The sequence below is a fragment of the Megalobrama amblycephala genome, linkage group LG12, assembly GCF_018812025.1.
Source record: "Megalobrama amblycephala isolate DHTTF-2021 linkage group LG12, ASM1881202v1, whole genome shotgun sequence".
Lineage (NCBI taxonomy): Eukaryota > Metazoa > Chordata > Actinopteri > Cypriniformes > Xenocyprididae > Megalobrama > Megalobrama amblycephala.
Window position 1 is genome coordinate 4,570,975 of NC_063055.1, and position 144,179 is coordinate 4,715,153.

Sequence of the window (144,179 nt, forward strand, 5' to 3'; positions counted from 1 at the left end):
TCAGAAATCATTCTATTTCCAGGCCTGTAAAGGTTTTGGGATAATAAATAAACCCAGAAAGGTTTGGAAAAGTCATGGAAATTTGTTTCAAAATATTTATGTAGAATATATGTTTAAGTGATAATATTGGTTAAAGGTGCCATCGAACGTTTTTTTTACAAGATGTAATATAAGTCTAAGGTGTCCCCTGAATGTGTCTGTGAAGTTTCAGCTCAAAATACCCCATAGATTATTTTTAATTAATTTTTTTAACTGCCTATTTTGGGGCATAATTAGAAATGCGCCGATTCAGGCTGCGGCCCCTTTAATTGCTCACGCTCTCCGCCCCCCCAGAGCTCTCAACTCTATCATTGCATAAACAAAGTTCACACAGCTAATATAACCCTCAAAATGGATCTTTACAAAGTGTTCGTCATGAATGCTGCATGCATGCGTCGGATTATGTGAGTATTGTATACTGTTATATTGTTTACATTTGATTCTGAATGAGTTTGATAGTGCTCCGTGGCTAAAGCTAACATTACACACTGTTGGAGAGATTTATAAAGAATGAAGTTGTGTTTATGAATTATACAGACTGCAAGTGTTTAAAAAATTCAAATAACGACAGTCTTGTCTCCGTGAATACAGTAAGAAACGATGGTAACTTTAACCACATTTAACAGTACATTAGCAACAAGCTAACAAAACATTTAGAAAGATAATTTACAAATATCACTAAAAATATCATGATATCATGGATCATGTCAGTTATTATTGCTCCATCTGCCATTTTTTGCTATTGTTCTTGCTTGCTTACCTAGTCTGATGATTCAGCTGTGCACAGATCCAGACGTTAATACTGGCTGCCCTTGTGTAATGCCTTGAACATGGGCTGGCATATGCAAATATTGGGGTCGTACATATTAATGATCCCGCCTGTTACGTAACAGTCAGTGTTATGTTGAGATTCTCCTGTTCTTCGGAGGTCTTTTAAACAAATGAGATTTACACAAGAAGGAGGAAGCAATGGTGTTTGAGACTCACTGTATGTTATTTCCATGTACTGAACTCTTATTTAACTATGCCAAGGTAAATTCAATTTTTAATTCTAGGGCACCTTTAAACAAACTACAATACTTAATGTTCATTCAATCCATCCGACTGTGGCATTCCATCAGATTTTGTTTTGCAGTGTTGAGCATTATAATCAATCGCACACGTTTCTGTTGAGCTTATGAATGTAATGGCCAATCAGAAGAGTTCAGATTAGTCATCGCTGAAATGAAGAGCTTTGTTCAGTGCACACGCTCTCTGTAATACATTTTTTCAGGATTCTTTGGATGAATAGAAAGTTCAACAGAACAGCATTTGTTTGAAATGGAAATCTTTTGTAACAATGTTTTAATTCATCCTTACAAAATAAAAGTATTAATTTCTTAGGAAAAATCTTACTGACCCCAAACTTTTGAAAGGAAGTGTAATTATATTACATGACATTAATGTTGAATGTTTCTTCATATTATACACTGTTTACTGAAGTTTAGCCCTTAACCACTATCTCAGACATTGTTGATATCAAGCCGGCCAACATGGAGGAGCTGACGGAGGTGATCACGGCTTCAGAGTTTCACCCGCTCCAGTGCAACACGTTTGTGTACGGCAGCAGCAAGGGCTCAGTGCGCCTGTGTGACATGAGGGCGTCCGCTCTGTGTGACCAACACTCAAAATGTTCGTTTCTGAACTTTCACTCCTTCACTTGCTTTTCATTGATCGAGCAGTAAACCTTTCAGAACCTCTCAAGCTGCACGTAACTCATTTATCGTGTGTTTCTGTGTAGTGTTTGAGGAACCCGAGGACCCCAGCACAAGGTCCTTCTTCTCTGAAATCATCTCATCCATCTCAGACGTCAAGTTCAGTCACAGCGGCCGATACATGATGACCAGAGATTATCTGACCCTCAAGATCTGGGACCTTCACATGGAGAGTCGGCCGGTGGAAATTTACCAGGTAGGCATGAAACGATCATGAATTTTGTGCTGACGATTAATTGTCATGCAAATAATTGCGATTTCATGATTTAAATCTGTTTTGTTCAAGTCACAGTGTAAGCCTAATACATTTATATGATTTTTTTTACATATATAATATAATATAATATAATATAATATGATGATTCAAATTTAAACTGCACAATTATCTCAAATAATTGGGATTAGATTGAATAACCATGATCAGATGATTAATCAATAATCACTACAGGCATATTACTGTTTCTGTCACTATGGGACATTTTTTGCTGTAAAAAATGTAGTAATAAGCCATATTGCTTTGGTGTACCAAACCAGACATACACTTGGAAGAAATAATTTAAGCAATCGTTGATCTAAAAAGTATCACGTTGTTCCAAATCTGTATGACAAACTTCTGTGGGACACTTTAGCAGAAATTAAGAACGTCCTGCGTTTATTCCTGCAATTAATGTAGACTGATTTCAAATTTAGAAAAGTCTCTTATGGTAAAAAAAAATGGTCTGTGTGCTAAAATTCAAGTTCAAGTCATACCTTGTTTGAGAAATAGGCCAAAAATTAAATGTTCCCTCATTATCTTGATATCCATTCTCTTTGACATCTTCATGAAAAGTAGCAATGCCCAGTTTGTGAACCAATTGTTCTTTTGAATTGGATCTTTGTAAAAGATTTAATCAGTTGATCCATTTCACAAAACATTAGTCTGAGTGATTTGTTCTCGAATCGTGCTGATCCAGACTCCATCCACTTGCAGCAGTTAATGACTCCCTGGATTATTTGGGAGTAGCAACTTAAAGGGATAGTTCACCTAAAAATGACAGTTCTGAAATCATTTACTCAAGTCAGTGGGCTTCGTCAACTGTTTGGTTACCGACATTCTTCAAAATATCATATTTTGTGTTCAGCAAAAGAAAGAAATTCATACAGGTTTGAAACAACTTGAGGGTGAGCAAATGATGACAGCATTTCCATTTTTGAGTGAACTATCCCTTTAAATCAAAGCTATTTTATGAATAGAATAATTGTAATATGAATTGCTTTTTTAATATAATTGTGTTCTTTTTAACCTTAAATGCTCAGAAAGAAAGTTGAGGTTTGGAACCACATAAATGGTCCTTTTCATTTTGTGTGAACAAACAAAATGGTGATTTGGCAAGATTGACCACTAGGTGGCATTAGGAATTTATTTCTTGTCCATATTTATATAGTGATGATTTTGCATTGCATGAAAGTATTATTTTTCCATAACGTGTTTTTAGCTATATATAATATTCAGAATATATAAGAGTATGTGATATTCAGCAGTAAATAAAGTAGGAGAAGCCATCGGGATTTAGTTGGATTATGAAAAGTTGGCTTATGATGCACTACATTAATGATATATTTTAATTACTGTAATTATAAAGTCTGAGGTTTTTTACATTGTATTCAGAATTTGTTTGCATGCCAATAGTCATGATGATTCCAAAATTAATTGCATGACCAACTGTTATGCAATTCTTATTTTTCAATTAATCATGTATTAAGATATTGTAAATTGTGATAATTATAGTCAACATGAGATGCATATGTACAGCTAACGTTAACATGATTTATTACTCATTTAATTTAGATAAAATATTTGTGCTTTTTATATAGAAATGTAATAAAATCTGTGAATAAATTCATAAAGTGAGCACTTATAAATGTATATGATAGCAACAAGCAGAAACAATAAGCAGTTTTTAAAGTCACCAAGAAATCAAAATTGGCTGTTTTATTTATGGAATATTGCAGTATTTATTATGATCTATCCATGCACACAATTACTCATTATAATATGCACTTCATGCGTCATTTATTTTATTTAAATCCATGTGCCTTGTAAACTTTAATCAAAATAAGTTCCCCTCTTGCAACATCTCTTCTCTTCTCTGATGACTTGTTTACTGGCGTGAGGGCGGGGCAACCTGTCACTCACATGAGATCCACCAGTAGCAAACCACAACCATCCAATCAATTCCCCATGAACAAAGCTTTTTTTTTTTTCTTGATCTTGGATATACGCCACAATAGGGAAGCAAAGACTATCACAACTTCTGTTTCATGCTGACTTTAAAGAGTTAGTTCACCCAAAAAAACTGTCATTAATTACTCACCCTCATGTCGTTCCACACCCTTTAATACTTTTGTTCATCTTCAGAACACAAATGAGGATCTTTTTGATGAAACCTGTGAGATTTCTGTCCTTCCATGGACAGCTACGCAACTGACAATTTGACACTACAAAAAGTTCATAAAAAGATCGTAAAACTAATCCATACGAATTGAGTGGTTTAGTCCAAATTTTTTCAAGAGACTTGATTGCTTTATATGATGAACAGATTGAATTTAGGCTTTAATTCACATGTAAGCATTCACGCAACACATTTGAGTTTTGATCTTGCTTGTCATTCAGGTTCGGTTGAACTTCTGTTTGTTCACTTAGCAATGTTTATATGTGAATAAAAGCCTAAATTAAATCTGTTCATCATGTAAAGCGATTGAGTTTCTTCCAAAAATTTGGACTAAACCACTTAATTCATATGGATTAGTTTTACAGGGCTCAACGCTAATGATTTTTTTCTACTGGCCCGGTCGGGCCAGTGGTTCAAATATTTACTTGCCCCACCAAAATTTTCACTGGCCCCACAACAAAAAATCAATAAAAGTAAAAGACTAGAAAATGGGTCTATAAAATAAGCATAGTTATTGTTTTTGTTGTCTTTGTTTATATTTAACCTAAAAAAATAAGGTTATGACAACAAAAGCTACTAGATATAAGTTAAAGTAATAAAATATTAACAAATAATCAAATTACAAGTAATAGCACAAATAAATACAACAGAACAAACATATAAATGAAATAAATGGTGTTTTCAAGCTTTTCATGTAGGTTTAAACAGGAGATTTTCAGGTACATAAATTGTAACCTCATGTATAACTATATAACTGTACAATAGATTAAACTTTATTACAGTTAATCAGTCAAAAGCAGTTACAGTTGCATAAAAATGTTTTTAATGTTGAAAATATAAAATGTTAAGTACTGTTATTTGAAATTATTTAAAAAAAAAATGAACACTTTAAATGTGTAATTAAACCCGTCAGTAGGTGGCAGCGAATCACTGTTAATGAGCAAATCATTGAGATTCAACCGATTCATTCAAACGGCTGATTCATTCAGGAAGTGTTGCTCAGAGACACAAAACAATGCTGTGAACTTTGGAACTATTTTAGTAGGCGAAATAGAGCGAAACAGGCGATTTGGTGTCTTAAACATAAGTCACTTGATATGAAGTGCTTGTTCATTAAACTGTACGCTGAATAAAATCAATATCAGATTTGTAATCATGTTAATATTTGGATGTCGCTCTTTGTGTAATATTGGTTAACTATATTAAATTATATGAATATAAAAGGAATATATACTGGGGCATTTTTGCCCCTTATCTTGAATTCTGGGGGTATTATAAAGGCATTTTAATAGACTAAATCACGCAGTGTGCACTCTAAAAATGCACGCACACTAGTATAACCTTCCAGACTATGCCATGTAGTGCATACGTGCGCTCAATGGGTGTGTTTTTGTAAAGTGAGGGACATACACGATAATATCAAATTGTTAAATCAACAATTATGATATCATAGACGATATATAACGCACACCCGACAGCACTGGCCCGGTCGGGCAAGTGACCGTTCCGTCTACTGTACCGAGCGTCGTTCACACTGGTCCCAGGCCATCGGGCAGTCCTTATTGTCGAGCCCTTTTTTGCGATCTCTTTATGAACTTTTTGAAGTGTCAAAGTATCAATTGCTTGGCCTGTCAATGGAGGGACAGAAATCTCTCAGATTTCATCAAAAATATCTTCATTTGTGTTCCGAAGATGAACGAAAGTCAGGTTTGGAATGACATGAGGGTGAGTACATAAAGACAGAATTTTCATTTTTGGGTGAATCTTTATTGCGATTTACCCAGTTAAATTAAAGAGCTTCTTGGTGTAATTATACAACATTCATTTTATGGCTCTGATTACCCAGTGTGCACTGATTTAAAGACAGTGACACTGTAAATGTTGAGGAACCAAGTCATAAACAAGCTTTCCTTGCTGTCCTGTCCTTATATCAGAAGCATGTACGTTTCATCAGCGTGTTGTGACTTTGATCTCTCTCTCTCTCTCGTCAGGTTCATGGTTATCTCAGGAGTAAGCTGTGCTCTCTCTACGAGAACGACTGCATCTTTGATAAGTTTGAGTGCTGCTGGAGGGGCGACGACAGGTGAGGAGATGCTCTGAGATGACTCATATTCTCCCACACATTCTTTTAATGACCGAAGCACCTTCAGTTAATGATAAAGGCAAACACAAAGTAAACCTTGAACAGGCATGAGCTGTGTGTGCTCCCAGCCGTATCACTGTGACCAGAGAGGTTTATCAGACTCGAGCTTTATCTTTGACTAACAGAGCGCTCACAAATACAGACACACAACAATGTTTCAGAAACTTCCTCAATTTGAGCTAAAGTACATGTAACTACATTATATAGAATATTTACAACATATATGCAACATGTGTAATAATGACACTGTAAAATAAAGTGTTAACGTCTTTTTTATTGTTAGTTGAAAGAAATATTTATTCAGCAGTGATGCATTAAATTGCTCAAAAGTGACAGTAAAGACGTTCATAATGTTACAAAAAAAGATTTCTATTTTGAACTTTCTACTCATCAAAGAATCTTGAAAAAATCAACATTGATAATAATAATAAATGTTTCTTGAGCAGCAAATCAGCATATTAGAATGATTTCTGAAGGATCATGTGACACTGAAGACTGGAGTAATGATGCTGAAATTTCAGCTTTGATCACAGGAATAAATTACATTTTACAATTATAATGTTTTTGTTTTGTTTTTTGTATTCATTTTTATAAATTCTGCCTGGATGAGAATAAACATTAAAACATGTAAAAAGAAAAAAAAAAAACATTAAATCTTACCGACCCTAAACATTTGAACGGTAATGTAATAAAACTCAAAGGCAGTAATAAATGGAGTGAATGAAATTAAACCATTAATTCACATTTGAAATCAAAATTGTTAAAATATTTTTACCTCTGTTTATTTATTGAAAAACATGGATCTAGATTAAATTTAATAGATACATTTAGCTAATAATAGGTTGTTTTGTTTGTTGTTTGTTTTTTGTTTTTTTGCCCAAAAAAAGACTTTTTGTTTTTTTCTTATAAAAGAAGAAATCTGCCTAATTTTCTCCTTATTTTTCATCTCTCCATTTTCAGTGAGGTCATGACGGGGTCCTATAACAACTTCTTCCGGATGTTTGATCGCGACGGCCAGCGCGACGCGACCCTCGAGGCCACGTGGGAGAACGGCTCCCCCGGCTGCCCACTCAAGACCTGGCGCGTGAGCGCGGGGAGCAGACGCAAGAGGAACGAGATCGGCGTGGACTGCCTGGACTTCAGCAGAAAGATCCTCTACACCTCCTGGCATCCTCAGGATAACATTGTTGCCTTGGCGACAGTCAATAACCTTTACATATTCCAGGAGAAACTGAATTAGGAATTTCAAACTGCTTCGTCTCCATTCCTAGCTCCAGGAGTTAGGCGGGATACATGCTAATCTAGTATCCAAGCACAACCTCTCTCCTGAAACTCATAGTCTTAATATTAACCACTGTAGTACACGAAAACCTTTGGATTATACTATTACGTTAATTGATACACTGTAGGCCGGAGGAAGGGATTTTTAGTTGTATTACTGTATTTGTTTTTTTTTATTTTGCACATTGTTGATCTGTCCGTTTTAGCTTTAATCAGAAACCCCACGCACTGCTGGGTTATTTTTCCACGTCTCGAACACGCAACCAAACTGACCTGCGAGAATCCTGTTTAATAAGTTTGCATAATCATGATTAACACTGAATCAGTTGTACAAAACCTCATGCTCTGATCGCTCCCTTCTGGCCTGGTGCAACAGGACGTTTCCTTCACCAAACGCTCGGTCTAATGCCTGACATTCATCCACAAGTGCAATTGACTTGAAGTTGCAGGGTTCCCAAATAGCTACATTATTCCCTACATTAAGTCCCTAATGGATACAACTAATTGTGGCATTAATTTTATGCAATATCTTAGTCTTTGTGGGGAGGGAGACTTTTTATCAGTCTCTTTTTAATAGGGACACAAATATTTTAAGTCTTAAGTAAATGTTTGTGCAGATGTGCATGTTTTATAATGTCTTATGATTTTCGGCATCTTACGATGTGTGTGTGGTTTTATTTGCAGCTTTTTAATACAGAATGGTTCCTATGAGGTAAAGAATGCTCTAGATATTTTTATATAAATTTTCGAAAAATCTAAATCATGTCCTTGACAGTATTCAGTGTATAAATGCAGTCATGTGACTGTCTTTGAGCTGTTGATTGGTGCAGAATGATTCTGTATAATGGAGTGCGTTTACACAGAAATCAGGCCTGCTGTATATGAACAAACCCGGAAATATGTTCCCTTTATCTTAATAGTTGTAAAACCCAAATGTAAAATAAAACTTAATTTTAAGACTGAGAACTAAACTTTGTGGGCTCATTTTTCCATTTGGAGGTCAGTAAAAGAAAGTGTCATTTCATTATAAAGCAGGTAAGAGAAGATTATACAGAGCAGAATCACTTTTCTTTAAACTTCTGCCCCATATTTGGGTTAGCAGGAACAAATAGGACATCCTGAAATGAATCTGTGCCTGAGCTATTTTAGGAGTTGGTGATCGGTGAGCCTAAGTAACGGGTCATTATGGCAGTACATATTATGTTGTCTTATAATTTTTATATAGGCTGTCGTTGAAAGTAAATAACATTAAAGGGATATTTCACTCAAATATGAAGATTCTGTCATCATTTACCCCCAAACATGTATGAATTTCTTTATTCTGTTGAACACAAAAGAAGATATTTTGAAGAATATGGGTAACCAAACAGTTGATGGCCCCATTGACTTCCATATTTTGGAAAAATATAGTACGGGGCCCATCATCTGTTTGCTTACTGACATTCTTCAAAATATAATTTGTGTTCAGCAGAAGAAAATAGGTTTGGAACAACTTGAGGAGTGATTTTTGGGTGTACTGTCCCTTTAATTTCAGCACTGTACATCTATCTAGCAGCTGCACACTTAAAATCATACTTAAGTTTTGTGCATCTTTCATTTATTCAGTACATGTCATTGAAATGAATGTTCTGAATGTGATTACGTCACGCTCGCGCTCAGGTGGAGCCATTCAGGGGCCGCAGATGCGTGTGCGCGTTCACGAGGAGCGCGCCGTGTTGACGGACGCGAGTGTCTGGAGAGGCAACATGTCCACCACAGCCGCCGCGCAGCTGAACAACAATGAAGAACATGGACTCAACGGTAAAACTCCGTCCATATTTCTGCAGTGAAAACTTGGGAGGCATCTTAATGTCGCTTTAGATCTGTTGTCTGTACGTTTTATTTGTCTCTGGAGCTTTAAAACGCTGTTATGCAACATCTATTGTCTCACTTCGCTCAATGGCTGGAATTTCCTCCTTGCTCTTAGGGGAGGGGCTGAAGGGCGGGAGATTAAGATGGCGTCATAACGCGAGAGCGAATGGGAATGAGTGTGAGCGGGACTCGCTGTGGCGTTGCTTGGCAACTCGGAATGATTGATGGAACGTAAGCCAACCGTTAGTTCGACTTTAAATTCGAGCTCCGTGGAGGCGGGGCTACGTTGATATCAAAACAAGGCGAAGAGGGGATCTGTAAAAAATGGAGGCGGGGGCGTGTAAACAACAAATGAAACTATGAGCTGAATTTATCTCTGGCTATTTCCTTATTATTTTGCTCTACATTGTGTGCTCCATTCTCTTTTAGTTTTAGTAGCTTGGTTATTCCAGTAAAGCAGCACATTTTCCCATTATATGTGTTAAGAAGACCTATTAAATATATATATTTTTAACTGCATTTTTTTTTTTTTTTATCAGAATATCACAATTAAGTGAACACAGAGGTTAATTTTAAATAATTTCACTTCTAGTAAATGTTGCCTTGCCCGCCCTGTCTTGAAAACAGCAGTCTATTCAGTCATTTTCCTGGGTTTTTCCCCATCTTTTTTTATATTTATTTATTTTATTTCTTGGAAAGAAGGAACAACCTTCATTTATTTAGCAAATATCACTGAATCCCTTTGATTGTGGAACAAGGAGCAATTATTTAGTGCTTGAGTTTAGTAATCATTACTGCAACATTTAATCTGTTTATTTGCTTTATGTAAGCACTGAGCTCATAATACTGATGATTTCATATTAGTGCATTAGTTTTTTACAACTTTTTTTCTTTTTTTTACTGGTCAGATGACCTCAAACTTCAGCACATTTTCATCATTTTTCACATTCATTCTGTACCTCTGAACAATTCCAGGTGAAGTGCTAACAATATTTCCTTCTTTTGTTTGTTTGTGCATAACAATATATGGTTTGTAGTGCATATAGTTGCATCCTCTAGAACCAAATATTAACTGCACTATTACTCTTAATTCTTGCACAAGCATTGTAGATTTGAATATAATGTAGATGAATCTTCATATGCATTTTTTCTGCCAATGTAAGAGAATGTATAAGCATGCTCTGACTGAATCTGTGCTTATTTTTAGGGTTATATCTCTGGCATTCTGTGGAATGACTTTAAACAGTTAAGAGTAATATGCTATTGGTTAGCTGAAGCATATTCAAATTCATATTCAAGCTAAACATATTTGATAAACATGCAAGGCTTGTTGTGTAGCAGCTGTTGGTAATAACATTTCCCTGCTGTCTGTGAAGTTTTGGTTGCACTAGTTGTAAAGTGACATAATAAAGTAATTTAAGGTCCATTATGTGATTTAAGACAGAAACCATCTCAGAAAGAAGCCCCAAGGAATGTGTCCAAACAAGTCAACAAGATGTCCTAACTTTCTGGATGCACATTCATGCTCTTGTTGTGCAAAATTCACCAATGCACATTATTCTGAAGAAAAATAGTTTATTTTTGTGATCTTTTCAGATTTTCATTTTCAGCTGATGTCATCAAGCCCTTTTATTTTTCAGCCCCTCGTATTAAATCTCTCACTTTTCACCATCCAATCGATTCCTGGCGGATAAAATCAAGTCGTACCCTACAGTCATTCTTCTTGAATATTCCATTGGAAAAAAAGAAAATTTGTCACATTACAGAAGTAATGTTTACACTCATCAACTTAGTGTTTTGCCTACCAAGACAGCGTTTATACATCCTATGATTCCCAAAAATGCTGTCTAGAAAGGCAGCTCAATAGCTTCTCTCACATTCACGTTACTGTACTGCATTTTTGACCCTGCTGTCCACTCATTAGAGAGCTTTCAAAAGGTGCAAACTCCTAAAAATGAGTCATTCTGTTTACCGTTTAGCATTTAGTAGTGGTGCACAGTAGGTTTCTCGGCGTCTGTGGCACACAGACAGATCTGGGTTACAGAAACAGCAGGGGGATGGGAGAGGAAAAAGCAGCGAGTGGTTTGATGTGCCAGAGATTACATAATCCCTCCCTTCCTCCCGCTCCGGTCCTGCGGTGAATTCCATCAGAGCTGCTCCAGGATCAGAGCAACTAGAGCTGGTGTGTGCATTCATTTGCATATTTTACCACATTGATAGCCATTTATCACTTTTTGGCCTAGGATGTGGCCAAGTTAGATTTTTATATTTTTTCGAATGCTCGCCCAACATGTTCTCAGGGTGTTGCTATGCAGTTGTTGGGGTGGTTACTACGTGGTGCCAGATATGGCTCGGGTCCCTCCTTCAATGCAAGTCTGTGGGAAGTCTGAGGTTTGTTGTGATGCAGTGTGACAACAAATGCTCACAGATGAAGAGCTGGTGGAATGTAGTCTGCCATGGCAATATGCCCATAACTGTGGGCAAATACATGAGTTCATTGTTTTGGGCTGGCCTCTGATGGAGGATAATAAGATGATCAGACATGCTCATTTAAACAGGACTCTGGCTTATTAGTGCTGCAATGTTGTTGATTATTTCCCTTGATGCTGTAAAAATGATTATACATTTTGAATTAATTTTCATTTTTGGCTGAACTACCCCTTTAATTCAAAATTTCTCACCCTCATGTCGTTCCAAACCTGTAAGACATTCGTTCATCTTCGGAACACAAATGAAGATCTTTTTGATTAAAGGTGCCCTAGAACATTCTTTCACAAGATGTAATATAAGTCTAAGGTGTCCCCTGAATGTGTCTGTGAAGTTTCAGCTCAAAATACCCCATTAGATTTGTTTTAATTAATTTTTTTAACTGCCTATTTTGGGGAATCATTAACTATGCACCGATTCAGGCTGCGGCCCCTTTAAATCGTGCGCTCCCTGCCCCCCGAGCTCTCGACTATAAGTGCAGTTATACAGTGCATAAACAAAGTTCACACAGCTAATATAACCCTCAAATGGATCTTTACAAAATGTTCGTCATGCATGCTGCATGCATGCTTCGGATCATGTGAGTATAGTATTTATTTGGATGTTTACCCTTGTCTAATGCCTTGAACATGGGCTGGCATATGCAAATATTGGGGGTGTACATATTAATGATCCCGACTGTTACGTAACAGTCGGTGTTATGTTGAGATTCGCCTGTTCTTCAGAGGTCTTTTAAACAAATGAGATTTATATAAGAAGGAAGCAATGGAGTTTGAGACTCACTGTATGTCTTTTCCATGTACTGAACTCTTGTTATTCAACTATGCCAAGGTAAATTAAATTTTTGATTCTAGGGCACCTTTAAAGTTTGAGAGCTTTCGGTCCCTCCATTGACAGCTACGCAACTACCACTTTAAAGGCCCAGAAAAGTAGTAAAAACATCATAAAAGTAATCCATGTGATTTAACCTCAGTTTTATTAAGCGACGCGAGTGCTTTGTTTGCACAAAAAAACAATTTACCACTTTATTTACTAGTGTTGTCAAAAGATTTTGAAATTTTAAAAATGTGACGATACCAGCATTTCCCCCTAGCATTTTGAGTGCTGTTGAGCGGATTCTTAAACACCTCTGATTGGCCATTGTGTTCACACACTCAACAGATATGTCTGTGATTGGCTACAATGATCAACGCTTTCAAACTACTTTCAAACTGCTTTCAAACCCTCCTGTGTGTATCTGTGTACCGAAGTCGGTACTTTTGACAACACTATTATTTACAAAATATTAATCTGCAACCAAGCGTGCCACACAAGTTCTGAAAAGTAAAGCCAAAGCGTCTCGATGGCCCCCAGGTGGCTGGATGCAGTATAGGTCATAAACCCCACCCTCTCCATGTAATGTGAGACAAACTAAACAGTCAAATTACACGTCAAATATTTTTTCTTCCAAAGTTTCTGTCATTTTAGGCAGTTTTTATCATGCTGATGTTAGTTAAAGTGTTCGTTCTTTAAATAAGTTTGTTTTAAGTAAGTTATTTGAGGCTATAAAAACGCGGGTTTTGACGTCATGATTGACAGCTGAGATTGACAGCTTCTCTGAGTGAAGTCGTCACCGAAGCACCAACTGACATTTTTCTGGATCTTTGAGAGGAGATTGGAGCTTTTACTTTAATTTCTACATTTCCAGAACTGTTTATTTCACAACAACATAATGAGTTGTTCTCCAGTAAACTGTATTAACCGATTTTGCGGGAGTTTGGGCGGGACCTTGATATCGCGGCTCCACTTCGCGCTCACTACTGCGCAGACTCGAGCTCCACGTTCACTCTCCCTGCGTTCCATTCGGAAGTGCTCATCCCTATGCCCTAATCCCTTCAAAGGGCTTACCCTCTGGAGTGAGAGCTTCGAAGGAATGAAGGGTGTAGGGGTAAAAAAAAAACTCTTCTTTTGGAACGCACTTCTGCGTCATCTTAACGAGACAATCAAAGAGAAGTAGATTGTGCAAGCTGCGCCATTTGTTTAGCATTAGTTTATTTATTTATTTATTTTAGGTTTATCGCATGTAGGCTATATTGTGTCTATGTATTTTAAACATTTGATTGGACTGATAAAGGGAGCAGTAAAGTATTTTTGTTGAAGTACAATGTCGTTTTGACCATAATAATGTACCAAATCTAACTCGTATAAATATTACAGTAGTATAGAAAAATACTATATAACGTTATACATTTATAGGTAAAATCGAACTCCTATAACCTCCTGTACCCATTCTGTGACGTCAAAGAACTTCCCTTTGCAAAGGATCATAGGTGCCCGAAGTGTCCATCAGTTGTACCCTTCGAAATCCTTCATTCCGAAGGGCCCTTTGAAGTGGTCAGTTTTGAGCACTTCGGTTTGGAACGACCCTTCAACATGGCGGCCATGATTATTTTCACTCCGAAGTGCCCTTCGGAGGGCGATATATCCCGTTTGGGACGCACCGTATGTGCAGACTCGAGACTCAAGATGTCAGCGCCATATTGACACACTGGCGGCTTCAGTTACTACAATGGAAGAGAGTGAAGGTGCATCGTCCATCTTTTTTTACAGTCTATGTCTCCAACATGCGAGAGCAACACACATGCATGTTATGTTGACATGAGAGCAGACGTTGCATGAACCCGCGTTGGATATTAATATTTTGCACAATCAAAGCATTCACTTCATAAAGCTGGAGTCACATGGATTACTTTAATGATGTCTTTACTACCTTTCTGGGCCTTAAAAGTGGTAGTTGCGTAGACTGTCAATGGAGAGACAGAAAGCTCTCAGATTTCATTATTAAGATCTTCATTTGTGTTCCGAAGATGAACAGAAGTGTTACGGGTTTAGAAATTAGAATTTAGAATTTTGAGTAATTAATGACAGAATTTTCATTTTTGGGTGAACTAGCCCTTTAATAGAATTTACTAAACTCTTATTTTGTTTGGAGCAACTGCAGAAACTTGAGATTGGACTCCGTAACCAACCACCCAGAACACTATAGCAGCCGCAAGACAATGCCTAGCAACATCCCATCACTCCATCATGTTATTAAAGCATCATGGGACCCATCTGTGGATCTTTCTGTGTTGCCTAGCAACAATGAGGGTCAAATGGGATACGTACGTGTCTCATGTTTGCACCGGGTCAACAGAGGATGTGTGTACTTAGTCAGTCTCATATACACTTTTGAGCAAAATGTGATTTTTTTTTTTTTTTTTTTTTTTTTGGGGGGGGGCTCCTCTTTGCTTAAAATGCAGGCGTTCTCTCTTAGCTTACTCTGTCCTGATGTCAATCCCACAATCCCCTGAATGAGTCTGCCTCGAGAGTGAATTGAAAACGCCCGCTCAGCTCCACACCAGTGGACATGTACACTAAGGGTTAGAGAGAGGTTAGAAACTCTCATGAAAAACTAAATTACTTCACCGGATTAAAACAATAAATAAAACAAGGCCCATTTAAATGCAGGAGCCGATGCTAATGACTGTTTTGGCTTTTTAGGGTCCTGGGTGGAGCTGGAGATGAACGGAAACACTCAGCAGCAGAACACCAGCTTGCCCTCGCTGCTGGGGAATGGAAACCAAGGCGAGTCCCAGGCTTCACAGGCCCTGGAGGCTGTGCAGGAGGAAGAGGAGGTCCTAACAGGGGGACTGGAGCACGTGCCTTCCTCCTCCTCTATCCATAATGGAGACATGGAGAAAATCCTACTGGACGCCCAACATGAGTCCAGCCCCAGCAGTTCATCCTGCAACAGGTATGACAAACCCAAACGCTCAAAATGATTGACAGAAAAAGAGTGTTTCTGATTGGCAAAAAATAAGTGAACTACTCCCCTGACCAGGGCTATTATAAAGTGCATTAGCTCCCACCCCATTTTTAAGCGGCGTTGGTTCCGGAAGTATTTTTCCATTCATTCGTCCTATAGGAATTTAAAAAAAGTCTTAGTTATAAGCCATGAAACCAAGTCAACAAGCTACAAGGTGAATCATAACTTTATAAACGTTGATTTGAAGCAAAAAATGTATTTGAAAATCAGATAAAAATACAAAGGTAGAAGACTTTACAATCCCATTAAGCATTGCGAACAGCATAATCAAATTAAAACCAATGGAGAAACATAAAACTACTCATTTAAAAAATATATATATTGCTTATTGCAAAATATGCAGTAACACTTTAGTTTAGGGTCCAATTCTCACTATTAACTAGCATATCACTAGGATATTTGCTGTTTATTAGTACTTATAAAGCACATATTAATTCCTTATTCTGCATGATCATATTCTACATCCTATAATCCTACCCAAACCTAAACTTAACAACTACCATACTATTAATAAGCAGTAATTAGGAGTAAGTCGTAGTTAATAGTGAGAATTGAGCCTTAAACTAAAGTGTGACCAAATACATATATATATATACATATATATATATATATATATATATAATTAGGTTGAAATAATGCAAAGCAAATTCCATCAATTAAGAACCTCATAGCTCACAGTAGGACTGTCTTTAAAGATTTAAAGAAAGTTCAAAATGAATTTCCATATGGAGAAAATGAATGGAGTTTTTACTTCTGGAACCCGAATGTTGTACTCAATAGTTAACTAAAACTAAAATCATTTAAATAAATGCATAAATAAAGCGCTGTGTATTATGTGATTTAACCCTTTTATTCTTAGGTCTGCAGCTCTCAGTACAGTCTAATTCACTCCACACAAGATTCAGGCGTCTGCTGTGGTTTGGTTTTCTCTGATCTGTATTTTACATTTCTTTGATGTGTGTTTACAGCCCACCACGACCACACAGTCCTGACCAGGATGAGGGGCAGATCATGTTTGATGTGGAGATGCCCAGCGAGAGAGACTGTCAGGTAAGAGCAGAACACCATAATCTAGAGTCTCTATTGAACTACTGTCTGACAGTGATACAGCGTGATAGTACTGTTATTCAATGAGCACACCTTATTGAATGCTGTCTTTTCTCATCTCTTTCAGTCAGAAGATGATAGTCTGGAGAGGGACAAAGAGGATGATATCCTCATGAATAAAGGGGAGAGTTGGGTGGCAGACTGGTCCAGTCGACCAGAGAACATTCCCCCCAAGTAAGAATCCATAGAAAACCATTTTGTGTGTATGTTTCATCATATATGACATATTGCTACATGAAAAAAAATTATTAATTTTTTAAACAAATCCAATATACTTATATTATATACAATATTTTGTATTCATAAAATGTGAAAATTTAATGTTTTTTATTTTATTTTATCATTTTATTAAAAATATTTTATTTACTTATTTATTGATTTTAAACATTATGTATTAACTAAAATAGTGTTTTTATTTATTTATTATTAATTGGAAAAAAATATATTTTATTTTATTTTATAAACCCTCAGTAAAGTACCAAACTATCAACAGAAGTGTTTTGCAGATTAGACAAGGATCCTTTTTGACCATTTGCAGGGAATTCCACATTTTTTTGAATCATTCATTCATTCATTCATTCATTTATTTATTTATTTATTTATTTATTTATTTTAATTTATTTATTAATTGAAATAAATTACTTATTTATTACAAATATTTAATTTATTTTTTATATTTTTTAAAAGTGTCTGATTTATTTTAAATGTATTTTATTTAGAAAAAAAGTTTTATCCTATTATTTTAGGATAAAAAAAAATTTTAATATTTACTATTTTAAATATTATGCATATTTACATATATTCTTTAATATATTTAATTTAATTTTTATATTTAAAAACAAATATATATATATATATATATATATATATATATATATATATATTTTTTTTTTTTTTTTTTTTTTTTTTTTTTTAAAGGTATATATTACTTAAATTAAATTGCTGCTTATTTATTAAAATATTTAATTTTATTATATTTTTTAAATATGTTTAAAGTATTTGATTTATTTTAAATGTATTTTATTTATAAAAAAAATATTTTATTTCATTTTTTTATTTTATTATTTCACTTATTTTAAATATTATGCATTAATTAAAGTTATTTTATTTTCTTATTTTTAAAATATTTTATTTCATTTTTATATTAAAATATTATTATTATAATTATTATAATTATAATAATTATTATTATTATTATTATTATTTATTTTAAATGTATTTTTATTTTTAAAAAATATTATTATTTTTTTTTTTTTTGTGTTCTGCAGTTTAAGTAAGAAATTAGCATAATGGTTCTCTTTGACCGCTCACAGGGAATTCCACTTCCGCCACCCGAAGCGTTCTGGATCGGTGTCTCTGAGCATGAGAAAGACAGGTGCTATGAAGAAAGGAGGCGTGTTCTCCGCTGAGTTCCTCAAAATGTTCATGCCCTCGCTGCTGCTCACCCACATCCTGGCTCTGGGACTGGGGTGAGTGCCAACACAAGCACCATATACTTTACCAGCTCAATCTGTGCGTATCACAATAATCACTTCAAAGCAACATATAAATACAGCTGCAGTGATGTTGATGCATGCTGATACTTTTAAGGTATTTTACATGTTGTTAATTTAGGCAGGTAAAATGTATTTATTTGTACATAAAGCTTAGATGTTTTCCCCTGAAGTGCACTTATAATGTTAATCAAGGTTTCCTGCACCAGAAAGTCATAATTTAGTTTTTCATGATCATTTCCACCCTCTGTCTTGGCTACTGCATCTGTACAACTTTAACTTGTAAACTAATCTAAAACAAGCAACAACATCCCCACCAAGATTACATTAATATGTAAATATGGGTGGTCATACACTACCTTTCAGAAGTTTTGGGTGGGAAGATGTTTTTGAAAGAAGTCTCTTCTGCGCACCAAGATTGTATTTATTATTATATTATTAAATACAGTAAAAATGAGAAATATTGTGAAATATTATTACAATTTAAAATGGCTGTTTTCTTTTTGAATATATTTTTTAAGGCAGGAACACACCAAGCCGTCGGGCAGTTTTTGTTCGTCGGCCGACTAAGTTTTCTCAGTGTGTTCCACATTGTCGGCTGAAGTTGGTCCTCGTCAGCTTTTTTTTCGGCCGATTCGAAATGTTGAATCGGCGTCAGTCCGTCGGGCCATCTGATCATTCTGATTGGCTGTTCAGGTACTGCCACCTGCTGGTTCGGAAAGGCATTTACTCTCACGCAGGCGCAGAACGGACGTGCTACTTGGCCGTCGGCTGTCGGTTTGGACACAGACGCTGCCGACGTGAGCCAACCCTACAGTCTGCTTTCATCGCCACTAGTTTGTCGGCGTCGGCTTGGTGTGTTCCGGCCTTTTAAATGTAATTTATTCCTGTGATCAAAGCTGAATTTTCAGCATCATTTTCAAAAAGGACAACCCAGTCACTTTGTTTTGGCAAGCCTTTCTCTGCAAGCATGTGAAAAAACGAGCTGTTCACTCGTAGGAAGGGGATCTTATTATAATGCTATCGCCCCCCTGAATCTGTATGTTTCCACCCACGGCGCCGCCATTTTGTTTTCGCAAGCGGCAACGGTGTATCAGTAAAACTGATCCAGGAGTGCAGCTATAAACTTGGGCAACTTGGGACATTGGGATATTGTATAAATATTAAATATTTACTGTATTAATAATATATTATACAAATATTTTGTCCTTTTTTTAGGGTCTACATTGGGAAGAGGTTGACTACAGCCTCCACCAGCTCATTTTAAACCTGATCAGACCCCAGTGCTTGGACGCCCCATCATGAGCAGCCGTGGCACAGCAGTGGCAAATCATGTGATGATTCCCCTCTCTCACTCTCTCTCTCTCTTTTTCTCTCCCCTGTCTGTCTGTCTTTCTCTTTATCTTCTCTTTGAACCCACGGTACTGGTTTCCCATAACCCCCTTCCGCTTGTTGACCTTTATCTGCGTCGCAGTTCTTTGCCCTCTAACGCCATGGCTTACTGACATGTTTTATATATTTTTCTTTGGACATGTTCTCAATTATTCACTGACGCAAGCTAGAGCCCCAGTTACCGCACCATCACTACACGGCATATTATCTTTTATTTCTGCATGATGTATTTCATATGCAACTAATATGTCTCTCTGTGTGCTCCTGGATGTGGCCGGGAATCTTGGGAGATTACTGTTTTAGGTACCACTGGACTTATACACAGTATAGTGCCATCTTTGTATCAACTCCTAATATGAAAAATTAGTGATGTTTCATCCTAGAGAAATCATTCTAGAGAGATAATGTTGTGCATTTGAATTAATTCACTTCCCTTCATGTGCGACAGAATCATAAATACATGTTAGAGTCATTCCAATGACTTTTATAGGAGAACGACGGCCTCATGAGACTGTTTAAAGTCATTCTTCATATATGTCAGTGCATTATGTTGGACTGTTACAGTTATTTCGAGACTTATTTTGTGTAGAATGTAAACCTTCCTCTCGGTTTTAGGAAGATCGAGTTGCTGAATATTCTGTTTGCTCTTCGCTTCCAGAAAGATCCAGTATGACAGATACAAAACTGAAACATTGCTTTATAGCAGCAGAGTATAAAAATATATAAATTTACTACCACAATACATGTTTTTCTAATCAAAAGACCTTAAGCTAAAGAGATCAGCATGGACGTACATCTGTTTAAGAGCCAAACTGGTCCGGTTAGTTGTTTTTTGAGTTATTAGGAAAGCTACACACACACACACACACACACACACACAAACTCACACGCTCTGGTTTGCCTTGATGCATATCCTGCTCGCAGCAGTTTCTGACTGTGTATCTCAGTGCCAAAGGGTTTCCACCGCCGAACCCAACACGAGTCCCTCGCACTTCTCGTAGACTCGGTCTGGTTTGAGTGGATTATTCGTCCTGTCAATCACTCCATTATGACAACACCTTACAAGGCCTTTGATTTTACTGTGAACGCCCTGTTGATATTAGTCATAGTGTTTCTATAGTTGTGTATTATGCGCTGTTGTACGTACTTTTGTCAAGGCAACAGATCCACACTCCGTCTACATATTTTTATGTGACGGTGTAGTTTTACAGATCATTTAGATGACTTTAACAGGTTTACACTCACCGATTTACAGATGAAATCTGTCGCGAACACATCCAGGTTTTATTTTCACGACAAACTAAATTTTCACCCATTTTCTTTTAAATTGAAACGTTAATATTAAACTGTGAATTTTGGCTTTAATATTTATAGTCATGGTTATATTCATTTCACTGCCTTTAAATTCATGCTATTTTAATTGAAAAAAACATGGTATTACGCTAATTTTTATTGTAATACAGCAAAAAAATGAATGGAAATAATGTCACAATAAAAAAAAAATAATAATAATAATTGCATTAGTCCCAAATATAAACATGCACATATATGTGTGTGTGTGCATATATATATATATATATATATATATATATATATATATATATATATATATATATATATATATATATATATATATATATATGAAACATAACCTGGACATTTTCTAAACAGGTTATTCACCCTCACAGTATCTAGTAACACTTCTGTTAGGCAAAGAGTGTTTAAAAGACCTTGAAACCTCATAGTTAAGTAGTCCAGTGAGAGTTCTGCTACTTTAACCAGTTAACAGGTCACCCTTTGCATCGAGTCCGTCTGTGTCATTGTGCCACACTTTACTTCTTTACTCTGTTTTCATGCTTTTTCTGTCTCGGAGGGGGAATGGAAATACAAGAGGCCAATTTAGTGTCACTTCAGCCGTGCCTCGAGTTTTGTTTGCACCTTTTCTGAGCCCCATTGCATGCGTGTGTTCAGAGAATCCACATCAGGACCAGTGACGGAGGTGAAGTTTTCCCCTGCGTGGGGCGGAAATGACAACTGTGAATGGAATAGCTGTAGCTCAAGTCAGATAAGATAAACTAGCCCTGCCCTGTCTATGTTGGGTGGGATCACCATACGAGATGTTTTACGCACATTATTATGTATTCTTTCTCTGTTATATCTCTTTTGTTGTTGTGAATTTTTGCTTTAATCATGAGTATGGATACTGGAGGGCGGGGCCCTCGTGATTGACAGCTGTATGATGTGTTTCGTTTGAATTCCAATAGTGACTGGAGTGATGAAGCAAAGAACGTGTAGTTTCTTGTATTTCGCTGGTATTGGAGGAAAACTGAACTGATATTAAAATATAACCTGACATTCATCTTTTCTTTTGTTGTCATTCCATTGTTGGTTTGTGTGTCCATGTTACTCATTTGTTTTGCTTTTGCCATGTGACAAGTTAGGACGTTTTTTTGTTTGGCTTCCCTATTGTATTCATTGATTAAATATTCTTGCACTAATATACATGTAGAACTGAACAAATGTAGATTTGCAGTACTGTGCAAAAGTCTTAGGCACGTCAGTATTTTCAACCCCAAAAAAGGTTTTAAGCCAGTTATTTATATCTTTTGCTGTAGTGTGTCAATAGGAAATGTCCGTTCACATTTCCAAACATTCATTTTGCCATTAATTGTAATAATCCAGTGAGATTTTTGAATACACAAGGAGTCTGACAACAGCCGGTGCTCCACACGGTGATCTGATCTCACCATCATCGAATCCGTCTGTGATTACATGAAGAAACAGATGAAACTGAGACAAACTAAATCCAGGAGAACTATGACCTTTTTTTCGGGGGGTGAAAATACTGACGTGCCTAAGACTTTTGCACAGTACTGTATATACTCTACAATAGTCGGTTTGATGCTGCAGACATTCCCAACTTTTTTAGTTAATATTTCAATAATTATTTTGAAGTTTTGGGAAGCCTTGTGGCATAAAATTAAGATTGCTTTAATAAACCAGGAATTGTTGACAGTCTCAAAAGCTTCATATAGTCCAGATACCATTAAAATCAGAGGCAAATAATGGTCCTAACTGAAACACACCCATTTTTCTTAAAATTCTGACTGGTTTACTAGAATGTTGTTCCAGGATTTCTACAGTTCAAACAGTAGACCATGGCGCTAATGCCGAGATCATGGGTTTAATTCCTGGGAATGCATAAATTATTAAATTGTACACCTTAAATGCAATGTAAGTCGCTTTTAAAAGCATCTGCCAAATGGATAATGGACCAACATGTGTCTTTATCATTTGAACCAAATCGCCTAGAAATTACATTTTATGAACTAGGGGTTAATTTCCACCAAACTTCACTCTAAAAAATGCTGGGTTGAAAATGGACAAACCCAGCGATTGGGTTGTTTTAACCCAGTGAATAGGTTAAATGTTGAGCGACCTGCTGGGTAGTTTTTTTTAACTCAATTATTGTTTAAAAATTACTGTATTGCTCGCTTAAAATGATCCCAAAGTATGTTGGAAATTGACATTTATCAATGTGTTTAATAAATGAACATTTATCAATATGTTTAATGAATATTAAACTATAAACATTTATTAAATTGCTTATCAATAAATGTTCATCTTTTGATTATTGTTGTTTCCTCTAGTAATTATGTCTGATTTTGGGTTCATTTTAAGCCAGCCATTAGTCATTATTAAACAATAGTTGGGTTAAATAAAACTAACCAGCAGGTTGGGCAAACAGTTAACCCAACTGCTGGGTTTGTCCATTTTAACCCAACTTGGGTTGTTTTTAACCCAACATTTTTTAGCGTGTACATTTTCCATCTCTCGACAACTTTCAGCTCACAGATTTGGAAATCATGTTGGTCAAAGCCATGTAAAGGATCAATGAATTTGGTTCCAACCAGGAAATAATGGCTGTATTTTTGCAACACTTATTAGCATGAAATTTATTGCCAGAATGACTTAATACATACAAGTTAAATTTGGTGACTATGATGAACAATTTCATGTGTTTCACCTTATATTTAATGGATCCCCACCCCCTCTCCAAACCCTTCTAAATGTGTCCAATCAATGCCAAAATTGGCTCATATCATATTCAGATCAAGCCTCATAAAAGACACCAAATGACTGTTAGATGTTCAGTACGATTCTCCAAAAACATCTTAATGAATTTGCCGGTGAAGGAACCAAACAACAAATGAGGAAGTATCAGAAATGGTTTTGTATATTGCATAGATGCCCTAGTACAGTGTTTCCCAACCCTGTTCCTGGAGGCACACCAGCAGTACACATTTTCCAACTCTTTCTAATCAAACTCACCTGATTCAACTCATCAGCTAAGTGAGACATCCAAACTGTGTACTGTTGGTGTGCCTCTAGGAACAGGGTTGGGGAACACTGCCCTAGGAATTAATCTTATTACAGTTCTGCGTTCTTGTCAAATGCTATAAAGTTCTTAAAAATTTAAAATCTATTCTTGGCCTTTGAAATACTTTTCCTATAACCAACACTAGGGGTGCTGTAACCAAACAAATCCACTCAACCTTACGAAGCATGTGGCATTGATCGTCCCTTGCATCTCATATAATTCCTAGTAAATCTATGGCAAAAACATTCCAGCATTTCATTCATCTGACGTTTATATTCATGTTTCTTGCCATAGTACCACCATCATGGTCTTGGAGGACTGAAGGCTAATTTACAGGTGCACGAGTGTGTGTTTGATGGAATGACTTGCGTACAGACAGCGGGCGTGTGAACTGTGAATGCATGTGATTGTTGAGCACTATGAATGTGGGGTTTTGTGTTTGTTTTATTTGGTAAAAAGTCTCCACAGACAGGCAAGCATGCGACCTGCACTCTGATTGGTGGTCTCTCCTGTCTTGATGCATGTTACAGGTACAGAAAACCGCATGGTACAGGATACGCTTTTATTCTGTTATGTGCAAACTTTAAATATGGAAAGCTAACAAATGCTTCAGTGACAGAGAAAAGCAAAAATGGCGTTCTTTTTAAAGAGGCTGTGCACCCAAAAATAAGAAATCTGTCATTCACCCTCATGACGTTCAGAGCTGTTTGACCTACTTTCTTCTGTGAAACAGAAAAAGCTCACAGTGACCACATGCAAAAATAAAACAAAAACTTAAAAGTGAAATATGGCTTAAATTTGTGGACTGTTCCTCACATAAAGGATTCAGAAGACTTCACGTCATATGCACTACTTTTATGGAACATTTGAAAGCTCTGTGGTAATAAAAAACAACATGAACATCTCCTTATTTGTTCCACAAAAGAAACAAAATCATTAAAAAAGGTTTGGAACGATATGAGGAAATGATAACAGAATTTTCCATTTTGGGTGCACTGTCCCTTTAAGAGCTCACTTAAACTGAATGAGTGTTTGAATATGATTAGTGATGTTCATATCTCATTTCATGATGGAGTCAATGTGGACATAAAGCAGATTTTTGTTCGCATTTATGCCACTGCCAAAAGAAAAACCTCTCCCCCATGTTTCCTTCACTTGCCTTAATTATTGCATGCAGAACTTTTATTTAGTTTATTTGGATGGTTGGTCGAAACACAACCAGCTTTAGTTCTCATAAGTCACCCACTGTGAATAATTATTTTCATAATAGATTCAGTAATATTTAGATCGCAGTGTAAACCAGTATCTGTTGATTAGGTTTACTGAAGTCTTTTTAGTGATTACTGTGATCTCCTTTTCATGTGGTCTGAACCTGTTTTCGTTTCTCCTAAAATCTTGTTCATAGATGGACACAGAGCTGTACGCTTTCTTTTGCCAAAGCATTTTTAGCCTGCCTTTGTAAGATATGAATTCACGACACTTGTGTATATCATGTCTCGTGCTTTGTTTGCATTAAAAGTAGATAAATGATGAACAGAGTTTTGTGTTGTTTCCGAATTTGTTTATATTACCACATAAAATGCAACTGAATCTCAAATGTTAAAACTGCGTTTTGAGTTAATTTATTCTCAATATTAAATTTGATTTTTGTAACATATCTGATTTGGAATATTAGAATACTGCATAATATACACTCTATAGACCTTAGTTGCGTCCCAAATGACACACTATGCACTTATACACTATGTACTTATGCACTATATAATCATCCATGTAGTGCATGAATTGTATAAAGTTATTTTGTCATTTAACAACGGAGACCAATACAGTGGTGGTCAGAATTATTGGCACCCTTGGTAAATATGATCAAAGATGACTGTAAAAATAAGTCTGCATTGTTTATCCTTTTGATCTTTAATTCATAAAATTAGCAAAAATCTAACCTTTCATTGAAGAAAAAGAATTGAAAGTGGGGGAAAAGTCACATTATGAAATAAATGTTTATCTACAAAACACATTGGCCACAATTATTGGCAGCCTTTTATTCAATAATTTTGCAACCTCCTTTTCCCAAGATAACAGCTCTGAGTCTTCACCTATAATGTCTGATGAGTTTGGAGAACACCTGACAAGAGATCAGAGACCATTCCTTCATGCAGAATCTCTACAGATCCTTCAGATTCCAGCTCCATGTTGGTTCTGCTTCTCTTCAGTTCACTTCACTCATTTTCTTTAGGGTTCAGGTCAGGGGACTGGGATGGCCATGGCAGAAGCTTCATTTTGGGCTCATTGACACATTTTTGTGTTGGATTTGATGTTTGTTTTGGATCATTGTCCTAATGGAAGATCCAACCATGGCCCATTGTTGGATTTCTAGCAGAAGCGGTCAGGTTTTGAATTTTTATCTGTTGGTATTTGATAGAATCCATGATACCATGTATCTGAACAAGTTGTCCAGGACCTCCAGCAGAAAAATAGGCCCCCAACATTAAAGATCCAACAGTATATTTAACCGTGGGCATGGGGTACTTTTGATCCATGTGTGCACCAAACCCATCTGGTGGGTTTGCTGCCAAAAAGCTCTTGTTTTAGTTTCATCTGACCATAGAAGCCGGTCCCGTTTGAAGTTCCAGTCTTGACTGACAACTGACTATGCTGGAGATTGTTTCTGGATGAGAGCAGAGGATTTTTCTTGAAACCCTCCCGAACATCTTGTGGGGATGTAGGTGCTGTTTGATAAAAAAATTTTTAGGCTTTCTGAGACTCAAGACTCAACTAATCTCTGCAATTCTTCAGCTGTGATCCTTGGAGAGTCTTTGGCCACTCAAACTTTCCTCCTCACCGTGCATTAGGGCGATTTAGACACACGTCCTCTTCCAGGCAAATTTGTAACATCTTTAGTTAATTGGAACTTCTTAATTATTGCCCTGATGGTGGAAATGGGGATTTTCAATGCTTTAGCTATTTTCTTACAGCCACTTTCTATTTTGTGAAGCTCAACAATCTTTTGCTGCACATCAGAACTATATTCTTTGGTTTTTCTCATTGTGATGAATGATTAAGGGAATTTGGCCTTTGTGTTTCCTGTTTATTCTCCTGTGGAACAGGAAGTCTCGGCTGGACAATTTCATGTTCATGATCACCCTGGTGTGCTAAAAAAAATGTAAATATGAATGGGAATATACTTCAGAGATATTTTACTCATAAAATATTCTAGGGGTGCCAATAATTGTGGCCGAAGTGATTTGGAGAAAAACATTTATTTCATAATCTGATTTTCCCCCTACTTTCAATTATTTTCCTTCAATGAAATGTTAGATTTTTGCTAATTTTATGAATTAAAGATCAAAAGGATAAACAATTCAGATTTATTTTTACAGTCATTTTTGATCATATTTACCAAGGGTGCCAATAATTCTGACCACCACTGTACCCCCTCCCCCTCTGATACGAAACTAAAGCTGCGACAGTTGAGTGCATGAAGTGTCCAACATTCCACACTTCGTTTCCCTTAATTTAGTGCACTAAGTGCACTTTTTCTTTTTGGAATTTTCAGTGTGAACACACTACTTGCACTATTTATACTTAAAAACATCATAGAATAGTGCATAAGTATGCAAATTGGGACGCACATCTTATCAAAGTCATTTCACTCGGCGGCCATCTTTAAAACGCGGGCATGCAAGTGCAGCTCCTATCTCTGTGAACGGGGAAACATCAAATTCTCCAAAGCTTTTTTTGCCAAGCTTTCATATTTGAAATCACTGAAATCAATGAAATCACTGAAATCTGACAACAACTGCCACATACATTTTGTTTCTAAATGCTCGAATCATGACAAAAAACTGCATTTTTCAGGCTGGATCAAGCTAATGCGCATGTGGTCCTAAATGCGTGTACCTATGCAAGGAACCTGCTGCTGCGAGTTGTTTTTCATGTCCGTGGGTTGAAGCGGAAGCCAAATAACATGATATTTAGCCCCTGGAACGAGACTTTTACCTGAGGAGCACTGCAAAAAACGAGGATTTTACACCCAGGAACGCGTGGGACCCCCCCTGAAACATGATTGGGCTAGTTTTGATTAGCAATTGGGCGGGTTGTGTTGTGAAAACCTGGCAAACCTGAAGTGCGCAGCCATCTTTAGAATTTTGTCTTTGAAATTAGTTGGTGAAGTGGATTTACATATTGTAGAGTTAACGAAAGTTATCATGAGCATTGTAATGTCTGAAGCAAATGTCATAACAAATGTCAGTTGACTTGCGAGCGGTTCATTCATAAATCCGTATCTTACCTTCTTGCTGTGGAAATACAAAATGGAACACAGAACACAACGATCGCAGCGCTGAAAAGGGGCGGGGCTACAAAAGGTCTACAGGCTACTATTTTTAAATAGTAGGTGAGTATGTAACAATGAATTTAGTGGGCTACATAGTCACATGCAGTGTTGGCAAAAGATACTTTTAAATGCGTTACAATATTGTGTTACACCCTTAAAAGTAACTAATTGCGTTACTTTTTGTGGAAAGTAATGTGTTACGTTACTTTTGCATTACTTTTTCTCCCCTAGGCTGGGCTTGCTTATTTAATTTTTAATAACAAACCAAAAAAAAATCTCTTTTTGCCAAATGTAAAGGCCATGAATAATGAGTAACTTGCATTGCAATTTGAAAAAGTAACTCTGATATTTGGTTGTAAATTTAACAGTAATATGTTATTTTACTAGTTACTTTAAAAAAAGTAATCTGATTACATAACTCATTTCACTTGTAATGATTTGAATCATGCCCAGAAAATAAAAAGTTATTTTGTATTTTTAATCTGAATTGTCACCTAATCTTGTAATGAATCAATAAAGAAGAGTAAATATTGCACATTATTAACAATAATTCTGGGAATCAAATATTTCAGTTGTATAAAAGATTCTAGTGGATAAAATTAAGTTTATACTGGATTTTTTTAAACTAGAGATGCACACTTGAGACAAATTGTGTAGTATACATAGTGCAGGAACAGTAGTAGTATGCTATTCTAAATATAGTCAGTGATAATTAGCACATTGCTGCCTCCTAATGGCTAAAAAGCCAAATGGATGGTAGAAATGAAACTGCAGTCAGTGGCAGTAAACAAACATCCTTCCAGAAACACAACAAGATGCTCATTGTGATTTTAGACCATCATAACACATTTGGAAGAGCAAGTGGAGGTTTTATTCTATGTTTTGCTGTGTAAAACATGCTGTAGTTTGCATGCTGGAGCTGGTTTCAGCTTGTAAAGCAGCTCACTGATTGTTCCTTTTTTACTATCACACCGTCTTTCTTATACGATTCAACAATTTGAGATGCTTCCAAATAGTTTGGACACTCATTTTGCTCACATTTATAAAGAACGATTAGCCATGCAGTGAGAACCAGGCCATGAAATACCAAATTATCTCACACAAGAGCAGGATCCATTGTGCTGCCGGTGGTCTTCATTTATGGGAGACAGGCGTAGAGGACCAGCCTATGCCCAGTAACCCACGGCAACCATAGAAACTCAGTGGGAGGAGCCTGTGGGCTTCCATTCATGTCATTGGCTGCTGGCAGGTGTTCTGAGGTTGCATATGCTGAAGTGGAGGGGCTGTGTGTTACATGTGTGTGAAGTGTGCTTAATTCATTATTTGTCAACATATTCTATTGTTATGATTTTCCCCATTATAGTACGAGATCTCTCAAAAGAAAAGTCCCTTTGCATTTAAAAAAAAGCCTATTGACCAGCAGGCCAGGCACATTCAAATTTATTTACATTGATACATAAAGTCAGTTTAATACAACAAGGCACAAATAATCATATATTCATCTGTATTATACATTATATTGTTGGTCCTAATCAAATATATTCTATTGTTCTATGGTTTCAGCAAGATTTTCTTGAAACATCAGATCTATCAATGAATAAAGCTGCTAAACATAATGAATAATGAAAAAAGAACAGATATATTAATACTTGTAAATACAACATATATATTGCCCAACAGCTTTGATTTTATTTTATTTAAGACATTTGTAGGTTTGTAGAAATGTTGATAGTTTTATTTTATTTTTTTAATTGAACGGAATTTTTTATCTAAACATCAAACAAAAAACTATATGGGTCATTGATGAATAAGGTTTTTAAAAGTGTAAAAAAAATATATAATGCAGATATAATTAATTTTGATGTTTTATTAAGTGAAAACAATGAGATTATGTGGTTTTTATAACCAATTAACACTGCTTTTGTCATTTTTACAAGATTTTGTCACCAAAAAAGTAATTCGGTTTAACTAAAATTTTGGTTTTACTCCCTTTCACTTTCAGTTTTATGCTGTTTTTAAAATATTACAACATTTCCATGTTTTATAGCAGTTGTACGGAATGACCTGATATTTCGGGACATGAGTATGTACAAGTGAATTGCTCCATGACCATGTGGTCCTTTGCAGGTGTCTGAGTGATGTCACATCCTGTCACGTGATTTTGACTGCATGACTTGATCCAAAATTGTCTCTTTATATTGGTTACTCCGAATGACATCAATGAAATTCATTTTTCCGGACATTCTTTCTCATAACAAAGCAACGACTTCTACACATAATTTTAATACCATGTTGCACTAGGTTGATGTTATAAAATCATGCCACAATAAAAAATATATATACGTTTATTACATTTTAAGATATTTTAATCACAAATGAAATGGCTGTATTGGCCTTTGGACGTTAAACCGAATGACCTTTTGACACTTCAAAATATTTAAAATACCTTTATATGTAGCAAAATATAATTAAAACCTTTTGAATTCAATAAAAGAGATCTAGTTGTACTACCTTACATAGCCTACTTTGAATGTCATATCTTTGTTTTTTTTATTATTATTAAGGCCTTGAATGACCCGTCATGTCATTGACCCATATTTGTATACAAAATGTACATTATTCAAAAAGAGACCACAGAATATATCAACAGTCAGGACATATTATTCAGAAAATTTAACTCTTCTGATTGCTTTTGTGTTTCACACAAATTTATCATCAAAATAATTTTGTGATTCTAAATAATATATAGAAATATAATTGATTCTCTAACGTGAATCTTGTTCTGTGTGTGTGTGTGTGTGTGTGTGTGTGCACGCGCGCGCGTGTGTATGTGTGTGTGTGGATCAGGGTGGGGTGTTGCGCATGCACGGTGGCTTTGGCCGCGTAAATCTCCATCAGTGTCTGTCTGGAGCGTCCTGCCTCTGCGCCGGAGCAAGAGAGAAGAGCCCGTCACCTGAAACCGAGGGGAAATTCATCATCCACCTTTAGCATCTCTTCAGGATTGTCTGGAAACATTCCACCATCGCATCCGGGTTGTTTTGTGCCGACGGCGGCGGGTGTCATTGAGCTGCGGGGCGTCGCTTCTCCAAACGCGCTTCGGGAACCATTACGCGTGCGGATCTCCAGCCATCAGCGCAGAGATGTCAGGATACCAGGGCAAAAAGAACATCCCTCGCATCACTGTGAGTACAAATCAACACTCGCGATCAAATGATGACAGCGACTCCTAACAGAAGCGGAGATTCATATAATGGCATTCGAATGCTGAAATAATCAAGTTTTATACCTATATGCGGTTAGGTTTTGTGATTTCACAGTGCTCCAGCTATGCCAATACCTTTACATCATATGTTGGATTACTGTCACCTCTCATTTCAATGTCACATACATTCAGGCCCACTTTCAAATGGGTTTCTTTGTGGGTCAGCGCCTAGATCCATTGAAGCTCTGCTATAGGTCACACTTCTACCTTGTAGAAAGCTGTCAAGCATGCATGCATTATAAAACAGGCCTCATTTAAATAGAATAGAATGCATTATCCCTAGCTATAAACATAACATGCCCACATTTTGAATACTACAATTTATTACATTATTTTGTTGCTTATAATCATGTCCCAAATGATGAATATACAGTAATTCTTTGTTGGTGATTTTTTCATGACTGATGGTTCTGCATGCACTGAAATCATTCGCCATCAAAAGTATTTTTCATTGCATTAAAAAACCACTGTATGGAAAGCAGTTAAGCATGCATGCATGCATGTATTATTTTAATATCCTTAAGATCATTCTTACAACATATGTATCTTCAGTGAATATGAGGCAATGCATCATTGCAGTTCTTTGGAAATCCTTGTGATTTATGGTTTTGTGTGCACTGAAAACTTGAAAAACTAGCTTGTGGAAAGCATGCGTGCATCCTCCAGGATATATCACAGCCTCAAATCAAAGAGAATCAGATCAAGCGTTATTCCGATCTGTTTATCTATTGCAGAAATGTATCTTACAAGACATATCTCCAGTGACAACATTCACCTTCAAAAGTGCAGTTCATTAATGTAAAAAAGCAGCTTCAGTTTAGCTGGCGGTACAATGGCCTCCACACCCACCCCCGCTGGTTTGATAGCCATGCTAAATGCAGAAAACCGTCTCCAGAGGAAATGAATGAAAATCCTCTTTTGAAAAGTAGGTCAGTGAATGTAAAGTGTTTGTCATGGTATGTGGTGAAACATGCCTGTAATACACGTTCGGTCCACCAGTGACCTTTCATAGTGCAAAGACGGTGTGCACTGCATCGATATTCACTGTGATTGTTTTAGAGGAGGCGCTGAGGCCTGCAGGAACGGGCAGATCTGGGACAGGAGGGAGAAAGATGAAAACTCTGCCTTTGCCGTTAGATCTTGCCTTTAGCTCTTGGACGTCAGCTAAGCTTCAGCCATCTTAAAGGATGGTGATAAGACTGCCAGTGTGTGGCAAACGCTGAGACTGTACTACACACTCAAAGACTTAAAGGAATAGTTCACGTTATGTCATTGTTCCAAACACAGGAGAGTGTTTGAATATTCATGCAGCTCTTTTGCAAACGATGACATTTTATAGTGACATCATCTGTCAAGTTCCAAAAGGAACAAAAAGCACAATAAAATAACCTACAGCTAGTACATATGACTGATGTGCTGTACTATATATTACAAGTCTTATTATATATCAGCTTTGATGAGGAACAGACCCTAATTTAATCGTCACAAAGCTTTAAAATCTCGTTTGCATCCATGTTCAGAATCAAAAGCGAATGTGGAAAAATGTTAAAGGTGCCCAAGAACGTTCTTTCACAAGATGTAATATAAGTCTAAGTTGTCTCCTGAATGTGTCTGTGAAGTTTAGCTCAAAATACCCCATAGATTTTTTTTAAATAAATTTTTTTAACTGCCTATTTTGGGGCATCATTAACAATGCACTGATTTACACTCGACGGCGCCCCTTTAAGACACGTGCTTCCTGCCACACGAGCTGTCAACTATATTACAGCGCATTTACAAAGTTCACACAGCTAATATAACCCTCAAATGGATCTTTACAAGATGTTCGTCATGCATGCTGTATGCATGCTTCGAATTATGTGAGTAAATTATTTATTTGGATGTTAAAAGTTTTATTCTGAGTGAATCTGAGGCTGTGATCCGTGGCTAACGGCTATTGCTACACTGTTGGAGAGATTTATAAAGAATGAAGTTGTGTTTATGCATTATACAGACTGCAAGTGTTTAAAAAATGAAAATAACGACAGTCTTGTCTCCGTGAATACAGTAAGAAACGATGGTAACTTTAACCTCATTTAACAGTACATTAGCAACATGCTAACGAAACATTTAGAAAGACAATTTACAAATATCACTAAAAATATCATGATATCATGGATCATGTCAGTTATTATTGCTCCATCTGCCATTTTTCGCTGTTGTTCTTGCTTGCTTACCTAGTCTGATGATTCGGCTGTGCACAGATCCAGACGTTAACTGGCTGCCCTTGTGTAATCCCTTTGATAATTGTTGGGAACGTGGGCTGGCATTATGCAAATATTGGGGCGTTCACCCCGACTGTTGCGTAACAGTCGGTGTTATGTTGAGATTCGCCTGTTCTTCGGAGGTCGTTTAAACAAATGAGATTTATATAAGAAGGAGGAAACAATGGAGTTTGAGACTCACTGTATGTCATTTCCATGTACTGAACTCTTGTTATTTAACTATGCCAGGGTAAATTCAATTTTTGAATCAAGGGCACCTTTAAAATATATGGAAATGTGAATGAGATTGTATGGGAAAGATCTGCGTGAAGATTCTTAACCATGTAAAGCCTGACATATGAATTAATAGGCAGAGAAAAATCTAATGTTTTAAATTGGAAGAGTTTACTGAAGCTTTAGACAAAGTGTTTATAAAAAGTTTGCATATGTGTTTTATGTTTTGTGTCATATTTTATACATCAGACTTTTATGGCTCATATATTATGATAAAGTGAGAATGTGAAGCTCATACTCGAGGAGTAAAAAACACCTAAATTGTGTTGAGCAAAAATATTCAATTTGGGGCATATGCTGACATTTATATCTATATGAAAGCTTTTAATGTAAATAATGAGATTTTTATAACAGTATATCAGACTACTGACAAAAAATGCATATAAATATCAGTTATCACTCTATATCTGCCAATCATAATGCCTTAGTAAGATGATATTTAAATGCTTAGTTTTATGATTAAAGCTCTAGTTTTAAAGTATATAATGTAATGCAATGCAATAATGATTGAGAGATGAACAAATAAACCTTCCTCAGAAGCCTGTGATGATCATATTCGAGACTCACATTTGAACATGATTTGTATAAATAATGATGTTTGGATAATCAAGTAAATCTAAGTTGCTTCAGTCCAGAAAGTGTTCATCTTGAAATATTACTAACAATATAAAAGTTATTTGGTCACACTTTAGATTAGGGTCCAATTCTCACTTTTAACTAACTATTAACTATGACTTTTGCTTCAATAAACTCTTAATTACTGCTTATTAATAGTTGGTAAGGTAGTTCTTAAGTTTAGGTATTGATTAGGTCTAAGGGATGAACAATATGGTCATGCAGAATAAGGCATTAATATGTCCTTTATTAGTACTAATAAACAGCCAATATCCTAGAATTATGCATGCTAATAAGCAACTAGTTAATAGTGAGAATTGGACTCTAAACTAAAGTGTTACCAGTTATTCTTATGTTTACTGTACACTGTTAACCCTAACCCTCAAAATAATAAATTGGTTTGAGTAGGACAAACTTAAATCAAACAAATTAAGTCAGTCAAATGAACTTTTATGAGTATTAAGCGCTATCTTTTTCTTTCAAGTTCACACAACTGATATATTTTAAGTAAACTAAACTGTTTCATTGTTTTGAGTTTTATGAACTTATTCCTTTTAATTTAGAAGAACTTAAGTTTAACTGAAACTGAGTTGGGATTTCTATTTCCCAGCATGCTTTATCCATGACACTCGAAAGGGAGATTAAATGCTAAAATTAAGTGTTGTAGCTTGTTATAGCTTGCTAAGTTTACACTAATAAAAATGTTCACTTTGAGGTTACATGAAAATTTTAAGTTACTCAAATTTCAAGTTAAGAACAATTAAAATGTATGAATACAAAATAAAAATCAAATTTTTTGAGTTTTGCCAACTTATTTGGGCTTATAGTATAAATCAGTAAAGACTTTGAAGCAAAAAGACACATGACACATGCGTTTTTATGATAATACTAAAATTATATTTCTTCTCATTTTATCATTGTCTGACAGTGTCACATCGCCACACCACTCATGACAAACATGGCCTGAGCACTCGATTCTTTCCCTCTCAAACACACACACACACACATGGCCCACTTTCTAGCCATGTTTTCTGCAGCAATCACATTCCCACAGACAATGTTCTGCTTCGCCTGACTTCATCGTCCGCAGCGTATCGAATGTCTGAGAGCTCCACTGGTTTTATGTTGTTCACTCTCATGCTCTCATTGATTTGATAAAGTGCAGCCGTCCATTCCCTTTGACTCCCGTTTGAATTGGTGACAGCAGTGAAGCTTACCTTAAAAAACCCAGATGTGTTTCATCAACCCATCATGATAGATTCTATGAAACTAAGGGTGCATTCACGCCATGTCGTAATTACTGTAATTACGAGATTTCATTTTGGTAAAAGCGTTCACGTCCTCGTATAGCTCGTAATTACGACTTGTAGGCTGGGAGTTTTCAGAGAGCTCTTACTTGTACCATGTGACCACCTGACTGCTGCAGATTATTTTAGGCGTTGATAGTTTTGCCATAAAAAAGCTAAATTCTCATTCCGAGGACGAGAACATCACGTGTTGTCATCTCAAAATTACGGTATTTACAACATTTCGTGAACACGGCATTTTATTGTAGTGTTGTTAAAAGTACTGACTTTTCGGTACCAAGTCGGTACTGAAATTTTAAAAATGTGACGATACCAGCATTTCCCCCTAGCATTTTGAGCGCTGTTGAGTGGATTCTTAAACACCTCTGATTGGCTATTGTGTTCACACACTCAACAGATATGTCTGTGATTGGCTACAATGGTCAACGCTTCAAAAACATGTTGTAAATTGACATCTCTGACACTCTTCACGGAGCGCTTAAGCCCCGGGTATACTTCACTTTCCGCGTGCAGTTGCGTCCGCGCATCTTTCAAAGTATACTAAACCACGGATGCGCGCGGATGATCAAGTTCGACACATGCGCAGTGCAATTTTTTCTATACTCTTTATCAGACATCTTGTCATCAATGGGACATTCGCAGAAGAAAAATAGTGCATTCACCATTGCAACATAGTTCAGAAGATACACCAAGAGAACAGGAATCAAAAACGATGGAGAAGGCATGCTTCTGAGTTTACTTGTCTTGTTTTTGAATCGCTCTTTACACACTCTTCTTCGACGACTGCACATTGGGCTCAGTATTTTGCGTATCGCCACCTAGTGGACTCTTCTGTCCTGCTTGCACATGCGCTGTTGCACGCACAACGTCCGCGCGGTCTCGAAATTTGGGCTGCACACGGACGGGTTGTGCGGCCGGCCTTGAGATTTACGTCATGCGGACAGTGCACGAACGCGGATGGCCGAAGTATACCCAGGGCTTTACACAGATACACACTTTCATTTTTCAAACATTATGGAATTGTTATTTTTGTAACAAGTAGTAACATTAGTTAAACGTTAAGACAAACTTCCAACTAAACCTTTCAACATTCCATGAACGATGTATAAATAATGTGTTTGTGCTAAGTTTTTGAGAACATTATTAAAGATAACTTTGAGCCATTTTTTTTTATTAATTTTACTAGAAGAACGTTTGTTTTAACTTTCTTCAAGAACCTTGCCACAATGTTAGCTAAAGTTTTGAGATCATTCCCTGTTAGCTGGGAGAGTGAGTTGTAAATTTGGATCATCTGGACTTGTTTGAGTTCATATTGAGATCTCAGGCTTTTGAGTGCAGAAGATCTCTTCTGAAAACCCAAGAACAAATGTGAGATTATCTGTGAAACAGGAGACAGTTTGCTCTCCATTTAACCTCATAGCCACCTAAAACACATGAGATCTCCTTTGTGATGTTTTATGTTTCACATGTAATCGTAGCAGTGCTGATAGCATGCGTGCTTCAAATGTGTGGTTAGAAAAATCACTGAAGGAAATTGCAGTGTAATAGCACGTAATGATACGTCTTCCTAAGAACAATGTCGTGCCAATAAATTTGGTTTCAACACCTAATGTGCTTTTGATTGCTGGCAGGTGTTGACAAACCGCTCGCTACAATTTGACATCCATTTGGTTAAAACTATGATATTGTTATGGCCTCTGTTGTCATGGTAAAGATAATCTTCCATCTTTGACAGCACACCGACCCTGTAGATTACACTGATTGCTAGTTCAGAACCCGAGAACGTCATTCTGATTTGAAGCTGAACTCACGATTAACTCTCTGGATCAGAAAGACTCCAAATTTCCAGTTTTCACTTGGAAATTGTGAGTAAATTTCACAAATAATCACAAAGAAATGGCAAGTTACACATTGAATTAAATATGACATTTTGAAGTAAAAAGACTAAATAATCTGTGCTCCAGTTATTTGCAACAGTGATAGTCAACTTGCTGTAATTTAGGAAGAACTTCTTGTCCTGAACATAGTCTGTATGCTGCTGAGGCTAGTTTTGGTGTTAATCTTTTTGTTTGACTGAGATTAATAGAAAAAGGCCACATTCTCCATAATCCTAGTGTAAATATTCATGTATGGAGTCAGTTTTGTTGTTTGCATGACGTAACCAACTGTGTTTACATGAATACTCCATACGATGGGCATTTTGTCATAATTGCGTGTGTATTTGACCATTCAAACGCAATGGTCATGAAAGAGAACTGAATTTGCGATCGCATGCTTTGTGACAGTCAGCACGTGAACTGAAGTGAGTTCTTTTCCACTGCTTTTTGTCCTTGATAACACTTTTTAACATTGAGCACGTCCCAAATTCATGATCGCCTTCTGAGAGAGGCGGCTTTCTGTGTGCACACTTTGGCGGTGTGCCAGTCAGAGCGAGCACAGCACTGAGTTCTCCCTTTCAGGATATATTGCGTTTGTAACTCTTTTTAAAGGTGCCCTAGAATTAAATATTGAATTTATATTGGCATAGTTGAATAACAAGAGTTCAGTACATGGAAAAGACATACAGTGAGTCTCAAACCCCATTGTTTCCTCCTTCTTATATAAATCTAATTTGTTTAAAAGACCTCCGAAGAACAGGCGAATCTCAACATAACACCGACTGTTATGATCATTAATATGTACGCCCCCAATATTTGCATATGCCAGCCCATGATCAAGCCATTAGACAAGGGCAGCCAGTATTAACGTCTGGATCTGTGCACAGCTGAATCATCAGACTAGGTAAGCAAGCAAGGACAATAGCGAAAAATGGCAGATAATAACTGACATGATCCATGATATCATGATATTTTTAGTAATATTTGTAAATTGTCTTTCTAAATGTTTCGTTAGCTTGTTGCTAATGTACTGTTAAATGTGGTTAAAGTTACCATCGTTTCTTACTGTATTCACGGAGACAAGAGAGCAGTTGCTATTTTCATTTTTAAACACTTGCAGTCTGTATAATTCATAAACACAACTTCATTCTTTATAAATCTCTCCAACAGTGTGTAATGTTAGCTTTAGCCACGCAGCATAGCCTCAAACTCATTCAGAATCAAATGTAATACATCCAAATAAATACTATACTTACATGATCCGATGTATGCAAGCCGATGTATGCAAGCAGCATGACGAACATCTTGTAAAGATCCATTTTGAGGGTTATATTAGCTGTGTAAACTGTGTTTATGCTGTTCAAGGCAAGCGCGAGCTCCAGGGGCGGGGGAGCACGAGAATTAAAGGGGCCGCAACCTATATATCGGTGCATAGTTAATGATGCCCCAAAATAGGCTGTTAAAAAAATGAATTAAAAAAAAAACTTTGGGGTATTTTGAGCTGAAACTTCACAGACACATTCAGGGGACACCTTAGACTTATATTACATCTTTTAAAAAGAAGTTCTAGGGCACCTTTAACATCAAGCACGTCCCACTCTTTATATTCTCTTTATATAGTGCCATGTATTTACATACCGCAATATAGACCATTTAGGTGTTTGCAAACAGCAATGACTTTTTTTGTGGGCGGAGCCTACCTGGTGGCAGAAAATGACAGTTGAGCAGTAGCCACACAATAAAAGAATAATAAAGTTCATTTTGAGTTTATATCTCACAATTCTGACTCGCAAATATGAGTTTATATCTCTCAGTTCTTAGAAGGAAAAACAGAATTGTGAGATAAACTTGCTATTTTGTCTCTTTTCCTTAGAATTATGAGTTTATATCCTGCCATTTTAACTTTTTTCCCCTCAGAATTGTGATAGAAACTCACAATTGCAAGTTATGAGGTCCAAACTGGGAGATATAAACACGCAAATGCAAGACAGAATTGTGAGATTAAAATGTTACATGTTTAAAAGTTATCTTTGTAAAATGTTATAGGTTTAAATATTATTTCATGCTGTAACTGCTATGTATATATGTCCCCTTTGAAATGCAAATGTGAATATTATGTAGACTTAATGTTTACATCAAATTCATGCATTAATAGTAGACTAACCATTGCAGGTTTCATCAGTCCAGTCTGTGACTTGCAACATAGACATCTGTGTTTAGCTTCAAAAGGCGTCTTCAACAACGGTATTCTATAAAAATTAAGAATATATTTTTTGCATTCCGATTCAGACATACAAAGGCACAACAAAACATTTTTTTTCTTATTCTGTGGATTTTGCCCATTTTTCTCCACTTGTTACTACTGTTTTTCGTAACTGTGACGTCTGTTCCCAAATGGCCTAAACACTATAGCAAAATCTTTAACGATAGACATTTCATATCATGGTAACGATATATGTCGCCTAGCCCTACTGAGAATGCAAATCATACTTGCATTTTGTTATGAATTGGACACTTGCATATTTCAAACGCAATGACTGTGTGGCTAGAAGAATCTGCATTCTTGTAATTGTGTAAAGTGATTCTTACCATTCAAAATACTGGATATGATTTCAACCTCAGGAATATGATCTTTATTCACCAACACTGTCTGGATTTGCGGTTCAGTATCAAAATAAACTCAAATGTGGAAAAAGAAATTGAGATTGGTAAATCAGTATTAACTTGATTAAATAATTTGTCAGTGGACATTTCTGAGGCATGACTAAGATATCTGTACAATGTCCTCTGTTTTTATTTTTTTAAAGCCGCAGCAAACAGAGCAGAACAGTCTAAGACCCTCAAAACTTTGTATTTTTTGTGTTTAGACCGCATGCATACGTTATTCTTGTGAAGATGTGAAACACAAACCTGATCAGCTACAGAAACCCCACTACAGCTAGATGTGACTGTACCTTCAAGAATCCAAGCGTGTTTGACCCACTTACTGGACCACACTTCTCTTAGTTTTCAGTGCACATTACTTTCAGAAAGGCAGTTTTTCTTATGCACCCAGGATGGGAGCCCCCTCCGTCCATGGGCCATTATGTCAATTTGAGTATAGCTTGAGTTAGTGTGTATGTCTTTAGGATAAAAGTATGCACTAGATTTGCTGTAAGTGGGTCACAGGGATTTGGTGTGGAATGGACGGGCTCTCTGGAGGCCATCATTAGCAACCCCTCACGCTCACTGCAGTACACACTACGAGCAGCTGAGGGAAAAAAGCTAAATAGTAAATTACTAAGTGCAGCATTTGTCTCTTTACTCTAAACAGAGCGGCACTATGCACTCTTAGCTGTCGGAAATACATGTAACCATAGCAAACGTTTAGCTCTTCAACATTTTAAGTACAAACACACTTTGCACTGTGAACTAGAGGAGGGACTTTTTTGCTGTTACGTAATGACCAATTAAGCCCATTCACAGGCTTTGCAATGGATTAAAGGAATATTCTGGGTTCAGTACGAGTTCAGCTCTATCAACATCATTGTGGTAAGCAGCAGAACTAACCACAGAAAAATATTTTAACTCAGTTTTAACTTTGCAGTTTGAGTAATTCTGTAAAACTCAGGAATTTTATATTGAAATATGAAGCTTATATTTACATTTATACACTTTTTCTATGCAAAATGTGTATTATTTGAGCTTGTAAAGTTGTCTAAATAGTTATTTTTGGTGGGACTGCTGTTCCATATGGGTGTCATATTTTGTTTTTTTTTAAGCTGTTTTTTGTTGATAAATGTCATAAACATGTAGATACGTGTAGAGACAAGTTTACGTTCTTCTGCGGTTTCAAGACAACATTCTGGCAATCTATCAGCTCAGCTCCATGTAAACAACGAAGTTACGTCACCTTCTTGGTATCCTTGTGTAGACCTCGTGCAAAATGTATCAGGATTAGCAGGTTTGAAATTATATCGTGTTAACTAGTGGCCATATACAGTGTGTATTTTAATGTTTATTTTGTTTATATAATGGTTATATTTTTTCATTACATTGATTGTACACTGTACGTGCCTAAACATAACTTTTTTTTAAATCAGGGATGGTTAAAACTATATTCTGTTGAAGTTGTAGCCATTTGTATATATTTACATATACAATCTATATATCTATATCTGTTCTCTATTTGATGAAAGTACCTTAAAAAAGTCTTTGTGGGATGATTGTCTCAGAGATGGATGAGTACCGATAATTTCATGATCTGATTCTTTCCCAAGCCATATACTCCTTTAAGGGTTAAAATTTTTGTTTTTAATATTTTTATTGTGTTCATTTCAGTCTTAATTCAGTTGTTTTTTTTTTCTCTTTTGAGAAAACTGTTGCTCCAGGTGTAAACTATTGTAAACGTCTGCTCTGCTCATCCAGCACGAGCTGCAGAGTCGCACACAGTGCTGCAGGAATCACAGTTCACTGATCACGTGACGAGAGTAAAACGAAATGACTGACAAGACCATGGCGGAGGATTCGTTGCGCAACAGAGCCTAGGCATCTGATAAATGTCTTATCTTGTAGAATACGTGCAATTGCAAATTTCGAAAGCAAAAGTAAAAGGCAAGCTCCCTGATGCACGCAAATTAGGCTGGGTAAATGTAAACACCTCTTAGTTCTGGTCTCTGTTTTAGACTCTGTTTGAGCTTTGGATATTGAGAGAGTACTTTGATTATGGTTGCACTTATTGTTTGCACTTAATAAGACAAAGAAAAAACTGTTACAAACCCAATTCCAAAAAAGTTGGAACACTGTACAAATTGTGAATAAAAACAGAATGCAATGATGTGGAAGTTTCAAATTTCAATATTTTATTCAGAATACAACATAGATGACATATCAAATGTTTAAACTGAGAAAATGTATCATTTTAAGGGAAAAATAAGTTGATTTTAAATTTCATGGCATCAACACATCTCAAAAAAGTTGGGACAAGGCCATGTTTACCACTATGTGGCATCCCCTCTTCTTTTTATAACAGTCTGCAAACATCTGGGGACTGAGGAGACAAGTTGCTCAAGTTTAGGAATAGGAATGTTGTCCCATTCTTGTCTAATACAGGCTTCTAGTTGCTCAACTGTCTTAGGTCTTCTTTGTCGCATCTTCCTCTTTATGATGCGCCAAATGTTTTCTATGGGTGAAAGATCTGGACTGCAGGCTGGCCATTTCAGTACCCGGATCCTTCTTCTACGCAGCCATGATGTTGTAATTGATGCAGTATGTGGTCTGGCATTGTCATGTTGGAAAATGCAAGGTCTTCCCTGAAAGAGACGACGTCTGGATGGGAGCATATGTTGTTCTAGAACTTGGATATACCTTTCAGCATTGATGGTGCCTTTCCAGATGTGTAAGCTGTCCATGCCACACGCACTCATGCAACCCCATACCGCTTCTGAACTGAGCACTGATAACAACTTGGATTGTCCTTGTCCTCTTTAGTCCGGATGACATGGCGTCCCAGTTTTCCAAAAAGAACTTCAAATTTTGATTCGTCTGACCACAGAAGTTTTCCACTTTGCCACAGTCCATTTTAAATGAGCCTTGGCCCAGAGAAAACGCCTGCGCTTCTGGATCATGTTTAGATATGGCTTCTTTTTTGACCTATAGAGTTTTAGCCGGCAACGGCGAATGGCACAGTGGATTGTGTTCACCGACAATGTTTTCTGGAAGTATTCCTGAGCCCATGTTGTGATTTCCATTACAGTAGCATTCCTGTATGTGATGCAGTGCCGTCTAAGGGCCCGAAGATCACGGGCATCCAGTATCGTTTTCCGGCCTTGACCCTTACGCACAGAGATTGTTCCAGATTCTCTGAATTTTTGGATGATAATATGCACTGTAGATGATGATAACTTCGAACTCTTTGCAATTTTTCTCTGAGAAACTCCTTTCTGATATTGCTCCACTATTTTTCGCCGCAGCATTGGGGGAATTGGTGATCCTCTGCCCATCTTGACTTCTGAGAGACACTGCCACTCTGAGAGGCTCTTTTTATACCCAGTCATGTTGCCAGTTGACCTAAAAAGTTGCAAATTGGTTCTCCAGCTGTTCCTTATATGTACATTTAACCTTTCCAGCCTCTTATTGCTACCTGTCCCAACTTTTTTGGAATGTGTTGCTCTCATGAAATCCAAAATGAGCCAATATTTGGCATGACATTTCAAAATGTCTCAATTTCAACATTTGATATGTTATCTATATTCTATTGTGAATAAAATATAAGTTTATGAGATTTGTAAATTATTGCATTCCTTTTTTATTCACAATTTGTACAGTGTCCCAACTTTTTTGGAGTCAGGTTTGTACTTATTTTTGTTATTTATACTGTTTTTTAATTAGGAGGTCACACACAGTCTCAGTCAGAAGTTCTGGAAGCTCATAATTCATGTAGAGTAAGGTCTGAAGAGATAAGATCATTATAAGATTTTCAGAGGTGTAAAGTACTTGAGTAATTTTACTTGATTACTGTACTTAAGTATTATTTTTGGGGATTTTTACTTTACTTGAGTACATTTAAAAATCAATACTTTTACTTGATTACATTTTTTGAGAAAAAAGAGTACTTTTTACTCCTTACAATTTTATTTACAGTCAAAAAGTACTTATTTTTTGGAGATCACTTCATTCTATTTTCTTTTGCTATTACCAAACCAATTGAATTGCGCTGATGACCAGTTTAATTTAAAGGTTATTTATTCAATGAGATTCATTTTCACATTCCATGGAATTGGTCAGACATGTTCATTGGTAATTTGGAAGTGACGTCATGTTGCATCAATTACCACAATGCACAGCACCTTGACCTCAAAGAATATACACTAACAAGAAGCGACACTCAACAGAATGTTCCATTGCAACACCTGCGCCAGCAGCGGCCTTGCATTTCCGCCATTTTGGGGTGAAGGCGACTTGGCAGTCCACTAGTTTCTATGGCAATATCAGCTGCTTTGTTTAAAAAAAAAAAAAAAACTTTTTTGCTCTCAGTCAGTTTGGGTTAAAACTCTTTAAAAGATCTAGTATTAGTATTAGACTTATAAACACTGAATTAATACCGACATATGAAATTGAAATTATGACATGCATCAGAAAAATTGGGAATGTTGGACAATAAATATATGAATATAACAGCTTGATTTTGCAGTGTTGTCTAATGTCCATTGAAGCAAAAGTGTCCAAAAGTGGGAATTATGCGATAATGGACACAGCAGATCATAAGATCATTATGTTTGTAGCGTGATCCATTAAAACGTACAATATAGCTTATTTCAGTTCAGATCTAGATATTATTATTATTACTCCACTAGGTCTGAAATATATTGTTCGCTGCAAACATGATGATCTTAAATTAATTAATTATTAATTTACTATTAAAAAATGTGTAAAGTTTCATAAAATGAAAATGCTCAATAAAGTAGGCTAACTGCGTTACCTCAGATGGATGAATGGTTGGATTCCACAACTGGTAAAATAAAACATATATAAGACAATACAACATTTACTGTAGGAGCCATACAATTTACTGGTGACTTAATTTAAAAAACTGTTCTACTGTGCTTCTGATTTGGCAGTGAAATTCACCGATTTTGGGTGTGAAGGATTCAATGGTCCAGTTAGTATTTTCACCCCATAATGGTGGCCGCGCTACCGGAGCGCCATCTAGTGACTGTTGCCTAAAAAGTATCAGAGTGTCACCTCTTGGGTTCTAAGCTCTTTGTTGACCAGGAAATTACAGTGGGTACGGAAAGTATTCAGACCCCCTTAAATTTTTCACTCTTTGTTATATTGCAGCCATTTGCTAAAATCATTTAAGTTCATTTTTTTCCTCATTAATGTACACACAGCACCCCATATTGACAGAAAAACACAGAATTGTTGACATTTTTGCAGATTTATTAAAAAAGAAAAACTGAAATATCACATGGTCCTGAGTATTCAGACCCTTTGCTGTGATACTCTTATATTTAACTCAGGTGCTGTCCATTTCTTCTGATCATCCTTGAGATGGTTCTACACCTTCATTTGAGTCCAGCTGTGTTTGATTATACTGATTGGACTTGATTAGGAAAGCCACACACCTGTCTATGTAAGACCTTACAGCTCACAGTGCATGTCAGAGCAAATGAGAATCATGAGGTCAAAGGAACTGCCTGAAGAGCTCAGAGACAGAATTGTGGCAAGGCACAGATCTGACCAAGGTTACAAAAAAATGTCTGCTGCACTTAAGGTTCCTAAGAGCACAGTGGCCTCCATAATCCTTAAATGGAAGATGTTTGGGACGACCAGAACCCTTCCTAGAGCTGGCCGTCCGGCCAAACTGAGCTATCGGGGGAGAAGAGCCTTGGTGAGAGAGGTAAAGAAGATCCCAAAGATCACTGTGGCTGAGCTCCAGAGATGCAGTCGGGAGATGGGAGAAAGTTGTAGAAAGTCAACCATCACTGCAGCCCTCCACCAGTCGGGGCTTTATGGCAGAGTGGCCCAACGGAAGCCTCTCCTCAGTGCAAGACACATGAAAGCCTGCATGGAGTTTGCACCTGAAAAAACACCTGAAGGACTCAAAGATGGTGAGAAATAAGATTCTCTGGTCTGATGAGACCAAGATAGAACTTTTTGGCCTTAATTCTAAGCGGTATGTGTGGAGAAAACCAGGCACTGCTCATCACCTGTCCAATACAGTCCCAACAGTGAAGCATGGTGGTGGCAGCATCATGCTGTGGGGGTGTTTTTCAGCTGCAGGGACAGGACGACTGGTTGCAATCGAGGGAAAGATGAATGCGGCCAAGTACAGGGATATCCTGGATGAAAACCTTCTCCAGAGTGCTCAGGACCTCAGACTGGGCCGAAGGTTTACCTTCCAACAAGACAATGACCCTAAGCACACAGCTAAAATAACGAAGGAGTGGCTTCACAACAACTCCGTGACTGTTCTTGAATGGCCCAGCCAGAGTCCTGACTTAAACCCAATTGAGCATCTCTGGAGAGACCTAAAAATGGCTGTCCACCAACGTTTACCATCCAACCTGACAGAACTGGAGAGGATCTGCAAGAAGGAATGGCAGAGGATCCCCAAATCCAGGTGTGAAAAACTTGTTGCATCTTTCCCAAAAAGACTCATGGCTGTATTAGATCAAAAGGGTGCTTCTACTAAATACTGAGCAAAGGGTCTGAATACTTAGGACCATGTGATATTTCAGTTTTTCTTTTTTAATAAATCAAAATTTTTGCAAAAATGTCAACAATTCTGTGTTTTTCTGTCAATATGGGGTGCTGTGTGTATATTAATGAGGAAAAAAATTAACTTAAATAATTTTAGTAAATGGCTGCAATATAACAAAGAGTGAAAAATTTAAGGGGGTCTGAATACTTTCCCTACCCACTGTATAACAGTCAGTGGAAGAAAATGGAGGAAGTCAAAAATCAGCCACAGAATCAAGAGCACCCATGGCCAACAGTTCATCTGATGATGAAGATTTTTTCGCTTCTTTGAAACAGACAACACATGAAGCCAGCAAAGAGTTGGATGGATATCTGGCCTGTGTTTCAGGCACTGCAGGATTGATTTTTAGCCCCAAAAGAGCTAGGCTTGACACTCACAATTTTGACAATCAGCTTCTGCTTAAGTTAAATCCGAGGTTTTGCAACTTTGAGTAGCATGTTGCATACTGGCATTAGGTAGTAGTCTTATAGTTTGATAATTAAATACAATTAAACACAAACAGTTCTAAAGGAGGATAAAACTTTGTATGTGGTTCATTGACTTCATGTTTTTAGAGATTAAAAGCTTAAACAAGAATCTCTAGTTTTCATTCTTGCTGTTACTTTTACTTTTTTAATACTCAAGTACAATTTTAATGTAGTACTTTTTTACTTTTACTCGAGTATGATCCTGGACAGATACTTTTACTTTTAATTGAGTAAAATTTTCACTCAGTACTTGTACTTTCACTTGAGTAACATTTTTGAGTACTTTTTACACCTCTGAAGATTTTAAATATTGCCTACCATCTTCAATCCTCTTAGTTGGTCAGTATTCCTGAATATGCATTAGAACATTAAACAACTGCTGAATAAGCCAAGAGCTCAGCAGTAAAGCAGATGTAAAGGTCTGTTTTAATGAGCCTTTGGACCGTAATGCCAGCTGCAGAATGAGCCAGCGTTTGTCTAGACGCAGCACTAGTAATGGATTTGTGTAGAAGAGTGAACAACAAACAACTCCAGAGCACAAGTCCTGTCACGGTTGAATAAAACGAGTTCATCTTGATCTCTGACATTGATCTCCAGCTCTGTATAAACATCACAAATAACCCACGTGATTGCCTGAGCTCCAGCGAGCCACAATCCTTCCACTGTGACTAACAAAGTTAAGATGGTTTAGATGTTTGTGAGATGTTTTTCAGCGCTCTGTGGCACAGCCGATTATGATGATAAAGTCTGGAGACTCTGTGTGTGTCATAGTAAAGCAGTGAGACAGACAAGGCCTCATTTCCGTTTGGATGTTTAAGTAATTGCATGATCATTCTTTCTCAAACTGGGTTGATATACTGTATACTTAGATTATGTTAGCTAGCTGATGTAGCTGGTTAAAATGTGAATGAATAGTTAAAAAAATTGCAATGTGTGTTCAGGGTATTTTGGTCTGAATAAACCAATTCTCTCTTTTTCACTAACAACAATCAAAAAATATATTTTAGCAATAATTGAACATAGGGTTGGGCGATATACCGGTAGACAGGATAAACCGATTTTGTCATCCAGTAGGGGTTTTGAATTAGACCTTCTTGAAAAATATAAATTACTGTTTATTTAATTTGTCTGTTATATTTATTTGTCCTGTTGCTTGTTGTTAGTTTCTTGTTTTTATCTTACTTGTTTACTCCAGGTTTACTTGTCTTCATTAAACTGTTTACTTAGAATAGGTTAGTATTATTTTTTTCTTGTGAAATCGAAATTGGTGTCGAGAGTTGTGAAATTTCAGTGATATCTAAAATTTAGTCATTAAAAATTAAATAAAAAAAGTAAAAATACTCAGTGTTACAAGAATTCACTGTTACTTTTAATTCAATGTTGTTAATTCAAACTTGTTTTTTTTGTGAAATTTACTAGCAATTTCTGAGTGAAAATTGTTTCAAAGTAAATTCTACACCATTTTTTTTCCAGAGTGATAAAAAATATTGTAAAATCCTTACTTTAGCTTTTTTCGTAATATATATTTTTAATGAAATAAAATGATTCATATTGTGATATAAGATTTTGGTCATTTCGATCACCCCTAATGAACATAATAAAGAGCAAATGATGCACATAAAGTGTGTAATTGGTGCTTCATCTGTGAATTGTATTTATCATTTTAACTGTGTTGCTACAGAGAATGATGGGAAATGTAGTTTGTTGTGCAAGCCTGTTGCCTCAAATAGTAGGTTCATCATCAACAGTACTCAAACTGTGTACATACTAAATTGTAAAGTCAACATTCGCAATGAAAACTTATTTATTGAAATGATAACTGACATTTCAGAAATAAGGCTTAAAGAAATCCCAGGGTTTCCTGGGATTTTGGTAAATACAGCATTGTTGTGCCGTTCATGTGTGCTTGTTTTGTAAAATACAATCATTCTGATATAATTGTAAAGCATGTTAAGTTTAATTGCAGTCAATCGTAAATATTTGACTTTTCAGCAGTGTTTCCAACGTTGTCTTGTTATCCACAACACAGGCTCTTTTCTTACAGTAGAATCATGAAACACGGCTCAACGATAGCTACTCATTAGCAGTCAACCAGCTACAGATTAAGACTTCCCTGACAATTATCCCTTCAAGTCATTAATTACAGAGCACAATGCAACTAAGATCTTCTTAAACCCCCTACAATTCCCATCATGCCTTTGAAAGGCACTGTCATGATGGGTTAAAGTGGAAATACTGGGGCATTCAATAAGTCAATAGTGATTGAAAAAAAATTAAACTGCGTGTCTCAACAGGAGGAAAGCATGCGGGCTGCAGTCAATGGCGGTGTCCTTAAATGACGTTTGGGCCCATGATGGCTTGTCAGAATCCATTTAGCATGATAAGAATCACTGTGTTTTTCTGATGTGCCTCGGCGATCTTTATGCTTCAGCTCTGATTGAACCTGATGTCCAGTGTTTGTCGGTCATTTTTTTTAGTGCATGGTGTGGTTTAGAAAAGGATTCTGCAGTCCTGAGTCTCCAGTTGAAGAGATCTGCATCTCATTTGGTTGTTTCTTACAGTGACCTTGTCATGCTAAGACATTTATCAAATCAAATCACATCATTGTTCAATGCTTTTTTTCACACATTACCTTTCATATAGTGTGTAATATAGCTGTTCGTGAATGTAAAAAGTCAGCAAAGTTTCAAAGATAAAAATAAACGATAAAAGGAGTTATTGTTTCCAAAAAGAAAGAATCGATTCTGAACTGCCTGAAACAAGTCATCGGTAATTCCAGTCTTCCTGCTCAAACCTATGTAGGTTTGTAACAACGTCCCTTCAACTGCATTCACAAATTCTCTCCCGTGGCCTCATGGGATAGTAAAGTATCCATCGAATGCGCACTTCAGAATCTCGCCGGAAGTAGTAAGTCATCCGGGTACTTTTCGCCTAATGTTCTTCGAATATTATGAATTTGGACATACCACTTTGTTCGCATACTGTTTTTTGCATACTATATAGTAGAGAAGTATTCGATTTCGGATGCAGCTTGAGTATCAAGTGCTTAGGAAGAGCTGAAATTCAGATGGTAATGGACTTTTCGATTTTGGCACTTAATGTAAGCGGTTGGCCAACAGACTGAACCATCTGACCAATCGGAGCAGAGCAGGCTCTCAGACAGGTGGGGTTTAGAGAGACCGAATACTTGATCTAACCGTTTCAGACACTGAAAAAAAGAGCTGATGCTACAATGTATATTATGAGAAAATTAAAGTGTTTTTTGACCTTGGATGCATGTAAACCTGTTAGGAGACTCAAAAATGAAATTAGGAGCCTTTAAAATAGCATAACAGAGGCATTTTAAAGGCAAAAAAGTGAATTCACTAAGAAGTGATTCCTGAGTATGAAATGCAGGAGTCATGCCTGAACTTGAATGAATGAATAAACGAATGAACGAATGAACTAATTAATGAAGTATTTTTATAGTATTTATATATAACTGAAAACTGTATAAAGCAGCAGTGGGTTTGTGGCATTTAAGAACCACCGGTGAAGGAAATGTTCCTGTGAAATATGCACATGCATTTTTGTTTTATTGTTCATACTATGCAAAAACAAAGTGTTTCTGTGCTTAAACTGATAGCATGTGAGACCTATTGAGTTACAGTCCGATGATTGTATAAATAGATGCATACAGCTGCTGGGAATAAAGGCAGTTTTTGTATGACTCTCTGTCTCTCTCTCACAGAGTGACCGTCTTCTAATCAAAGGTGCGAAGATAGTGAACGATGATCAGTCTTTCCATGCTGACATCTATATGGAGGATGGAGTCATCAAGCAAGTGTTTTATTATTATTTAATTTCTAGTCTATCTCATCTTCTGAAGTGTTGACTAACAGTAGAGATGACCTGTTGACCTTTGTGACGCTCACTTTCTCTCTCCAGGCAAATCGGTGAAAACCTCATAGTTCCTGGTGGCGTGAAGATCATCGACGCCCACGGCAGGATGCTGATACCAGGTGGCATTGATGTTCATACCCGCTTCCAGATGCCCGACCGGGGCATGACAGCCGCTGACGACTTCTACCAGGGCACACGAGCTGCTCTCGCTGGCGGCACCACTATGATCAGTACGTCAAAAAAAATTAATAACAAGATCTTTAAAGAATTTATATGTGATTTATTAAAAAATATACGTTATTATATATATATATATATATATATATATATATATATATATATATATATATATACAGGTCATATATGTATGTATATATAATAACAAAAATAAAATAAAAGAACCATAAAATAATGTATATGCAATTTTTAAAATATATATATTTAATATTATTATTATAAAAATTATGAGTGTATGTGTATGTACAGTATATATATATATATATATATATATAAATTGTGTGTGTGTGTGTATATATATATATATGTGTGTATATATATATATATATATATATATATATATATATATATATATATATATAAAATTGTGTGTATATGTATGTATATATAATAACAAAGATAATAATAATTTATATGCAATTTAAGGTTATTAAAATTATGAATCATAATCTAATGATTTTTGTTATTAACAGGATTAATTTGTCTATTTTTTCTCCAGTAATTTGCCCCAATTATAATTTCAAAATGTTGAACAAAATGATGCATATCTAATATGGGTTGCACTTTATTTTACAGTACGTGTACTTACAGTGCACTTACCCAAGAAAGTACTGGGTAATATAAGGTATCTACGTAGATTAAGGTTAGGTTTAGGGGTAGGTTCAGGGTTAGTACCTAGTTATTGCAATTACTATAATAAGTACATAGTATGTACATTGGGAACAGGACTGTAAAATAAAGTGCTACTCTAATATGTTTTGGATGATAGTCAAATTTCTACTTACAGACCATGTAAATTTTATCTGAATTTGATTTATGAATAAATTAGACATATAATCAATTACATTATCTGCCTTTTGCTTTATAAACTGATCTGTGAGTATAATACCACTACACATTTAATTAAAGGGATAGGTCAACCAAAAATGAAAATGTTGTCATCATTTACTCATTGGCAATCAAGCAGTTGACGGTACCCTTTGACTTCCATAGTAGGGAAAAAAATACTATGGTCAATGTCTACCGTCAACTGTCTGGTTACCAACATTCTTTAAAATATCTTCTTTTGTGTTTAGCAGAAGAAAGAAATTCATACAGGTTTGGAACAACTTGAGGGTGAGTAAATGATGACAGAATTTTCATTTTTGGGTGAACTATCCCTTTAATGTCAGATGTGAACTTTGGCAGCACTTACAGAAATATATTTTACTGACTGTCATGCGCTAACAAAAACGTTCCAAAAGCATGATGGTATTACCAGGTTTTTTGGACTTGCATCATAATAGCATTTTTTTCTTCATTATCCATCATAGTACAGCCTCAGTACTTCTTGTGAACCTTCTCTAAAAGCACTGAAGCTGTACTATGATGCATCGAAGAATAAAATGCTACTGCCATGATGCAAATCCACCCAGTAAGAAGCTAAAACAAATATAAATATAGCATTTATTGTGGCAAATGTTGGCTAATATGTTCTGCATGAGCTCTCAAAAGTGTTTGTGTTACTATTGTCTGAATTTACACACAGAATCAGTGCTAATGAACCACAGCTGTGTTTCAGACCGAAACAGATCCAGTATATGACCCTGGCCGAGTGTCAGTCATCACCTCAGCAACTAGACAGACCAATATAATGAGTGATAATTATAAAAAAGTTATAATAACAGCCCTCTCATTAGCACTTACTGTAGCATTAGCTCCAGCTCAGCAGATGTCACGTCTCAGTGGATGTTAAAGGATTAGTTCAGTTCAGAATTCAAATTCCCTGATAATTTACTCACCCTCATGTCATTCAAGATGTTCATGTCTTTCTTTCTTTAGTCGAAAAGAAATTAATGTTTTTGAGGACATTTGAGGAAAATTGCATTTTCCGTGCAGCTTCAAAGGGCTCAAATTGATAATATTACTGAATATTATGTGTCCAAAATGTGTGGGATGAGTTTAATGCTGAAGTTCAATGTCCTTCCATTTACTTTTTATACATAAGTTTCCTCACCGTAAGTATATAGTATCACTATATTTAGATTTTGATGTGTGTTTCAGTCGATCATGTGGTCCCGGAGCCCGGCGTTAGTCTGATCGCTGCCTTTAATCAGTGGAGGGAGTGGGCCGACCACAAGTCCTGCTGTGATTACTCTCTCCATGTGGACATCACGGAGTGGCACAAGGGCATGCAGGAGGAGGTCGAGGCGCTGGTCAAAGATCACGGTATGTTCCTCACACTTATCACATGTGTCAAAAAATGCCCGGTGAAGATTACAAATGGGACAATCATGTTTGCTCAAGACAGTGTTAGCTACTCAGTTGCCTAATTTCATGACACATCGCAACACAGCTAAAAGTATTCCTAATATGTTGGACCTTTTATTGAAAGTAGCCTACTTTTAGCTGTTGAGACATTCAGCTAGGAGCTGCTAGTGTCATAGAAACTACATACTTTACCTTTAAGTCAACATCACTTTAACTTGCATGAAAAATACTGCATTTGTATTGCCAAAACATTTGCAGCTTAAATATGTGCAATGAAAATATAGAAGAATATTTTAAATTGTTCTATAGATATTCCACTGACAAATACACACATATTAAAAAGTTTAGCTGCAGGAGTTAAACATTATATACTAACATGAGATTAGAGTGATAAAATACTCTTGTGTCGTGACCATGTGATGTGGGTAAATCCGTTAACTTTCACATTGTATGTGCAAGTCACTGTTTATATAAAGAAAAATCCAAATACAAAAGTTGCATCATTGATTATTAAAGGTGCCCTAGAATTAAAAATTTAATTTACCTTGGCATAGTTGAATAACAAGAGTTCAGTACATGGAAATGACATACAGTGAGTCTCAAACTCCATTGTTTCCTGCTCCTTATGTAAATCTCATTTGTTTAAAAGACCTCCAAAGAACAGACAAATCTCAACATAATACCGACTGTTACGTAACAGTCGGGGTGTACGCCCCCAATATTTGCATATGCCAGCCCATGTTCCCAACATTATGAAAGGCATTAGACAAGGGCAGCCAGTAACGTCTGGATCTGTGCACAGCTGAATCATCAGACTAGGTAAGCAAGCAAGAACAATAGTGAAAAATGGCAGATGAAGCGATAATAACTGACATGATCCATGATATCATGATATTTTTAGTGATATTTGTAAATTGTCTTTCTAAATGTTTCGTTAGCATGTTGCTAATGTAGGCTACTGTTGGTTAAAGTTACCATCGTTTATTACTGTATTCACGGAGACAAGAGAGCCGTCACCATTTTCATTTTTAAACACTTGCAGTCTGTATAATTCATAAACACAACTTCATTCTTTATAAATCTCTCCAACAGTGTGTAATGTTAGCTTAAGACAAAGAGCACTATCAAACTCATTCAGAATCAAATGTAAACATCCAAATAAATACTATACTCACATGACCCGAAGCATGCATGCAGCATACATGACGAACATCTTGTAAAGATCCATTTGAGGGTTATATTAGCTGTGTGAACTTTGTAAATGCACTGTAATATAGAGTCGCGAGCTTGATGGGCAGGGAGCACGAGATTTAAAGGGCCAGCAGCCCTGAATCGGTGCATAGTTAATGATGCCCCAAAATAGGCAGTTAAAAAAATCTATGGGGTATTTTGAGCTGAAACTTTACAGACACATTCAGGGGACACCTTAGACTTATATTACATCTTGTGAAAAAATGTTCGATGGCACCTTTAACTAACTTTGTCCACCTAGAACAGTAATCCTACATGAAAAGTGATGATTTAGGCACTTTAAATCACACATTTTCAGAGGAAGATTAAAAATGTAAAATAATAATGATCAATATATTTTTAATGAAAAAAAAAAAACATTACGAAAATCACCTCTGAGAATTAATATAATATACAAAAATAATAAATAATTTAGAATAAACAAGAAAGCTAAATGTCTGCAGTACAGTCATAAGAATTTGGAGCCAAATTCCTGCTATTGCATTAAAAATCTCTATACACCTTTTGCATTCCCGGGTCAGTTTTGACCTGGTGGAATGTGAGCTTATAATACAGTCATAACTTAATATGTTTCAAATAAAACCGTATTGTATCTGATCAGTAACTTCTCATTAATGAGTGAATGTGCAACCATTTCAAAGTTTTGAATGTTACCGTGTTTTACTATGTTATTACTGCAGTTAAAATTTAAAACACAATTCAAAATTCACCTGGAACAGTGTTATACTTTCATTTAAATGGTTATATCTCTTAAAAAATATTTTTTTTTTAAAAATGTGTATTTTCACATAAGTCTTTGGGCCCTATCATACACCCGGCGACGGCAGGCTCGACGCAAGTGTTTTTTGCTAGTTTCAGCCTGACGCAGTTATCATTTTTTACGTCTAGTGCCTACTTTGTTTAAATAGCAAATGCATTCACGCCCATCTGTGCACCCATGGGCGTGCTGGTCTGAAAACGAGGTGTGTTCAGGCGCATTGTTGGCGTGTTGCTATTTTGAGGCAACTGAAAACCACTGCGCCATTGACCAACTGAAACCTGGTCTGTTATTTAAAGAACATGAATTTTTTGTTATTTAAAGAACATGTTAGTAATATGCACCTACAGGTGGGTGCAAAACGTGCATACACTCTGCTTATTACACACACAGGGATGCGCAGCAGCACACAAACATGCTAAATATTAAAAATAAAAGGATTCCTCACTGGAGAAGCGTTCAGTCTTTCCGCTTGCAAATTCCGCCATGTAAATGGTAATCCGCCATGGTGAAATCGCAACTGGCTTTTAAAGGGAATGAGAGATGAGACTTTATTGCACGTCACGCCCAAAACACACCCATGACTCATTAAGAGACTAGGTACAACCCGCCGACCATTTTTTCCGTCGTTAAACTACCAAAAGAGGATTCGTTCACACCCTAAATGCACCTGGCCATGAGCTACAAACCATGTGCTTAGATCATTAAAATAGGGCCCTTAATCCATTTGCAATGTTTTATAAATTTTTATGCACCGTTTCTGGGTCAAACCTGACCTAAATGCAATAGGAGGGTTAATTGTCATGAAAATAATGTCAAAATGTTACATCAGTGAGTAGGTTTATCCACCTAGAACAGTATTCCCACATGAAAATGATGATTTAGGCACTTTATGGCTCAAATTACACACATTTTCAAAGGAAGAATCATTACAAGACAGTCTGCACCTTTAAACTTTCAAAGTCTGTGACCCTGTTACTTCACCCTTGCTTGTTCTAGCAGCTCCTCTCTGTATGTGTGTCCATGTCTGATGATGGCTAACATCATGGTCTTTTTTCTCCCAGGCGTCAACTCTTTCCTGGTCTACTTGGCTTACAAGGATATTTTCCAGCTAAATGACTCTCAGGTATGACTATATAGCATGATTTCTTATGCATATGCCTTTAATTATGCTTTTAAAAGTGGATTAGACACTTTTTTGTGAGTGTATTTACTTCATAAAGTCAAGATCTCTGTGTTTTTGGTGTTGAGAATACAGTAATGATGAGTTCTCCATGCACTGATGTGATCTGAGAGTTCACCACATTTCCTGTAGCCGTAGATCCAGAGCAGAAGAAGAAACACAGAAAACACACCCAGTGTTGTTTCTCCTGTCTGTTACAGATGTATGAGGTGTTCAGCGTGATCAGGGACATGGGAGCCATCGCCCAGGTGCACGCAGAGAACGGTGACATCATTGCTGAGGTGATCTCAACATGTATAAATATACTACCAGTTTTCTGTTTTTGAAAAAAGTCACTTATGCTCACCAAGGCTGCATTTATTTGATCAAAAATACAGTTAATACAGTGAAATATTATTACAATTTTAAATAACTGTTCTCTATTTGAATATATTTTAAAATGTAATTTATTCCTGTGATGGCAATGCTGAATTTTATATTGAATTTGATATACAGTATAGCAACTCAAAAAAGGAAAAAATATACATATTTTGGGGATTGTTAAGATAGTATAAAGTAAAATGTCTGTATTACAGTAATGATAAATTGGAGTCATATATGCCAAATTGTAATGGATTTTTGATATGGTGAAATCCATATAAACCTCTTTTGCTCTCTTTTGTTTTTAGGAGCAGAAGAGGATTCTGGGATTAGGTATTACTGGTCCAGAGGGACACGTCCTGAGCCGCCCAGAGGAGGTAAAACGCTTCACATGCACCTTGACTATAATGCTATAATCAAGAGCACATCACACCACACCAAATACACCATCAGAACACATTTACTGCACAATTACAGCTGTGCACCACATGGAAGGAGGTTTTTAGCACATCGTCGGCCTTGCACGTACACCGAGACCCGAAAACGCTTCCAAAATAACCTTCAAACATACTGCACTAAAACACATTTATGGTTTGTTTCCCTTTAGGGATCAGGGGAGTTCAGACTTTCCACTTTCCCACAGTTTTTGCTGCCAAAGTCATTGATCATTGGTATCACAGACACATCAGCCTTCCAGAAACCTTTAGCCGAGTCTGTTGGCGCACATAAAGTGCAGTCAGCGTTCAGGAGGTGCTGAGCAGCACTTTACCTCGGCTGCGTCTGTAATTTCATCTGAAGGTCAGTGAGTGTCGGCCGATGTTTTATAGGTGGAGGCCGAGGCCGTCAACCGGGCTGTGACCATCGCCAACCAGACCAACTGTCCGCTCTACATCACCAAAGTGATGAGCAAGAGTGCTGCTGATGTCATCGCCCAGGCTAGGAAAAAAGGTACATCAGATGTTTGATATAAAAGTCCCATGAATTGATTAACATCCCACTAACCCTTGGATGCGCTTGGAAAAAGTTGTCACATGGCTTTTATTCTCAAATTATTAACAGACTCCTAAATAGAGGCCATTTGACATTGACGATGTTCCAGACACTACTGAGCTGCCTACCTAGACAGCATTTTTAGGCAACTTCCAACACAAATGCTGTTCCAAATAGTAATACAAGTAAGCCTCTGCTGGGAAAAAATCAGCTAAGACCAGCCAACCAGCTCTTTTTTCTCAGCAGAGGCTTACTAGTATTACTGGATTAAGCTGGTTTAAGCTGGATGTAGATGGTTTAAGATGCTAAGACCAGCCTGAGCATCTAAAGAAGTGGCCAAAACCCCTCTAAAACCAACCTGTTAAACCTTAGACTGGTCCTTTGCTGTTTCACACCAAGAATGATAACTATATTTGCGTCCACACCAACAAACAATAACGGTGTGTTTATTCTAAGCACTCGCGCTGCAGTTTCAAAGTGTGTACAACATGTTTTTGCTTTTCTTGTTGCATTTACATGGCTTTAACCAGCAGATGTCCTCAGCATGCTTGAATATAGTGTCAATATAGTGGAATTAAAAACAACGCCTAGTCTTTTTCACTGCAACTTCAAAGGAAGCAAGACAATGTTGTCGAAACCAGCGCTGGATATCTGAGGTAATTTTATTTTACACTGTTTGCTAGCCTGGCATAATGATCTCATCATTAATACTTCTCAGCATTTATTCCGAGCGTATGACCGATTGTTTTCCATATATCCATTTTGTTTAAAGTATCCTTGAAAACTTTTTCTGGACCTCGGCAGTTCTTCTTCGCAAAGTGGAGAATGCGCGACCCCTTAAATGAATGGATTCTGATTGGCTGTCAGTGTTTTATCGTTCAAGAGCTGAAAAAAAATAATTCTGAAAGTGATCCCAGTGATATAATTTCTCTATATCATTATCGCTAGCTGTGGTGTGGACTCTGCTATTCTTTTATATTTAGAATGATTTTTAGAACTATATCTTTATCGTTATCTTTATAGTTATCATTCTTTGTGTGAACGGGCCTTTAGAAGGGAGTTTTTATTAGTCTTTTATGACAAAAAATATCTCAGTATCCTTAAAACAGGATAAATTAACTTTTTTCATATCTTAAAGGTACACTATGTAACTTTTGACATTCAAGTGGTTGAAAAACAAAACGCATGCATTTAGAGGAAGAACATTGTTTTGGTTGTGCTTCATGCGGATGAATATGACCCTTCACAATAGATAATGCTTTACAATGAGAGCTACATATGGCAATTTATCGGTTCAATAAAATACCTTACTAACCTGTTGAGTAATAAAAACACCATATCTGTGGTGCATTTACAACATTTCAAATCCCTCAGTTCTCCCCATCTCTGAAAAGCCAATGTTGATTCTTGTTTTATTACAAACTCTGTTGCGTTATCTTTTTGCCAGCAGACTCTCCTCTGTTTGGTGTTTGTTTAAAACGGGTGATTCCTGGAGGTTCGAGATTTAGCTGCTCCATGTCAACCTTTCTCACTCATTGTGACAACTAACCTAAGCCACTCCCACACCAGACAAACATCAAAGTGGGCGGAGCAACTTTTCAGTGAACCGGAAGTTGCAAACGACTTTTCTCCAGTGCTGTGACGTATTTCCAAGTGAAACGGAATATTGAATAGAGGGCAGAGTTTTATTTTAGCGCTCCTCCTCTCCATCTCTCGCTCATAGCAGACTAACGGTTGCAGGGGAGTGGTTTAAGCGTTTACAACCCAAGCCGTCAAACTGACGTCATCAGAGAAGGGGCACCGTTGCAGAAGGGAGGAGCATTTTCAGATTTTGATTAAATATTACGAAGCCAAACAATTTTTTTGTGTGGATTGACTTGCAAGGATGAATTGATCACCACAAAACTAGCAATTTGAGCTAACAAAATAAATAAGGTCAATTTTGATTTCATGTGTACTTTAAGGTTATGACGAGACACGCACAGACGAGTGACGCAAGTACGCAATTTCCTGTGAAAACAATCCCTCCAGGTCTAAAATATAAACACTTATAAAAGGCTTACCATAGTGAATCAGGGTAATACAAAAACACATTTTTGAAGAAGCATTGATGTATTGAAACATTATTTGAATTTTGGTCATTTTGAACAAAAAAAAAAGTGACATAGTGTACCTTTATCTTCAAGTCATGTCAGAAAGATCGTATTTACAAGCTGAACCCACATGAATGGCTCCACAATGTCGTAAATACGAGTGGGAAGTTCGGGATTTTCTTTAAGCCCAGATCTGTACACGCTGGGGGCGTGTCAGTGAGAAACATGGCGGAATACCACAATATTATAGGTATTTAGCAGTGGCATTGTCCGGCTTTTCTATTTGCAATGAAGTAAGCTAATTGCCTGCATAAAATATGGTAGCGTTATAATATAACAACATAATATGTAATGATAAAGTTTACAGTGGCTTCATAAATTAACTAAAAAAAATCAAAAGAGCAAAACACACCTGATGCACATTCTTTGTTCTTCATTTTCTATAAGTATAATTGTTTTGTTTTTTTGAAAAACCCCCAGCTAAAACCAGACTAAGATGGTTTTCCATCTGGTTTAAAGAGGTTTTCACACTTCTTTAGCAGGTGAGGCTGGGTAACTGGCTGACCAACTAACTAAAACCAGCTAAACACCAGCTTGAACAGCTTAAACCAGCTACGTCCAGTCATCCTTCATTGGCTGGTTTTAGCTGTTTTTTCAGCAGATGTTATACAGCAAAACAACTCTTTAGAGTTTGAAACAGCATCGTCTGCTTATGAGCACGAGGCATTTAAGTATGAAGAATGAAGTAGCTCTTAAATCTGCTGTGCTCACTGAGCAGCGAACAGCTCTTCAAACCATTCTAGCGATCCTGACCCAGTGCTTTCCCCGCGCAGGTACCGTGGTGTACGGGGAGCCCATCTCCGCCAGCCTGGGGACAGACGGCACTCACTACTGGAGCAAGAACTGGGCCAAAGCTGCAGCCTACATCACATCTCCACCCCTCAGCCCTGACCCCACCACCCCGGACTATCTCAACTCCCTGCTGGCCTGGTGTGTGTCCACAGCTGTTCTAGTGCATTATGGGACATAGATTACAGGGGGTATTTGGACCGCAATGAGTGTGTGCAGACAGGGGTCATTCATTATGGTCAGCCATTCGTTATCCTGCTTGCTAAGGGAAGAACATTTATGGGATGATCACTAGAGGGCACCATTATACAAAAAACAGCCTACTGTGAGCTTTTCTCTACACTTATTCTTATGACAAACAAACTAAAATACAAATGACTATGAAAGAAATGACTTTATATTGCCATCTGCAAAAACATTACTGTTTGCCAGTGTTTGAAACAGCTGTTTTGCGTGTGTTTTCTGTGCAGTGGTGATCTGCAGGTGACTGGCAGTGCCCACTGCACCTTCAACACCTCCCAAAGGGCCGTTGGCAAGGATAATTTCACCCTGATCCCAGAGGGAACTAACGGCACTGAGGAGAGAATGTCCATCATCTGGGACAAGTGTGTGGTGAGAGACAGTTTATCTGCTTTATATGTTTATATGTATTGTTACAGATCCAGATTAAATGAGACATGAGGAGTTTACAGTTCAAAATCATTTGATACTTTTCATGGGCTTATCTTTTTAGATTTAATGCAGCCTAAATGGGTATTTATTAATGAATAGTTTCATTTGTAAAATAGTTTCATCTGATTAGATAAGCCATGTTGGCTTCAAGCTCGTAGCGCTGAAACTCTATTGTAATTGTTAAAATTTCTAAGGATCAGCATTCTCCCCTAAAAGTGATCGGCAGACCAAACTGTAAGTCGTAGAGACTTGAAACTTTGAGGGCTGGTAGTATGTCACCAAGGCTTGCCCCGTTCGGCCTGATGGGGGCGCTACAGTGGTGAAAAGTATGAATAGCTCATAGCTCCTAAACCGTTAGGTGTAGGCTCAAGTGTCTTTGGAATCCTTGGCTCAAGACAGCCAAGTCGAAAATGTTGGGTATTTTGGATTTTTTGAAAAACCTTCTTTTGCTATCTAGTCCGGATCAGTGCAGCAAGATTCTCTGGAGTCTGATTGTCAATAGTTTCCGATTCACGGTCCCTAAGGGCCTCCAAAACAAGCAAAGTGGGTGGAGCCACTTTTACTAAAATGGCTATAACTTGTGAACGGAATGAGATATTTTCACTTAATTTGGCACACATATGTAAGAGCTCATTCTGTGGTCGCATGAAAAAGGACACTGCGACTGGCCACTTGGTGGCGCTGTAACAAGAAAAAAAAAAAAAAATGGCTATTGCTACTTTACCGTTAGTCCGATCTACTTGAAAATTGGCATGCAGTGTCTTCATCCAAGGTGCCATGACTGTCTATGAGGACATTGACGTATCTCAAAAAACATGTCCTGCATCAGCCAATGAAGTTTGAGCAGCTACCAGACAAGGTTAACGGAGGCCGATCGGAACAAACTCGCTGGGCCTGTTTGGCTCACGGCCCTAGAAGCCTCTGAGAAATTCCAAAGAATTCGGACACCAGGGGGCGCCTTTGCGTTTTTCACATGCGTAAAGGATTGTGCATCGCACATGCCCACGACATTCGTACCACATTCTTAGCAACTTTGCCTCTAGGACCGCCGCTGTCCATCGAATCGTTCGTTAAATATTGGAGATTATTTTAAAAAACAACTTTGGCAAACTAGTTCTAGGATTTTGGCTCAACCTCGATAACTGTTAAAAAGCTTTATAGACCATAAATATCCCATGGTAAATTGCCTGTATTGATTGTAAATATTTCTTTTCTAGGACTGGGATGCTCGCAGCTATATTTCTTATTATTACTATTATTAATTATTATTATTAGCAGGGCTTGACATTTAACACCTGTAAACCTTCCAAATGCGGGTGGATTTCAGCAGGAAATGATCTTGTTTCTAAATGACAACGATTCTGCTATGTCTATTACCATGGCTGTTTCACGTCACAAGCGTCAGCGGAGCGTGAGAAGCATGTATTTTGTCACTGCCCATGTTGAAAGGGTCGGTCGTCACTCTTCCGATGTGAACGCTTTCATTCATTGATATTGGCAGTGAAAACAAGCACTGCTCATGCTCCTCTGACGCTTGTGATGTGAAACGACTTTAAACCAGACTTTATAGACTTTGGTTAACCTTTTAAAGTACAATCATCACACTGCAGCAGCTGCCATGTAAAAATATTATATGAAACAGCTTCACAAACAGTCTTTTCAACCACACATTATCATTATTTATGTGTTATAAACATTTAAATAACAGGGAACAAATGTTTAAGGAGATAAAAGTTTGTTTAGGTATGACCAAAATATATCTGGTAGTGATGAAAATAGAGCAAATCACCTTTTTTTTTTAAGTTTTGAGACTTGTATGTACAGTATTTTATCTTGTTTATCCTCTATGTTTTATCTTTTTTACGCCAGGAGGTGGTGACAAGAAACAAGAGTTTAAAAAAGTGTTTGTCATTGAATCAATCATTCATTCAAAAGATTCATTCACAAACGCTGATTCATCCGATAATGAAACAAGTGTTTATGAATGAGACATTGACTCCTTCATTCACATTCAAAATCTCTAGTAAATTACATGTTAATTTGTTTAGTTGTCTAATGTTTTTTCTTCAGGATCGCGGGAGAATCACGATCTCAATTTTAAACAAAACAAAAAAATCATGATTCTCAATTTATCCAGAATCGTGCAGCTCTAATTTATATTAATAAAAGGTACTTTTTTATTGTATTTATTTAAGTAATATTCTGTTTCATGGTGTGCACAACACGCTATACCTATACTTTGGTAAAAAAAAAAAAAAAAATCAATGTACCTCTTATTACTGTATCATTCCCGTAAAAGGTTTCTGACCTTGTCCTTAAGATGAATGTTCTGCTTCACAGGTGACAGGTAAGATGGATGAAAACCAGTTTGTGTCTGTGACGAGCACCAACGCTGCCAAGATCTTTAACCTGTACCCACGGAAGGGCCGTATCGCCGTGGGCTCTGATGCTGACCTGGTGCTCTGGGACCCCGACGCCACCAAAATCATCTCTGCTAAGAGTCACCACCTGGTGAGAAGAGTTTTGGTGTAACAGTGTTGGTGGACTGAGAAGGAAGCTCCGGGGTCTGAATGTTAGATTAGTGCATCACAGGCTGCTTGTCTGACCGAGGGCTCTTTAAATGACCCGTAATGTGGGCGACACCATTATGTCTGTACCAGCTCTGACTCCCATGATCCTCTGCTCTGCTATGAGCTGTTTTGATATTCTGCTGACTCGCTCGCTCTGTCCGCTCCTGTTTGTCAATGAGGCCCATCCTGCAGTCTACACTGATTTCATTTGACTGGAATGAGATGCTGATGCGGCCAAATATGGAAAGAGTGAACTATCATGAGGTCACACTTGCTGTCACTGAGCGCTGGTGACCTCTGGGATTCGTGACTGTACACTACCATACAACAGTTTATGGTCACTGAGATTATTTTTTGAAAGATATTAATACTTTTATTCAGCAAGGATGCATTAAATTGATCAAAAGTGACAGTAAAGACATTTATAATGTCTTAATAAATGCTGTTCTTGAACTTTCAATTGATCAAAGAATCCAAAAAATGGTTTCCACAAACATATTAACTGTTTTTAATATTGATAATAAAAAGAAATGTTTCTTGAGCAGCAAATATTAGAATAATTTCTGAAGGATCATGTGACACTGAAGACGAGTAATGATGCTGAAAAGAAAAAGAAAAAAGGAGTTTTACATTTATAATTGTTTTTATACATTTAAATAGTTTTGCTAAAAAAATCACCTGAAAATATTTAAAATTATTAGAGAATTTACATAATCCATTGTTGATAGATTATATATAATTTGCGCAGTATTTTGATAAACTCTATCATGTTGTGTAATTTAATCATGACTGATTTTTGAAAATATGAAGTAACAATTTCATGATGCCAGACAGAATAATTGCAGCCTTTGTGAAACAAAAAAAGAATCAGTGCGAGCAAAAATTAAATTGTATTGCCATAATGTTTTATGTTCATTTAATATGTAATTACTTAAAGGTGCCCTAGAATTAAAAATTGAATTTACCTCGGCATAGTTGAATAACAAGAGTTCAGTACATGGAAATGGAGCAATAATAACTGACATAATCCATGATTACATTATATTTTTAGTGGTATTTGTAAATTGTTTTTCTAAATGTTTCGTTAGCATGTTGCTAATGTACTGTTAAATGTGGTTAAAGTTACCATCGTTTATTACTATATTCAGAGAGCCGTCTCTATTTTCATTTTTTTAAACACTTGCAGTCTGTATAATGCATAAACACATCTTCATTCTTTATAAATCTCTCCAACAGTGTGTAATGTTAGCTTTAGCCACGGAGCACTATCAAACTCATTCAGAATCAAATGTAAACATCCAAATAAATACTATACTCACATGATCCGACGCATGCATGCAGTATGCATGACGAACATTTTGTAAAGATCCATTTGAGGGTTATATTAGCTGTGTGAACTTTGTTTATGCACTGTATTATAGTCACGAGCTCGGGGGAGGGGAGCTCAAGGATTTAAAGGGGCCGCGCACTGAATCGGCGCATATTTAATGATGCCCCAAAATAGGCAGTTAAAAAAATTAATTAAAAAAAATCTGGGGGGTATTTTGAGCTGAAACTTCACAGACACATTCAGGTGACACCTTAGACTTATATTACATCTTGTGAAAAAACATTCTAGGGCACCTTTAAGGGATGTACTACAGATTGTTGAAAGTATACAGCCTGCAAAAGCACAAGTAGACAGACATTTAAAGAACATAATGTTTAAATTTCTGAGAGCTTTTCCCTCGTTCTGTCTTTCTCAGGCAGTGGAGTACAACATCTTTGAGGGGACTGAGGTGCGTGGAGCTCCGCTGGTGGTGATCAGCCAGGGGAAGATCGTCCTAGAGGACGGGAACCTGCACACCACTGAGGGTTCTGGACGCTACATCACCCGTAAACCCTTCCCAGACTACGTCTACAAGAGGATAAAGGCCCGCAGCAGGGTACATATGCATTATATTTAGCGAGAGAGATGTATATACACACATAAAACTCCCAGTTTAATTAATCATAAGTGATTAGAGATTCATGATTTTAATCATGTTTTAAATTCGATTGTCTCGAGCAATTAAGGCATCTCTCTTCACAGCTTGCTGAGCTGCGCGGAGTCCCACGAGGTCTTTATGACGGTCCAGTGTGTGAGGTCACTGTGACACCTAAGATCATGACCCCTGTCACTTCTGGTAAGACTTCTCCAATCAAAACTACTCCTCAACCAGTTCGCAACCTGCACCAGTCTGGATTCAGCCTGTCTGGTAAGAAAACAACGAAATGTCCTACACTTATTTTTGAAAACAAACTTATATAATTTACTACAAAGGCACTTTTCAGAATGTGCAGTATATGTAATTTGCATAATATATATATATATATATATATATATATATATATATATATATATATATATGTATATATATATATATATATATATATATATATAGTGCAAACAGAGCACACCATATCCTTCCAAGTATAGTAGCCAGGATTTTTAGCATTTCGCTTTTGCCTCATTATTTGATCACAGTGCCAAAGATCTTATTTTTATTTATAAGATGATAACTTAGTAATCAGTATACTCACATGAAGCAATATATACCATCTCTGATTATTTATATCCTTGCAAAATGTATTATCGCCTAGCTCTCTATATAAAGTTGGACATATACTATATCCAACTTTATCCACATGCATACAGTACACTCACATAAAGCATTATGTATTACAGTATATAGCAAATCTCAACTGCCTAATTTTTAAAATTTCATTATAAAATGTAACTATATTATCACCCAGGTTGTTATATAAGGTTGGATATAAAAGTACGTCCAACTCTATCCGCATACATGCCGTAAACTCTCATAGGGTGATATATATACTATACATTTCAACTGCTTGATTGCTTGTATCGTCACAAAATGAAAACTATAATATCATCCAGCTCTAATCTGCTAAATGCAACTGTAAGCCATGAAGATATTAAGATATTATAAACATTAACATCATGATTTTTGCACTGTTTCACAGGGGCTCAAATTGACGACAACGTCCCTCGTCGTACCACTCAACGCATTGTGGCGCCCCCAGGTGGCAGGGCCAACATTACCAGCCTGGGATAAAATAATTTACTCCACAGAGGAAAATAAAGGATGGGGTGGGATGGGATGGGGGGTTAAAGAAACTTGGGCTTTTTCTCCGGGACTGGTCCAAGCATCTGGACATGCGTTCCAACAAGCACACCTCCACTTCCTCCAACACTTCAGTCCGTTCACCCACCCCCAACCCCCATCCTTCTAGCATCCTGTTCTTTGAATGTGTGTTGCTTTGATGAATACGCTTCAGGATGACTTGGCATTAAACTGGGTTATGTGCTGGAATAGTTGGCTATGTTCAGACTAGCATACTACTAATTCTTCAGTATGTATACTATTCATAGTACGAGAGTTTTCTGTGTGCACTGAACCACCTACTACATTTTGCAAAATGTGCAACAGCATATTGCACTACGTACTGTATCCCATAATGCAATGCAACCATCCATTTCACATGTGACGAATGAACTGGAAATAATATCAGCATCTTTTTTGTAATTTTCTTATTTAATCAGTATATAAATTAGGATTTTCTTTACATGCAATTAGATTCAAATGCAAAATAAATTATTTATTTCCGCCTTGATAAATGTGACGTAAACATGCAATGCAAAAATTTAGTTTTTTTGCCAAGTGTTTCTGAAACTTAGTAAGCTACGTTCAAAGAACAGGAACTAGTACTCTATCCGTCATTTGCCTCCATACTTTAATGTTTTTATTTGTTTGCATTCTGGAAAAGAACAGCACAAAACTCCCGCCTGTATTGTTTAGTATTAAAGGTGCAATATGTAAGAATTTTGCAGTAAAATATCCAAAAACCAGTAGTTATATATTTTGTTCACTTGAGTACTTACAATATTCCAAATGTTTCCAACCATTTGTAAATCGTGAGAAAATTGCAGTTTTAACCAAGGATTCGGGACGTGTGAGTCGCCTGTCAGTTGCGTCATACCCACGTTACCCTCGGTTTCCGGTTTAATTTTGTAGAAACCATGGAAACACCAAAGATGCTTTAATATATTACATGTTTTAATAGACAAGGGAACAACTGTTTTGATATATTTATAGACAGAAAACAAATTTTTGTTATATAGCTCAACACGTTTAGTCTTATTGTTTAAATCTAATTTTCTTGATTTTTTGCGAGTACCATGCTTTACCATGCCTCAGAGAAAAACACTATTTTGTCAAGTAGCTAACATAGCATAATCAGATGCAGCTTTATTTTTAGTAACAGTAATACAGCATTTTCTCCATCATACATTACATTTTAAAATTAACTGCATGCCATTTATCAACACAAGCCATCCAATATTTAATATGATATTCTAAAATAAATCTATCTTACTGCAGTGTGTAACAGTGTCTCACAGCAGCCGCCGAGCGAATGCTCAGAGTAACGTTATAACATTTTCAACACACTCAAATGTATCTAATATGATAAACGGAGCTGCGTTACCTCATACTCATGACCGGAAAAACGGAAGCGGCGCCGGCGACTGTGGCATAATAAAATTTCCGCTGCTCGTGAGCCGTGAGTTGCGCAATCGCTCCAGCGGCCTCGTACAGCTCCCACAACACTCTGCTCTTCTTCATACTACAGTAATGTTAATAATCGCATCCATGAACATGATTTCTTCCCGAGTCCTATCCCGATTCTTTTGCACTGGCTGTGAGGTGTAGACCACATGTCCCAAGATTCCGCGCTCAAACTTGGCGTCATCAAGCTACGCCTTTGTTTTGAATAGGCCTCTAGCAGACAGAAAATCTTACATATTGCACCTTTAAGCGTGCTGTTGCCATTTTGATTTGTTGTTTTTCCTTGTAGGAAGAGTCGATGAGTTATTTATTGTTTAGGATGCATTTTACATTTTGCAAAAGTGTCAATTTTTCCACAAAAGCCTGATTTATTAAAAGTTTTTAGAATGTTGTTTTATAATGAACTTAACAGTTTCTTTTTTATTTTATTTTTTGTACGTATGTTCTGATTTCGGTTTCAGTGTTTCAATGCTCCCTGAAATCCCACATTTTTGTCTTCCTCACGTGTTTGCACTTCTTTATTTTCTTGTTATTTAACTGCAGTTTTGGAGACGTTTTAGAGCAGAAAAAGAAGAAAAAGACTAACAGTGGTGTTCTTGGCCATGGTGCGCAGTCCTGTGGGGTTTTGGTGTGATTTGAATTCACTCATTTTTCGCTGTAAATGTCAAACTGTCCGTTCCTACTTTGTCCCACAGTTTACACAAAGGGGGTCTCACCAGAAAGAATACAATACAGTTGAGAAAATAATGGAAAACTCTCTGGGCGAACAACAGCTCGAGAGAGAGCTGCTCTTTTTCACCCTTTCATTTCGGTTTAGGTTGAAGGCGGTGACCATAGCAACGGTCCAGATCGCTCGGCGTGGATGCTGATTAGATACGACAGCCGTGCCGTGTTGGAGCATCGCCCCGGTAACCTCTTCTCACCGGGGGTTTTATTCGTGCGGTGGATCTCGGCACGGGTTCAACCGTTTCCCGTGACATAACAGCCGCTCCGTGGGGCAGCTACACACCCCCTCTCTCCCGTCCCGCAACAGAACCGACCTTTATCGTGAGGACATTTTGAAGGTTGCAGCGACTCTGTCTCTCAAACGGATCGTCCGTCATGTGTAAGGTTGATCAGTGTTAATCTGAATTAAACGTTTGGTCACAATGATTTTCTTACGTTGCAGCTCTGCTTTGTTTTTATAAATCGTCTTGCCTGCCTATTCACCAAGTGATACAGTTCTTGATTAATGTCTGTGAGTGTTATGACAAGCTGAACATTTCTCATGGAAGATGTGTACAGAATTCATCATTCTTCATGTCTTTGATTGTTACAATAAAATGCAGTTGTGAACAAAACATGTGCAGCTTGTCCATTGTCAAAAACATTATTTCCATACATACTTAATCAGACTACTCTAATATTTGTATACTTCACCTTTCACATTGAAGGTATCAGATAATACAGAAAAAAAAATGTGTCAAATAAAAATGTGTGTAAGCTAATAGACAGAAAGAAACTGCTTCCGAAATCGAATTTTGCATTTTTATTAAGTAATAACTTCACTGACACACATAGAACATAAAAAAGTATGTTCTGTATAGTATGAATCTGTGTAGTATGAATAAAATCAAAGTCCCTTAAGACAAGTCATTTCATTCGGCGGCCATCTTTGAAACGCCTCTCGGGCATGCAAGTGCAGCTCCTATCTCTGTGAATGGGGAAACGTCAAATTCTCCAAAGCTGTTCGCCAAGCTTTCGATTAAATTTCATATTTGTAATCACCGATGAAATCTGACAACAACTGTCTCATACATTTTTTTCTAAACACTCAAATCATGACAAAAACGGTATGTTTTAGGCTGGATCAAGCTAATGCGCATGCGCAGACCTAAAAACGCGTCTCTTGTGCCTCATTTCGGAGGCGTGAGTCTGACTGTTTCTATAGAAACCGGAGCTGCAGTGACGCGATGACTTTACCAATCAGTGATTGGCTCTTAGGCGGACTTATTCCGCCATATTGCGCGTTGCACTTTCTCACAATCAAAACAATATGAGTGACGCATCTTTTGTTATTCTAGTCTTTGATAAAATCCAGACGTAGGCCTACCAAAGCCACTCGAAGACAAGCCTGCAACCTTTAGTCAAAAAAGCGTAATGGCTAATGCTAATGCTCCGCCTCTGGCGGTATGCAGGGAAGGAGACCAGTGCCCGGTTGCATGAAACTCCTTAAGCTAAGAAATCCCTTAAATATAAGGTTAAGGGTACCCTTAGTGAAACTTGGGTTGCAAGAAAAAAACCCTAAGGGTTTTCTTAAGGAACTTAAGGCTGTTATTAAGTTTTTCCCCTTAATTATTTAAGTGTTTCCTTAAGCGTTGCTACAAAGTCCTTAGTGACCATTTCACCTTAATAAATTTAAGGGACCAAAACAGCTCCCTTAAATCAACTGACACTCAAAATACGATGGCATACCACTATGATTTCATACTTTTTCATAACTTCTTCTATTGTTCGCTTGACAGCAAGATTTCTTGAATTTAATTTTTCTGTTCCAGGCTTTCGATTTGTGCGAATGAGTGACTGATGGGTTATAGCGGCTTTGAAGAATGTTTTTTCTTTTTGTGAATTCTTCTAAAAGAATTGCCTTTTCGTCCTCTGTCCAGTTTGGTTTATGTTTTTGATTTCTGTTATGTTTGTACTCTCCATAGCACAAATATATTCATACAAATGTGGTTTTAGCAAGGATTTGGCTTTGTGGTTTGTTATGTTCTGTTTACTGTTAGAGGTAGTAACTATAGCAACCGCTGCGATCATTGCCGTATGTTGTCAGAAACTACCGTGAAACGCTTAGTGTAAACACTTAGGTAAGGGTGAAAGTTAAGAAGTTTGTTGCAACGCTCTTAGTGAAATCCCTTACCTCAGGGATTTTTTCTCCCTCAGGGAAACCCTCACTTAAGGAGTTTCATGCAACCGGGCACAGCTGTTTTTTGAATGGATATCAATGGATGAGAGGTTTCACTATGCTGATTAAACAGCTTTTGTGGGGAAATAGCTGATCATTTAATTAAGCGACAGCCTGTTCGCTAATCTTCAGCATGTTTTACACTAAACAATACTTTCGTTGGGAGCTATATGTAGATTTTAGCTTGATAAAAATTTATTTTTTAAGAGAAGGCAGACTAGTCAATGTTGCGACAGGTAGGACTCATTTATGCCATTACCAACAGCAAATGTGCCGCATTACTGTTTAACAGACAGAACAATAGATGTTGTGTAAAAGCCACTGGAAGGCAAGCCTGCAACCTTTAGCCAAAAAAGCGTAAGGGCTAATGCTAAGGCTCTGGCTCTGGCGGTACACAGGGAAGGAGTGTTGAACGTTACGCTTTCTCCAATAGTAAGAGATACAGACCATCTCATCTCCCTATAATATACAATCACTGGGCCTACTACTTTTGCCATGTTGTCATTATCATGTGACCTACCAGCGTCGCTTTACTGCCATTCACAAATCTTAAAGTGTCCATATGCACACTTCAGAATCTCAGGAAGTAGTAGGTCATCCGGGTACTTTTTGCCTAGTTTGAATTCGGACATACTTCTTTTGTCACATACGGTTTTTTGCCTACTAGTATACATTTCGGACACAGCCTTCAAGTATCGGTGTTGCCAAGTCCGTGGTTTTCGCGGAATTGGGCTACTTTAACACTGTTGCCGTGGTTTGTTTTTCATGTCCGCAGGTTAAAGCCACCCCAAATAACATAATATTTAGCCCCCGGAAGGTGATTTTTACCAGGGGGCCCCTCCTGAAATGCGATTGGGCTAGTTTTGTGAAGCAATTGGGCGGGTTTTGTTGTGAAAACCTGGCAACCCTGATTGATATTGACATTATTGGCCACCTGATCACTCTCTGATTGGATGATTGCTCTAGTCTCCTCCCATTCCAATGCGAACACTTAAAGGGCAAATTCCAAATGGTGTTTTTGCACCCTTGAAGGGCACTTTGGGAAGGGGATGCCATTTGTAGGGGCGTTCCAAACGAAAAGTGAACAACTGAATCCCTTCCACAAGTCTGTTAGAAAAGGGATCATGCGATGGTCACTTCAAGGAAGCAATTTAATCATTTATGGCCATGTGTGTGTATGGCCAGGCTGGCAAGTCCTCATGCACAGTTCAATTTAAATCTAGAAATGGTGGAAGTTTGAGTTAACGTATGTATTCATGTTATTTTGATGTGATATATTACCTCACAACACCTTTGGAAAGTCACAACACTATTTGGAGTGTTGGTGCCCATTTTCTTTGGGGGTTTTTGCCAATTTATATTCTTGTTAAACTTTCCAGATTGAGTGCAGGCTACTGTCTACAGCACACTGACAATGCTGTCAAGTCAAATGCATTGTAATATCTTCTATCATCTGGATATTCTGTTTATACAGAAAATTCAGAGTATACTGCAGAAATGGAGTAGTATGCAATTTTGAACAGCCAAATTGTAGAAACTCTGGCTGTTATACTCACATTAGAACAGTAGGAGGTGTTGTATGTCAGAAAAAGAGCAGTACCTCCTTCACATCTGGACCTGTGGATCATTATAATGACCATTATAAAAAATACAGATCCAGTTATGAGTGGATAAACAATCAACACTGAAAACAAATAGTAACCTACATGAATCTAAATCTAAATGAACTAGTTTTATTCCAAAGAAAATTATTATTTAACATTACTTATTCAACCTAAATACATACATACCAACAAAACGTATTTCTATGGGTTAAATCAGGTAGAAAAAAGCTATTTGAAGGAGACAATTGCACACTGCCACTTTTGACAGTGGTATCATAGTACTAAATGTCTACCATATTCATAAACCTAATATTCACAAGCTACTTCAAAGAATACCATGGAATACATAATATCATTATGTCCAAAGAACATATTAAAAGCTATGATTTTTTTTATCATAGTGCATGTCCAAAAATATATTACCACTTGTTGACAAGATAACGTGCCTTTAAAAATGTGGTAATGAGTATGTTTCGGTACTTTTTGCTCGTGTGTGCTCAAGTAAATCCACTTTGCAAATCCACTTTGCGAATGGGCACGAGGTGATTTCAGCCTTCCACAAAAAAGGGCATCAGAAAAGTTATACAAATGTACATGAGCTCCCATTTAAAGTTCCTGTCGGGTGATGTTGAGCAGGCGCTGTCTTCCCCCGCAGCACCAAGACTACAACACTAATGACCCTGACAGGTTTTTAAATTCTCCTCCGCTGTCTTGCGGCAAGAGCCCGTTATAGATCATTACATGATGGGCTATTGTCTGATCTTCTGCATACATAATTTATTTTTTAGCAGCGGAGGTGGGTGTACGGCAGTGTCAGAAATGAACTTTTCTTTGAAATGAGGGGCCGTGTTTGCCCCCAGAACTGATGTTTAAGAGCTGTTTTACCTTTAATGAGGATTGTTTTCTTCTTGAGGCTTTTCTTCTTGATGCTCGAGCCTTTTTTCTAACCATTCAAAAAACACAGCATTTCATCCATTTTATACTGAATTGCAATTAATTAAAGTAAATTCTGAATGTGAAACAGAATGGCTGTTAATTACACATGATTTTTCACATTTTTAAATATAGATTATTGGAGTATGTTTTGCAAGAAAAAGACAGCAATGTGTTCTACATATTAGGTTGTTGCGTCTGACACAGGATCTGGGTAACACAAAAACTACTCAAACACTGGGTTGTTACGTCTGACACAGGATCTGGGTAACACAAAAACTACCCAAACGCTGGGTTGTTATGTCTGACTCAGGATCTGGGTAACACAAAAACTACTCAAACACTGGGTTGTTACGTCTGACACAGGATCTGGGTAACACAAAAACTACCCAAACGCTGGGTTGTTATGTCTGACCTAGGAGCTGGGTAACACAAAACTACCCAAACACTGGGTTGTTACGTCTGACACAGGATCTGGGTAACACAAAACTACCCAAACACTGGGTTGTTACGTCTGACACAGGATCTGGGTAACACAAAACTACCCAAACACTGGGTTGTTACGTCTGACCCAGGAGCTGGGTAACACAAAAACTACTCAAACACTGGGTTGTTGCGTCTGACTCAGGATCTGGGTAACACAAAAACTACCCAAACACTGGGTTGTTACGTCTGACACAGGATCTGGGTAACACAAAAACTACCCAAACGCTGGGTTGTTATGTCTGACCTAGGAGCTGGGTAACACAAAACTACCCAAACACTGGGTTGTTACGTCTGACACAGGATCTGGGTAACACAAAAACTACTCAAACACTGGGTTGTTATGTCTGACCTAGGAGCTGGGTAACACAAAACTACCCAAACACTGGGTTGTTACGTCTGACACAGGATCTGGGTAACACAAAAACTACTCAAACACTGGGTTGTTATGTCTGACCTAGGAGCTGGGTAACACAAAACTACCCAAGCACTGGGTTGTTACGTCTGACACAGGATCTTGGTAACACAAAACTACCCAAACACTGGGTTGTTACGTCTGACACAGGATCTGGGTAACACAAAAACTACTCAAACACTGGGTTGTTATGTCTGACCCAGGAGCTGGGTAACACAAAAACTACTCAAACACGGGGTTGTTACATCTGACTCAGGATCTGGGTAACACAAAAACTACCCAAACACTGGGTTGTTACGTCTGACACATGATCTGGGTAACACAAAAACTACTCAAACACTGGGTTGTTATGTCTGACCTAGGAGCTGGGTAACACAAAACTACCCAAACACTGGGTTGTTACGTCTGACACAAGATCTGGGTAACACAAAACTACCCAAACACTGGGTTGTTACGTCTGACACAGGATCTGGGTAACACAAAAACTACTCAAACACTGGGTTGTTATGTCTGACCTAGGAGCTGGGTAACACAAAACTACCCAAGCACTGGGTTGTTACGTCTGACACAGGATCTGGGTAACACAAAACTACCCAAACACTGGGTTGTTACGTCTGACACAGGATCTGGGTAACACAAAAACTACTCAAACACTGGGTTGTTATGTCTGACCCAGGAGCTGGGTAACACAAAAACTACTCAAACACTGGGTTGTTACATCTGACTCAGGATCTGAGTAACACAAAAACTACCCAAACACTGGGTTGTTACGTCTGACCCAGGAGCTGGGTAACACAAAAACTATCCAAACGCTGGGTTGTTATGTCTGACCCAGGAGCTGGGTAACACAAAAACTACTCAAACACTGGGTTGTTATGTCTGACCCAGGAGCTGGGTAACACAAAACTACCCAAACACTGGGTTGTTACGTCTGACCCAGGATCTGGGTAACACAAAAACTACTCAAACGCTGGGTTGTTATGTCTGACCCAGGAGCTGGGTAACACAAAACTACCCAAACGCTGGGTTGTTACGTCTGACACAGGATCTGGGTAACACAAAAACTACTCAAACGCTGGGTTGTTATGTCTGACCCAGGAGCTGGGTAACACAAAAACTACCCAAACGCTGGGTTGTTACGTCTGACCCAGGAGCTGGGTAACACAAAAACTATCCAAACGCTGGGTTGTTATGTCTGACCCAGGAGCTGGGTAACACAAAAACTACTCAAACACTGGGTTGTTATGTCTGACCCAGGAGCTGGGTAACACAAAACTACCCAAACACTGGGTTGTTACGTCTGACACAGGATCTGGGTAACACAAAAACTACTCAAACGCTGGGTTGTTATGTCTGACCCAGGAGCTGGGTAACACAAAAACTACCCAAACGCTGGGTTGTTACGTCTGACCTAGGAGCTGGGTAAAACAAAACTACCCAAACACTGGGTTGTTACGTCTGACACAGGATCTGGGTAACACAAAACTACCCAAACACTGGGTTGTTACGTCTGACACAGGATCTGGGTAACACAAAAACTACCCAAACACTGGGTTGTTACGTCTGACACAGGATCTGGGTAACACAAAACTACCCAAACACTGGGTTGTTACGTCTGACACAGGATCTGGGTAACACAAAAACTACTCAAACACTGGGTTGTTATGTCTGACCCAGGAGCTGGGTAACACAAAAACTACTCAAACACTGGGTTGTTACGTCTGACTCAGGATCTGGGTAACACAAAAACTACCCAAACACTGGGTTGTTACGTCTGACCCAGGAGCTGGGTAACACAAAAACTATCCAAACGCTGGGTTGTTATGTCTGACCCAGGAGCTGGGTAACACAAAAACTACTCAAACACTGGGTTGTTATGTCTGACCCAGGAGCTGTCTGACCCAGGAGCTGGGTAACTCAAAAACTACCCAAACACTGGGTTGTTACGTCTGACACAGGATCTGGGTAACTCAAAAACTACCCAAACACTGGGTTATTACATATATTTTTTCATATATTTTCAATAATGCTCTACATAATGCACAATAACAACAATTAGTATTGGGTTTCATATAGGCTATTTGTGAGGTTGATGCATTATAACGATATATAATGATGATAATTGTTCAACATTTTCTATAGACCACACATCTGAGAAGAGAGAGTGATGCTGATATAGATTTGCATTTCCACATGATTCCACAAGAAATCATTGGTCAGCTTTTGACCCTGGTGTATGGTAACCACCACATGTGTGGCTAAATAATTATGCGCATGTTTCAGGAAACATTTAGGCCTACATTTTAATGTGCATGTTTTGTGATTGATTGACATACATTTGTAAACATAAATCACACCATTTGCAGAGCCCATGATCATCATCAGCGTGGAGGTAAATGGTGCTCTGGGGTCTAAACACACAATCCCTAGAGCGAGGACTGGAATTTTAAGCAGACCGTTGCCATGTTTCTGTGGGCGATGGCTTTCTCATGTGCTCTATGTTTGGAGTGGCTCTCACGAAGGCCTGAATGAAGCATATATCTCAGTCCCGTGAGAAGGCTGTGTTACCCAGACCCAGGAAATGTGCAACCTTGGTGTGTCAGACCAATGACAAATTCAAGACAGACTTACATGAAAACAAAACTTTCACGTGTTTTTCTTTCAGATACGCAGATAAATTCATATTGGACATTTTTCTTGACTTTTATAAGAATCTCATAGTTCAGACAAAAAAAAAAAAAAACCTTACATTTTTATTTATTTAATCCAAAACATGAGGATTTTCATTTGCATGTCCACATATAATGCATGTGGTGATTTTCAAAAATGTATTTTCCACACACAAAGACTTCAGAAGATAGTGCAAATATAGTGCATGGGTCACTTTTGTCCTCTGTATTGGACATTGCATTACATTATATGTATGTCCTGTAAAGAGCACTTTCAGGGCTTTGCAGAGATAACAAATTTTTGGAGGTTTCACCATGACAACAACTTCTCTTTTGTCTTTAAATATGGCTGACATTAATTTAATAATCAAAATTAGCACTATTATGGAAATATGATAATATTTTGTAATTACGATTTAAATCTGATTAATTTTCAAATTGTTTGTTAAAATCAACATCTCAGGAAAATGTTATGGGGTTTCAAATCAAAATATGACTTTTTGTCATATCCTGAAACAAGATATCAATTTTATACATGTCCACTGTACAGGATTCCAGGACTTAAATCATGTTTATCAGGCATTTTGGGAGACACAACAAGTGAAAGAAATTATATATCAATATTCCTATTAATTATTAGATATTATTATGAAAATGTTGCCAATTATTACTCCCATTATTACACTTTTTTCATTATATGTTGCTTCAAGAACACATTAATATGCAAATTAGATACAGTGTATAGATGCATTGTATTGAATGGGAAAACCCATGGCTATTTTACCCACATATTGCATAAAGTAAAATGGTATATCAATTAATTCCATTATATCTTTCATAACATAGTTGAGAATCATCTTTAAACAAAGTTTGGTTAAAAAAATCCTGAAGCCTAAAAATTGGTGAATAAAAAAAATCTCATTGTTTTTGCCTATACATGTCTTTCATGTCATTTTATTTTTTAAACAACTTAGTCCTGGTGTCAAGTACAGAGGACATAGCATAATTTTTCAAAAATGATTTTTTTTTTTTTCATTTGTTTCTTATGCTCTAAACAATACTCAATTCAAAAAACGTTTTTTTTTCTCAGTCCCAGGAGGATATACACTCTTAGTAAAGGATTGTTATTAGCGACACCGTTGGCCGTTAAGTGAACTGCAGCAACCAACAATTGCTCGTCCGTGCTCGCACTCGTGCACATGCAATGGACGTGATTCAAGTCCCTGATATACTCGTGGCGAAGTTCCTTTTCTTCTTTGCTTAAAAGTAAAAATAAGTAAGAAATACCTTTGCAGCAATATACTGTTAACAAACATTCAAACGCCATCCACTGCTGAGAGGGACATTTAGATGGATATGTAGCCTAAATATGTGCTGCGGCTTTCTTCTCTGTTCATACAGTAGCTGCAACGCGGATATGTTTGCACGAGCTCTGCAATTCACCGGCATCATGTCGACAGATGAGGTAATTACACTATTATGATAGTTTGATTATAAAGTAGGCTATATTTATAGACTATATTTGGCTATGTGTGACCTATATAGTTTGAATGAATGCCTTTTTTTGCATGACTCATTGACTTGACAGTACAGAATAGCTCTTTTGTTATTGTACTGAATAGGCTATTGCATTCATTTCATGTGTCACTGAACGGAAGCGAGGCTCTCGGGAACACGCGTAACCGTCACAACATTTCTATAATCCCAAAACTTTGTGTCCTTCACATAAAAATCAGTATACTGATTGTTTTTTGGAAGGATGTTTTTGCAGTTTTTCTTCACCAGAACAATAAAAACATGAAATATCAGTATCAACCTCCTGAAGAGTCTGTCCCTCAAAGCCTCACGTTCGTTCCCGTTAAAAATCAAAGATGGCGGTGCTATGAAAAGGTGTATATAGACAACCTAGTAGGAAGTAGAGGAAGGTCGTGTTCATTACAATCTGTTTACACATTGGCAATAAAAAACGATTCATACATGAAAAAATCTTACATCTTTATAATGGAAAACGTTTCTTTGGATTGTTAAGACAAAAATGGTTCTTTTATGAACTGTTTAGGTCCTTTAGGGAAGCAATAATGGTTCTTCTATTGTATGCATCGCTACGAAAAGGTTTATTTTTAAGAGCGTAGACCTACTTTTATGATGCTTTTTATTATTTTTATTTTTTTTAACGTGAAGTCTTAAATAAATTTACTTTCTTAATAAAATGTTTGGTCTTATTGTGCACAATTCTTTCATGCACATTATACCAAATCTAAAAAAAATATCTTTTTCTTTTCACTGAATGTCGTGTTTCACTCATATAATGTTAAGGAATGGGTCTCGAATTGCATTTATTGTTGACTTTAACAGCCTTTGGTCACTGTTGACTTTCATCAAATGCAAAAAAATGATTGGAAATTCTATGAAACATCTCCTGTTTCGTTTCACAGAAAAAAGAAAGTCTTATGTCCTTGACTAACATGAAGTCATCAATGATTCATTTTTGTCTATTTACTACTGCTGATTGACTATAAGTTTGTTGTGGTGCTCGGTCCAATCCACATTCAAGAGCGTTTTTTTTTTTTTCAAAAATCATGAAAAATCAAAAAACATTTTGTCTGATAAACCTGCTCTCGCATTTAATGCTGAGTTTCACAGTGATTGATTGTGATTGTATTATTAGTAGCATCTCACTGTGTTTGACCTTCTGTGCCTTTGTAATATATCATTGCACTAAACTAAATTTACATTTAGAAGTAAAATGTTGGCCTGATGCCACATAGCAACACAGGAATAAAGAGCTAGGGAGACGGTGAAAATGACACTCATACAATAAATGTCTGCTTCTTGAGAATAAGTGGTCAGATGTGAGGCGCCGACTGATCTGAGATGCTCTCTGTGTCTCTTCACCCTCAGAAATGCTGTGAACGGCGCTGATAAGATGTTGAAGATATGGGGGAGGGTGTTTGGACTAGTCAAAACTAGTACTTCTGCAAAAATAACCTTCCCCAGATGACTCGGTTTATGCTTCCGTAGACAGGCTTTTTTTGAGCGCGGCCATTAATCAAAAACAGCCATTCTGCGATGCCACAACAGACCACAATATGTTTACAATATTAGTGCTGAGACAAGCCTCATGATCACTGTTTGCTTTAGTTGTGCTAAAGTATAAAGTTCGGTGAATAACTTGCCCTGAATTCAGGCATGAGTGACACCTCAAATTGTGCAGCTTGTTGTGAAGTATATTATATCTCTAGGCTTACTTGTAATTTTCAGACAATAAAGCAGGCTAACAATAAAGTAAAACAGCAGGGACCCGAGCCATATCTATCGACCGGAATATCAAACAGACTTGCGGATGGACTATTTTGACTAAATAACCACATAGCAACCCTGAAGACCCTAGCAACCTCATATTCCCCCTTTGGGGCAATGCATTCTGGAATTGTATTTTTAAAGAATACATATGATGCTGCATTAGAATTTGGTTCAAAAAAGGTAATACAACACTAAATGTTTTTGGTGCAGCAATCCTTGAATAACCAGGCATGTGATCAGCCAAAGACCAAAAAAAGAAGCAAAACTTGTTTTTCCTGGCAACTACTACACACTAAAAAATGTTGGGTTGAAAATGGACAAACCCAGTGGCTGGGTTAAATGTTTGGGTAGTTTTATTTAACTCAACTATTGTTTAAAAATTACTATACTGCTCACTTAAAATTAACCAAAAATATGTTGGAAATTAATATTTATTAATATGTTTAATGAATTAACATTTATTAATAAGTTTAATTAATAATAATTAAACAATAAACATTTATTAAATTGCTTATTAATAAATGTTCACCTCTTGATTATTATTGTTGGCTCTAGTAATTATGTGTCTGATTTTTAATCTCCAACCTATTTTGGGTTCATTTTAAGCCAGCCACAATAGTTGGGTTAAATAAAACTGCCCAGCAGGTTGAGCAAACATTTAACCCAACCGCTGGGTTTGTCCATTTTCAACCCAACTTGGGTTGATTTTAACCCAGCATTTTTTAGAGTGTACAATATTAAAAATAATAATAATATTCAAAATATTTTTATTTAATTTTTTAAAATAAATCTTTGTACAGTCTTTTAGTATTTTAATAATAATAATAGTATTTAGTTATAAATTTAATTTAATTATTAAATTAGTATTTAATAATTAATTAGTTTAATAATAATACAAGTAATTATTATTATTTTTTAATTAAATTTAATTATTTCAATTAAAATTAAATAAATATAAAATTACATTTACAAAGCAAATTAAATGGAAAAAATTGTATAAATTAGTATTTAATATTAATAATATTAAATAATACATTTTATTTCACAGAACAACAGTAAAATTACAATACTACTATTTATGGCTGCCTTAATTTCTCTTTGCAGCTTTTATTTTGGCAGAAAACAAAAGACTTTTGCTGACAACAGATTTATAAACAATTTTCATTACAAATTTGGGAAGATAGTTGGTATGTGTTGCATTTTCAAAAGCTCATTATAAGTGACTCAGAAAAAAAAAATGGTATAAACATGGAAAATTCACATCCTTGTTAAAATTATAAGTGGACTTAAGGGAAAAATGACATCTTGTACGAAAACAAAAGTACAGTCATATGTTCTTGATATATAAGGGTTGCAGCATCCCATGAGATCCAGGTTTGAACCCAGACTGTATCGTTTCCCGAACATCCCCATCTCATTTCTTGTCTACATTTACAAGAAACCCCAAAATATTAAAAGCAAACACAGTTTTTATTTCCGTGATGGATACAGCATGACACATTTCCATGTTATGGTGAGTAGCCGTCCGTCACTAGGGGAATGTGAGCACTGCTGGAATGTCATAGAAACCATGATGAAATTCTCATGGTGGGTTGTATCGGAAGCTTTGCTAAGTGGGACGCTTTATCAGAGCTATTCCCAGAACACTTATGATACAGTATGTTTTATTGGACATTATCCATATTGGAATCACATGATTTTCTTTCATTTGAGAAACAAACACAATAACAGAAGTGCCGCTTGTTATAAGGCATTCAAGCAACACAAGTTGGTCATTTTGAGGTCATCATCACATATTCGTTATGATCAAGGTCAAGTATCAATATCACATGGACATTTGTGCGTTTCCCAGATCACAGTAATGGAAACACAAATGATGGGAAGGGTGACTGTTGGTCCCAGGGTGAAAGCCATATCTGATGCTCATCTTTGACATACAGTAGCAGGGGTGTACAGATAATAAGGCGACCATGCAGGAATACCAATAAGATCCATTCTCTGTTCACAAAGGTTTCTGTGCATCACTATTAATCATCAGGTGACCTGGGTTTTCTGTAATGGAAAGTCTTTATGATTATACTCAATGCAAACAACCCACGGCCATTAACTGTAGTGCAATTTCAGAAAACTGAACGAACAAGAAAGTAAACTGAACTGGAAAGTGAACATTTAAAATTATAATATAATATTCTTTTCTTTTTTACATATAGAAACAGGGCTTGACATTAACACCCGCCAAATACGGGTGGATTTCAGCAGTGGTGTATAACGCAGTCACTTCTACCAGCCACTTCGGCGGATTGAATTTTACATATAATATATATATTATACATTTTTCAATTGTAGTCTTTTAAAAGGGCATCTGAAATAACGTGTTGATAAAAATATTGTTTTTTCAATACATATCGATACTGAAATATCTGAAACACTTCCAATAATAATTTTCCACAGAATAGATACCAGCTGTGCTTTCTTTCTCTCTCATCTCTCCGACAGCGAGTCGACACACAAACCGCCCTCCCCTCACTCAATTGTTTCATTTGCTCTGGATGAATATTGTTGGTGTTACAGGGCTTGAATTTTGGCATGGCATAATTTTACTCATTCCCGCAGATTTTGTACCCGCACCCAAAGTGTGTGCAAATAAGACGGGTTCTCAGTACTAAATTGAGTTCTTTTTCACTGCTTATTGTGCACAAACACACAAAATAATGTCAAAATGCTGGCCTTGGCGACTATTCACATAAACACAGTCAGTTATATTTTAAGTGAACATAAACAGTTGAGAAAGAAAATGCATTTGTAACAGTATAATGAATCTGTGCCTCAGGTCTTAAAGTGACAGCAGCCTAATACACCTGCTGCCAAATTCTGAGATAATATTAAAAATATCTATATGGTAGTTTTTCCCCATGGTATCAATGTCAAAATTGTGGCGAGTGAAAATGCTGTGTGGCTTGTAACTTTGGAAATCCACTAGTCACAGTGGCTGGTGAGAAAAATATTAATGCCAAGCCCTGTATAGAAACACTTATCAGACATTGTTAAAATAACTGTAGTCAATAATAATAATAATATATGTAATAATAAAATTGCTGGTTTTTATCATCACAGATCCATGCAGAATGATGTCCACCATAATTTCCAAGCAAACAAACATGTGCACTGCCTCCTTTTAAAGGAATAGTTCATTCAAATATGACATTTCTCTCAGTATTTGTTCATGCTCATGTCATTCCAAACCTAAAAACATAAAATAATGTGCCCATGTTTGTCACAAAAAGCCCCCCCCAAAAAAAAAAATACAGTAAAAGCAGCATAAAATAGTCAGTAAGACTTGTGCGTTATATATTCAACATCTTAGAAGAACATGATAGCTTTGTGTGAGGAACAGACTGAGTTTAACCCTGTAAAGGCTACTGTATCATATTTGATATGTGAAAGAATTTCTAAGGCCTCTTAATTATCAACATGATCAAAACTTTGCTGAAAAACCTGTTGCACACAGTCTGTACGGGCTTCTGTTGTCTGATTGATAGTTCATAGTTTTTTAGCAAGAAAAATGCCTTTTAGTATAAATCATCCACCTTCGGCTTGTGGATCGCATGTATTTTTGCTGTGAAATCTTTACTGATTTTTCATAAAGTAAATGTAAAAATAACTTTAATATTGTTAGTATTGTTACTGGGCTGAAGCGGCCTTGGATTACTTTATTATCCATACATCAGAAAAATCACGTTCAAATGTGAGTATCAAATATGATCATCAGGCTTTTGAGGAAGGTTTATTTGTTCATCCCTCAATCATCATTGTATTGCATTGCATTATATGTTTTAAAACTGCAGAGCTTTAATCATAAAACTAAGCATTTAAATATCATCTTACAGATATAGGGGCACTATTTTAATGATCTATGCGCATGGTCTGAAGGGCATGGCGTAGGTGCCGAATCCACTTTTCCTAGTTTAATTAAAAAAAAAAAATTGTTGTGACACACGCATGGTCCAAAATGGTTGTACCTAGTCTCTTAATGGATCATGGGTGAGTTTTAAGCATAACATTATTTAAGCAATAAACCAATCAGAGTCTCATCTCCCATTCCCTTTAAAAGCCAGGTGCACTTGCATGTGTGTATTGCCACAATTGGTCAAATAATTAGCCAATTTCATTCCTCATTACTGCAAATAGGTAATTCTGATAAATGCAATGACTATCCATTATGACATGTAGGCATTTTTATCTTTATGTACGCAATAATAATCTTTTACATTGTAATCCTTTTATTTTTAATCATTTTTGTGTGGTGCTATGTGTGTGTGTAATAAGCAGAGTATATGCGTGTTGTGTACTAACACAACACGCATATAAATACTTCGGCATTGTCTTTAGACCAGGTTTTTGTTGGTCAATGGTGCAGTCGTTTTCAGTTGCCTCAAAATAGCAACACGCCAACAATGCATCTGAACACACCTCGTTTTCAGACCAGCACACCCATGAGTGAACAAATCGGTGCTATTTAAACAACGTGGGTGCTGGACATGAAAATAATAACTAGCAAAAAACACTTGCGTTGCGCCTGCCGTCACATTGCGCCAAGTGTATGATAGGGCCTTTAGAGTGATGACTGATACTTATATGCATTTTATGTAAGTAGTTTGATTACTGTTATAAAGATCTCACTGATTTACATTACAAGCATCAGAATTCCATCTTACTTTTTGGTCATATAAATGTCATCATTGAATATTTTTGCTCGGTTTGGGCGTCTGAATTAAATAAGGAGTTTTTTCCTCCTCAATTATGAACTCAATAATTCTCAGTATGAACCATAAAAGCCTGATGTATCACATATGATTCAAAACATAAAACACATATGCAAACTTTTTTTTTTGATTTTGCTAAATAAACTGTTCCATCTCAAAAATTAGATTTTTCTGACTATGATCTCATCATCAGGCTTTACAGGGTTAAGACATTATGCATTTCCCTCCATTGAAGCTGCAAAATCTCATTCGTTTCAACTCATCGACTGTCATTCGACAGGTTTAGAACAACATGAGGGTGAGTAAATAAAGACAGTGTTCATTCACTGGTAAACTGTGCCTTTAAAAAGCATCAACAGCTTTGCAGCAGCTTTCATTGTTCCCAGCGCAGATCGTTTAAGTTCAGAGAGTCTGGTTTTTGTTCATCAGTTTGTGTTCTCGAGTCTGAGACTCAAGTGGCAAAATGGCATCGCAGCCAGCGTGAGTCTCCTTAGAGTGATTTCCCCAGTGTGCTGCTCATTCACACCGCATCCCCGTCCTCACACAGCGAGAGCTGATGGATTTTGATGACGGGAAGCGAGTTGTGCGCGGGTGGCTCGGGCTGCGGCGAATCCATTATCACGCAGCAGCACGTCCTCAGCAGGTTCTTACCACACATTCCCGCCACTTTCGCTCCCACGCTCACCCCGGTGCTGACCCCGGTCGTCCCCACCGACGAGGTCCGGGAAGGGGCCTGCCAGTCCCGGCCGTCCCTGGAGGAAGGGCTGCGAGACAGCACTATGGAAGAGGATGGGCTCAGGCGGGATGGATTGTCACGGCTCGTCAGGCCGAGGATCTGAGACTGGCCGTGCCGCGGACTATGGCTCTGGTACAGCTGGTGGGATGGCGTGGATCTCTTGCGGAGGCAGCGTGCGCCCAACACACTCAGGAAGGCTTTCTTAAACTCCTGACTGGAGCAGGGGTAGATGATGGGGTTGATGCAGCTGTTGAAATAGCCCAGCCAAAACGTTATCTTGAAGACTGTGTCCGAGGGTCTGTACGTCGGGAAGATGGAACCTAGACAGACAAAAAGTGTAAGGAATTTTACTAGTCTGCCATCATAAAGTGTTTATTTTCAGTCATCATTAATGAGTTTATCAAAATACTTTGATCAAAGCTGAATTTTCATCATCATTACTCCAGTCTTCAGTGTCGCATGATCCTTCAGAAATCATTCTAATATGCTAATTTACTGCTCAAGAAACATTATTATTATTATCAATGTTAAAAACAGTTGGGATAGTTCAGGGAAGAGAAGAAATTGTTGAATAAAGTCGTTATTTTTGTTTTTGCGCATAAAAAGTATTCTTATTGCTTCATAACTTTAAGGTTGAACCACTGTAGTCACATGGACTGTTTAACAATGTCTTTACTACCTTCCTGGCCTTTAAAGTAGCAGTGATGTTGCTGACTATGGGTGGTTCAGAAACCTCTCGGATTTCATCAAAAATATCTTATCCAGGACTTACGGGTTTGGAACGACATGAGGGTGAGTAATTAATGACAGAATTTTTATTTTTGGGTGAACTAAGCCTTTAAATATCTTTTTGGAAACTGTGACACATTTTTGTTCAGGATTTTTTGATGAATAGAAAGTTAATAAGAACAGCAATTTTTGAAATTAGGATTAGTTCACTTCAGAATTCAAATTTCCTGATCATTTACTCACCCCCATGTCATCTAAGATGTTTTTGTCTTTCTTTCTTCAGTCGAAAAGAAATGAAGGTTTTTGAGGAAAACATTCCAGGATTTTTCTCCATATAGTGGACTTCACTGGGGTTCAATGGGTTGTAGGTCCAAATGTCAGTTTCAGTGCAGCTTCAAAGAGCTCTACATGATCCCAGATGAGGAATAAGAGTCTTATCTAGTGAAACAATCTGTCATTTTAAAAAACAAAACAATTGTATATACTTTTTAACCACAAATGCTCATCTTGCACTGCTCTGCGATGCTCCATGCATTACGTAATCACGTTGGAAAGGTCACATGTGACGTAGGTGGAAGTACCACGGTAGGGCAAAAAACTTCAAATTTTCTCATCCAACTACAAAATCATCCAACATCGTTGTTTTACCTTTTTTTGTAAAGGCCATTTCACTTAGTCTTTGACTGATTGCTTTGTACACACTGGATCGGTACTTCCGCCTACGTCACGCGTGACCTTTCCAACATGATTACGTAATGCGTGGAGCATCACAGAGCAGTGCAAGACCAGCATTTGTGGTTAAAAAGTATATAATTTTTCTTTTTTTAGAAAATGACCAATCGTTTCGCTAGATAAGACCCTTATTCTTTGTCTGGGATCATGTAGAGCTCTTTGAAGCTGCACTGAAACTGACATTTGGACCTTCAACCTGGAAGTCCACTATATGGAGAAAATTCCTGGAATGTTTTCCTCAAAAACCTTAATTTCTTTTCACCTGAAGAAAGAAAGACATGAACATCTTGGATGAAATGGGGGTGAGTAAATTATCAGGAAATTTGAATTCTGAACTGAACTAATCCTTTTATGTCCTTTCTGTCACTTTTGATCAGTTTAATGCATCCTTGCTGAATAAAAGTGTTTATTTCCTTTTAAGAAATCTTACTGACCCCAAACTTTTGAACGGTAGTTTGACTTTGTACAATCAGTGTGTTTATATGAACAATAAAACACTGAAAACCATCAAAATAATTTTAAGTCAACCCAAACTTTCATAATCTGACATATTTCTGAGTGATACATATCACCAATATTGAGTGATACAAAGTGTCCACCTGTATCAAATCCACCTGTAATCATATATATGATTACATATATTTCTGAAAAACATTATTTGGACACAACTCTGATAACCGATCACTCTAAAATGTAATGTAGACACATGCTTTTTCTGAAAAGCTGCTTTGAAACGTTATATTGTGAAAAGCGCTATAAAAAATAATGTGAATTTAATTTTATTTTATTGAACATCAGCTGAAAAGGAAATATTATGAAAATCAGATTTCCATAATGTGCACTGAAGGATAAATGTAAAACAGACTAACAAAACAAGCAGATAGATGAGTTTCCATGCAAAGTGAATAAAAGAACAGTTTCAGGTGTTTCCATGTCTCTACACACTGCTTAAGATGTGCATGTGACCACATCCAGTAAAATTCATCTGGATTCGGATAATAATGTGTAACCAATCAATAAATAAAGTAAGGCTCTTAAAAGATGGTTTCATTCCCTCAGATGGGGAAGATTAATGGGACCTGAAATTAAGGAGCAGAAAATGAAAAAGGTTATATCTGGAAAAGAGAAAAACGTGTGAATGCTTCAGAAAGCATCGTTCTCTCCGCCGCTGCCTCTGTGTGACAGGACAGATAACTACGTCATGCATCACAATGCCGGCCAAGTCTTTTTATAGCATCTGATCTGATCTCACGCTGGAACGTTCCTCCGTTAATCAAGGTTAATAGTTTTATTCAAATTGCCGTCATAAATCCGGCTCAATTTGATCAGAGAAGGACCCTTCAGAGGAAAGGAATTGTTCGGCATTATAAAGGACGCGGGCACAGAAAAGAGAATCACACGGTTGTATATTTAACCGTTCACACACCCACTGGATTTTTCTAATACCGCGTTGACCGTACCATTTAAAGAATTAAAGTGTCCAGCAAAACCACCTGGCCTTGAGATGCAGCATCTGTCTTCAGAGTTAAAAGCTAGAGCGTCTCGTAACACACTTTAAGAGCGAGTCTAGAGGGGCTTTTACACAGGCAGGGCAGAAGATGAAGGAGAGCCAGAGACTGACAGAGGGAATAGTCTCCAAATGCCACACTTTAATCATTACTATCTGCAGGCCAAACAAGAGGAAGAGGTTAAACTGAGGTTTCTTCATCTACATCTACATTTTAGTTTATATATCATATTTCACCCCAGAATTAAAAGATGATTTATTTTGCATAAAGAACACTAAGTCTATTTTTTTAGGACCATTAACATTTTTGGGGGTTTTTCTTATTAAAAATCAGTTTCTTTATTTTGCAAATGAAATGTAATCTGGAGTGAAATGTATATATTTGACATTATTTTCATAACAATTAAACATATCTTTGCATCATGTTTGTAAAAAAGATACAAAAAATTAAAAATAAATAAATTATCCATTTTTGAGGTGATTTAGCCCCATAGATAGATAGATAGATAGATAGATAGCCCCAAAGACAGAATATAAAAATGGAAACATTAAATGACTGATGTTCTACCATCTATCTCGAGTGATGTGTGCGGAAATATAAATAGTGGATCTGACTAAATGATGCGTCAAATTGAAGGAAGTCAAAATGAGAAAACAAAAGCGATTTCATCTAAGCCCATAATGATAATGACTGCAACGCAAACGCTTTCTACTGGGAAAGTGTCTTTCCTCGAGTCAAACCCTGAGACTTTCTGTGCGACTCTGGATAAAGGCTCTCGTAAAAAGCCTGAGCAATGAAAGTGACTGTTTATCAGGTCAGATTCCATCAAAAGTTATGCCCTCAGTGCACTGAGGTGTGGTTTAAAGCCCTTTACGAGGCATAGAGGACGGAAATAAACAATCGTACATCTGGCGTTAAATCAAGCCACCAGGTCCTGCTGAAGCATCACATTGCATATGCATAACAGCGCTGTCCTTGACTGCTGGAACGCCTCTGTTAGTCATCATTAGAAAGGGCCGCCGGGCATATCATGTTGACACGGCCGTATGTTGCAATACAGCGACTGGGACATTCTGAGGAAACTGTGACATTTGTGTCTGGACATTTTCCCAGTAATTATCATTTGAAATGATGACTGATGGACTGAAATCATCAGGCCCAAATTATTTTTAGTATCAAATATGATCCATGAACACTTACTGGACTGAAGCCACCTTTACTTGATTATCCATACACCATTTTTTCAGAAAAATCATCTTACATGCCAGTATAAATATGATCATCAGGCTTTTGAGGAAGGTTTATTTGTTCATCTCTCAATCATCATTGTATCACATTACATTATATGTTTTAAAACTACAGAGTTTTGATCATAAAACTAAGCATTTATATCATCTTACTAAGACATATTATTGGCAGATATAGTGTGATGACTGATTTACATTACAATCAAAATTTCATCTTACTTTTTTGGTAAATATCAGCATCTGAACCAAATTGTGCAGTTTGAGTCTGAATAACACTGTGGTGTTTTTTCCTCTTTGAGTTTGAGCTCCATATTCTCACTATATCATATGAGTCATAAAAGCCTGATGTATCAAATATGATACAAAACATAAAACACATACAGTGGGTACGGAAAGTATTCAGACCCCCTTAAATTGTTCACTCTTTGTTATATTGCAGCCATTTGCTAAAATCATTTGTTCATTTTTTTCCTCACTAATGTACACACAGCACCCCATATTGACAGAAAAACACAGAATTGTTGACATTTTTGCAGATTTATTAAAAAAGAAAAACTGAAATATCACATGGTCCTAAGTATTCAGACCCTTTGCTGTGACACTCATATATTTAACTCAGGTGCTGTCCATTTCTTCTGATCATCCTTGAGATGGTTCTACACCTTCATTTGAGTCCAGCTGTGTTTGATTATACTGATTGGACTTGATTAGGAAAGCCACACACCTGTCTATATAAGACCTTACAGCTCACAGTGCATGTCAGAGCAAATGAGAATCATGAGGTCAAAGTTGCAATTACCTTTTTTTTTAACCGAAACATTCTTCCATAGTCATAATGTATGATTAAGAGCTCATATTAAAAACTTATAGTTAAGTCATGGCAATAAACCTTTTAAAGACTTAGAGAGCAATATATTACTTTAAGGCGTAATCCCAGTCTTTTATTCCCATTGTTGTAAAATTGAAAATGTCCTGGAAAGGTCCTGGAAAATGATCGCTGAAAAAGAGTGAGAACCCTGTAATCTCGTGTTTTTATTCACTTTCAAAATGTTAAAGGGTTGAAGGTCAGTGCAAAAATAATTAATAACAGCCTTATGAATGTGTATATCACTACACCACACCACAAAAATCAATCAATATTTTTGTACTTTGGGCCAAGAAAAAAAGTTTGTCAAATTTTCACTATGATTTGTTTTTTCCATAGATTATTATATAAATGAACTAGTGCGCTTATAATACGGCCAATTTACACATAATCATAATGAAATACTAATCAAGTGTAAGAATACCTTGTCTATTCACACCATCTAGTTAAAATACTTTTATGATCTCACATCCTCAAATATGATAAGTATGAAATATATGATTAATATGAAGTTTGAAAGATTAGAAGTAGAAATGTCAGAAAAAGTGGAATTGTCATTTTATTTTAGTATCATTGATAGACTATTTTTTAAATATTTATTTTTTAACATTTTAAATTTTTTCTTTTGTATTTTAATTTTAAAGTTGTAATTTTGTTGTGTTTTGTCATTTTTTAAATGTCTGTATAGTTTTTATTAAGTTTCAGTTTAGTTTTAGTTATTTTAGTACTTCAACTTAAACTAAACGAAAATGAGAAATGTTGCCTTTATTTTCATTTTATTTCAGTTAATTTTTATTAAACGATCGAAAATGTTTTTTTATGGTTTTAGTTTTAGTTAACGATAATAACCCTGATTGTCATAGCATAAAATAAAGTTTAAAATAAAATAATTTCCTAAAATTATAATAAAAAATATTTAATTCCTTATGTAGCCCATTAAAATTAATATAGAGATGCAAAGTGGCTGATATTCCAATAACAAGCATTTAAAAATAATTGTATTTTAAAAATTCACAATTTTTGTAATACTGAAGTTAAATCAAATAATGTGACTTATTTTAGCTCCCTGTTCATTATATCAATATAAGCCATGGTGACACAAATGTCACTGAGAATGAACCGAGTGCTCTCAAAAACTTGTAGACATAAAAACGTCTGCCTGTGCTTTTCTTAATGCCAAGCCCGCTGCTCTTTGATATTAGCTCTAATGTAATATTAACCACAGCAGAAACTGATGCCCATTATTTATTAAAGCCTCACGGATCCCAACTGAATTTTACTCCATTTATGCATCTACTGTGCAAATGCTTCCAAAAATACAGGATGACTGAGCCCGTTTTCAATTTCATTTTTTCAGCCTGAGCAGTTTGGTCCCTCCCGTCTCATTTCCCATGGTTCCTTGTCAGGGCAAATGATCAGAGAAAATAGAAAGTTTTATGCCATGTGAGAATTTCAGAGATGAATTTGCTGTTAAAGATTGACCGAGGGCTTATGCACACGTCACGGTATATGACCGTGTACTCCCTGAAATACAAGCAGTGCTTTGGTCACGCAACTCATGTTGTCTGACAAGGTTTGACTGGAAATAGACGGCACAGAGCACAAGTCTCTAGGAGTCTCTAAGTGAACTAACAAACCCTGAAACAGACTCGGCTACAGGTGATAAAAACATCCAGGGGTGCGTTTCCCAAAAGCATTGTTAGCCAACTATGGTCACAAGTTCCATCGTCGCCAACGTAGGCTGCGTTTAACTCCACTTTTAGACATACACTCGCGAACTTCCCTAAGCTCTTCCCCTCAGGGGAATCCTAGCTGCCATTTTGAAGTGCGTTCAATCTCATCAAGTGGGTGAGGGAAGTTTATTTGGATTCATAGTGAGATCCATAGACCACAATGCAACACGATTGTGATGTCACTGCAGATGATGCTTAATTTACTCCCCACACACATACACAAATCTGGTTTATGACATTGGAGTTATTTTGACATTTTACCGCATAATACTTGTAGCCACCTTATAGTTTATTGTAATATTATTAGGGGTGTGACGAGACACTTAGCTCACGAGACGAGACACGAGATTGGGTTTATGCGAACGAGATGAGATTTTTGCACAGTATTTTTAAGAAATCTTCAATGACAAAATTCATAACTGGAGACATAGTCTGCAGGTGCATTTTGAAATGTTTTAACTAATCATCTTGTAATAAATGTCATTTCAGTTCTTCTTTCTGAGTATGAATTATCATATGCAGTAAAAGACAACAATATACAAGCACAAACTCAACTGACTGTCTTCTCTCCTGTATGAATTCACATGAGTCTCTTCAGACCTTACTGATCATGAATTACGAGCTTCCAGAACTTCTGATTGAGGCTGTGTATAATTCAACTCCTCCTAATTCAACTCAACATAGAAATAAAAACAGTATAAATAACAAAAATAAATAATAAGTCATATTAAGTGCAAACAATAAGTGCAAACATAATCAAAGTACTTTCTCAATATTCAAAGTGCAAACAGAGACCAGAGCTAAGAGGTGGTTACAACTACTGCTCTGATAAAAAATCTTGAATGTATTTTAATTTAGCTGGTTGCCAAAGCAACATTTCTCATTTTCATTTTGTTTCAAGGTGCCCTAGAATCAAAAATTGAATTTACATAGTTGAATAACAAGAGTTCAGTACATGGAAAAGACATACGTTGAGTTTCAAACTCCATTGTTTCCTCCTTCTTATATAAATCTCATTTGTTTAAAAGACCTCCGAAGAACAGGCGAATCTCAACATAACACCGACTGTTACGTAACAGTCGGGATCATTAATATGTACGCCCCCAATATTTGCATATGCCAGCTCATGTTCAAGGCATTACACAAGGGCAGCCAGTATTAACGTCTGGATCTGTGCACAGCTGAATCATCAGACTAGGTAAGCAAGCAAGGACAATAGCGAAAAATGGTAGATGGAGCAATAATAACTGACATGATCCATGATTACATGATATTTTTAGTGATATTAGTAAATTGTCTTTCTAAATGTTTCGTTAGCATGTTGCTAATGTACTGTTAAATGTGGTTAAAGTTACCATCGTTTCTTACTGTATTCATGGAGACAAGAGCCGTCACTATTTTCAATTTTAAACACTTGCAGTCTGTATAATTCATAAACACAACTTCATTCTTTGTAAATCTCTCCAACAGTGTAGCATTAGCCCATTAGCCACAGAGCATATATCCTCAAACTCATTCAGAATCAAATGTAAACATCCAAATAAATACCATACTCACAGGAATCGATGCATGCATGCAGCATGAATGACGAACATCTTGTAAAGATCCATTTGAGGGTTATATTAGCAGTATAAACTTTGTTTATGCACTGTATAACTGCACTTATAGTCGAGAGCTCGGGAGGGCAGGGAGCGAGAGATTTAAAGGGGCTGCAGCCTGAATCGGCGCATAGTTAATTATGCCCCAAAATAGGCAGTTAAAAAAATGAATAAAAAAAAATCTATGGGGTATTTTGAGCTGAAACTTCAGACACATTCAGGCGACGCCTTAGACTTATATTACATCTTGTGAAAAGACGTTCTACAGCACCTTTAAACTGATGTACTAAAATAACTAAAACTAAAACTGATACTCAAGTCACTGTTTTATGACAGCAATCAAATATAAAAAAGAGGAAGTGCATAAACAAGAAAAAAATGAAATCTTTAAATGATATGGTACTGATATATTGCAAAGAAGAATTTAACAATTTAAGAAATAATAAACGGATCAATTCGAAAATCCTTGCATCATCAGTGCTTTATCCCTAAAATTGAGTGTTCGACATGCAAAACTCAGTGCCTTGTTGCTATACGGTTGCTAGGGTGTTCTCGCCAGTGGTGGCTTACTGACTCTCTAACCCTTTAGAACAACCCATAACTATTGAGGATGCACAACAAAAATATAGTAAACTGTTTACCATAGTGCTATGTTATAAGTCACTGTATTCATGCAGTATTATCACACTGACTTTAATGCAGTGGATGTTCTTGAGACTCAGCCAGGCATAAAAATAATTCTCTCTTCACTGCTGCTACTGCATTGGAAGCATCGAGGGAAGATTTAAAAGGAAGAATGTCTGTCCGAAGGGCAAATTCTTCATCCTAATACCCACATTTGTCAGCAAAATCCCCTTGATATTATACCATACAGTATGTGTCCACCACACAGCATCTATATGAAGTCTTTCTGCTGCGGGCGTCCAGTGGATTCTGTGATGAAAATAGCATGTAATTACTTTACTGGGAAAACAATTAACCTGTTGTTTTTAATTATCACGGATTAAACTGTGACTTCATTATGAGTGCAAAATGTCTCTCTGCTTGCTCCACCGTGAGATGCTATACATGCAAAAATAGAGTCGCATCGATCACCGTAACATTAAACGAACAACTTTCCTATTGAACGCAGTGTTTTAGATTTCACTGCTACTACAGATGTGGTTGCAGAGCGAGAGCGTGGTCGTTTTTGTCTCGGACTGAGTCATGCTGATAAGGTCATTGAATCCCCTGAGCTTTATTAAACACTCTATTTTATGCAATTTAATGCCAGTTAATTAGCAAGAGTTTCAGTATCGTGCAAATCTTGTTTCTTTCAAATCTACATGCGGATTCATAATCATTTTTTGTGTCTTTTTAAGTAAACAGATTCCCACATTTACCACAGATTCAGAAAACTATGCTGTTTGTTTGCATTGGCCTTCCAATAATACCATTTACTGGATTCCTTGTTTTTTTCCTGACCGAATAGACTCTATTTTGTGGTTTAACTCGGACTGACCTTGAACCGAAAGGTCTCACAAGAGCCCTATTGCAGGGGTGGGAAATATAATAACAGCTAAAATTCATATCTGGGGAACCCGAGAAGCTCAACTGTGCATTAAGGGAATTACTGATCGTTCTGACTCTCTGTGAAACTCATTTTTGGAGCCAAACAAATTGCGTAAACACTCGTGACCCTGTTGTCTGAGAGAATGCTCTAAACAAAGGTTTAAACAAACATCTTTTAAACCACTGGTACAACAAACACTTCTACTGCACTACAAGATGTGTGGAGCCACAAGCGAGTTAATTCTTTCAACCTGTATACAGGCTAAAATTGCAAGATGAACTCTAACTGTGCATTTTAACAGACAAAGCCCAAAATATTTTCCTGATCTTCTTGATTCTCCACATGGCAGCATTTTACCCATCTTCTAGCACTTGGAAACATTTCTGTGCATCTGAATTTCAGACAGGAAACCTAAAAAATGTCCCTGTGCATGTCTGTTAACCTATTTCTGTCAAGGAAAAGCATGAAAATCACACATACGGACCAGATATTACACACACTGCAAAGAGAATCACAGCTCAGAGGCAACTTTTCTTTTCTAATGGTTTTCAAACCTATACTAATTTAATCCACACTGTCCTTTTTGAGGTAAGTTGGTGGCCATCTTGTACAAAGTACACAGTACAAATCTGAATGGGGAAAAGTCAACATGTCCTAAACTTTGCCATGCTTACATTTCACTAACACAGTGCAAAATCACCAATACAATCAGGCAAAAATTTTCCATATAATACACATGCACATTCTAGACAAAAGAGACAAGACAGTGTTTTTGCCAAACAGGTTATTGGCTCTTTTAAGGGTTATTCTAAAAATATGGTGACAAACATTCACAAATAATGAAGAACAATTGCATATAAAAGGTCTCATTAAATATTTTTACTCGGTTTCGCACATTGTGAAAAAAGCAAAACTGTGAAAAGAGAAAAACAAAAATAATTAAAATTGTTAACGTTAAAAATGTGTTTTGAAAAATACAAAAGCTGTGAAAAAATACTTCCAATGTCAAAGTTCAGAAGAAGGGAAAAATGGGCTGTTCAAACAGTGCACATGGTGGATTTTTCATTTAATTTTAATTTATTTTTCATAATTTTTTTTTAAACATGATATTGGTGTAACACTGTTTAATGTTAGTATGAAAAATTTGGGGAAATTGGGGAAAAAGAAGATTTAATATAAAGAACAAAAGTCATAAAATCTTATTTGTTTTGTAGAATGATCCTTAACTGAAAGACAAGACCTTTTCCTACAGCTGACATTTTTTTCCCGGAGTGTCTATTTACACTAAGTGTAAAAAGCCTGTCTTGTTGTCTTGTCGATCAGCCTGAGTTCGAATCCGCCTTCTGCCGAACTCGCTCTTCTCCTTTTCAAGGGGTGTCCAATCCTGCTCCTTAAGGGCCACTGTCCTGCAAAGTTTAGCTCCAACCCCAATTAAACACACCTGAACCAGCTAATCAAGGTCTTACCAGGCATAATAAAACTTATTATGTGGTGTCTTGAGGCAAGTTGGAGCTAAACTCTGCAGGAGAGTGGCCCTCCAGGACAGAGTTTGGACACCCCTGCCATTTTCCCATCACAAATTAGATTGGAAAGGCATTCATTTTCAATAAAAATGAAGAAAATATATGAAAAGTGGAAATTAAGTGCTTAACGAGTGTTTAACAAGCTAATAAAGTATTTAACGGTTAGGTGTAGGTGTAGGGAGGGCTTTATTGTCCCAATAAGGTGGCATCCATTTAATAATTTTAATGAATATAATCATTTACAATTTATGTTATTATTGCATCCTGTTAATGTACAAAAATACAGAGGTGCAAATAGTATCTGCCACTATTTATAAGTATAAATAGCATCTAACAACTATTTGCACTTATTGCAAAGAACTGCTACTTTTATACAGAGTAAATAGACAATATCTCTATGCTCACTTACTGAACAGCATCTATTGCTATTGTGCAAATAACTGCTGCTTTTTTTCCTTGTTCATTTTTCTACAAGTGCTCTTTCATGTCAAAGACATTACAAGTAAATTTTTGGCTTAGATTTTCATCAGACACTTCCAAAAAAGCTGGTATTTGCCTATAATCAAATGTAGAAAGAGAAACACTTACTGATCGGAAGAACCAGGAAAAACGGAAGCCAACAAAGGACAAAGCATCCGACCACGATGCCCAGGGTCTTAGCGGCCTTTTTTTCCCGTGAGAACTTGAGCAGACGTAGCGTGAAGTTTGTCCGGTTACGCAAGGCCTCATCCTCGGACACCGTCGTGTTCCCACGGTGTATCCTCAAGGTTACGCCCTCCGCGGCATGATCGGACTTTTCCGTTTTCTGTCCACTAATCAGTCCTCGAGTCTCCCTCTTTGCGACCACGTACACGCGGCAGTACATTGAGAGAATCACCACCAATGGGAGGTAGAAGGACCCCAAGGCGGAGAAGATGGCATAGCCGGGTTCCTCGGTTATCTTGCATATGGATTCGTCATCTGGCGCCGGTTCCTTCCAGCCGAAAAGAGGTCCAATGGAGATGGTGATTGATAGAGCCCACAGAACTATTAACGCGAGCAAAGCTCGTCGCTCCGTCATGATGGACGGGTACTGCAGAGGATAGCTAACGCCAATATAGCGGTCCACCGAGATCACGCACAAGCTCATGATGGATGCCGTGCAGCAAAGCACGTCCATGGCCGCCCAAACATCACAAAAAGTCCGTCCGAAGACCCAACGACCCAGCATCTCAAAGACCGTGGAGAAGGGAAGAACCGTGGAGCTCAGCAGAAGGTCCGCGACCGCCAAGTTCACGATGAAGTAATGCGTAACCGTGCGTAGATTACGGTGGCAAGCCACTGAGAGGATAACCAGGATGTTGCCCAGAACGCCAAAAACGATGAAGATCGCCAACACCATTCCCAGAACGACGGCTTTCGTGACGTTCAGCTCCGGGGTGAGAACTTGGCTGCAGTTGCTGCAGTTCTCGGAGAATGACTCCGGGGTCATGTTGTCTTTGAAGGGAACCATCTGTTTAAGACGTCCAGGCATTTAATAATGGTCTGATTGTGAGCCAGGTGGTATCCAGTTCAGTTTGCACCTTAATATCCGATTGTATCCAAGGAAAAGTTGAAAACTGTTCTACTGCGTTGGCCGTGGTACAAGAAAATCAGAGCATTTCCAGTAGAGCTCTGAGGGAACGGGACTTAAGCGATCTCATTTCTCAATGCCCTAGATGGGCTTTTAATGAAGCATGTTCGTGGAAAATCGCTGTGGGTGAAGAAACAAACATGGGGAACTAAACATATTATGCTGAGGAGAATGTCAGGTTCTTTTGTCATAAAGTCATAAATTCGAAGGATGTTTTGACATGTTCATAACCAAGTGCAGCTGCAACATCTGAGAGAACAATGAGAATAGCACAAAAGGCGTTGTTGCAATTTGCGTGATTTATTAGGGTACAAAAGAGGTTTGTCTGTAATTTCCAGGCATGAGGTTTGATGCATGAGTGATCTGTTTTAGATGTGCATCAATGCATCGATGTGTGAAGGTGTCAAAACGCTCTGCAAACCTCCAATTTGCTTTGCACATTCATAAAGCACTGTAAATGTTTTAACACACATTGTGAAGGTGAAAGGCTTCTCATCTTTTTGCGCACGACCGCCATGGTTGGAAACAGTCCACATGGTGCTGGCGGTCACTCGTAGATTCACACTGAAAGTCTGCACGGCGTTGGCTGATGTCACTGGCGGATAACAAGGTCGAAGCTAAAAGCACTTTGGCATGTGCTTAGGAGATATTTTTGACTGAAGAGCAGTTCTTGGTGCAAATTTTAGGTGAACAGCTTCAATCAGAATAGATTTGGTCGTAAAGCGGTCATGCTGGTTTGGTTTGAACACTGATGAACCCTGAAAAACAGGGAGAGAAAGTGGAGTTTTATCAGTGAAGTGGATTCATTTATCATTCTGGGAACTTTTAAGCCATCGCTCATGCATTACAATGAAGTGTGCAATCGTTTGGCATAAAATTATGAACTGTTCCAGTGAATGATATATAGATTCATTAATTCATATTTCTCTGATAAAGGACCTGCAAATGGATTTCTCTCCATGAGAGATCCTCACCAAAACAAATGCTTTTATTTATATGTTTCTCCTGAAGTGATTCATTTACTGTGATGTCAAACGCAAAATCAAATGGGACATTATAAAATGAATGGTCACTGTTTAATACACACAAATCATTTATCCTAGGCAGTACAAGACAAATAAATATATATATTGACAAACAGTGTTGGGGTAACGCATTACAAGTAATGCGAGTTATGTAATCAGATTACTTTTTTCAAGTAACTAGTAAAGTATCGCATTACTTTTAAATTTACAACAAAGTATCTGAGTTACTTTTTCAAATACGTAACACAAGTTAATTTGTTTTCCCATTTATTGACTGACACCATTCCTGTCCCCATGTTGAGAGAAATAGGGACTGCAGAGGCGTTGTGTGCGCTGTGTGAACATGATGGTTATTCTAGACTAGTTCTAGACTAAAAATGAACATATATTTAAGCTGCGTCCGAAATCGCGTACTGTTGAGTAGGTAGTACTACATTTGAATTTAAATTTACTTCACAACCATTGAAAAAGTACATTCTATATAGTACGAATGCATGTATGAATGAATTCAGACGTACTACATCCGCCATGTTGTTACTGTCACATGACCTACCAGCGTCAGTTACGTCCCTTCAACTGCATTCACAAATCCTCTCCCGTGGCCTCATGGGATAGTAAAGTTTTCATCGTATGCACACTTCAGAATCTCATTTTTGCCTACTGTTTTTCGAATACTAAGAATTCTGATATACTACTCTGTTCGCATACTGTTTTTCGCATACTATATAGTATTCGATTTACACATTCGAGAGTTACTCATTTACTTCTCCTGCGTCTTATTCTTCTGCGATCCAGAATGGCAGCACAGCTGAAAAGCTTGTTTGAGCTGCGCCCTCTACTGTACCGTCTTGAATTTGCATTTCTTTCAGCCTGAGGCTTATTCATTGCACTTTTGGTGTGAAAGGGCCTTTACATTTGCCAAAAATAGAACTTTTTTGTTATAAGCAATAAAACAACAAACAGCCCTGAGAAAAAGTGACACAAATGTAACGTAACACATTACTTTCCATAAAAAGTAATGCAATTAGTTACTTTTTTAGGGAGTAACGCAATATTGTAATGCATTACTTTTAAAAGCACCTTTCCCCAACACTGTTGACAAAGCAGTCTAAATAGAACATTTTTAATTTTTTTTAGTCAAGTTCAGTCCATGCATATATTTAATTGAAACTAAATTGCAAAGATAGTTCAAAATGACGTGTGACACTGGACCACAAAACCAGTCATAAGAAAGCTGAACAATAAGCTTTCCATTGATGTATGGTTTGTTAGGATAGGACAATATTTGGCTGAGATACAACTATTTGAAAATCTGGAATCTGAGGGTGCAAAAAAATCAAAATATTGAGAAAATCACCTTTAAAGCTGTCAAAATGAAGTGCTTAGCAATGCATATCCACTCACAAAAATACATTTTTGATATATTTACGCTAGGAAATTTACAAAATATCTTCATGGAACATGAACTTTACTTAATATCCTAATGATTTTTGGCATAAAAGAAAAATCGATAATTTTGACTCATACAATGTATTGTTGGCTATTGCAACAAATATACCCATGCTACTTATGACTGGTTTTGTGGCCCAGGGTCACATATGACTACCCACCATTTCAGATCACTCACTGACTACACCATTTATCTATCACAAAATAACAGAAAGACAAACATTAACAGCACCTTGAGAACTTGATTGATTAAGTACTGGCACAGATTATTCAGAGATTCCTGAAAACGTCAAAACGATGAGGCAATAGAAGATAAAAGAAGATAGCAACGCTCTGACAACCACTTACATTTTCTTCAGAACATGTAAAAAGCGAGTTTCAGGTTGTTTCTGAGCGAAGAAAGCCACAGATGCAGAAAACAACCTTCTTACAAGGGTTTTAACAAGATCGTGTCCTGTGAGACTCTGACCGGTTCAGAACGAACTGAAACAGCAACAGATTTTTTTTTTTTTTTTTATCCTCACAGTTGTGAAAAAAACGCCCCCACTGGGTAAAAACACAGGCTGCCTCAAAAACAATTTTTGGCGTTTTCATGCTCTCTAATTCCCACTTTAATCAAGCCAATTTTTGCTGCTTGCCATAAGACACAGAAAAAGCTTAGTAAGTTAAGAAAACACATTTAATAACATTCAAATATCTCATGATTTCAGGCAAATCCCTCAGCTGCACAACAAAATCCCTTTTCTTGTTTTTCTTTCTTTTTTTTTTTTCTGTCTGTCGACAAAGACGTATTGCTTTGTTTCTTTTGAGAGATTTCTGGCTTCCTGACCTTTAGAAATTAAAATCTTCTGTTCTGTTCTGTCATTCTTCTACCTTAACCAGTGTTCTGCCAAACGGCATGAGCAGAATCAGACAGTAAAATTAATCTTTTTTGCCGCCTCTATTTATAATGATGTCCGAATAAATTCAGTTGTGCAAAGCTGTGAGAGCAGAGTCTGCACACATGCGGCAAACCGCTGATTATAAACTCCACACATGCCTCATTTTAAACTAAAAGAATGATCTTTTTCATTACTCTGCTATTATTTTTCCAGATTGACACTAATTACTTCTAATGAGATCGCCTACCATCCGTTTGTGACTCTATCCATTAACTCTGAGAGGAGAAATTTACACAAACTTAACACTCCTACTCAGACGCTCTCGTGTTTCCGATATTAGTCGTAATATTGATCTGAATTCCAGCTTAATGAGGCACAGAGGTGACTCTCGCTGCTGCCCGGACACTACGGAGGTGTTAGGACACAAAATTACTCCTGCTGCACTCGACCGTGAACTGTGCTTTAGAAAACACCGGTGCTGAAACACAAACACGCACATGGGCTCAGGGTTTGGCTGGTGCAACACTAGACTGTGTTTCTTTTGTATTCTCTTTAGAAATGTTCAAACCTATAAAAACATTCTATTTCTTCTCTAAGACATAATAAGGAATCTTTCATTTATAAGCCATTAGAAATGAATTAATCAATTTGAAAATGACCAGCATTAAAGTCTGCAACTGCGTTTATCTTTATATCGATAGTTCAAAAGTTTGAGGTCAGTATGCTTTTTCGGAGTGTTTATTTACACAATAAAAATGAAAATAATGTGGAAATAAACTACAAACGAGTGTTTAATAATATTAAATGTGTTTATTAGGTAGGGTTAGGGGAAGGTGTAGGGAGGATTTTTATTCTCAGAATAAGGCAGCATCCATTTAATAATTGTAATAAATATAATCATTTACACTCCATGATATTCTTGCATTCTGTTAATGAAAAAAAATTCTGAGAATACTGCCAATACAAAGTATAGATAGCATATAATTACTATTTACTCTTATTGCAAAGAAAAGATACTTTTACATGGTGTAAATAGAATCTATCGCTATTTTCACTTAGTGTAAATACCATATTGCTAAGAAAATGCTGCTATTGTCAGTTAGTGTAAATAGAATATATTGCAATTTTCACTTGGTTTAAATAGAATATATTGCTGTTTGCACTTAGTGTAAATAGCATCTATCGCTAAGAAAATATGCTATTTTCACAGTGTAAATAACATCTAATTGCTATTTACACTTAGTGCAAATAGCCGCAGCCATGATTTTTTTTGTCTGTTTGTTTTTGAAAGAAATTAATACTTTTATTCAGCAAGAATGCATTCAATTGATCAAAAGTGACAGTAAATACATTTATAATGTTACAAAAGATTTCTATTTCAAATTAATGCTGTTCTTTTCACCTTTCATTTATCAATGAATCCTGAAAAACAATCAGTTTCCACAAAAATATGAAGCAGCACAACTGTTTTCAAGATTGATGATAAAAAGAAATGTTTCTTGAGCAGCAAATCCTCATATTAGAATGATTTCTGAAGGATCATGTGACACCGAAGACTGGAGTAATGATGCTGAAAATTCAGCTTTGATCACAGGAATAAATCACATTTTACAATTCATTCAAATAGAAAATGGTTATTTTAAATTGTAATAATATTTCACAATATTACTGATTTTACTGTATTTCTGATCAAACAAATGCAGCCCTGGTGAGCAGAAAAGACTTCTTTTTTAAAAATCTTTTGAACAGTATAGTGTATACAAAATGTTATAAATCTTGGCAGTCAGATCAAATAATGACTTGTTTATGGTTTATACTTCTGGTCTGTTCGTCACAATGCAAATGGAAGCTCGTGTCAAGGTCATTGCATTGTGGGATACGATATGCAGTGCTGCACGGTTGCACGTGCTGCATTGTATACTGCATTGTATCAAGTTATACAGAAAAGTCGTATGCTACAGTATGCATTAAGATCAGGATTTCACCTGTCGGTGTATGTTGTGCTCTGAAAAGATTAATATTTTTCCCACCCACCTGGACTGTCAGAGAAAGTTATTGCATTTTGATGAAAGACTATATAAATAAACAAAACAATGAAATGCCTGGATGAATCACGCATTCAAATTTCATGTTTTCAAATTTCATTTCATGTTGCCTTAAAAAAATGTTTTCAACACAAATCCCCTGTTGCATTATCTCCCTTCCTCTTTTTTGTGCATGCCAGCATTCATTTCCTCTGTCTAAATGCAACTGCCTTATTATCCACACAGGCGAGAGAAACAGAATCCCTTCCAGGTTTCACCAGACTCAGCGTGATAATAACAGTCCAAGGAATGTGATCGTAGAGTTCAGCGCTCATTCAACGGGCTCTCCGTCTCTGATCTCCCCATCACGACATCAACCGGCGTCTGACCTTTGGGCCTCACCGGTGCTTCGAGTGGAAATCCACGCTGACAGGCCAGCTGTTCAGAGCCTCAGCTGGCTCGCTTTGAGCTGCCATGCTGCATTGCACAGCAGCCCTCCTGCCTGCGCTACACCGTCCACTCCTGTGTCGGTCTCTCCTGAGCAGCTATCAGCGCTCACCGACTTATACATATTAATGAGCATCGCTCAATCTGATCGACAAGACTCCTAGATTTCGCCTATGGTGAGGGACGCAACTGAAGCACTTGTTGTTTTAGTCTTCCAGCAAACCGTAAATAAAACTGACAGCCAGATGATTCTCACTAACGTCACTAAGAAACCTTGAGCTTCGCCAGACTGGCAACCATATGGTCGTGCCCGAGAATCGATTTGACAAAACGGCTCATCGCCTCAGCAAACAAAATAAATTCAGTTTCTAGTTTTGGGAGAGATATATAAGAGAGAACAGCTAGTACTAAAACACATTTTGTTCTCAATGTATTCATAAAGCACAATAAAAACAACAATAGTTCACCACTGCGCTAAACAAGACGTCAACGACGCTCTTCACCAAGACATATATGTTGAGCGTGTGAACACATTGGCCAATCAGAGGTGTTTACGAATCCGCTCAACAGCGCTTAAAGCGTCACATTTTTAACATTTTAGTACCGACTTGGTATCGATGTCGATACTTTTGACAACACTAAAACAGAATAAAAGCTTGAAACACCATACAGTAGGAGTGGGCAATACGACCAAAATCTTATTTCACAATATGAGAAATTTTATTTCACGGTAACGATATATATCACAATATAGTTATTTTTGTCATTACAAAAATAACTACATTACAAATGACAAAACAATTTGTAATCGTTATTACAAATTACAAACAATAGCACAAATACAAATATAACAAAAATATGTATTTAACAAATTAAAAATTTCACGTACAATAGGTTTATCTAACTGAAATGGAATCTTTATATTCTAATTCATGCGTTTCATCACTCTAAAGTGTCAATAGTGCTATATGTTTATATAGTGCGATATATATGATATAGTAAAATCTCTAATGATAGACATTTTAAACCTTCGCCACTTTATGTGCCTTTATTCTGATAGGACAGTAAGCAGACAGGAAGTGAAGTGGGAGAGAGAGGGGGATGGGATTAGGAAAGGTCAGAGAGCCAGGACTCGAATTCGGGTCGCCCGAAGCGCATGTTAGCGTGCTGCTCACTAGGCTATCGGTACCGACTAAAAGGATTAGTTCACTTTCAAATAAAATTTTCTTGATAATTTACTCACCCCCATGTCATCCAAGATGTCAATGTCTTTCTTTCTTCAGTCAAAAAGAAATTAAGGTTTTTGATGAAAACATTCCAGGATTATTCTCCATTTAGTGGACTTCAATGGAATCCAGATGGTTGAAGGTCAAAATGACAGTTTCAGTGCAGCTTCAAAGGGCTTTAAATGATACCAGACGAGGAATAAGAGTTTTATCTAGCAAAAAATCCAACTGTATATGCTTTATAAACACAAATGATCGTCTTGCACGTGCTTCCGCTTTCCGTATTCTTCAAAAAGCTTACGCTGTATGTCCTACGCCTTCCCTATTCTACTTACGGAAAAAAAAAAAAACTGGCGCTGCGTTCGTTCCACAAGTTGAATAATATAACATTTTTTGATTTGAATAAAACCAGTTAATTTAGATGTTACCATTTTCAGTGAAGTAAGCATTTCTTTAAATATGCAGAACACAAATTATATTTTGATATTTACCTTTTTTATATTATAATTATATATATATATTTATTTTATATTATATTTTGAAGGTTTTAGTGGTTTTTGTCAATGCAATATAAGTCAGTGAGGTCCAGAATTTTCAAAAAGGACATAAAGGAAGTGTGATAATCAATATGACTCAACTGCTATATCTCAAGTCTTCTGAAACAAACTGATCAATGCATGCATACATTAACTACACAGTAAACAAAAAATAAAGTGCACATTTTAGATGTCTCCCTAATCAAACACACCTGATTCAGGTCATTAGTAGAGACTCCAAGACCTGAAATGGGTGTGACCTCCAAATGTGGGGGGTCCCCAGGACCAGAGAACCACTTTTTTGTCTCTTAGTATGAATATGTTAGCCATACTGTTATCTATAAGCTAGTGTGCTCCAAATTAATGACAAAATTCATATTTAGAAGATATAAGCATTCAAAACTTACAGTCTCTCACTTCCGACAATATAGATCAACGATTTTGATGCCATTACTCTGAACTTCAGCTTCTCATCAGATTTTCTGTCCCTACATTATAAATAGACACTGAAGCTGCAACTGAAATCAGTCACTTGTTCACACATTTACTATTTTCTACATGATGAATGGCTCATAGTGCACTATATAGGGGATAGAGAACAATTCAGACAGCGTAAATATGCTTTCAGTTGAGGCAAATGAAGTCTGGTTTCACGTTAAAGTCACGTGAACTGCTGCAGCACACGGTCCAGAGACACGAGAGCAAAGAGCGAAACGTATATTAGGCCCATTTGAATTCTGCACAGCGATATGGAGGAGATTAGGAGGAGAAACGGTTAGAGATAAGGAGGAAACTGCAGCTTTACTAAGCTCAATGGCTTTGGTTGAGCTGCGATTAAAACGAAACGCTATTAGGGGAGGAGCTGTTGGATATGTCCCTCCCTGTCTTCCTGTTTCAGTGGAAATTACGTCAGCGCATTGAATAATGCTGTGCGTTTCAAGGCACTTCAGTGGGCCTTTAAGGACTTCAGAGGAGTCTCGATCTTTCATTAACGGATAGTGAAGAGATCAGGGCGGCCTGCGGGCGGTCCAACAGTCTCACTCATCATGGAAACAGTCGAACCGTTGGGTTTCAGCTCGGTGGTCCCTCCACGGCCTGTAGGCCACACTCACTCCAACTGAGATTAAATCACAATTATTGGTTTTCTTTGGCAAGTACTTATCAGAGCCCTGCAGGGGCGCGCAATAACCAGAGCCGCAGCGCTCTCTCTGTAATCGCCAACGCCACCGGTGAAATTAATGGATACGGGCGCCTGCTTTTACATAAAGAGCGGTAAATATTTAGGCTTCACCACTGAAAGATAATGCAAGTTGAAGCGTACTAATGTAGAGGCTTCAAAAAGACAGAAATGAGTTCTGGCTCGGTGTTTATGTAGCATCAAAGCGTGAGACCTCAGCGGAGGGTGAAGAGGGCACACGGGCAGTGCCATATCTCTGCTGACTGAAAGCTCAGGTCCACGGCTTTCTAGAACATTCCTCTTCGGAAACACGAGACGACACATGCTGACATGTTATTCTTTCCTCTCTGTCCTGAGTGAGAAATAACGGAATTATTGAAATTGAAGGCGGTCATTCTATGGAATTTTGGCAAGTAAATATGCCAATATGTATATTTAAGGATTTTATCTAATTATAAAAGTTTTAAAATGTCTCATAATGAAATATTATATATTAAGTTTCTTACTATTTTTAATCACCTTTTGCTTCACTTGCTTATTTAAATTATTTATTTATTTGTTAAAAATGGGCAGTCAACATGAAATATTAAGCAGCTTTATACTAACCCTTGTAAGCTGTTCGGTTGGAATGTACACTCAGAACACAGACATTAAAGTGTGATTTTGTAACAATATATATATATAAACACATGTCATTTTTCTCACTTTATTAATGTTTTTACTCTATATCTGTGCAGTTTCAGGGGCATTTATGGCATGTTTTACATTTATATAAATAAATTAATAAATATTTTTAAAATACCTCGAACAGCTTGAGTGCAATTTTTTTTTTTACACTAACAAAAAACAATATATCATACCAATTTATTTATTTTATTATTATTATTATTATTATTTTGTAGATCAACAAAGTGTTGACAGCGTTATAAATTTTCATCCCATTTTGGATCAAGTAAACTTTTTTTCTTTTTTTTTTTTAATTTCACCAAATGTCATTTGTGGTCAAAAAGACCCCGAATAGCTTATAAGGGTTAATTAAAAGACGTGGAATATTTATTGCCTACTTAAACATGTATTGTTACACTAAAGTACCCCTTAAAATAAACCAGTAAAGTAAAAATGTGATTAAAAACATAGAGAAACTTTAAAATTATGAGCATTATTCATGTACATCTTAACCTAAAATCTTGATGTTGCTACAAAAGCATATATCTTATTATAAAACAAGAATTGTTTACTACTAATAAAATCAGAAACTGATACAAAATGTAATTAGAATTGGTCTATTTAATTAGGCGTTAACCATTTGCTCCATGATTTAAGCAGTAACTTCTGACTAATCATAATTGAAAAGCAACAGCATCTTTGTGCATATACGTATATCGCAGTTCACATTTTCTGATTCAACAGTTTGTTTTTGAGAAGACCGAGTCTAACGAGAAATTCTGCTTTATAGCCTAATCAAACAATTTTTGCTCCAGTCAATGCAAAACAACAAGGGTAACCTTTTCATGTTACCCGTCATGCATAAATCATTCTGACAGCTGGGAGAGGATGCAGAAATCTCTGGAACACAGCTGATCGATGCATTACATCAGTATGCACCAATACGACCGCTAAACAAACACACTCAATCCCTCATTTTAAAGATTGTAAACTGAACGCGACAGGATATTTGTGAAGTTATCAGAAGCAACCTGTGGACTCAGTCCAGCGCACATCTGCCTCCGCTACATCACACGAAGTTTGTGAACGGGAAAAGAGCATTTCTACTATGGGATGCATAATGATTGCCTGCTCAATACTGTCTAGCGGTTGTACGATTGAATGAACGCTCACCTCAGCAGCGTGTCGGCGAACGCGAGAACTCGATCCGAAGGTGTTTGAGGAGATGGACGCGCAGCGCGTCTCCGGTTCAGCGCTTCACTCTCTCCAGTCATCGCTGTGGAAACAGCAGCAAGTTCAGCGAGTCAAGTGCAGTTCTGTGTTTCCACACGCACATTTGAGCGGAAGGGTCCTCGGGACATCGGTATTTCTCAGAGGAGGTGACAGTGAGTGAGTCATGGCGCCGCGCCTCCTCCTTTACGCACAAACTTTGCTGCGCTCTGAGCTCGTGGATGTGGACGTGGCTATTGGCCAGCAATGGAACATCACCTCAATGAAGAGTGAATCAGCCGCTGACGCGATTTCTGGTTAAAATAGCCTCCGACATCTAAAATAGACATGAGAAGGGTGGTAACCCAAAGCTCCACGAGGTTCATGAACTGTTGTTACTGTGTGCTAAGCGAGAAACTTAAGAACCTAATAATGCGCACGAGTCACATTTCACTCCAACATCAATAGGAAATTGTATTTCATTACAGTTAATGAGGACTTGGTGGGAAATGTGCTTAAACATCATGGTAATGCAACAAAATCTTTAAGGTCTTTACAATAGGTTTTTCATATGGAATGAAAATAACCCAGACATGTTTTTGTGAGAGTCGCCCACAAGAAAAAATAAAAACTCACCCTCCTGTCCTTCAAAACTGTTTCTTCTCATAAAAAGGAACATAAAAGACAAATTTTGTAGTGTCCTGTTCCTGTCCATAAAATAGATGCTGATTTATACTGCCACACTCAAAAAACACCATACAAGTATCAAAACTGGTCTATATGACTGTGAAAAATAGACTTCTTGTTCACTGATAATCTTTTCCTCTACAGTAACTCTCAAATATATATATATATATATATATATATATATATATATATATATATATATATATATATTCACTATTAAGATTCTGGTGCTTGTTGTTAGAATTCTGCATTTCAAACCATCTGTTTTAGAGGTGATGTAATTGTGAAATATAATTAAATGTCTAATTTGTAATTAGGGTATAAGAAAGTACAGACGTCCAACAAAATTCACAGCTATGTATTTGGTGATTGGCTTCAAATCAGCTTTACAAAGACTAGTGCCTTACAAAACCCCAGCGAGCAAACCAAAGGCTTTTATAGAAAAGATGAAAATTAGGAAGAAACAAACACAAAGTGACGGTGTGTTTAAACTCATTTAAACAAATGTACATACAAAGATTTCTACATCTCGCTACCAGCTGCGAGGTGTCACTCTGTATTTAATGTGACCATTTCTAAATCTGCCTACAAAGATTTATTGTATTGAACGTTGCCTTTTGGATCAATATTTCAAGGAAGGCATTCTAAAATCATAAATAATAGATGTCTGTTAAATCATTTAAATGTAAACTTTTGACTCTTAATATTATTCCTGGAACAAGGTGCTTGTATGCGTCTTTTGCATAACCCATTTATAGCTCAAACTAGTTTTTTACTTTTTAAAAAGAAAATGTGATTGGAGTTTACCCATGCAAAACTCTCTTGCTATGCTGTTGCTAAGATGATTTGGAGAGGTTAATACATCGCTGTGCAGTGCTCTGGGTATTTGCTTACTGTCCCAATTTTAAAAAGTGAGATATTTTGGTCTCTAGATTTAGATTTATAAAGTTCCTCCTTCAGTTTAAGTCTACAGGAATTTTTGGCCTAATGTCAAAACATATAAGTATCCTTAGTAAACAGTTGTCAGCAGACATATCAGTGTACAGGTAGAAGAATCATTCAGTGAAATGATGCATGAGAAGGCAGTCATTCTAAAAAGTCCATCACTGTCAATGAAAAGCAGTGGTTGTGTACCTGAGCCACACAGATGCTGATAGCAGCTGTGATTAACTGTCCACCCACTTACTATAAAGCTCTGTTCCAAAAACAAGTGAGCTGTCAACCTAGACATCACACGAAGGCTGTTCCGATTGTCTTCCCGGTCTCATTTTGAACAAATTTTAAGGAAACGTCCTTCACGGAAATCTAAAAATGCAGTGCAATAAATGCAATCCATCTAAGACGGCAGCTGGAATCAAGAGACCTATTCATATTACTTTGTATAGAGATACATTTATTTCAGTGGATACTAAAACATGATTGATATATAATAGACTAAACTATTTTTATAAATTGACATAACTTGTGTTACTTGGTGTTGCTGTCATGTTTTGAGAATTCCAAATATATATGTGTATATATATATATATATATATGTGTGTGTGTGTGTATAATGACACTTTTTGTAAAAACTGGAGTGTTAGGTGCATGATACAATGCTTCCTGCAATTGTGATTCTTGTGTAATTGCGTTTAATTTCCAGACTGTCCTCTAAAAAAACAACCCTATAGGTCGTTTTTCAAGCACCTTATTACGACCTATATTTACGTTTTAAAGTCACGCGCCCTCTAGCTGGCATAAGAATAATGACAGTGTCGTTTTACGTCTGTCGTCATGAAATGACATATGACTGTCGTTACCAATCAAAATGTGTTCATTTAAATGCAATTTGTGGACTTTTTACACCATTTGTCCTATTTCCATTTAGCAAAATTCATATTTTTATTAACGACTATACCTACCCCACCCCTAAACCTACCCTTAGTGATTTATAGTGCATATACACTTTATGTGCACATGCGTTCCCTGGGATCGAAACCACGATCGCATAATCACATGATTGCATATTGATATTGCAATGGTTTGCCAATTGAGCTACGCGAAACCTGAAATATGACGCAGATAAAAGGGAACAATGCATTAAAATGAAAATGTCCTGTTGTCGATAGGGGCGCAACTTTTGCAAACGCTCATATGGGTCGTATTTCAGGGAAGTGACAAATATAGACCTATATAGGCGTATTGGTTGGAGAACATGTTGTTAATTTCACAGCAGATAAGCAAGCTGTGTTTTAGTGTTATTTTCATTTTTGTAAATTTTTTTTAAATAAGTTCTGTTTTCATTTGTTTTTTTTTTTGTGTTTTTGTCATTATTATTAATAATAAATATGTCTATATAGTTTTTATTAAAGTCCCCCTGTAGTCAATAATTTTATCCCATAAAACTCATCTTTGATCACCAAAATGACATATTTTAAAGTTTTTCCTGTGAAAAAATTTTCTTCTTGCCTGAAAATAACTTGAATGTAACTCTACACCCTTGCTTCATTTACTATACGCGGATCTATGAATATGCTAATTAGCCCCGCCTCTGCTCAGGCACACAAGCTCAGAGATCCACTCGGTCAACTTACTGAGGTAAACGCCGCACAATGGTATCGCTTTTTACAATGTCAGACACATAACAGTAATTAATACGATTAGCCTTTTGCTTGACTACTTTATCAAACAGCTAATAATGTGTTGCTAATGTTACACAAACCATGTTCACATTCACCATGTCAGAGTCAAACAGCTGCCTTCTAACAATCAGCATCCTTACAAATGCTTTAATAACTCAGGACGTCAGTGGAGAAAGGCATGTAGTTCATCTTAACATCGTAATATACATCATACGCAGCCATACTGCTAAATCTACATGATTTTTCATATCAACAGAAAAATACCAGGATAACCTGGCTTCTCAAGACTCTCCTGCTTTAGAGCGGTCTTAGTTAATGATATGCTAATGCCTGCCGACACGTTGACGTGATTGGTTACAAGGTAGTTTGTGACGTAAGAAACACCAGTGATTTCAAACTGCGTTTTTGAGACTGTCTTCAGATCACTGCAGTTTTAAAGAGAAAATACTCAGCAGTGGTGTTGACTTATGAATTTGCACATGGTTCGTCTTAAAGCATATTAAAAACACCACATATACATATAAACAACATTAAATACTTGATTTGCATGCAATGACATATAAGGGGGTAAACACTTACAGCAAAAAATAGCATGTACAATGTAAAAAAAAAAAAAGAGAGAGAGCATGATAAGGAAAAAGTATAAGGCAAAGTTAACTGAAGCTACTTTCCATAGAGTCTGCATATTGAGTTATTACATAATGAGTAAAACGACAAGTGACATTCCCTTTGACTTCAAGGCATCTCAGTTGGTTTTGAACAGACCTTCAATGTGTTTTCTTTATTATTTCGTATTTCTTCCTTTATAACAGTCAATCCCGGGAGACCCGAGTCAGTCTTCCTAAAGCTCAGGTCAGGCTATGATTGGATTGACAGGCTCGTGTTCAGGAGTCTATTGGGTTTGCCTTTTGGTTCAGGGCTATATTTGTCCATCTTTCTCCTTCCGATTTATTGACTGCCCTTGAGACGATTTACATTAGATGATGGTGCATCTTTGAAGATGTTTGTTTACATATAAACTGACCGAGCAGAAGAGGTCGCAAGCGCAAACGCTCTTGATCTCAGGTGACTTTTGCTCTATTGTTCAATATTTGACGGGGTCAGATTGTCATGAATCTTATCAGGGACCCACACATTTATTTGTTATAGTTGAAGAAGGGGCATTTTTAAATGCGTCTTTCTAATACCTGCGACACTAAAGGTGATGGGACTTTATTAGACAGCATCTATTGATCCAACCAAACAGCTCTCTTGTCTTCGTGTCAAGTCGTTCCCACAGTCCGTTTCCCCTACCTATCAAAACACACACACAAACCCATTTTCACTCCATGGTCTCCAGCTCTAATGTGCTATCACCATTTGTCTCGCGGTTTCGTTTTAGAGGGAAACACAAACTAATCAAGTGGGTTTCTACATTATCATGCCCTCCAGCAGCGGCATTCCGTGTTTTCTCTCTCTCTCTTTCTTGCGCTCGGCGTCTCTCATCCTCCTCTTTGTCTTTGTCTGCGCCCTCCTCTGCCGTCTTACCGCCACCTCCCGAGTCTAAATCACCATGACAACTCTTAGGTTGTATTTATCTCCTAAATCACTGCTCAGGAATAGCTTTAGATATGAGAGGAGAGGGAGAGCGACATGCATCTTAAGAAAATGATTGCAGTCGGGGGGCTGCCGTACAATCGATGCCCCCACCCACACATCCCAATCCGCATGGATATCCATCAAGGGTGGCGAGATTCATTCTGCGGTTGAGTAAAAGATGGGAAGAATGAAACGTTTCGCTTCAGCAGGGAGTGATTTGAATAAACAAATGTCATGGGTTTGGATTTCGAACATGAGGACCGGTATCATCAGCAAGAATGAAAATAAGGCTTCAAATTGAGTTTGGAGAGAATATTAAAAGGAATAGTTCAGGCAAAAAAAAAAAAAAAAAAAAAAAAAACATTAATTTGTTTATTCTAAGGTTGTTCCAAACAAATAAAAACAGTCCATACAACTTGTGCACTATATTCCAAGTCTTAGGAAGTCATTTAATAGCTTTGTGAATTTATTTAATACACAATAAATTGAGTTTATTTACTTTTAATTAACAAGCCTTATTTATTCTGTTAAATTAGAAATAAACTGTTTTATTACAAATCGCAGAATGCCCATCAGATTGTCCCAAAAACTACAGATAAAATGTCCAAATTATTAAAGGAGCATCTGCAATTAGGCTACTACAGATCAAATTTTAGTTTTTAAATTTAATATACTGTTCACTAAATAACTGTGAAGAAATCTGCCACACCATATGGGGTAAGTTGTCACAAACTCACAATAGCACCTACTGTTTAAAATATGAAATTAAGCAAAAATTAAAGCAATACCATATTTGTATCGAAATGTATTATAGGTTTGTCAGCCATTAAACAATTATTTAAAACAAAGAATATGACAAATAACATAAACAGTAATATAGAAAAAATGTCAAAACAATTGTTCTAATAAATAAATTGATTAAAAACTAGAGAAAATGTCCACCTTGCAAATTATTAAAGGAACATTTGCACACTACTAAATGAAAATGTTTTAACTGTTGTTATTTCACATGGGTCATATTGGCTACATTTATTGTATTTGTTACAGGTGATCATGTATTGTTCTGTTTTTGGTGAGTTTTGCATGTGTTTAGTTCCGTTTTCTGTGTTTCAGGGCCAGTTTACATACACAACACCATTTTCAACTAAAAACTGATAACTTTTTTATGCGATTTGGCTGTTCATTTACACGACAGTGGTGCTTTGGGGGCCTGAAAATGCAAACTTTTTAAAACAGGATTCACATTGCAAGTTTTTGAAAACAATCCCAGTATCGTTGTTGTAAACTACAAAAATGTGCATTTATAAAAACGGTGACATCATAGTCTATAGGTGCTTTAATAATTTGGCCATTTTTTCTGTATTTTTTGGGACAATCTGCTGGGCATTCTGTGATTTGTTGGACAATTTACTAATAAAACTTAGCAGAATAAATAAGGCTTGTTAATATAAAAAGTAAATAAACTCTTCTGTTCTTCAGACAAAGCTATCAAATGACTTCCTAAGATAGTGCGCAAGTTGTATGGACCATTTTTGTTTAGTGAGCAAATTATACGATTTTTTTTTTTTTTTTTGCATGAACTATTCCTTTAATATTCTCTCCCAAGCCTTATTTTCATGCTTGCTGATGATACCGGTCCTCATGTTCGAAATCCAGACCCATGACATTTGTTTATTCAAATCACTCCCTGCTGAAGCGATACGTTTCATTCTTCCCATCTTTTACTCAACTGCAGAATGAATCTCGCCACCCTTGATGGATATCCATGCGGATTGGGATGTGTGGGTGGGGGCATCGATTGTACGGCGGCCCCCCGACTGCAGTCATTTTGTTAAAATGCATGTGGCCCTCCCTCTCCCTCCCTCTTACAAAGTGACATCGCCAACTACTGGCCTGGCATGAATAATACAGCTTTTAATAGTTTTTGCGGATCCGTGTGAATGGGGATCGTTTTGACAATGTTGTCGTCTGTAATGTTAATATACCCTCAGTTATGCCGCTTTTCCCTGCATGGGACGGCTCGTCACTACCAGCTTCACTGGATTTGAAACACGAGACACCAAACCCGCTAGATTTAAATAGTCAGTAACAGCCACTGCAGTATCATTTGTTCGCGAAAGGACTTGCTTTAAACGACCGTTGCACACAACTTGAAAAAAGAAATGGCTGTATCGTGGTCAGTGGATGAGGTGCAGGAGCCGATCCACGGCAGTAGAGGCGGCGCAACTATAACAATTAGTCTATAATCCCACCCACTTTGAAGCGATACTAACTGCAATGGAAAAGCAAACTGAAAGTAAAGCAAGTTGAGCCGAGCCGAGTAGTACCACGCAGTGGACAAGTGCCATTAGTTTCTATGTTTTTCCATTGATTTGATTATCGGTTGCACCTGTTTGTCATTGGTTTAGTCTTGTAGTATACAGTATATTGTGCTTGTTTTCAGTTATTATTTGTTATTCGTTGTGTAAAGTTGGTTATTCCATTCAAGTTTATGTTTTTGAATCTTCTGAGACTGCTCGTGAATAGGTTCTGCCTTTATGTTTGCATCTGCACTTCAATCAGCTTTGACTGTACTTTACTGTGTCAATTTTTTTGCATGGAAAAGAGCAATATGAACATTCAAAATGTATCCTTTTGTGTTTCACGGCAGAAAGAAAGTTGTATTAGTTTGGAACAGCATGAAAGAATTTAAATTTTTGGGGTGAATTATTCCTCCACTGCATTGACATACTAAAGAATTGATGCCATTTTCTCCAAAACATAGTGAAATCGCATGGATCACTGGGATGAACCGTGATGGACCTTTACTTTTCCTACAGTGGTGTAATGAAACTGTGTCCCAACTGTGACCTCTGCAGATTGAGGGCTATTCTTTTGGGGGTGTCTCCGCCTCGGAATTGCTTACTTTACAAAGCCCTACAGAATACCTGCATTTTGCCAAATGAAAAAATCAGCGAAATCCACACTGATATTTTCGAGTTCATTTACTTGGTGGAGAATGCAGGCAGAAAGGCAACAGGCAAGAGATGTTGAGTGAGCATCTGCATGAATACATGCTCACCTAGTCTCCAAGAATATCCTGAGATGCTTGTCAGATGAGCAATTATCTTGGGGTTGAGGTGTCTTCCCACAAGAACCGGCGGAGGCAGAAACTTCAAAAGGTTCCGAGAGAAATGAAAATCAATTTCAGGGTCATTTGACTGTTAAAAGTTAATGAATGGAAAAGCATGCAAAGTCAAATGCTGCTGAGCAAATTAATGAATTCTCCTCTCTCGTGGAGATGTTTCCTGTGGTGGACCTTAACATGCAGACAAAACATTCTGACTCAGATTTACACTCACAAACGAACCCTTTTCAACAGTCAAGTGTCTGGATAATCATACATTTAACATTGTTTTGTAGCAAAACTACTATCTTACATTAAATACAAATCAGAATACATGATAATATTGGAGGCTGGAGTTAGCTGCCATCTTTATTACTAGTAAAAACAAACCTTAAAGTCTTCACTACAAAACACAGCTATTGAACATCTGCACCTTTATTGGCTAGGGGAAAAAAAGATATGGTTCTTTAAAAACAAGACTTATTTATTTTTAAAAGAATCGTTCACCCAAAAATAAAATAATTATTTGAATGGCATAAGTAAACAATTAAACTATTATAATATAATATACACTGTTGTTATATTATTACATCCTTTAAATTGTTATAAATCAGCCATTAAATTGTTTATGCAAAACAATTATGAATTACATAACATTCATAACAAACAGCAAAAATATTAAAGATAACCTACAAAAAAAATATCTAAATGTTATTTTAAAGAAATGCATTAAAATGAAAGCAAACTTGCACCAATTTATATATATATATATATATATATATATATATTTATATATGGAATTTCAGATTTGACAATTAACAAAATATTATCCAAATTCAAGATGAAAGATGTTAACACCATACAAAACCACTGCTACTGAAAACAAAACGTAATATTTTCTATATATATAGGTCTTGTGATGACTTCTCCAAGTGACAACTAGCCCCAGGCTCCCCTAATTTCCTAATTGTTTCTGATGAAGTGCTATGTGTCTAAGTGTCTCCTCAGAAGGCAACAGATCAGATTAAGCATTACGATGTCTGAGAGAGTCAGTCCTAGTTGAGTGAATTACAGCGTGTAATGTCCAGAAATGTTCTTTGTACCTCAGAGAGCCAATTCCAGCTCTCATCAGCAGAACAACACACAAACACACACCTTTGACCGATGTCACTGTGTACATCCTCAAAATAGAGCTGTATTCCTCAAATGATCAATAAACCACTCTGGCAGATGGAAACAGAAACTTTGAACTTTGAATTGGTTGGGGACTTTTTGAACTGTAAACTGCTTTTTTGGGTCTGGTACCAATTAAATTAGTTTAAGTTGTAGTTCTGTGTAAATGTGCATGCGTGCAGACTGCATGTGATACCATCTAATGCCTAGCACACATTGTACAAAATGTTTTCCCTTCTACCCTGTCCCCATCCACCAATGGGCAAGCAAACAGACTGTCCTGCCCTGCCCCTTTACCTTTAGTTGTGCCAAAAGTCATCATGTCGGACCATCCAAACAAACAGATCAATGTTCTGAAAGCATCACAGTCACGAGGTTTCACTCTTCACAAGGTCAAACTGCTACTGACTTTGTCTCTGCTTGTTAAACTGGGATGGAAAAAGGTATTTTAACATGAAAAATACACATAGAAACTTTAAATATAATTCAAAATGATGCAGTGAACCCAGTAAACGAGAGCAGCAGGAATATGAGCCAGTGTATTGTGCTCTGAGAAATACTGTATGTGTGACCTGCAGGGCAGCGGTTTGAAGACAGAGAAAGAGAACTGGAGTTCAAAGTCACAGCTGTGTAAACTTATATACCACACGTGCACACACACACACACACACACACACACATACACACACACTGCAGCTATCAAAATGATGACAATAGAGCCTTGTTTCCACCACAGGAACTTTCCCCAGGAACTAGGCACTTTAGGATGGTACTCAATGTGTTTTGACCGCAGGAACCAGGATCTAAATGACGTTCCGGGTAAAAATGTTCCCTTCAGAAAGTCCCTGCTCACGAGGTAGTACTTTTTTCAAAGTTCAGGAACTTTCGGGGGTGGGACTTGTATGCTGAACATGCTGATTGGTTGAATTCACACAGCATTATTATTGGTTGACTCCACACAGCATTTTATTTCAGCCACCATTTTTAAAAGTCTGTTGCGGTGTGTGCAGTAAGAGTTGTTTGCTATTCAAATCAACAAACGACCGACGATGACGTTCAGGCTTTATTAAGCTTATATCCAGAGGACGAAATCCAGTGGGAACTGGAAAATCCTTTGTCACTGGACATAATCTTCACGGTACTTTAGACCATGATGGAAACACAGACAGCAACAGGTCTGGGGGGAAAATGTTCCTGGGACAAATTGTTCCGGGTAATTTCGGTGGAAACGTGGCTTAGGTTTCTATTTTTAACCATAAAATACAATGTTTTGCATTGAAATATGTAATAAATGTATTTAAAGTAAATATATTATATATCATATTAATATATTATTATATATATTATATTATATTATTGTAAATATTATTATTAATATTTATTTACTTATTTTTTACATCTATTTAAAGTAAATATATTAGATTATATTCATTTATTGTATTATATACTAATATCTTTAGAATAAAATAAATATTTATCTAATAATAAATTAATATTATTGCAAATATTATTACTACTATTTAGACATTATTTATTTATTTTTCTTTTAAAATATTTTTTACAATTGACCCTTCACAGCGAGTTTGATTGACAGGCGATCTAACCAATCATAACGGCGAATCCGTCAGGGAAGTTAGTAGATTAACGTCGTGGACTTGAACTTGAAAAATGGTGTGTATTGAAGTCTTTCCGCGGTTGAAACAACATTCCTTCTGATGTTCATTCATGTTTATTTGATGCTATAAATGAACTAGTAGGAAGAGATGATCGGTTCACAAGCCGCTTGAACTAAGGCGCTACAGCGATCTGTCACGACACATTAAAGAGCCACGAAATGGCATTTATTGTTTAAATTTCTTTAAAAATTGCAATATTTGAAATCTGAGAGTTTGTTTCATATTGAAAGTAACCTTTTCTGCCTTGTCTGTCGACGCATTGCCAGTGTCCTCTTTGCTCCGCGATGTACCTTTATCACTGCGTGAGAACATGATGTGTGGTGTGAGAGTGGCATGGCTTGTCGGACATAGCAACAGTAACTAAAGTGGGCGGATCTTTGTGAACGGTCAATTGAGGAAGTCCCCAACAGGAAGTCAGATTTAACTCAGTTCTGGGGACACATTTGTCTAACTATAGCTAAGCAAACACACACATTAAATCCAATAAATAGCGGGGTTTGACGACATAAAGATGCATCTACATAGAAATAACAACATGCATTATAACTCTAACTCTAGCTGTGATGTTTTCATCAGAAAATACAGAGATATAATGTTGGTTCATTTAAGCTTCAGATGTTTCTCCTAAAACTACTAAAAGGAAGTAAACACCGAGTTGATTTTTGAATTCCTATGTTAATCTTTAATGAAGTATTTTTGAGCATGTGTGTGTCGGGAGACTATCAGAAGAAGGTTACTTCTAACAGCTCACCTAAAGACCTAGCCAAACCACCCCTTCATTTTCATTTTTTTCCTGTCTCATAATGGACTCACACTAAATTACCGAACCCCGGATGTCTCCCAGACTTACAGTTAAGCCCCCTGTGGGAATGTGTGTGTGCGTCTGTTTATATTCATTTATTTCTTTCACGTAAAATATCAAAGTACTGAGCCCGTAGACGACTGCTGCTTTTAAACCGTGCTCTCCCTAATTACTTCAGATAAATCCATCAGGCTAAAAATCAAATCAAAGCAGCCCATCAATTATGAAATACTTTACAAAAACAACAATCTGCCCTCCTGTACTTGCATTTGTCTCTGGATCGCTTTTATCAGCGAGACAGCATCTCGAAAACAAGATAGCAAGCGATGACACTGCCTCATTACAACGGCGTATGGCAACTCATGTGAAGAGAATCTGTCATCCGCCGCAAAGCTGAAGAGGAAATCAGGTTTTAAAACCATCCTTAACTGTGTCTTTTACAACCTCTGGAGGAATCGCACTAAGGTTATTTGCATTTGTTCTAACAACCAATTAAATTCATGAAATTGGTGTAGGATTCCCGCTGATGTGGGCTGAATATGCACTTAGATTACAGACTAAAAATATCACCAACACTCAAAACCATGACATCAATTACAGCAGAACACTTCATTTTTACATTTTCTCAAAAAAATGTGAGTGGTTTTTGTCTGCGCAACTCGCTGCCGTGATATTAGAATGTTGTGGGTGGTTTCTAGGGTGTTGCTATGTGGTTGCTAACTAGCCCAAGTCAAATGAGCCCACGCATCCTCAAGTCTTGATGGTCTCAGGTTTGTCCTTTAATGTAAGTCAGGGATTTTTTCAGGTCTTTTATAGGCCTTCAGATGAAAAAAATCATAAGTCTGGCCATCTAGTAAAGTAACAGATCTCCTCAACAAGACGTGATTAGAGGAATCATCCACAAATGGTGCAGGATGTTTCCACCTGGAAAAGCCAACCTCTCTAAAAGGGCCATTTAGACAACTTTACAGAACAAATAATTTAACTGAATAATTCATTTAAATCCATCTAACAAAATTAGCCTGATGTTACTGCAATATATATAATGAATGCTTTGTTCAAAAGTGACAGTAAAGACATTAAACCTCTCATGCACTGAGGTCACTACAGTGGACAGCTATTTCAAAAAGTATTTTCTTGCATATTGCATGGGTTTTGATGGCATAGCTGCACATTAGCCTCTACAGTGGACCCTAGTGCATCATCCTATACATTGCCACTAAGTGGCAAGCCTTGTATGTCAATTTTTTTCCCCCCTCCAATCCAAGATGTCCGATGGCCAGTCAGAAATGACACGTTTCCCCAGAATATCCATCAATTCCTTCAATCCTAGGAGACAGGTAAAAAAAAATATTGTAGCATCAAGCAATATCTAATGAGTCATATTAATGTTAATTAATATATTACAGTTTCTGATATTTTCAGTGGGTGAGATTGTCCTGTTTTGTTGTTGCTGGTGTTCTAGCAGTCTGTCCTACACCGGTATCCCAGAGCATGAGCTCTTGAAGCTCTGCTCTCTTTTTGAAAGGGGACTGGGAGCAGCAGCTCATTTGCATTTAAAGGGACACACACAAAAACAGCGCATTTTTGCTCACCTTCAAAAAGTGTCAATTTTAACATGGTAAAAAAAATATTTGTGTGGTATTTTGAGACTTATATCAGACTTATTTTACATCTTGTAAAAAGGGGCATAATTGGTCCTCTTTAAAGGGACTATATGTAGAACTCAGAAACCCTTGTTAGTAGCGACACCAGTGGCTGTTAAGTGAACTGCAGCAAGCTACTTACTGCTCTTGCTCGCACTCGTGCACATGTAACGTAGCAGAGACTGAATGTGATTCAATGCCCCGATATACTCACAATGACGTTCTTTTTTGTGCTTCACTTAGGGGTAAAAAGAAGTTGGAAATACAGCGATATATTGTTAACGAATGTACAGACGCCGTCCCCGCTGCTGAGAGCAACATTTAGATGAATATGTAAATGTGTGCTATGCGCTTTCTTATCAATAACAAATTAAACACACACACACAAATGACAGCTTTGAGAAAACAGCAGTTAAGAAAGAATCTGATCATAGCGATGTGGATATATCTGCACCAGCTCTGCAATTCACCAGCATCATGTCGACAGATGAGGTAATTAAAATTACACTGTTATGATAGTTTGATTATAAAGTGGCCTATAGGCCTTTTTGAGACTATAGACTATATAGATCTGGGGGTTTTTTGTTTGTTTGTTTGTTTGTTTGTTTGTTTTTTACATATAGCCTCATTAATTCTGATTTAAATAAAAAAAGATGTAATGAAACACCACTAAAAATTAGAAAAATAAAATGTCAAATTAAAGTAATGAGATTTTGGGTATTGAATGTGCTTAATTGCCATGAAAATAATCATGATGCATGATTTTTATTTATTTTTTTTATTTTTTGCGCCATGTCAGCAACAAGGCTATTTTCATGGCAAAAACAGAATAAACAACAAAATTCATACAATTAACAAAAAAACTATGTAAGACATTTATGATGCATGATATCATGATGCAAAAATATAAATAATTTAATGAAAAAGTGTAATATAATAATTTTCATTTGAACAAAACTTGGTGAGATTCGCACCTCTCTCTTGTACCATTCATCGCACTGATTACCGATACATACATCTAGCATCAATGATACCAACTCTAAGAAGCAAAAACTAGGTATATCACTTCAAATTTCACAGTGAGCATCCAACTGCAGCATTCACATGACAAAAGCGTGTTTTGGACCATGTGAACGTCACAGAAGCAATGCTCATCATGAAGCTGACGCGAGCAGCAGAGAGGAATCATTTTGTCAAGCCTGTGCTTTCAATCGACCCCTTAGATAATTAACCGATGCTTATCACAGGAGCTGTAATCATGAGGGCTTAAAGCTGGAGACCGCGGTAAAACCACAGCTTTTCTCTGACCTCTGTGAACTAGTATGATTTTATGGATGAAAATTGCATATTTAAGCAATAAGTCATCAATATAATCATCACTACAACACAATCAGCATATTAGAATGATTTCTGAAGGATCGTGTGACACTGAAGACTGGAGTAATGATGCTGAAAATTCAGCTTTGATCACAGGAATAAATTACATTTTACAATATATCCAAATAAAAAAAAAGCAGCTGTTTTAAATTGTAATAATATTTCAAATTTGTAACAATTTTACTCTATTTTTGATCAAATAAATGCATAAATACTTCTTTCAAAAACATTTAAAACCCATAATTATTTCAAACTTTTGACAGGTACAGTACATACATGTCTTTCACTATATAGTGTATTTTAGCATGACTAGACTGACCAATCAGCATCCAGGACCCGAAATAGCTGTTTTATAATTAGGTTTAATTACTCTAGTGTTTTAGAATCCCTTCCTAGCTGACAGGCTTTGCCCGATCAATGTTAATTCAACACAACCCTGACCCCAAACGTTAAACAGATACTCGCTGGTCCGTTAAACGCGGTCAAGACAATAGACTTGACAGAAAACCCAGACCACAGACAGCGCCCACAGTGAGAGATGTGATGGATCAGTGGTCCAGAGTCTCAATCGATACCTCCACCACCCCTCCCCATCTCCCAGACTTTAAATAAGACCACCGTCCACATCACAATCCATATATTGACTCCTGTTGTGAAACCTTTTTTTACCCTTCTGCTGTTTCATGGTGCAGTGGAGCGTTTCAGGGTGATGGTGGGGTGAAGCCAGCGGCTACATGCCGTAATTAATGCTGAGTGGGGCCATTACCAAACTCATTGCTGATGTTATGTGTTATGAAATGGTCCGTCTAAGAGGAACTGTACTTCTCTGTCCTGGAACGAATCCTCTTAATCCATCTAAAAGAGGACAAAACAAGAGGATGGAAGCTGTAAAATGTGTTGGATCAACCTTTATCCCTCAATGTCTAGACTTAAATTGTTTTGCTTCAGGACCAAGTAGCAACCCAACAGGGTAGTAAAAATGTTGTGCAAAATTCAATTTTGATGTTCTTGGCAGCCAATTATTCATAGTGCAAAACACACTGTGGTCACCAGTCATATTATGAAAAGCAATTAAAGGGGACCTATAATGCCCCTTTCACAAGATGTAATATAAGTTGCTCAACGACAACAAAACTGGAGAATCTCATGAAAAATGAGGATTGTCAGTAACGGTGTTCAGCCTTACATTGTTCAAACTGGAGTCGACACTGATGGAGAGACTTTTAGAAAGAAACTGGACGTTTCTGAATGGTTAGTGGATAAATGTATGTAGTTGCTGTGGAGTTGATTCAACTCATCGATTAGCATGTGTCGTCATGTTCATCTTTTGTGCAAAACCCGTATGGATGCACCCTATACATAGCGTACCTGTTGGCCAAACAGAGCCATACACACCAGGCTAATGTTTATGATTCCTATCAAATGCTGTGAATGGTCTAATATATAGCTCAGACAGAAACGCTCCTTTTTTAGCAATTGAGCTTGCCAGGGTCAACTTACAGGCTATCCAAGCTAACGAGACTCTAAATAGTGTCTGTGCTCGTCTGTGCAGCCAATGACAGAACAGTTGCTTTGCTCAAACTTTTTGTCAAACTTTTGCCATGGCATTAGAACTGGTACACCGTTTTCTCTTACGAAAACAAAATGAGGGTGGAAACATGCAGATTAAGGGGTGGTAATATTATAATAAGATCCCCTTCCTATGTCACAAGGGGAGCGAAATCTGAGCGGCTCATTTTTTCACATGCTTACAGAGAAAGGTAGATGGGTTGGTAGATGCACCGGGGACCCGATTATAGCACTTAAACACGGAAAAAATCTGATTTTCCCTTTAAATTCTGCTTCACTTGCTACAAGTATAATTTGGCTTCTATTCTACTATTCCTGAACCATTTTTGCTTTGTGGCAGGAGCATTATCCTGCTGAAAGAGACCACAGCCACCAGGGAATACCGTTTCCATGAAAGAGTGTACATGGTCTGCAACAATGCTTAGGTTGGTGGTACGAGTAAAAGTAACATCCATATGGATGGCAGGACCAAAGGTTTCCCAAATCATCACACTGCGGCTTGCCTTCTTCCCATAGTGCATCCTGGTGCCATGTGTTCCCCAGGTAAGCGACGCACACGCACCCGGTCATCCACGTGATGTAAAAGAAAACGTGATTCATCAGACCAGGCCACCTTCTTCCATTGCTCCGTGGTCCAGTTCTGATGCTCACATGTCCACTGTTGGCGCTTTTGAAGGTAGACAGGGGTCAGCATGGGCACCCTGACTGATCTGCAGCTATGCAGCTCCACACGCAACAAACTGTGATGCACTGTGTATTCTGACACCTTTCAATCAGAACCAGCATTAACTTCTTGAGCAGTTTGAGCTACAGGAGCTCATCTGTTGGATCGGGCCACATGGGCCATCCTTCACTCCCCACGTGCATCAATGAGCCTCGGCCGCCCATGATCCTGTCTGGTTCACCACTATTCTTCCTTGGACCACTTTTGATAGACACTGACCACTGCAGACCGGGAACACCCCACAAGAGCTGCAGTTTTGGAGATGCTCTGACCCAGTCGTCTAGCCATCACAATTTGTCCCTTGTCAAACTTGCTCAAATCCTTACTCTTGCCCATTTTTCCTGCTTCTAACACATCAACTTTGAGGACAAAATGTTCACTTGCTGCCTAATATATCCCACCCACTAACAGGTGCCGTGATGAAGAGATGATCAGTGTTATTCACTTCACCTGTCAGTGCTCATAATGTTACGTCTGACCGGTGTATAATAATATTATATACACACCTATATTATGTAAACAAATATTTATGTTAGATGCGATTAATCACGATTAATCGATTCGACAGCATTAGAATTTATCATTATTTTTGATAAAATAATGAACAGATCTGCAAATTTGAGATATGATATGATCATCCTTCATTCCCCCCATCCCTCCATTCATTCATGTATAAAGCGCCAATTTATACTGTGAATTTTTTAGGTCTAAAATATTATTTGGAAAGTATTAAGTTTAGTTTAGTTTTTACTACTCATTATAGAACTATACTATAAGAGATGTATTTATGTATAATTTTTTTTTATCATTTATTTATTTTAATCAGGTTTTTTTTCTTGTTTAATTTTATTTTTAATATTATTTATTTATTTATTTATTTTTATTTACTTAAAAAAAATTTTTCTCTAAACTTTCTCCCTGTTCTAGAATGAAGACAGAGGAAGATAAATCGACATGAAGAAACAAATCAAATCAAACAGTAACTGCTGCTATCCTAACAGTCTGCCAGCACTAAACATGCAATGCCACTGATTCTTTACGTTCACGAGGGATTTGATTATTTCAAAACTGCTAATTAGTTGAGCTTGTTAGATGGAGGGTGGTCACTATTTTTATTTAGTTGTTTACTGCGGGCTATATATACGTCATGAGATAATGTTGAGTTTTCAAACATGAGTCATTTCTCTGCTTTTCGCTCATTGTTACTTTTCAACCTTCAACGCAGTTGAGCAAACATTCGGAAACAGGGGAAAAGAAGAAATAGATGCATCTGCTGTTGTATTTATTTCTTTTAAGCAAGCCAGACTGTTCATCATTAAGTGATGAAATGTTTCTATAGTGATTTGACAGCATTCAGAGACATATTCAAAGGCATATTCATCTCTGTCTATATGAAAACGTGTGACCTTACATGCTGGTTTCAAGAGTTAAATTAACTTTAACTGTCTTAGGGAGTTTCTTTCTTAGGATATCACACCTAGACCCACAACCTGTACCATTTTGTAAAAAAAATAAATAAATAAATACAATACAATATTTTTTGTCAATATTTTGGGCAAATTCTAATTTTAAGAACAAAAGTAGCCTACTTACTGCATTTTGCGATATTTGTGCAAAATATAATAAATTAAATTAAAATATTTTACATGTAATATTTATGAAAATATGTGACCTTACATGCTAGTTTCAAGAGTTAATATTAATTAAACATTTACATACTAACCTGTGCCTTTTGGTAGAAATACATAAACATTAGTTTTTGTTTTTTATGACAATATTTTGGACAAATTCACATGAGTAATTGTAAGCGTTTTTCAATATTTATGGTATCATATATTGATATTGCTTATTGTTCATTTGACAATGATTTGTTTAGTTATTTTTTAATTGGATGATGACACGTGCATCTATATTACTTTGTACGTCTTATAAGACCTTTTATAAGACCTTCTAAATTTAATAATTAGATAATCACCGAATCCTTTATTTAAGTATATTGTTTATATATTATATAAAACTCGCTTACCAAAGACTGGTGGTAATCAATAACAAGTTTCTCTATGATAATGATAGAGCTCCCTCATGTGGTTTTGGCAGCGTATTCAAGGCGCATGCGTAGTTTGAAGTGAACCCGGAAGACACCAGTAGAGGGCGCATGCGTGCTTCACACATCCGGAAGCAATAGGTTTATAAACATAATCTCATGTGCGACTGTCACAACTTGACATTAATGGCGTTTTTAATACATATGAGCTTAAAATGACTGTGAGAACGGAAATATAATTTTTTTTTTCTTGTGACTCGTAACGTTACTTCAGGAAAATTCGTCATCAGACTATTTTGAGGCTGCAATATCAAATTAAAGGTAATTTAGAAAGCAAGTTACAGGTTAAACATGTTTATTTGGACACGTTGACATGTAAATATCTCTTCTACATACTACCATTAAAAATGTTCCACCTGATTTAAGTTAGTAGTTTAGTCATAGATAACAACATATGACTTGATTATTGTTTTCATTCGTGTGTGTTTATTAAGTATTAAAATATGCTTTTGAATCCGAGTGAGAAGATGCCAGCTCGAAACACGATCAACACTGGAGTCAGATACTCCAAACTAGCGAGTGATGATGACGGATATATTGATCTGCAGGTGAGAGAGAGAGAGAAAAGGCTTTTAATGCGCTTAAATGCGTATATCAGTGTTGCTCACTTTAATATTAGCCATTTCCAGGTTGTATTTACATATCTATTTATTAATATGTCTGCTTTTCTGTCTGTCTGTCTGTCTGTCTGTCTATATGTATGTCTTTTTATATCTGTGCATGTATGTATGTATGTACAGTGGTGCTCAAAAGTTTACATACCCCTTGCAGAATCTGCAAATTGTTGATAATTTTAACAAAATAAGAGGGATCATGCAAAATGTGTGTTCTTTTTTATTTAGCACTGTCCTGAATAAGATATTTTGCATAAAAGATGTTTACACATAGTAAAAAAATAGCTGAATTTATAAAAGTGACCCATTCAAACATGTACATACCCTTGATTCTCAATACTGTGTGTGGTTACCTGATGATCCACGACTGTTTTTATGTTTTGTGATGGTTGTTCATGAGTCTCTTGTTTGTTCTGAGCAGTTAAACTGAGCTCTGTTCTTCAGAAAAATCCTCCAGCTCCTGCAAATTCTTCAGTTTTCCAGCATGTTTTGCATATTTGAACCATTTCCAGCAGTGACTATGTGATTTTGTGATCCATTTTTTTACACTGAGGACGACTGAGGGACTCAAACACAACTATTAAAAAAGGTTCAAACATTCACTGATGCTCCAGAAGAAAACACGATGCATTAAGAACCAGGGGGTGAAAACGTTTGAACAAGATGAAGATGTCCAAATTTGTCTTATTTTGTTTAAATATCTAATTTTTTCATTCAGTACTGCCCATCGGAAGCTACAGAAGATACTCACATAGTTCCCGGAAGACAAATTAAGTAAAATTTATCTTGATCTTCAAATTCAAAAAGTTTTCACCCCTCGGCTCTTAATGTATCGTGTTTCCTTCTGGAGCATCAGTGAATGTTTGAAACTTTTTTAAATAGTTGTGTTTGAGTCCCTCAGTCGTCCTCAGTGTGAAAAGATGGATCACAAAATCACACAGTCACTGCTGGAAATGGTTAAAATATGCAAAAATGCTGGAAAACTGAAGAATCTGCAGGAGCTGGAAGATTTTTTGGAAGAACGTTGGTCAGTTTAACTGTTCAGGACAAACAAGAGACTCATGAACAACCATCACAAAACATAAAAACATTCGTGGATCATCAGGTAACCACACACAGTATTGAGAATCAATGGTATATACATTTTTGAACGGGTCACTTTTATAAATTCAGCTATTTTTTTGACTATATGTAAACATCTTTTAGGCAAAATATCTTCAGGACAGTACTAAATAAAAAAGAATACACATTTTGCATGATCCCTCTTATTTTGTTAAAATAATTAACATTTTGCAGATTCTGCAAGGGGTATGTAAACTTTTGAGCACAACTGTATTTATCACACATAGTATTATATTTATACACTTAACTTCACTTCACATATAAACAATATAATATATGTAATATTAGTTTAATCACACACAAATCATTGCAGAAATTTCAAAATGTTTTACGTATTTTCCGTGTACTGCTCTTGACTGAAATGCATTAATATTGAGCATTGTTCTTTCTCTTCTCAGTTTAAGAAGAGTCCACCTAAAGTCCCTTATAAAGCGATCGCCCTGGCAACCGTTCTGTTCCTCATCGGCACCATACTGATCACCATCGCATCGCTCCTGTTAGCAGGATACTTTGAAGTTAATGATGTGAGTGCCGTAGCACATTATTATAGCTCTGCTCTTACAGATTGTGCCATTATTAGCTTTTCATTCAGATATCGAGAAAAGTTCTTCATGCATCGGTTAGTGTGCATTAGTTTGATTTCATAGGGCTGTTGTTTTATGTTTTCTAGTTACACAATCCTAATAGCCTCAGGAGCATTTGCAGCGTGAAAGCATTTCTCATATGTAAAGCAAGGTTTTCTGCATTCTGTCAAACTAATGTTAAAAGCATAGCAGAGGAAAACACCACAGGCTTCACACAGTCTAATTGTGTTTTCCAGGCAGCCTTATTTTACTATTATAAGAATCAGAAAGAGCTTTATTCCCATTGTTTACACACACAAGGAATTAGTCTTGGTGACAGGAGCTTCCAGTGCAGAAGAAAGTACAAAGTTCAGACATGCATAGGAATTACACAGTAGAAATGAAATATAACAATAATATAAGAAAACAAAAATTTAAATAATGCAATATAATGCAGTAGTAAAAATATAAAATTGCTTTAATAAATGTACAGGTATGTTATTTATTAATATACTATTTATTAATATTTTGAATTTTCTTTTATATTTTTATATTCAGTTTTCATTTTTGTTTGAGGTTTAGCAATTTTGTTATGTGCTTGTGTTTTATTGTTATTTCTATACAGCTTTAATTTATTTTGGTAACAATTTACTTTAAGCCTTTATATATAATGCATTATAAAAGTATTTTTAATGTATTAATTATTCCTTGTAATGCACCTTATAAAGCATTGTATGATATGAATAATTGTAACCACAGTTATAATACATTTTAATACTTATCTATTCATTGTTACGCCTTTAGAAAGTATAAAGTGCATTAAAACACGTGACAAACAACCAATTTCAGATGTAACAAGGAATCTGCAAATATTACAATTCATTTTAACTTTGGTTACAATTATTTATGAAAAGATATAATGCATTATAAGAGACATTATGAATACCTTTTATAATGCATTATACACAAAGGCTTTAAGTAAAGCGTTACCTTTATTATTATTTCAGTTTTAGTTTTATTAATCAAAGCAATTTAGAAATTGGCTTATATCAAAATTATAAAAAAAAAAAAAAAAAAAATCCAGTTATCACAAATTATTTGAAAAGACTTAAAGGGGTGGTTGATTATGATTTCACTTTTTTAATTTTAGTTAGTGTGTAATGTTGCTGTTTGAGCATAAACAACATCTGCAAAGTTACAACACTCAAAGTTCAATGCAAAGGGAGATATTTTCTTTTACAGAATACGCTTTTTAAGGACTACAACAAACAGCTGGTAGGGACTACAACGAGCTTCTTCCTGTGTTGGTGACATCACAAACCCCAAAATTTACATAAACCCCGCCCCCAAGAACACACAACAAAGGGGATGAGGCCATGTTGCTTTAGAGAAGAGGAAGAGTTGTTGTAGTAGAGTGTTGTTGCCATGCCGTCATTTTACGCCGGACTGCTTCACAAACGAGGGTCAATTCAACACTGGATTTACACAAAAGATTAACCTGACGGCACATGCTAGTGGATGAGTTGAATCAACTCCACAGCAACTACATACATTTATCCACTAACCATTCAGAAACGTCCAGTTTCATTCTAAAAGTTGTAACTTCTTCTTGAGTCTCTCCATCAGTGTCGACTCCGGTTTGAACAATGTAAGGCTGAACACCGTTACTGACAATCCTCATTTTGGCTGCGTGAGATTCTCCAGCTTTGTTGTTGTTGAGCAACCGAAGCATGAGCTGTTAAAGCTCCGCCCTCTTCTGGAAAGGGGGCCGGGAGCAGCATCTCATTTGCATTTAAAGTGACACACACAAAAACGGCGTGTTTTTGCTCAAACCCTAATAGGGGAAAATTTGACAAGCTATAATAAATGATCTGTGGGGTATTTTGAGCTGAAACTTCACAGACACATTCTGGAGACACCAGAGACTTATATTACATCTTGTGAAAAGGGGTGTAATAGACCCCCTTTAAATTTATTGGTCAAAATGTGAGAACTCTCTGAGAAGGACATTTCCTCTAGCCTCAGAGTAAGTTTTATGGCTAAATGCATGGCCATATATTCAGTCAGTCAGTTTAGCATCCTACATTGAACGTCTGGAAGTGTTTTATTGAGTGGCAGAATGTGGTGAGATTACGTCCTTGCTGTGCAGCACCTGATGTGGAGGTTAATCCTCCAGATTTAGTAACACCGCTCTTAAGAAACCCCTCCGTCTGTGGCCTGTCCTATATTTCTTGAGTTAGTCCAGCTAATGGAGCTCAGATCACAGAACCCAGACTAGAGCTTCATGTTGAAAGAGCAAACATTTTCATTCAGTCTAACAGCATGTATTATTTTCCTACTACATTCATACTGCAGTAGAATGTGCCTCAAAGGACTGAATTTGACATCTGCATTTTGAATGACTATGTGACAACAATTGAATATGACCTTATTTGGAAATAGCCCTGATATGTATCTGATTTGTTTGAACAGTCACGTTGAAATTAGTGTGATTTTTAACTTGACATTCATTGTGCACTATAAAGAATCTATTGAAATGAATAAATTGATGCATTAAAATACAAAATACTCTGAAATGGGCTAAATTTATAGGGTCACTTGAACAAAAAAATGTGTTTGAGCTGATATTAAGAAAACAAGATTGCACTATAGATTGATCAGTAGATGACAGACTGAGAGGTCCTCAGAAATCCACCTATTTTTGACAGTTTTTAATGAGCTGTGCACATATTTGACCCGGCGGGCAGTTAAACTCAACTCTCCTGTCTCTCTGTCACTCACAGCACCGTGATCGCACCATCCCTGTCCTGATTATTGGAATCCTGGTCTTTCTTCCTGGGTTTTACCACCTGCGCATCGCCTATTACGCCTCCAAGGGTTACCGCGGTTATTCCTACGATGACATCCCTGACTTTGACGACTGAGCGACAGGGACGTACTGTCAGCCTGCTGATGTGACAGAGATCTGAACCTCGTTTTCCTGCCGCTGATGTCTGCCACGTCACAATGACTTGACAGACTTTTTTTTTTTTTAATTTTCATAGACTGAGAAGGTGGTTTGATTTCATGAACTAGTTTGTTTCATGTGAGGAATATCATTTCATCAGGGATTTCATACCATTATTTGTCATTGAAACAGGTCACAGTTCAGTTGTTATATCAGTAGGCTGTAGTGAGTTACAGGTCTTTGCAACAAGCAAGAAAACCTACTCAAAACATGCCACGTGCTGTTTTATATTTTACACATATTTTGATGGATTGCAGAAGGGTTGAAATCTGTCATTAAGGATGTGATATTTGCTCATTTTTCAGGATTGGTCTTAACACGCTAGTAAATTTTACCGTTTTAAACTGTCCTTAAAAATGGAAAGCAAAAGGGTTTCATTTTTAATTTAAGTAATTTAGTGTATGACATGAAAAAAAGGCATTACTGCAAACTTTCCATGTTTATGTTTGATGTCATGCCACTGGATATAACTTATTTTAATTTATGTGATTTTATTGCCTTTACAGAGAATGCTTTATGATTAAATCATCTGCTTTAAACTGATTGTTTTCATAATTGCACGATTTAGAAAATCTCTGAATTGTTCATTGTCAGTTTTTGTTGTTGGTGGTCAACTTGCGCCCCCATGTGGGTCAGAAATGAACTTGTGCTCAAAATAACAGCAGTAAAATTCTTTTGTTTGATAAACAAACATATTTTAAAACTAGCAAACAGTATGTTATAAAAAGCATAAGATAAGGCATCTCTTTTCTAATCTGAATATCATATTGGATACATAATGTTGAGATGAGAAAAAAATTTGGCTGATCAGTTTTACATTTACTGAATATGAAGTGAATGAAATGATCCACCAAAAAGAAATGTCAAATTCTACACTAAAAATGCTGGGTTAAAAACAACCCAAGTTGGGTTGAAAATGGACAAACCCAGTGATTGGGTTAAATTTCTGGCTTAAAATGAACCCTAAATAGGTTGGACACATAATTACTAGAGGGAACAATAAAAAAAGTGTATAAAAAACATTTAATAATAAGCAATTTAATAAATGTTTATTGTTTAATTATTATTCATTAAACTTATAAAATAAATGTTCATTTATTAAACATTAATAAATGTTAATTTCCAACATACTTTGAGTTCATTTTAAGCAAACAATACAGTAATTTTTAAACAATAGTTGAGTTAAATAAAAACTACCCAGCAGGTTGGGTCAAACATTTAACCCAAATGTTGGGTTGTTTTAACCCAGCATTTTTTAGAGTGTAAAACATGTATAAACAGCAGATAAAAATAATAAATAATACTAAAATAATAAAAAGATAAATAATAGCTTGAATCTTTTGTTAATAAAATCTCACATTTTAAATCATCAAACTCTGGTGTATCAGGTGTTACATTATTATTGAAGGCTAATAATGTCCAAAAAGCACAATACATTTGTTATCAGGTTATGAACACAAATAATTAGTACTGTCAAAAGTGAATCTCAATGTAATATAAATAAATACTGAACCATTATCATTTAAATTGCTTAATATTTTGTTGCAATAAAGCCTTTTTTATACACTAATGAACTTTTCCTTTCACAACCAGTAGAGAGAGAGAGAGAGAGAGAGAGAGAGAGAGAGAGAGGCTTGTAATGTGAATGTGAGTGAATGAGCAGCAGGTCCACAATGTTGCAGCGTGTTTCGCACCGTCTGTGTTTGTAACGACATGGACTGAACAAACTTCACTGGACTGAAACTGAGAGACGGAGACCGCGGGAAACTTCACACATGAGGATATTCACTTCAGCTGGAGCACAAACAACGACACTGTTTAACGCAGACGACAGGTTTAACCTGCAAACAAACCCACGGAACTTACATGTTTGACGCTGAAGAAGAACCAAACCTATCAAAGCAAATGAAGTTTTAAAGAGCCGCTGGATTCACAGTAACATTGTCGATACTCCACACAGCGGGCTCTGGTTTTGTTCAAGCGATTTCTAAAGTATGTTTAAGACTATCTTAAGCGTTTTGAGGAATATTTGTTGCAACTTTCAAGTTGAGGAAAAACCATAGAGCCATCGACGGAGTGACACCTCCAGTTCATCATCGCAGTCAAGTGCCTCAGAAAGGTAAAACAAACACACACATGCATATATAAGTAGACATATTGCAATCGTTTGCGCCAGCAGATGTTATCCTGTCAAGATGCATAATTCATAAATCAGAGCTGCCATTCATATGTTTGAGCTTTCAGTTTGAATTATGATGCTCTTATCTTGCATGCAACATCTGAAGATGCTGTTTAGTTGCAGGTTTTTGTTCTTCAAGGCTGTATTTCTGTTTTAAAGTGATGTGTTTTCTGGGGAGGTTACAGGCTGCACGTGAGAACAATGACCAGCACACAGTCTCTCTCTCTGAGAACATGCTGGATATCAGTCCAGTCCAATACTGACACCTTATTCAGAGTACTGTGTTAAACTGCAGGAAATCTACTGCAGTATATACTGCTTTTTATTAGTATTATTAGTAGGCCTGTTGTATTTCAAAGGGCACTTTGGCTGTTCAAGTGGCTTTCCATAAAATTGGCACCTTGTTCAACTCAAATTTATTCACAGAGAACATTTAAAAATGACAATTTGTGATTTTTACAATGATTTATGTATAGTAGAATTAAAGAGAATTGGTGAGGTGTACAAATATTAGAGTATTATTCTGATATATATTAATATATATTATGAAATATTATTGTATTATCTAAAAAAATGTATTTTTTATTAGTAGTATAGGATTAAAATAAAAATAAGGCATGAAAAAACACAATCTTTTAATCTTTTAATTCAGAGATTTGTCTTTTTCAGATGCTGACACCAAAGTGAAATAAATAAATAATATATTTAGATATTAGAATAATACATTATAGTATAATATTTATTATATAGAATATTAGAATAATATTCTAATATTCTTATACCTTATGTCTTTTCATTTTACTTTTACTATAATATATATATATATATATATATATATATATATATATATATATATATTTCATTATTAAACTTGGTTTCACATAAGTGTCACTAGCTAAAAAACACAAATTTGTGAATTAAAGTTAAGTTTGTTTAACTTTAATTCACAGATTTGTGTTTTTCAGCTGATGACTATATATATATATATATATATATATATATATATATATATATATATATTAGTAAAATAAGGAGACATAAGGTATAAGAATATTAGAATATTATTCTAATCTATATAATAAATATTATAGTATAATTTTAATATCTGAAGACATTATTTATTTATTTTACATTGGTGTCAGCATCTGAAAAAGTCAAATCTCTGAATTAAAATTTGATATTTTCATGCCTTATTTTTATTTTAACCCTACTTCTTCATTATGTCTACCCTTGTATATTAACGCTTTGGGTTCCAGAAAAGCGCATTATAAATAAAATGTATTATTATTATTATTATTATTATTATCTGGAGCACATTGTGATGTTTAGTTATGTCATTTATGATTAGTCATTTCCCCATATGACCTATATTATTTGACCCCTGCAGGTATTTCAGGATGGCCTTCTAGCCTTGTATATGCATTGGAAATATTTGATCTTTAATGGCTTGATATGCAATCTTATCATGATTTGTCATGGTTTCCTGCATCTGATTGGCCATATACATGTCAAAAGATAAGAGAGCTATATTTCAGACAAGAGAAAGCTTGAGCTGTATGAATATAAATGTCTTTACGGTTACTGTTTGCCAAACATAAAGCTAACTAAAGCTGTTTAACCAGTCTTGCTTGGATTAGTTTGTGGGATACTTTGGTCATTGGGTCATGCCCAACAATGTCAGAATGAATAGCTTAACCTGGACTAGAGTGACTGGTGAGCATCAACGTCAGTGCGGCTTCAGCGCAGAGATTTACTGACTTACCTTCTGCTCATGGTCTCATGTTCTCATATTGATATTACTGACCCACATTAGACAGTGTTTTGATATACACACAGCTGCTGTAAGATCAAAGGTTGCAAGGAAAAAAATTGTGTTGTCAGGGTTATCTTGATAACTTTAAGCATTTTTTGTCCTCTTCTTGTCTGCCGTGCACACAGTAATAATGTTAGTGCAACAAACATAGATTTGTTTCTTCTCGAGATAATATTTAGAGGTGTTTGATAAAGCGAATATCACTATAGAGTTCATGCCCATTTGTCAGCGGCCTTGGTTCTGGAACTTTTTTATCATTAATTTTTCCCATAGGGCTTTTTTTTTTTTTTTTTTTTTTTTTTTAAAGGGTCTGTTAAAGCAGAACTAAGTAACTTTTTTTACCTTCATAAATAGTTTTCTAAGTCCTTACGATGGTTAACTGACTTGTAGTGGTTTGAGGCGAGCACTAACCCCCTCTGGCACGTCTATGCCAGAATACAGCACTTGCAAGTTGAGCTGCACCAACCCGACACAATCTCGCCTCATGTTCACGTTCACGCGAGAGTGACAAAATGCTTTACGGTAATTCAAAAACAATGTATATATTATGACTTTATAAGACAATTTCGAAAATTACCCACCTCCATCGAGTGTACTGTATTTGCAAATCACCCACCTCCTCTTTCTTGTACTGTATTTGCAAAACTACTGCGCTGGTGAGCGTTGCAGTCGTTGTAGTCCAGAGCTGCGCTTGGAGTATTTACGACAGTGTGATTCACTGAAGGAACCTGTAGGGGGAGCTTCGCAAATCTTACTGAGTTCCGCTTTAAAGAGGTATAACCAGTGAACCAAACCAACCAGCTATGAGGTTAATCACAACATTATGATCTATGATTTGAAGCAAAAAAAAAATTTGAAATAAGACATAATAGTGACATCACTAACCCTAAAATTTATATAAACCCTGTCCCCGGGAAAACAAAAGAAAGGGGGTGAGGCCATGTTGGGCTGCTTTAGAGAAGAGGAAGAGTTGTTGTAGTAAAGTGTTGTTACAATGTCATCATTTTGACTGCGTGAGATTCTCCAGCTTTGTTGTTGTTGAGCAAAGAAGCGCGAGTTGTTAAAGCTCCGCCCTTTTCTGAAAAGGGTGCCGGGAGCTGCAGCTCATTTGCATTTAAAGGGACACACAAAAACTGTGTGTTTTTGCTCACACCCAAATAGAGGCACATTTAACAAGCTATAATAAATGATCTGTGGTGTATTTTGAGCTGAAACTTCACAGACACATTCTGGGGACACCAGAGACTTATTACATCATGTAAAAGGGGTCCCCTTTAAAGGATTTAGAGGATTATAGGTCCCCTTTAAAGGATTAGTTCACTTTAAAATGAAAATTATCCCAAGCTTCACTCACCCTCAAGCCATCCTAGGTGTATATGACTTTCTTGTTTCTGATGAACACAATCGGAGATATATTAATAGAGTACCTCAGGGATGACGCATTTTTGTAGGCAAAACCCGGAAGCAGGTTAGCATTTAAGGACTTCCGGTTCCATCTCCCTAAAGTCTATGGTCCATTTTTTGAATGGGTTTTTGCTAAATCGCCTGAAATAAGGTCTGTGGTTAACAAAGCCTCTAAATACTTTCACGTTTTGATCAATGACGTTGATCCGCGACCATGGTGTGCTGTAGTCCGTTTATAGCCTACTGTTAGCCTTTTAAATCTGACGACTTTATTTAGGCTTCAAAATCTATAAATGTTGTGTTATCTTGTAAAGATTATCTTGATAGACAAAACGTGTAAGTGTCATAACCCATTGTTAAACACAGAGCTTATTTTCTGCGATTTTCCAAAAGTCTATGAAAAATGCATAGGCTTTCAACCGAGGGAACCTGTGCGCCGCTAACTTCCGGGTAGGCCTACAAAAACACGTCATCCCTGAGGTACTCTATAAATATCCTGACACATCCGAGCTTTATAATTGCAGTGATGGGGATCAATGAGTATGAGCTGAAGAAAGTGTTTCCATCCACATCCATCCATCATAAACATACTCCACATGGTGAAGTGATGTGTTTGTGTAAAAAAAAAAAAAAAATCCATATTTAACAAGTTATGAAGTAAAATATCTAGCTTTCTGTGCCTTCCGTGTTCAAGTTACGAAAAAAATGCTTTTCCTGTAAGTTGAATAGGGAAGGCATAGGACATAGCGTTAGCTTTTTGAACTGCAACAGTTTTTCACTTTCTTTGTAAGTAGGATACGGAAGGCGGTTTGGTGGAAGCTAGATATTTTACTTCATAACTTAAATATGGAAAAAAAAATGTACACAAATGCATCGCTTTGCTTCAGAAGGATTTTTTTAACCCCTCGGAGCCATGTGGAGTATGTTTATGATGGAGGCACTTTCTTCAGCTCATACTCATTGATCCCACTCACTTCCGTTATAAGGCTCGGATGCGTCAGGATATTTATTAATATATCTCCTAGAATCATGGCACTTTTGCATGGCCAAACTTGCATTCCATGTACCGTGTTCATGTTTAGGTTTTCTTGCTTTAGTCATAGTTTTTGTCCTTTGACAATTTAATTTTAATTTAGTCAGTATGTCATATTCATAGATTTTTTTTTTTTTTTTGTCATATTCATAGATTTTTTTTGTTGTTGTTGTTGTTAAAAAAATTAACATTTTGCAGTATTATTGTCCCCCCTATTTTAATCAATAGTATGTTTTATAAACTTATATTGCATGCTGTACATGAGTTCACTATAATTGACCCCTCATCAACTTGTTTTCTTTTAGTACCTAACCAGATTATTTAGAACTAAAAGCAAAAGAATAGCTTGGAAGGAGATTATGTTCATTACTGCTACTGCAATCTATAAATGGAAGTATTGTGTGCAGGCTCAGGGTAATACTGAGATCATGCCTTGTTCATGCATGGGAAAGTCACAAGACCAGGTTTGGGGTTTTTACCTCACAGATCTACTTGGGTGGTGGTAGTTTCATTTCATTTCTGCACTCGAGAGAAATCAAAGCTGAAGCTGTTGCAGAAGTCAAAAGCCTCTTGAGCTGTATTTGGCAGCAGGGCTCCTACGGGTGTTTAATAGACACATCATGTCATCAAGTTATATTTCCTGATTTATATTGCACCTGGTATGTGCCAAGATGCTACTTAAGATTTCTTGCAATCCCAGATGTTGTACTTCACTGCCACTGGCTGGTCTGCACATGTCAACATCATCATTAATGTTCAGTCTGGTTATTGTTAGCGTACATCTGATTCTGCTGTGATTACTCTAAGTGGTATATGAGTGTCTCCACAGCAGGTACAGATCAGGATAAACCTTCCCTGAAGGCTCCTAATGGTGGTCCAAATGAAAAAAAAAAATCTAATGAGCCCCTATTAACTGTTTACCTGATTACCAAGACAGGAGGTCGGTACTTATGCAGGAACAAAATGATGTTTCACTGTGCAAAGCTTCGATTAAATCAGGAATCTCAATGTAGCTTGATATTGTAGCCCGAAGGAAGTAACAGTATTCAAGGGAAACTCAACAGAAAATGGATTTTTAATTAATTTTATAGTGAGATATATATATAATGTGAAAATATGTGTGGTGTTTTCCATATATATATATATATATATATATATATATATATATATTATTTTATTAAAAAAAAAATTCTGGAGAAAATATGTGTGGTGTTTTCCATTAGTGTTGTTATTGTTAATTAAAACTTAAACTATTAAAATTTTTCATTCATTAAAATAAAGCTGAAATAAAAGAACATTTAAATATTAGATGAAAAACTTAAAGGATTACAGTAGTTCACTTTAAAATGTAAATTACCCCATGATTTACTCACCCTCAAGCCATCCTATTGGTGTATATGACCTTCTTCTTTCAGACAAAAACAGAGTTATATTAATAATCACCGATGCTCCCAAGCTTTATAATGGCAGTACACGGAAACCACCTGTTTGAGGCTCAAAAAAGTGCATCCATCCATCATAAACATCCCCTCGGGGAGTTCTGAAACGAAGCGATGCATTTGTGTAAGAAAAATATCCATATTTAACATGTTATAAAGTAAAATAACTAGCTTCCACCAGACCGCCTTCCGTATTCAAAGTGTAACGCCTCTCACAGTCCAAAATGCTTACACTACGTCCTACGCTTCCATATTCAACTTACGAAACAAGTGTAACTGACGGAGCTAGTTATGTATCTGTGTAAGCACTTGGAGAAGAGCGTCAAAAATGTCTATTTACAACATGTTTTTGAAGCGTTGATCATTGTAGCCAATCACAGACATACAGTACAGTTCAAAAGTTTGGAACCACTAAGATTTTTAATGTTTTTATTAGAATGATTTCTGAAGGATCATGTGACACTGAAGACTGGAGTAACGATGCTGAAAATTCAGCTTTGCATCACAGGAATAAATTACTTTGTCAAATATATTTAAATAGTACACAGTTATTTTAAATTGTAATAATATTTCACAATATTACTGTTTTTACTGTATTTTTAATTAAATAAATGTAGCCTTGGTGAGCAGACGAAACTTCTTTTAAAAACATTAAAAATCTTAGTGGTTCCAAACTTTTGGACTGTACTGTGTGTATATATATATATATATATATATATATATATATATATATATATATATATATATATATATATATATATATATATATATATATATATATATATATATATATATAT

At 36.7% G+C, this 144,179-nt stretch overlaps 6 protein-coding genes and 1 long non-coding RNA gene across 8 annotated transcripts in view; 6 read left to right on the forward strand and 1 right to left on the reverse strand.

Moving 5' to 3' along the window:
- ppp2r2aa (protein phosphatase 2, regulatory subunit B, alpha a) overlaps positions 1 to 8,615 on the forward strand; it is a 17,216-nt gene extending 8,601 nt beyond the window's left edge. Inside the window, exons 6-9 of the mRNA XM_048210891.1 lie at positions 1,546 to 1,710; positions 1,820 to 1,989; positions 6,217 to 6,308; positions 7,329 to 8,615. Coding sequence (XP_048066848.1) covers positions 1,546 to 1,710; positions 1,820 to 1,989; positions 6,217 to 6,308; positions 7,329 to 7,608 — 707 coding nt within the window. The 3' untranslated portion in view covers positions 7,609 to 8,615. The remainder of the gene's footprint in view (positions 1 to 1,545; positions 1,711 to 1,819; positions 1,990 to 6,216; positions 6,309 to 7,328) is intronic.
- Positions 8,616 to 9,253: 638 nt separating this feature from the next.
- On the forward strand, positions 9,254 to 22,185 carry bnip3la (BCL2 interacting protein 3 like a). The gene is made up of 6 exons (XM_048210892.1): positions 9,254 to 9,449; positions 15,510 to 15,762; positions 16,803 to 16,884; positions 17,009 to 17,115; positions 18,255 to 18,410; positions 19,653 to 22,185. Exons 1-6 carry the CDS (start codon positions 9,269 to 9,271, stop codon positions 19,699 to 19,701), a joined length of 828 nt encoding a protein of 275 aa, XP_048066849.1. The 5' UTR covers positions 9,254 to 9,268; the 3' UTR covers positions 19,702 to 22,185.
- A 9,155-nt stretch (positions 22,186 to 31,340) lies between these two features.
- dpysl2a (dihydropyrimidinase like 2a) lies at positions 31,341 to 69,088 on the forward strand. Its single transcript, XM_048210454.1, has 14 exons — positions 31,341 to 31,725; positions 51,583 to 51,671; positions 51,780 to 51,964; positions 54,015 to 54,179; positions 57,294 to 57,355; positions 57,613 to 57,693; positions 58,081 to 58,149; positions 58,600 to 58,720; positions 61,689 to 61,845; positions 62,175 to 62,316; positions 64,717 to 64,887; positions 66,692 to 66,871; positions 67,018 to 67,183; positions 67,953 to 69,088. Exons 1-14 carry the CDS (start codon positions 31,684 to 31,686, stop codon positions 68,042 to 68,044), a joined length of 1,722 nt encoding a protein of 573 aa, XP_048066411.1. The 5' UTR covers positions 31,341 to 31,683; the 3' UTR covers positions 68,045 to 69,088.
- Positions 69,089 to 79,478: 10,390 nt separating this feature from the next.
- LOC125279507 lies at positions 79,479 to 106,261 on the forward strand. The gene is made up of 3 exons (XR_007187397.1): positions 79,479 to 79,880; positions 80,006 to 80,069; positions 106,131 to 106,261. It is a non-coding gene; the product is annotated as an uncharacterized LOC125279507 (long non-coding RNA).
- On the reverse strand, positions 86,544 to 111,411 carry adra1aa (adrenoceptor alpha 1Aa). Of its 2 annotated transcripts, none has more exons than XM_048209254.1 (3): positions 111,110 to 111,411; positions 99,482 to 101,263; positions 86,544 to 87,726 (listed from the first exon to the last, which is right to left on the reverse strand). In XM_048209254.1, the coding sequence occupies exons 2-3, from the start codon at positions 100,404 to 100,406 to the stop codon at positions 87,191 to 87,193; spliced, it is 1,461 nt and encodes a 486-aa protein (XP_048065211.1). In that variant the 5' UTR covers positions 100,407 to 101,263; positions 111,110 to 111,411; the 3' UTR covers positions 86,544 to 87,190. The 2 variants fall into 2 exon arrangements, with proteins under 2 accessions (XP_048065211.1, XP_048065212.1); XM_048209255.1 differs by lacking the exon at positions 111,110 to 111,411 and adding an exon at positions 103,328 to 104,887.
- Positions 111,412 to 130,254: 18,843 nt separating this feature from the next.
- Positions 130,255 to 136,053, forward strand: tmem230b (transmembrane protein 230b). The gene is made up of 4 exons (XM_048210533.1): positions 130,255 to 130,469; positions 130,669 to 130,756; positions 132,343 to 132,468; positions 135,291 to 136,053. Exons 2-4 carry the CDS (start codon positions 130,676 to 130,678, stop codon positions 135,429 to 135,431), a joined length of 348 nt encoding a protein of 115 aa, XP_048066490.1. The 5' UTR covers positions 130,255 to 130,469; positions 130,669 to 130,675; the 3' UTR covers positions 135,432 to 136,053.
- A 1,083-nt stretch (positions 136,054 to 137,136) lies between these two features.
- The window catches only part of igsf9b (immunoglobulin superfamily, member 9b), a 54,012-nt gene continuing 46,969 nt past the window's right edge, over positions 137,137 to 144,179 (forward strand). Inside the window, exon 1 of the mRNA XM_048208995.1 lies at positions 137,137 to 137,633. The gene's annotated coding sequence lies outside the window, so the exon portion shown is untranslated. The remainder of the gene's footprint in view (positions 137,634 to 144,179) is intronic.

Coding starts and splice junctions, on each gene's coding strand:
- bnip3la (XM_048210892.1), top strand. CDS start 9,269: ATGAATGTTCTGAATGTGATTACGTCACGCTCGCGCTCAGGTGGAGCC. Junction 15,763..16,802: donor AGCAGTTCATCCTGCAACAG/GTATGACAAACC, acceptor GTGTGTTTACAG/CCCACCACGACCACACAGTC. Junction 17,116..18,254: donor CCAGAGAACATTCCCCCCAA/GTAAGAATCCAT, acceptor GACCGCTCACAG/GGAATTCCACTTCCGCCACC.
- dpysl2a (XM_048210454.1), top strand. CDS start 31,684: ATGTCAGGATACCAGGGCAAAAAGAACATCCCTCGCATCACT. Junction 62,317..64,716: donor TCATCTGGGACAAGTGTGTG/GTGAGAGACAGT, acceptor TCTGCTTCACAG/GTGACAGGTAAGATGGATGA. Junction 64,888..66,691: donor CTGCTAAGAGTCACCACCTG/GTGAGAAGAGTT, acceptor TGTCTTTCTCAG/GCAGTGGAGTACAACATCTT.
- tmem230b (XM_048210533.1), top strand. CDS start 130,676: ATGCCAGCTCGAAACACGATCAACACTGGAGTCAGATACTCCAAACTA. Junction 130,757..132,342: donor ACGGATATATTGATCTGCAG/GTGAGAGAGAGA, acceptor TTCTCTTCTCAG/TTTAAGAAGAGTCCACCTAA. Junction 132,469..135,290: donor GATACTTTGAAGTTAATGAT/GTGAGTGCCGTA, acceptor TGTCACTCACAG/CACCGTGATCGCACCATCCC.
- adra1aa (XM_048209254.1), bottom strand. CDS start 100,406: ATGCCTGGACGTCTTAAACAGATGGTTCCCTTCAAAGACAACATGACC. Junction 87,727..99,481: donor TTTCCTGGTTCTTCCGATCA/GTAAGTGTTTCT, acceptor TTGTCTGTCTAG/GTTCCATCTTCCCGACGTAC.